Here is a 137,743-nt window from a genome sequence, read left to right on the forward strand (position 1 = left end):
GGCTCCATGCCCAGACAGGCTGAAGAGGAGGAAGTATCTCCAGCCCCCAGCTCTGGCTCCATGCCCAGGCAAACGGAGCAACTAGACCCCTCCCCCTCCTCCACAGCATGTGAGCCTGAGGGAGGTCAATTGCCAACAGCTGCAGACTGGAGTGACCCTCGCGTCAGAAGACTTGATAGACGGAGGCAACAGAAGGAAGGGAGGGGCAGGCCTGGATAAGTGCTGAGTCATGGAGCCACACCCCATGGCCTATATAAAGGACTTGCTTTCTGGCATTCTCTGAGTCAGGCAAAGTCTAAACATATCTTGCTGAAGTCACTTTCTGGTCTCCTGCCTGCCCTGAGGACTTTGCTAGGACTTTGGCAGAGTTGCAGAGGCACGCCTGATTCAGATTTCCCTGACCTGGCCATCAGCGGAGGAGTGGGACACGACAAGAGTGAGTCAGAATCAGGGGAGAAATCTAAAAGTTTTCCCTACCTGTTCTGTGGGCGTGGCTTGGTGGGCGTGGGGAAAAAGGAAGGAGATTGCAAAATCTCCATTCCCACCCTACTCCAGGGGAAAATACTGCAAAATCCCCATTGCTTCCCCACTCCTGGGGGAAGGATATTGCAAAATCTCCATTCCCACCCCACTCCAGGGGAAGGATAATGCAAAATCGCCATTCCCACCCCACTCCTGGGGGAAGGAGATTGCAAAATCCCCATTCCCACTCCACTCCAGGGGAAGGATAATGCAAAATCTCCATTCCCACCCACTCTGGGGCCAGCCAGAGATGGTATTTGCTGGTTCCTACTACTCAAATACTACTCAAAATTTCCGCTACCATTTCTCCGAGCTGCTCAAAATTTCCGCTACCGGTTCTCCAGAACCTGTCAGAACCTACTGGATTTCACCCCTGGTCAGAATCCATCTGTTCGACTCCATTGAAGAGGAATGAATCATTCTCATCTGTCGAGAATTATTTCCATTTTCATTCTCTTCGAAAGAAAATGAGGGATTTGCCTATTTCTTCCAGCTCTCCTAACTCAGCTATGAGTTGCTTTGGGGCATCTTTAGTTTCCACATGTCGGATTAAGTTCTTTATTTTCCACTGCACAAGATTTTGCCTTTCTCTAGTGATCCACTAGAAGATGGGTGATTTCATCCTGTTGTCGTCGGGATGGCTTCCTCAGCCATTTTAAGCTATCGCCTCAGAAATCCTGACAGTCTGAATATTGGCATCTTTGAGCTCTGTACCATCGCACAACCATTTGCGAGTTGTTGCTCTTTCTCTCCATCAGCAACGGCCTGTCTTCAGCTGGCAGTCCTCCAATCTAAGGACAACATTTTCCTCCCTCACTCTCATTGTAATCTCCTTCCTTCCTTCCTTCCTTCCTTCCTTCCTTCCTTCCTTCCTTCCTTCCTTCCTTCCTTCCTTCCTTCCTTTCCAACAACTGCTTCCTGTTGGGGCCCTAAAGAGCCCGGGCGGGGAGGCGAGGAATGAGTGGCAGGGGAGGGGTGAGTAGAGGCCGGTGAGGTGCGCCTCGACGTGAGTGACACCGAGTTGGCCACGTCCACCAGGTCACATGACCACCTAATCACGCCCACTTGGTCATCAGGCAGATCATGCTAGTGGTCCACGGGATTTAAAATTACGAATTTAGTGGTCCCTGAGTGGCCAAGGTTGAGAAATGCTACTTTAGAGATAGCCATCCTCACTGTTTGAACTCTTCTGATGGTAGGAACTAACCCAGAAAAACTCCAAAGTACATATATTTCTATGTTTTTTTCAGAACAATATTCCATTTTCATGAATTCAGTTTGAATTCCTAACAGATATTATTAACTCATCAGTACTGAAAATCAGTATGTTGTGGTATGTTATTGCTGGGCACTCAAATTACCAAACTACTCTCTGTTCTTTAGTTTAATGCGCTGGGTTATTAAGGGCAATGCTTTTATTCAAACTTTGCATGCAAGGGAAGCTAGCTACGATCCTGTTCTGCCATTACGTTATGTTGCCTATTTGCATAATATGTCCAGGTTAATTTAGTGTTAATCATGGGTAGGAGACTATCTCACAGACTGCCACAGGTTTTTTTCCCCAAGTTTTTTATTATTTTATCATATCATCGTGCGAACAGTGTGGCACCGGAGTGTATTTATTTGTAGTAAAATGTGATAAGAAAGGGAAAATTTTTAAACATAACCGTGGGATCATTAAAAATTAGAAAGGGGATAAACAATGGAAGGTTATAATTTAATATAAATGTGTGTATTATTATTAGAACTATATAAGTCTGTTAAATACAACAAATATGATTATTCATATTTTATTTGTAGTAAAAGGAGTGACATTTAGAATATGGAGATTGGCATAAAAATAACATACTGAAATATCGAATAATTAAATAGCGAAAGATTACAATTCAACAAAATATGTGTATTATTACCAAAACTATATAAGATTGTCAACTGCATTAAATATGAAGAATATTGTTTTATTTGTTCTAAAACGTAAGATACTCCGGTTGATCACACAAATCACTACTTGCAGATTCTAGCAGCAATTTGTGGCTTCTTAGAAGTTAGTCCATGGTGCTAATGCTGTTTTTGTTTCTCTCTGTGTGTGTCTGTGTGTTTTATAATAGGTCTAGGAATGGAGAATATAGGCGGAATCTTTGTGGTCCTGATATGTGGTTTAATCGTAGCGATTTTTATGGCAATGCTGGAGTTCTTGTGGAGTCTCCGACACACCGAACATTCGGAAGTAAGTTTTTGTTATAGGTGCATGCTCTACTATTTGATGAAGGGTGTTGCATCAAAAGATCATCTGATGTCTGTATAGTAACACTACAAAGGGCCCGGGTACTTACGGGACCGCCTGCTGTTACCCTATGCCTCCCACCGACCCTACGCTCACACAGAGAGGGTCTTCTCAGGGTGCCGTCCATCAAGCAATGCCGGCTGGCGGCCCCCAGGGGAAGGGCCTTCTCTGTAGGAGCACCTACCCTCTGGAACGAACTTCCCCCTGGTTTGCGTCAATTACCTGACCTTCGGACCTTTCGCCGTGAATTGAAAACGTACTTGTTCATCCAAGCGGGACTGGCTTAATTCTTAATTTTAAAATTTTGAATTTTTTGAATTTTAATAATTTTAAATTGGGGTATTTTGTTTTATTGGGTCAAATTTGACGGTTTTAAATTTTTCGGCCATTATAGAATATGTTATTTTAATTTGTTGTTTTAAAATTGTATACTGTATTGTTTTAATCCGGCTGTACACCGCCCTGAGTCCTTCGGGAGAAGGGCGGTATAAAAATCTAAATAATAAATTTAAAAAAATAAAATAAAAAAGTAAAAACACTACAGCTTGCCTTCGGAAGTTGTGGGAACTTCATCACTGGAGGCTTTCAAGAAGAGATTGTACTGTCATTTGTAGGAAATGGTGTAGGGTCTCCTGCCTGGGCAGGAGATTGGACTGGATGACCTCCAAGGTCCCTTCCAACTCTGTTAACCTACTCTAATCTAATCAAGAAAATATTAGGTAAGCTTGGTAATATGTAAGTCAAATAACTAGTAGTCCTGTCATGTAGGCTTTGACCTCCATGGGTCTCTTAAGTGTCTTTAAAACTCTGATCATGGAAAATTGAGGCTATTCTCTGATTTGAAACATTGTCCTCCTTCATCTTTGTCAACAATAGTGTGATTGATTGATGGCACTGAGGACACACAAAGCTGTATCAGAGCAAGAACAATATCTATTTGAGAAGTTCTGTTCTTGTTCTGAATTAATTTTTGTGTGTGTATGTCCTGGGTGATATCATCACACCCCCAAATGTGATGGGCGTCAGTTTTGGAAGCCATATTAACACGGGAAGCTTCCATGCTGCCACCTTCTTGTGCACATCCCTTCTGCGCATGCACAGAAGCATCTGGGCAGAGCCTCCCCCCATTGCCGCTACAGGTTCGCCTGAACCGGGCAAACCGGTAGCAACCCACCAGTGCCTTATTGGAGTTGTTGTTTTAGGAATTCCAAATCTAACCCAAAAAAAGCACTGCAATTCTTAGGTGGTTTCCCACTGACATTGAAACATTAAAAAAAAAAAAAACCACTAGTATTCTAATATCTTTTTTTTACCCCCATCTTAGATATCAGCGTGCCAGGAGATGGCGTCTGAATTGCGTAGCATCATTCTCTGCAGGGACAGTTTTCACCCCCGTCAAAGGCGAGGGGCTATTCTTCGGACTCGCCCCGTTATACAAGAAGACCGAAGAGCCCGTACGGCGATCACTCCTACCCTCAGTAATGGAAAACTCTGTGGTGGGGGGGACCCTGACCAGCTGGCACAGAGACTCGCACAAGAAGCTGCCCTGGTCGCTCGGGGTTGCACCCACATCCGGGTGTGTCCCGAATGCAGGAGGTTCCAAGGTCTTCGTGTCCGGCCGGGACCTGATTCCCTCGTGCAAAGCGACGAGAGTTTGGAATGGGAGAAGGTGACAAACAGCAGCGAGCCTGAATAAAGCAGGGGGAGATGGCCAGAAACAGAAACTAATGTTCCATTTTACAGAACATGAGACTTGTACACAGTGTTGAACTATTTTTAAATTAATAAAGTGGCAACCCGGCTTCTTGAGAGCGTATCAAAGCTTTAGGCTGGGAGCGAGCCCAACGGCAGTCTTGTTACTTGTCGTCTCTAACATTCTTCTTTCTACAAGTACTGGGTAAAAGCCCTTCTGGCTAAACTTGGGGGGGAAAAACCCCCCCGCTTCCTCAGAATATTGCTTCTATGGAATTTGAGGTATGGGATGTGGGGGGGGAAAAAGGCGAAATGTTACCAAAAGAATGTCATTAAACTCACACATATTACGCCAGGTGAAAAAAAAAATTATACCACCCTATGGATGTTGTTAAATCGATGAAAGAACTACCATGTTTCCCCGAAAATAAGACCTCCCCGGATAATAAGCCCAATCAAGCTTTTGAGCGCATGCGCTAAAAAAATAAGGTCCCCTGAAAATAAGCCCTCCCTGAAAATATTTAAACGCAAGCGCAGCCAGTCCCCGCCATTTCCTCTGGTTAGGGTTAGGGAGACAGAGCTGGAAATACAGGTAAGATGGCAAGAGGAGCCCCGTCTTGCTCCACTCACCCCAAAATAATAAGACCTCCCCGAAAATAAGTCCAAGAATTTATTTCGGGGTTCAAAAAAATATAAGACCGGGTCTTACTTTTGGGAAAACACGGTACTTACTTTTAGAAAGGGAGAATATTCCACTTTAGTTTTGGTGCGTCGAGATTATATCAACCCACCTGAGGTGAGAGACAGCAGGTAAGTAAGAAAAGGAGGAGAGTGGAGAAAGAGGGAAACCGGATGTCTTTCCTGCAAGTTCATGAAAGGGAGGTTTAGTCAAAAGAATTACAAATAGGAAAAAGCATCCAGCAAACTAACCTCAAGAAATTTTTAACGGTGATTTTTTCTTTCTTGATTCTTTCTTAAAAGCTTTGCTTAATAGCAGTGGTTCTCAACCTTTATAGTGCTGCGACCCCTTTAATACAATTCCCCACGATGTGGCGACCCCAACCGCAGAAGGGGAAAAAAAGCGGCAAACTGTTTTTTTGAATTTATCGCGCCTGAAGCCATATTGGCTAGCGATCTTAACTGCTTGCGATTGCCTTGAGGATGGAGGCATTAAAGCGGAGACTCCTCCCCTGTTAAGTTTATGGCGCCTGAAGCCAGATTAGGCTAGCGACTGGGAGTGATTGCAGCTGGCTTGAGATGGAGACATCAGAGCAAATATTTCTCTCTTTTTTAATTCATCGCGCCTGAAGCCGAATTCGGCTAGCAATTTGAAGAGCCTGCAGCTGGCTTGTGGAGTCAACCATTTGAGCTTTGACTCGCAAGTATACTTCCCATATTTCCGACGGTCTTAGGTGACCCCTGGCAAATCGTCATTTGACCCCCAATGGCGTCGCGACCCACAGGTTGAGAACCGCTGCTTAATAGCTTTTTAAGAAAGCAAGCCAATGTGGCAAAGGGTTAAAGGGAGGAAAGGGGATTTTTGTCCTTTCTCCCCAGCAGAGTGATAAAATAAGGTCTCAGCCTATTTGTTTTTATTAAAAGATGCATCTTCACAAATTATTTTCTGAACAGTAATGAGACTGCCTGGGGGGGGAAAAAGCCCCAAACCTTTTTATAATAACTTTACACCTACAGAATATCTCAGACTTCAGTGTTACAAACTGGTCTGGAGTGAAAGTCAAAAGGAATGCTCCTCTCTGGAAGGTTAAATGAGGATAATTTGGTCAGCAATCAGGAAATCCCTTGGTTGATGTGGATTTTCATACATGACTTTCTATTTTCTAAATGGCAATTCTATGCAAATTCTTACTGTTCAAAAATTATAAAAGGGGAAAAAAATCAAGGTGACAATGAACAATTTGAAATCAAAGATTATCCTGCCTGTGATTGTTGGGGTTTTTTTTTAATTGTGTGAAATAAAATATGTCCTTCCATGATAGAGCTTTCCCCTTTATATGACGGCTGTTCAGAAGAGCAAGGATTTGAATACACAAGGTCATTAGCTGCCTATAGCTGGAGTAATTTGTGGCATTCAGTCATTTCAGTCATTCGTCTGTCAGCCAATTAAGCTGACATTATATTATCCTTGGTCCCAATCTTAACTCCATCCAGTTTTCACTCACAGAGTTCAAGAAACTGAAATTAATCGAGATCTGGGTGAAAATTGTGACCTGAATTGTGCTACAATACTGTTTATATGTACATTAGTAATGATTTCCCCTGAGAAGTGAGGAAGAAAAAGATCAGCGAAGTTCTCCTAAATAATTTATATCTAACTTCAAAATTTTCAACTCTAGGAACAGGATACCAAGAATTATAGCAAATGTTGAAATAATTTCTTCTGGCATATAAGTGTGAAATACAGAAAATTGTGTCTTCTGTTTTTGTATTTTAATAAGGGAAATATCAAAAACCTTGACACACTGGTGAGTAATATGAGAATGAATAGTGAGAAACTTTTAGGATGAGAATAGAGAGGAACTTTTGTGATTTACAGTATATACAGACGGAAAATTCTGTTTTAACCCCAGAGAAAGCAGCAAAATCATAATGAAAATGAGAGATCTTGATTGGTTGAATATGTGGATTTTAGTTATTCTGCTTGGTATAACCATGAATGTATTACATTTATATCCCACTTTTCAACTCAAAGCAATTAACTACTATTCTTCTTTCCTTTATCTATGTCATCATGAGTAACTCCACTAAAGTAGCTAGTGGAGAAAGAAAGGATACTCAGTGAGCTCCATAGCCATATTTTGACCCTAGTATTAATCCAGTAATTGCCATTTTAGCATTAATTTTGGCTTTTCCCAAATATGAGGTGAGCTAATGTTTTTTTTGAATAAGAAAAGCACTGTTGGATTAGATCCACTATCTACCTCATCCAGGGCCCTGCTTTGCATAATACCCAATAAGTAGCTATAAGAAGTTCATACGCAGAAAAAAAAAATGAAAGCTACAGTCTTCTGTCATTGTTATTTCCCCACAAATCCCATCGGTTGTTCTAGTCCAGGAATGGATATTCATTCTGATGATGCTTTGGGGCTACAGCTCCCACTCTTAAAGGTAAAGGGTCCCCTTGTGCTAGTCATTCCTGACTCTAGGGGGCGGTGCTCATCTCCGTTTCAAAGCCGAAGAGCCAGCGCTGTCCAGACGTCTCCATGGTCATGTGGCTGGCATGACTCAATGCCAAAGGCACACGGAACGCTTTTACTTTCCCACCAAAGGTGGTCCCTATTTTTTCTACTTGCATTTTTTACATACTTTCGAACTGCTAGGTTGGCAGAAGCTGGGACAAGTAACGGGAGCTCACCCCGTTACACAGCGCTAGGGATTCGAACCGCTGAACTGCCGACCTTTCGATCGACAAGCTCAGCGGCTTAGCCATTGAGCCACCCTGTCTTAATTACCTACAAATCATGCTGGTTAGAGCTACTATTTAAATTCATTTATCTTTGTGGCCATTGCCAATTCTTGACAATACCTTACAAATCAGCTCAAATTAGACATATGGGGCAGGCAATGAAAGCAAACAGGTGTATTTGGGTAACAAGGTGGGGAGGAATGACATATGGACACTAAACCAAAAATTCCCCCTCAGAAGTTTTTCGAGTACCAGCAACACTCACCGTTCGATTCTACAAACTAAGGCTTCTGTCATATCCACTTTCCTGACAGACCAACATGCTTGCAAAAGACAGAAGGGAATAGTCATCAAACGAGCATGGGTCTTTCAACGTTTATTTACAGATTTCCCAAAGGGAGGAAACAGAATCTCATGAATAATTGAATCCGAGCTTCCTTTTAAAGAGTTGAACAAAGTGAAAGATTCTGCTTTCTTTTTTTCTTTCTTTTTTTAACCAAGCTCCAAAGCACTTACACATTCCGAGAATGACTGTGTATGTGGCCACAGTGGGAACATGCCTGTTTAAACTGCATCACCGGCAATGGATTTTGCATATCCTAAAATTATTTCTTCTTCTTCTAAACATAGTAACTTTAATACAATAGTGTCTGCACATAGATTTTATTGACAACTTCGCTGTGACTGTTGTTCTTCTTCTATTCCCATTTGATGCTCTTGAGGCTTAAAAATGTTAGCCATCCCATTTTGCAAGGAAGTATGGGGGTAGAACTGAGATAACAAGCACTAATCTCGTCATCAAAATGTAGATTCAGGCTATTATTCCTCTAATACGAGCAGGTTTGAGGATAAGCTATCCGTAGACTTTGGTTTATGAATGCACAGCTTATAGCACTGAAGCAGGCTCGGCATTTTATTTAGATATTTATCTTTGTAAATTTATAAAGCCTTCCAAATCCACAATGATTCTAAATAGGCAGTACTGCGGCACTTACAGAAGTCAGTCGCTTCCTCTGCCCTTTTCTCTCTCACACACTCCGACCCTCACTTCATTTCAAAAATACTTCAGCAGCAATCTGATGCACAAGGACATGTGGCTCTTTCACCCCTCTGCTGTGGCTCCCTGTTGCTCAAAACATGCATCATAACCACCAATGTCCAACACCCACCGGCACGCGATTTATTGAGCTTTTCAACCCCCGGTAGGCCAACCATGCATAAATCCAAGAAAAGAAAAGTTTCAGAAGAAAACAGAAAGTTTAATTCAACGACATATGCTAGTTTTGTGGCCGCTCAAGGAATAGTCAGGCACGGGAAGGGTTTTTGTGGCTCCTGGTGTTTTCTGTGGGAAACGGGTCCAAATGGCTCTTTGAGTGTTTAAGGTTGCAGACCCCTGGGTTAGACACAGGATCACAGCTAGGAAACAGCTGGCAGCAATGTTCCCATGTAAATTAACTTACAGTATATATACAGTATTTACATTTCTGTTGAGAAAATGAATTATTTCAATGGAGGCACCAATAAATGCTGTTTTACAGTATAAACAATACACAAAGGTGGTTCAAACTGTCCACAATCTGGACCTATGTTTCTGAATACGTCGTTGAGTTTCCTTTATGCGTACACATTTTGCATCGAATGTTTTGTGTCCGTATCACTTTTTGCATCTGTGAATCACAAAGCACAGTTTTGAGTCTGGAATTTCCGAGAAATTAGCAGACCGATTAATAAAATCGGTCTTCTAGCTGGGGGGGGGGTAACTTTTTCGGTGCTGCAAGGCAGTGTAAGACACAGAGAGCTGTTTTATTCTGCTCTTGGGCACGCTGAGCGCTGAGTAAAAGCCGTTTTCAACTGACCTTTCTTCTTCCTACTCACATGGAAATGAACTTCAGGCTTTTGTTAATTTTCCCGGTCCATTGATAAAATGTGGTAATTCTAGAAAGATCTCTCTTTAGATCCCAGTGGGAAGAGAAGATTAGATCAATTCAAATATAATGCCTTTATTATCCTTTTTAAATTGTTTTACTGTACCTTTCACCCATTACAGGCCTTCAGCTTCAGAGCCGCAAGAGGCACCTAAGTGAGGATTGTAGATCTAGTCTTCCTCTGTTCCATGTTAAAATGGCCACCTTGGGCTTTTGCCAAATCTAGCTCTTAACACCGGTTATACGAGACTCCCCTACGATAAGTAAAATACTAGGAGCTCTTTCTGTAATGAATGTTGGATGAGCTTTGATTTCCAAACGAGTTAATTTACATTCAACCTTAAAGAGATTTTTTTTTTTCCCCTGGGAGTCCAGTTTGAGATTTGACTTCTGGATGCATTAATATATTGATGAGAATGATGGGTTATCTCTGATCTCGGTGGATGCAATTACTGAGATTTCAAGTTCTGTTAAATCAAAACAGAATGCTTTTGCAGTTCCCAGCCCATGTGAAGGGATAACGTTTGCATTGACAACAAGGGAGGTGGGACCAATCGTTTTTTTATTTAGGTCACCTGTGTCTGCTTGGAGTGACAACTTTATCTTCACTGGTTTCTTAGAAAGGAAAACACAATGGCCTTTTCACGCTGTGAAAGAACAGAGGGGGCCTTTTCATTTTTCTACTCTATCTGGTTATCTTCAAGAAGAACATTTATTTGCTTTTTATACCAGTTCTTTTCTAGAGCGGTGAGGGCAAACCTTGCAGATAAATAGCTATTTGATTGAATTGATCTTTATTGTTCCAATTCAGGTTCTTATTCATGTGCGCTATTTATCTTAAGCTGCTAGCAAAATGTTGTAGGCTTCGGATTCAAATTTTATTACTTTGAGGGAATCTTTCTTCAGTTCAGAAATCCATATCTTCTAAATCAGACTCCTTTGCTTCTACATTTTACTCAAGCAACATACATTCTACTTTCCACCCTCTGCATGAGACGCAATTGTAGTTTTTGAACTAGCTTTGTAAGATAGCAACAGCATTTAGATTTATATACTGCTTCACAGTGCTTTACAGCCCTCTCTAAGCAGTTTACAGAATCAGCGTATTTGTCCCCAACAATCTGGGTCCTCATTTTACTGACCTCAGAAGGATGGAAGGCTGAGTTAACCTTGAGCTGCTCAGAATCGAGCTCCTAGAGCGAGCAGTGAGTTAGCCTGCAATACTGCATTCTAGCCACTGTACCACCATGGCTCTTTGACTAAATCATGGCTGTCAAACTTGTGGTGTCACTTTGCCGTCACGTGATGGATTTTCCCTTCGCGGAGCTGAGGTGGGCGTGGCTTGCGTGTGACATAACCGGCCCGCAGGCCGCCAGTTTGACACCGTGGGCTAGATTTAAGTCTGCAATGGAATACTGGATCCTAGGATTTAAGTACATTAATTTATAAGCCCATTTTTTTATTCCTTGGTAAAATGACAATGGAGAGTTTAATAAACCTATTAAGATGATAAATTAAAATTAGGAAGCACCCTGCATATTAAAGAATTCATATTTAAAATATACATCAGCCTTGGAAAATAATATATTTTAAAAATGGAAGAACAGCAACAATTCCTGTTAGAATGTAATAAATACAAGTGGATAACAAAATTCATTTTGATACATGACCGCTATAAGATATTAATTCATTCCCTCAGTCACTGACCATAATAATGGACCAAATATTTGTGTACAGGGCGGGCTAATCATAAATGATCTGAAAAGTGAAGAAGACAGGAGTGGGCTTAAGAATAGGAAAAATGACCATTAGCTTCACTTAATATAAAGCACTGAATAGTTTCTAGCTATAATGCAGAAGAGAGAAATGTGGCTGGTAAAAAATTTTCACAATTGCATTAGAAAAGCTATGCTGGTTCGGCACCTCATTTTCAGTACAGGGATAATAATCCATATTTCAGGATTGTTTTAAGTAATGCCAGTTAAATGTATATGATGTACGTTTGAACCTAAAAATAACCACAGAGGAATTATTAAAATAAGTTTAATTTATTTTAACAATCTGCTAATCTTTCTGGTAGTTGCCAGTTCTCCAGAAGGATTCTAATTTTCTTTTTATATTGCAAAATATAATTCAATCTTCAAAAGTACCATGATGCATGACAGTAAATCAAGCTGATCTAAGTAGTATATTAAAATTAGTAGTGTTTTTCATTAATATGCCTAAATTATTATTTTTTTAAAAAAATATTTCGCAAATATGTAATTGGTTTCTTCCAATTACGGTTGCTTTACTTGTGAAAAGAGAAAACCTGTCAGAATTTGTATGTGATCTCAGGTAACATTGACAAGTTTTGCACTGTGCTTAGCTCTGAATGAACTAAGGTTGAAGGTAATTTATTCCACAGCCAAATGGGAATGCAAATCAGTGCAGAAGACCTCTGTGATTTCCAGTGGAAAGCTACAATGACTGATTTGTCTGATCAAAAAACATAGTTGTTCCAGATTCTATACCCATACTGCATTTATGAGTGACCTTAGAAAGGAAATTCCTGTTCTCATTTGCAGGAATAAACTGGGATACTAACACTTATGCAAAACCTTCAACTTGATACCTTGCCAGTTTATTTGCTCTGACAGGTTTAATTTTGAAGCTGTCTGAACCAGTAAGGCCTTGTAAATGTAAACTCTGGCATTTGAAACTGATAGCCTTCGGTAGTTTAAAAAAAAAAACTCATTAAAGCAACACTGACTAGGTATCAGACCCATCAACAATCTCATCCAAGTGGCATCCAGAAATATTGATAACATTGTTTGCTCACCAACTACTGTCTTCCTCATATACTCTCATGTGATATTTTATTTTCCCCCCCCATCTTTTATTCTCTGCTCCAACGGATAATTTGGTTTAGCATTCAATAATCAAAACTATCCACTACTCATTATAAATATGATTGATGTACTTTTGGTTTCAGGAAAAAGGCATCAATAAGCCTTAACAACAGCAGCAGCGGCGATGGTGGTCATCTTGGTGTGAAAATAGGCACTCCCTGAATAGTTGAAGAAGGGGACTCACGAAGTCCCGTCCCCATGTTCCTGAGCTCTGGGGCACCCCAGTTTTCTGGGGCAACTGCCCTTCATCTCAAACAGGGGTCCTACCAATCCTAAGAAAGAAGAATTTAAGAGGTGGAAAAACATCCGGCCAACATTCAGGGTTATATTTAAAACTCTCATCCCGCCTGTTTCAGCAGAAAAACAATGAGGGGGGGGGCTTTTCAGGGATACTCTTGGATTAATTTACTTTTTTTAAAAAAATATATATTTTTCTAAACAAAACATACATAAAAGCATCCTCAATACAAACAACATGTCGGTTGGTTAATTACAAAATTTTGTGCAATTTCACCATATTCATAATATGTGATTTATCTTATTTTGCATTTTACCAATCTAATGCAGGGGTCTCCAACCTTGGCAACTTTAAGGCTTTGTGGACTTCAATTCCCAGAGCTCCTCACCAAGCTTTGCTGGCCGATGAATTCTGGGAGTTGAAGTCCACAAGTCTTAAAATTGCCAAGGTTGGAGACCCCTGATCTAATGTATATCCAAATGTTTTAATCAATTAATCTTTTGTTTAACTATAAGTGTTTCTTCCCTAACTTCATGTAAAATGTTCTAGATTTTACCATTCATTATCATTCATTTCCTTATCTTAATTCAAACCAATAATAATACGTTACATTTTGTATATTTCAACAATTCTTACATTATAAGTATCTCTATCAAACTTTTTTTTAAAATTTGCATTTATATCCCGCCCTTCTCCGAAGACTCAGGACGGCTTACACTATGTCAAGCAATAGTCTTCATCCATTTGTATACTATATACAAAGTCAACTTATTGCCCCCAATAATCTGGGTCCTCATTACTTCTATGCTAATATGCTAACTTCATTAGCATATTTTTTATCTAGTCATTGATAAAATAAATCCCATATCTTATTATATTGTTTATCTTCCTGTTCCCTGATTTCAAATGTCAATTTACTCATTTCTGCACATTCCATTATTTTCTTGATAATTTCGTCTTGCATTGGTATTTTCTCATTTTTCCAGTTTTTTGCAAAGACAATTCCAGCTGCTGTTACTACATTCACAATCAATTTACTTTTTAACCTTGCGTAAACCCCCCCCACGCCCCATTTAGCACCGATTTCATTCAGAAACTAAACCAGCTTCAGCACCTGGCGTGGGGACAGCCACAGCAGATGCTTTTTCACCTTAAATTAGGCCAGCCAGCTTTTGTGGCTTACCATGGGTAACAATAACAGGATCGGAAGGGACCTTAGAGGCCATCTAGTCCAACCCCTTGCTCACGCAGGAGACCGGTACTAGGGATTCGAACCACCGACCTTTCTGATCGGCAAGCTCAGTGTCTTAGCCACTGAGCCACCATGTCTATGCCAACAAATTGGGGTTTAAACAAGCCAGGAGACTCCCAAAGGGGCTTCCTTCCCCCACCCCCCCCAAGAGTCAACTGGACTTTCTGGGGTTTTCTTGGAAGACGTTTCGCTTCTCATATGAGAAGCTTCATCAGTTCTAACTGAAGTGCTTGACTGACTGGACCTCTTGTGGCTCAGACTGTTAAGAGTCTGTTATTAACACAGCTGCTTGCAATTACTGCAGGTTCAAGTCCCACCAGGCCCAAGGTTGACTCAGCCTTCCATCCTTTATAAGGTAGGTAAAATGAGGACCCAGATTGTTGGGGGGGCAATAAGTTGACTTTGTATATAAATATACAAATAGGATGAAGACTATTGCTAACATAGTGTAAGCCGCCCTAAGTCTTCGGAGAAGGGCGGGATATAAATGTAAATAAATTTTTTAAAAAAACTGATCCCCAACATTCAGTCAGAACTGGAGAAGCTTCTCAGATGAGAAGCGAAACGTCTTCCAAGAAAAACTAGAAAGTCCAAGTTGCCTCATGGGGGTGGGGGGGGGAGAAGCACCTTTGGGAACAACGGATGACTGAGAATCTCCATAGATACAAGCCAGGAGACTCTATAGAGCAGGGGTCTCCAACCTTGGCAACTTTAAGCCTGGAGGACTTCAACTCCCAGAATTCCCCAGCCAGCTTTGCTGGCTGGGGAATTCTGGGAGTTGAAGTCCACCAGGCTTAAAGTTCCCAAGGTTCGAGACCCCTGCTAGAGAAAGCGCAATTGAAACGACCGTTATTTTTTTTCCCCCCCCTCAATTAAGGGCGTCGCGCGGAGTGGGGGGGGCAGATTTTCAAACGGAAAGAGGCGGGAAAAACCGTTGGGCCGCGCGACGACCGTTAGGGAGGGAGGGAGGGAGGGCGGGCGAGGCCGCGGGGCGCATGCGCGTCTCCCGCAGCCCTTTTCCCGGCGCCGCCGCCGCGTCTCCCGGGCAACGGCGCGCGGCTCCCGCCTCTCACATGAAGGGAAGTCACGTGATGTTTGGTTTTTATTTCTCCGGCTCCCTCCTCCCCTCCGGTCGCGCGCGCTGCCTCGCTCCTTCTTCCTTCCCATCCCGGCCGAGCGAGCGAGCTGTTTCCGGGTCAATGCAGGACGCGGCCGCCGGACGGGGAGCGTAAAAAAAAAGCGGCGGGGGCCTCGGTGAGGAGGGGACGGGGCCGGAGGTTGGGAAGGCGAGAAACGGAGGGCCCGCCGCCACCCGCCAGTCCGACCTCCTGGCCTGGAGGGGAAGGGAAAGGGTTTAACGAGGCGGGGGAGACGAGAGACAGATAGACGACGCTCCAGTGGAGCCTCCTCGTCCAGCAGCAGTCTACCTTGAGCTCCTACAGCGCTGGAGGAAGGGGAGGCCGGACCGCCCCCCCCTTTCTTGGGGAAGGGGCCCTGGTTGGAAACAGTGGGCTGAGGTGGGGGGGTTGTGAAGACAAGAAAGGCTGTGGTCCAGTGGAGCCTCCTTGTCCAGCAGCAGTCTATCTTGAACTCCTAACACACTGGGAGGGGGGGGGATGACTCCTGGAAGGGGAGGCTGGATTCCTCCTCTCCCTCTTGGGGAAGGGACCCTTGTTGGAAACAGCAGGCTGAGGGGGAAGGGAGATGAGAGAGGCTGCTGTCCACTGGAGCCTCCTTGTCCAGCAGCAGTCTACCTTGAGCTCCTATAGCGCTGGAGGAAGGGGTGGCCGGACCCCTCCCCCTTTCTTGGGGAAAGGGCCCTGGTTGGAAACAGTGGGCTTGGGTGGGGATTGTGAAGCCGAGAAAGGCTGTGGTCCAGTGGAGCCTCCTTGTCCAGCAGCAATCTAAAAACGCTGGGGGGGGGCGATCCCTGGAGGAAGGGGAGGCTGGACTCCCCCTCCCCCTCTTGGGAAAGGGACCCTGAGGGGGAAGATGAGAGAGGCTGCTGTCCAGTGGAGCCTCCTTGTCCAGCAGCAGTCTACCTTGAACTCCTACAGTGCTGGAGGAAGGGGCGGCCGGACTGCCCCCCTCCGTTTCTTGGGGAAGGGGCCCTGGTTGGAAACAGTGGGCTTGGGTGGGGGGTGAAGACGAGAAAGGCTGTGGTCCAGTGGAGCCGCCTTGTCCAGCAGCAGTCTACCTTGAACTCCTAAAACACTGGTGGGGGGGTGACTCCTGGAAGGGGAGGCTGGATTCCTCCTCTCCCTCTTGGGGAAGGGATCCTGGTTGGAAACTGGGCTGAGGGGGAAGGGAGATGAGAGAGACTGCTGTCCACTGGAGCCTCCTTGTCCAGCAGCAGTCTACCTTGAGCTCCTACAGTGCTGGAGGAAGGGGAGGCCGGAACCCCCCACCCTTCTTGGGGAAAGGGCCCTGGTTGGAAACAGTGGGTTTGGGGGGGGGGTTGTGAAGATGAGAAGGCTGTGGTCCAGTGGAGCCTCCTTGTCCAGCAGCAATCTAAAAACGCTGGGGGGGGGGCGATCCCTGGAGGAAGGGGAGGCTGGATTCCCCCTCCCCCTCTTGGGAAAGGGACCCTGAGGGGGGAGATGAGAGAGGCTGCTGTCCAGTGGAGCCTCCTTGTCCAGCAGCAGTCTACCTTGAGCTCCTAAAACACTGGTGGGGGGGTAACCCCTGGAAGGGGAGGCTGGATTCCTCCTCCCCCTCTTGGGGAATGGGGCCTTGGTTGGAAACTGGACTGAGGGGGAAGACAGATGAGAGAGGCTGCTGTCCACTGGAGCCTCCTTGTCCAGCAGCAGTCTATCTTGAGCTCCTACAGCGCTGGAGGAAGAGGCGGCCGGACTGCCCCCCACTTTCTTGGGGAAAGGGCCCTGGTTGGAAACATTTGGCTTGGAGGGGGGGTTGTGAAGACGAGAAAGGCTGTGGTCCAGTGGAGCCTCCTTGTCCAGCAGCAGTGTAAAAACGCTGGGGGGGGGGCGATCCCTGGAGGAAGGGAAGGCCAGACTCCCCCTCCCCCTCTTAGGGAAGGGACCCTGGTTGGAAACTGGGCTGAGGGGGAAGGGAGATGAGAGAGACTGCTGTCCACTGGAGCCTCCTTGTCCAGCAGCAGTCTACCTTGAACTCCTAAAACACTGGGGGGGGTGACCCCTGGAAGGGGAGCTCTGGATTCCTCCTCCCCCTCTTAGGGAAGGGACCCTGGTTGGAAACAGTGGACTGAGAGGAGGAGGGGCAGATTGCGCCCCCCCCCTCCACCACCCCCATGTATCCCTATGCGAGGGGCAGTCAGTCAGAGGATGCTTTGCTGGGCATCCTTTCTCCAAAGGACAGAAAGATGCTGGTGGCTTTCTGGGAAGAAGAAGAAGAAAGTAGTGGATCCTTGAGGGGTGGGGGCTGCAAAGGAGATCGGCCAGCAGGTGCAGACCGGCCTCTCCATCCCTAGATGTACTTTCGAAGCACAAGAGGTGGAATTGAGTCCAGGCAGGCTTCTGTCTCCTTGGAGGCAGCTGACGGGTAGCTGGTGAGAAGAGAAGGTCAACATCATCATAATTAGCAGTAGGGGGAAAAGCAGGCCTGGAACAGGAAAAAAAAAATCATGAAAAAATCATTGGTTCAAAGAGGTGAGAAACCACAGTGGCTTCAAATGCCTGCTTCATTTGCATTTCCACACATACCACAACTTCCAATAGTTGATTATTGGAGGGGGAAAAAACAAAACTCCCATAGATATTTTTTTTAAAAAACTAACAGTCTGATTTATAACTTTATTTAGGTACCCAGTGATTGAATTTCATTTTTGATTTGTTAACTTCTGAAGGCCTTTATGACTCAAGGAGCTTAGTAAATTAATGTTTTTCCATAGGCCTTTCAGGTAAAATGGTAACATTGATACATTGGTGCAGATAATAGTAACATTGATACATTGGTACAGATAAAATATTTTCTTTGGAGACAGACTGTTACATGGTGACAGTGGCTGTTGCGTCTGGCATCTCCTGTCTTGAAGCAAGCAAGATCCGCTAGGTTTTTCAAAAACACCGTAATACACAATTTACCTTATAGGAAGTATCATGCAGTATCCTGTCCCTGACATTAATCCTTTAAATGTGCATGCTTCTGTATTTCCTAATAATGAACCCCATGGCTGTGGTTTCCTTTCCATCCCCAGCCGTTCAAATGGTGAATGTCCTTGAATAAATATTAAAAGCATAACTATGATAGCGTAATTTGGTGAGTTATTAGTATGTTGCCTTCAGCAATGTGAGAGGAGTTGCAGAAGTCTGGGAGGAAAAGCATGAGTTGTATCATCCAAGGACCATCTGGTCCATCTATTTCCGTGTGTAGAACATGGCATCTGGTTTTCAGAAGCACACAATCTCTGAGCTCAGGAAAGGCAGCGCCTTAATGCTACCAGGCTTTTAGTATTTAAAAGAGTCAACTATAATTTTTCCTTGTTGCCATTTATAAAAACTGAGCTTATTGATCAGCTCATTGCATTGCATGAAGAACGTCTTAAATTGAATCCTTCCATATTCTATTTAGAAAAAAGTAGAGGTGACAGGAGAAATTTTTCAGTGGAATCTGGTAAATCCACTGCCAGTTAGAGTAGGTAATTCATCTAATCTGGTGGATCAGATTGTCCAAAAGGATCTAGAAAAAAACTGAATCCACAGGAAGACCATATATACAGATTAGATTAAATTTAAGAGATAATTCTGTAAAAGACAATGACATCTGTACTTTATGACAGTTACAGGAGTCTTCAGAGCAACCATTGATAAAAAAAAGTTTGAAATAAAGTTTGTATTTTATCAGGAATTGGACAAATAAATACAATTTCCTGTATAGGTTCTTGTTATAAATAGGATCATGATGATATTTAATGTGCCCTTGCATCTCAGATTGTCAAAGTCAAAAAATAAGCTTATTTATTTCATAGTGTAGAGCAGGTTAATCCAGGAAATGAACTATCTTAAGCAATTCATAATAGACTCCATGTTAGGGTTTGAACTTTCTGTTTAGAATAGAATAGAATAGAATAGAATAGAATTTTATTGGCCAAGTGTGATTGGACACACAAGGAATTTGTCTTGGTGCATATGCTCTCAGTGTACATAAAAGAAAAGATACGTTCATCAAGGTACAACATTTACAACACAATTGATGATCAATATATCAATATAAATCATAAGGATTGCCAGCAACAAGTTATAGTCATACAGTCATAAGTGGAAAGAGATTGGTGATGGGAACTATGAAACGATTAATAGTAGTGCAGATTCAGTAAATAGTCTGACAGTGTTGAGGGAATTATTTGTTTAGCAGAGTGATGGCCTTCGGGAAAAAACTGTTCTTGTGTCTAGTTGTTCTGGTGTGCAGTGCTCTATAGCGCGTTTGAGGGTAGGAGTTGAAACAGTTTATGTCCAGGATGCGAGGGATCTGCAAATATTTTCACGGCCCTCTTCTTGATTCGTGCAGTATACAGGTCCTCAATGGAAGGCAAGTTGGTAGCAATTATTTTTCTGCAGTTCTAATTATCCTCTGAAGTCTGTTTTTCTTGTTGGGTTGCAAAACCGAACCAGACAGTTATAGAGGTGCAAATGGCAGACTCAATAATTCCTCTGTAGAATTGGATCAGCAGCTCCTTGGGCAGTTTGAGCTTACTGAGTTGGCAGAAAGAACATTCTTTGTTGTCCTTTTTTAATGATGTTTTTGATGTTAGCTGTCCATTTGAGATCTTGCGATATGATAGAACCCAGAAATTTGAAGGTTTCTACTGTTGATACTGTGTTGTCAAGTATTGTGAGAGGTGGAAGTATGGAAGGGTTTTTCCTAAAGTCTACCACCATTTCTACGGTTTTGAGTGTGTTCAGTTCCAGATTGTTTTGGTTGCACCACAAGGCTAGTCGTTCGACCTCTCGTCTATATGCGGATTCGTCATTGTCTCGAATGAGACCAATCACTGTTGTGTCATCTGCGAACTTCAGTAGCTTAACAAATGGATCATTGGAGATGCAGTCATTGGTATACAGAGAGAAGAGAAGTGGGGAGAGCACACAGCCTTGGGGGGCCCCTGTGCTAATTGTACAGGTATTTGATGTGATCTTGCTTAGCTTCACCTGCTGCTTCCTGTTTGTTAGGAAGCTTGTGATCCACTTACAAGCCTGTTCCGGTACCTGTAGCTGGTTTAGCTTAGGTAGAAGAGTGTCTGGAATGATGGTATTGAATGCTGAACTAAAGTCTACAAAGAGGACCCTTGCATAGGTCTTTGGAGACTTTGGAGTCTTTGGAGACTGTTAAGATTTTCCTATCACATTATCTGCAGTTTCATCATTTGTAGCATAGATTTAAATGACACTTGCAGAGAGCTAGACATACTTGTCCTCTGACAGTTAGTTGTATTAATATATTGGCAAATAGGTGCACCTGGTGAGATTGTATTACCTGTTTCTTGGTAAAAGTTTTTTAAAGGCAAGTGGCAGCATCTTACTGAATAGCATTAACATTCTTCCTGTTTTCTGGCTTACAAACTGAGGCAAAGATTGAAGGTTTAACTCTGGTCAGGGCTTGAGAGGGAAATTGTCTCAAACCCATTTTAAGACCTTCCTTACTTTCATAATGGAAGAAAGGTAGTTTGAAAGATAAAACATCACCTGAGAGCAAATGGAGTTCTATTATAAGATTGTTATTTTATAGAAGCACAAATAGGTAGCTAACGTACCTAGATCCCTATCCTCCTCATCACAGCTTTTCTCTTTCAAGTATTAATATTGTTAGAGGCAAAGTATTTTCTAAATGCTGTTGACTATCTATCTTGTCTAATATGCTTGAAAATATTTTCACTGGCTTTTAACTATCTTGAAAAGTGCATAACTTAAAAAAAAGTCCAAAAAGAGTTTAGTTTAGTAAAAATTGGAAGATTTGTTTTGCTATATTTGTAGCAAGTGTCAAAGGGTCTCATCTTAAGCATTTAAAAATTAAAAATTATGGATAGCAGATGCCTCATCTGCATTTAATAACAGACATTTAAAAAAAAATTAAGTTGCATTCTGGGAACCATTTGGTTTTCTTAGTCAAAGCTTTATTTTACCAGAGAAGGAAAATGGATTATTAACACTCAGAAAACCTTGGTAATGGTATAATACTGATTTTTGGGAAAAGCCAACAAATGTTTCCACTCATGTTTATATTTCTGTTTCCTATCCCCAAAACGAAGCCCTCCCTCATTTTTTCCTCCACTTTCCAGAATGGAAAGTTTGGTTTTGACTTTGGTTACAAATGCTCCTTTTCAGAAGGAACAAAAGTTACTCTGTTTCCACATTTTAGAATTATTTTTGTTGATGTTTTGAAGTATGATTACTTTGATAAATCAAGTGATCGATACAACAAGCCTTTGTAATGCTATTGTTAAAGTTCAGTGTATGAAATACTTCCATGTTGAGTGATACTTTATGAACCTTTCAGAGATTTATTTTTGGAATGGGCTGAAATTAACTGTTAGACTAAAACTCTAAAATGTCCACCTTTTTTTGAAAAGGTTTGATTTTAAAAGCATTTTGTTTCAAGCTTGTATACTGCAAGCCTGCATAGTATACAGCCTGGGGGCTACATATGACCCACCAAGCAACCTTTAAAAAATAAGTACTATAATAAATTTAGAGCTGTCACTGCAGCCCACGCTAGTGCTTCTACTGCCATGGAGCAGCTGATCAGTATTTCTGTGCAGCACATAAGAATGTTCGATATTACCAATGCAGCTTTTCCCCCCTCAATGAGTTGTGCAGGTCTGGAATAGCGTAACCACTACCAGCACCTTAATATATACCAGCAGCTTATCTTCAGAAAGGCGTCCAAAATCCAAGTTTTAGATCCTATAGAATTATTTCATGAACCTTAGTGTGTGGTTCTCAACAACCTTGGGGCATTCGAATTGTGGATTCAGTTTTAAAACTGGGAAAGGATTTGCCCTTTAAGTTTATATTCTAGTTTAGGGGAACGCCAATTAGATTTTGCATTCTTTTATTTATTTTTATTTATTTATTTTGTCACAACAATATATATAAGCATCACACAAAAAGATTATATAGTATATAAACATATATATTAGGAAATATAAGGAGGTATAAGCATATATATATATATATATATATATGAAGAAAAGAAGAAAAACAATAGGATAAGAACGATAGGCACGTTTGTGCTCTTATGCACGCCCCTTATGGTCCTCTTAGGAATGAGGTGAGGTCAATATTAGAAAGTTTTTGGTTAAAGCTTTTGGGATTATGAAAAGAGACCACAGTCAGGTAAAGTGTTCCAAGCACTGATGATTCTGTTACAGAAGTCATATTTTCTGCAATCTAGATTAAAGCGGTTAACATTAAGTTTAAATCTATTGGTTCCTCTTGTATTATTGCAATTAAAGCTGAAATAGTCTTTAACAGGAAGGACATTATAATAGATGATTCTATGAGTTAAACTTAGGTCTTGTCGAAGGCGACGGAGTTCTAAATTTTCTAAGCCTAGGATTTCAAGTCTGGTGGGATAAGGTATTTTGTTGTTTTCAGAGGAGTGGAGAACTCTTCTTGTAAAATATTTCTGGACATGTTCAATTGTGTTGTGGACATGTTCAATTTATGTTGGCTTTCCCAAGCCATCCAACTAATTTTTTTTATGCTCTTATTGCACTTTCGATTTTTATTTTCAAGGCAGTGGGTTATATTACTATTTTGCCAACTGGCATGATTTCCCAGAGAAGTTTTAATATTGAAATCTTTTTTTCCTTGTTGGCTAATTAGATGGGAGCATAATGGTATACTTGTACAGTGAAACCTTCATTTATTAAACCTTGATACAACTAACCTTTCATGCAGTGGAGCAGATTTCCATGGACAATTTGTGTAGTGGCATCACTTAAATGATGTAATTAGTATAATGGTATCCCATGAAGGATGTAAATCACTAGAACAACTTACTTTATGTAGGTTCTGTGAGTAACAGATCCTCTCCCTGCCAAATTAATCCCTTGAAACAAATTTTCTCCATAATTTACCTTCCTCTTTTTCTCTCTTTTGATCAAATAATTTTCAGTTTCTTGTTCAATCAGAAAAGTAGCGATCCATCATCACCACTTAGTAGTTTTTATACACCATCAAGTTGAACAAGTCCACACATTAAAAAAAAGATTAAAAATACAGAAATCAATCCCTCCCATGCCCAAACTCTGCAGTAACAATAAACAAAAAGAAAATGTTAGCCCATCAATAATGTCAACAAAATCCATACAAATTATGTACCAAATGTCCAATTAAAGAATATGGCCTCCAGTGCCTTGCAAAATACTTAGAACACAAGATGTAGCTTTGGAGGACATAATGTTCCAAAAAATGAGGCCACTGCGGTGATAGATGACCTTGGTGTCCATATACCTTTGCTGTAAAGCAGGAAGGCACCCTAAGCCTCCAAATGTTTTGTTTTGTTTATTTATTTATTTGTCAAGCATGTATTAGATAACATATAAGTATAAACATGATTATGTATACATGAGATGGATACGAATAAAAGAGGACAGTTGGACAGGGACGGTAGGCATGTTGGTGCGCTTATGCATGCCCCTTACAGACCTCTTAGGAATGGGGTGAGGTCAAGAATAGACAGTCTAAGGTCAAAGTTTTGGGGGTTTGGGAAAGAAATCACAGAGTCAGGTAGTGCATTCCAGGCATTGGCCACTCTGTTGCTAATAATAATAATAATAATGTTTTAATTTGTATACCGCCCTTCTCCCGAAGGACTCAGGGCGGTGAACAGGCAGATAAAATACAAACATACACAATAGTTAAAACAACCCTTAAAAAACTGATTTAAATTTGCCCAAAAATTTAAAATAACAATACACCCCATAAAATTACAAAAATTTAAAAACCCATCAAATTCAATTAAAATTTAAAAGTAAAATCAAGCTAGTCCAGCCATACGAAATAAATATGTTTTAAGTTCGGGGCGAAAGGTCCTAAGGTCAGGTAGTTGTCGAAGCCCGAGGGGAAGTTCGTTCCACAGGGTCGGAGCCCCCACAGAGAAGGCCCTCCCCCTGGGGGCCGCCAGTCGACACTGTTTGGCTGACGGCACCCTGAGGAGTCCCTCTCTGTGGGAACGCACCGGATGATGGGAGATAGAGGCCGGCAGTAGACGGTCCCGTAAGTAGCCCGGTCCTAAGCCATGGAGCGCTTTAAAGGTGGTAACCAATACCTTTGAAGTGCTGAAGTCATATTTCCTGCAATCAAGGTTGGAGCAGTTTACCTTAAGTTTGCATCTATTGTGTGCTCAGGTATTGTTGCCTGGGTAAGCTGGGCAGATTCTGCTTGAGGGAATCAAGCTGCTAGCTGTTGACAGCCTTACCTGACAAAAATTTTCCAGTTCCTGTTCACACAAAAAAAGAGATTGTAGGAGGAGAGCTCTGCTAGTCTATAAAACTCTGGTAGCACTCATTCCGAGTCAACAGTTTTTATTCAAAGGCATAGACTTTCATGAGTCGCAGCTTACAAAAACTTATGCTTTTAACAAAAATTGTTACTCGGAAAAGGTGCTGTCAGATTCCTGGAAAAAAAATGTGCGAGTTAGATAGCATTGTTTCTTGAGTTCACTGATGCTGTTTTAAGTTCCTGCTTTTCTTCCATTCTCTTATCCCTTCCTGTGCAGGGAATTACATGGATGTGTGATCTTTTCCCTCGGAAAAATACAATGAAGGGCTAAGAAGATTCCCAGAAACTCATACAACTCATGTAACTCCTGAGAGAGCTGATGCTGAAACTAAAAAATAACCATCTTATGTAAGTGGGGAACATCTGAGACATTCTGCACTATTTATTTTTGCGGGATAAAATAATCCACCAATCGGAACATCTTACATAAGATGCCCTCCTAAGATTTAAAGAATTTGGGCACCTTTTCCCTTCAGTCTCCCATGTGAATGTCCAGGGTTTAGCTCATGTTTCCATCACTTCATCTGCTTTAATTCCAGGAATGGAGGGAAATAACTTGGTTTTGTTGCTGCTACAATTGAACAGTTGGGTGATCTACTGTACATCACTCACACATTTACCTTCTGCCCATCTCTGGTGTTGATTAATTCTTTGGTATCTTAAATTTGTGTGTTATTTCTATTCCCATCTGCAAAATATTGATATATGCAACAAATTGGAACAACACAGATACACCTTACAGATTGAATGTTTTATGCCCAGCATCTGTTCACACTAGAAAAATGAAGAAGAAAGTGGTATGTTTGTATAAGTTTATAAGACCTACAAATACTACCTTTACGTCAAGTTATTTTATTGGTTTAGAATAGTATATTCTGTGCTGGTTGAGTTTTGAATATGTTCCACATCAGAGATTTTGTGACTGAATTCAGAAATTTACAAAAAGTTTTACCCTCCATTCCTCTTTTTTTCCACAAGCATATATTTTGATAGTAGTTTGAATGGTTTAAGGAGCTAAATTGCACATGTTTCATTTTGCCCATTGGGATCTCACTTACCTGTTCCTGACCTTCTTGAGTGGCTACAATAGGATGCTTCTAAGCCTCATAAGTTTCTCAGATGTCTTCTTTCAAGCTTGAATATCTAGGCCAGGGGTGTCCAACCTTGGCAACTTTAAGACTTGTCTAGCTAGGGAATTCTGGAAGTTGAAGTCCAGAAGGCTTAAAAGTTGTCCAAGTTGGACATACCTCATCTAAGCCTTCATCTTAACAAGAGCCACTCTGAAAAAGTTCCTTCACATTTGATCTTGGAGTACATTTGCTTTTTTAATAGCATCTTTACTGTATGAGGCTTTCCAAATGTTTAGTGAATTTAATACATTCCCTCACCCAAATTAAAACGGAAGGTGTTTTGTCTAAAGATGTGTTTTACATTTGCCAGTTGGAAGGAAGGCATTTATTTCCCATCTTTTGAACCACAGCATTTCTGGAAGGGATGATGGATCAGCCCAGTGGGAGAAGTTTCATGCAAGTTCTTTGTGAAAAATACAGCCCGGAAAACTTCCCTTATCGTCGTGGTCCCGGAATGGGCGTGCATGTCCCGGCTACACCTCAGGGTTCCCCTATGAAAGGTACAGGTTTTGGCTGCATTTTTCTTTTGACTTCCCTAGAGCAGGGCTTGGATTAAAATTTATTATGTTTACTCTTTGTTCTCCCTCTTCTGTGAGAGGGATGAAAGGGAAACAGAGTTCCTTTCTGGACTGCAAAGAATTTTTGGGTGCACTAACTGTTTATTTGCTCCTTCCTCCCTGACCTCCACCCTCAATTCTGATTTTGAATTCCTGTCAGGTTGATCACAGGTTGATCACAGACATTCCCAAAGAGGAAATACAAACCAGGTTATTTGGGTGGAACTGAGAGTAACTGAATGTGACAGAAAAGAACAAAAGAAACTTGAGTCAGTCGGGGACAAAATGTATTGTATGTCACTCAGAGTTAACCTTTCCAGAGACACCTTAAGAAAAAAAAAATCTTCTGATTTTTTCATTCAAGTACCTCAAAAAGATGGAAAAACTATCTTGGCCCTCAGTCAAGGTTATGTTTTTATTAAAATGCTTCTATCCAGCAAAATATCACAGTGTATGCCGCAGCATACTGTTCCCTTGTTCAATGTGCGCATCCTCATTACCCGTTTCTTATTAGCAACTCCCCTAATGAAAAAGGCAAAATTAAAGTTTTCCTTTATGACGGTAATCATTGCAATTGTCCCAGGAAATCATCTTTTATATGAAGAAAGAAGATCTCTCTCTATCCTTGCATCTTTCATATTGTCTCCAAAGTTACTATTATTTTGTTAGATTTCATTTCCAGAAATCTGGAATTTGGTTTCACTGATTCCTGAAACATTAATACTGCTTCTGAAGAACCCACTGAAAATAGTATTAGGGTAGATGATAAGAAACTATGAAAAGATATTAGTTGGTGTTCATCAAGTACAAACGTGGAATCCAGAGAAGGATGTCTAGGAGAAATTTATCGTGTTTTACCTTTTGACATAGTCATCCTAAACCAGGGGTGTCAAACTCGATTGAGGGCCACATCAGGGTTGTGTTTGATCTCGAGGGGCCAGCTCAACATCACTCATCTCGGGGGAGCCCAAGCGCTCTGCCAGCAAAAAGGGCTCTCACGCTCCATTTGTTTTTGCTGCAATGGCCTCCTGCAACCCTCTGCCAGCGAAAACAGAGCTTGTGGTGTTGCATGCGGGCCCCCCGAATTCCATTTTCACTGGCAGAAGCACTGCAAGCTGGTCCTTCGCTGTTTCCAGGGTAGCCCTGCGGGCCAGATCTAAGCACCCTGTGGGCTGGATCCGGTCCCCAGACCTTGAGTTTGACACTCCTGTCCTAAACCAAATAATTACATTAATTAGCCCTTAGGACATTCTAATTTACAGTTTCATGTATTCCAGAGTCACTTTTCACTTCCATCCAGCAAAGAGCATCATGGATTGCATAATAATAAAACAGTATCTTTTAAAAACAGCCACATCAGGTACAGTTCATCAGACACGGAATCTCATTTTTATACGGCATTTTTTTAAAAATGTATTCTGGATCAGAATTGCTTGGATGGATAACATTGCTCTGCAAAAACGAGAGAGTCCTTATAAGGGCCTCCTGTCGGTTCTGCTTTTTTCAGACCGCCTCAACCTGCCAAGCGTGCTGGTGTTGAACAGCTGTGGGATCACCTGTGCAGGAGACGAGAAGGAGATAGCTGCCTTCTGTGCTCACGTATCTGAACTGGATCTTTCTGACAACAAATTAGAAGACTGGCATGAGGTAAAGCAGCTTATGCGAACTTCATTCTGAGTAGTAACAAGAACAGCTGGCTTTGCTGCAGGTAGAGATGTCTGTTCCGGATGGATTCACATGTGCATCTGGAATTATTGAAGCAAATGTCCTTGCCCGGGGTAATCCAAGGACTTGATTAATTTAGTAGTTTCTCCTTCCATTTCAAGGGATGCGGTGGCTCAGTGGCTAAGACACTGACCTTGATCTAAAGGTCGGCAGTTCAGCGGTTTGAATCCCTAGTGCCGCGTAACAGGGTGAGCTCCCGTTCCTTGTCCCAGCTTCTGCCAACCTAGCAGTTTGAAAGCACGTAAAAAATGCAAGTAGATTTGGCTGAGATGGCTAAAATCACAGCTTTTTTAAAAGACAATACGCAGGAAAGATATTTAATTGAATGGAAAAAATGGATTGATTATCTACAAAATAGATATCAGATTAAGAAATATCAGATTGCCTTTGAATAATTAGAAAGTTATTTTATGTAATGGGGAGGGGGTTGGGAGATGAAAAGCTTTGGATGTGGTTATTTGGATTGGAAGGGAAAATTTTATTCTATGTTTGGTTTATGTATAACAATACCTTGTGATTGACCCGGGAAGCCGGGGGGGGAGGGGAAGGGTTTTTGGGAGGAGGGGAAAAAGGGGAAAATGTTTTTGTTTTTTAAAACTCTTTCAATTAAAAAAAAAAATGCAAGTAGAAAAAATAGGGACCATCTTTGATGGGAAGGTAATAGTGTTCCATGCACCTTTGGCATTGAGTCATGCCAGCCACATGACCATGGAGACGTCTTCGGACAGCTCTGGCTCTTTGGCTTTGAAACAGAGTTGAGCACCGCCCCCTAGAGTCGGGAACGACTAGCACATATGTGCGAGGGGAACCTTTACCTTTTACCTTTCATTTCGTATCCCAAACCTCAAACTTTCTCAAGCACCTATTCTTCCTTGCTCATCTCTCCTCTTGTCGTGTCCCACTCCTCCGCTGACGGCCGGGTCAGGGAAATCCGAATCAGGCTTGCCTCTGCAGCTCTGCCCAAAGTCCTAGCAAAGTCCTCAGAGCAGGCAGGAGACCAGTAAGTGACTTCAGCAAGATAAGTTCGACTTTTGCCTGACTCAGAGACTGCCAGAAAGTAGATCCTTTATATAGGCCATGGGGTGTGGCTCCATGACTCAGCACTCATTAAGGCCTGCCCCTCCCTTCCTTCTGTTGCCTCCGCCTATCCAATCTTCTGATGCGAGGATTACTCCAATCAGCTGTTGGTAATAAACCCTCCTCAGGCTCACATGCTGTGGAGGAGGGGGAGGGGTCTAGCTGCTCCGTTTGCCTGGGCATGGAGTCAGGGCTGGGGCAGGGAGGTGCTCCTTCTTCTGCACTTTGTCTGGGCATGGAGCCAGGACTGGGGCCGGGAGGCATACATTCCTCTGTGTTCGGGAGCAGATAAGAAGGCCCCGGCTGCTCTGAGGGCGGGCAAGACACAACACCTCTGAAGATTCTCTTCGGAGCTCCCATCATCAGCTTGTTGCCTTTAGCCATGCCTTTTACAGTGTCATAATCTCAGCTACCTTCCAAGAGTGGGAGGGAAGAAGATGTTCTCTGTTTCTCTGTCATTTTTCTTTCTTTGGGGCCTCTTAATGCCTGTGTCAGCGTTCCAGAAAAAAACCCAAGTAAAAATTCGGAAGCAAGCATCTTTCAAAGTTCTATTTACTAGGATAGGTAAACTGGCACACCTGGGAAAACCCGAATCTGAGAGGTCCAGGTTTCCCCTCAATAAATCAAAAACCCCAAGACCATCCCCTCACTCCTCAGTCGATCACATGCTCCAATCGCCAACCGTCCCATCTCGCGACAGCACTCCGACCACTCCTTCTCCAGATGCAGGATCGGCCTGACTTTGACCGACAGGAAGAATGCTATTATGTCTAAGGACAACCCCTCTACTAAATCCCCCCCTCCTACTTTCCCACACATGAGAAAGGGGCAGCACGGAAGCTTCTGGACTAATACGGCTTCCAAAGCTGACAGCCTGCATTAGAATGAGGTTTAGACTGGACCAGGGGAGATGCAGTTTCAAGCATATAAAATCTTGCTAGATAACCCTCGCCTAGTTATCTCTCAGACCAGCCGACCTTACCCACAGCTTCTTGGAGGGGATAAAATGAAATGAGATCCCCGTGTAACTCACCTTCCCCTCATTGGAGGGAAGGCGGAATGTGATTTTAAAAATGGAAAGTTCTAATTGTTAATGAAACTCCTTGAGTCTTCTTAATTTTATTAGCAGGCGGTAAAATGGGTTATAAGATCAGGAAGAGCTGTACAGTAAGGCTGTTGCAGCTAAGATTTTTAACAGATCCCACTGACTCTCATTATTATGATCTCTCTTTTAGCCCATATGTCTTCAAAAAAAAAATGGATTTGGGTTTGGCCGAAATGTTGCAATAATTGTTCTAAATGCTCTCCAGCAGTTTGTATATGTGTTTTCCTCCATGTTTCCTTGCAGGCTTTGGATTATATTAAGCCAAAACAGGAAAGGGGTTTTTATTGCCTTTTGGCCATCCGTTTTTCATTCTCAAATGTTAAAAGAATTAGAAAGTTTTTTGTGGGGGTGGGGGGACCCAAACATAAATGAATTTCGGGAATCAAAATTCTTTATTAAAATGGTATTTGACGCATACAAGATTGCAGAAAAGATGGGTTAGCCTGGATAAAATAGTCCTTTGAAAAATGTTGGCACTTGTAAGTTATTTCTTTTCTATAGTTGCTGTTCTTTTCTTTAGAAGCCTGCCAGGTATCTGTTTTTTTCCCCTTATCAAGTCTTTCTAAGAGTGTAATTAACTGAACCATTGAGGGGAACAAGCAATTAACGAATCAATCGAAATCATCAAATGGCCACGGTATGAATTACAGATAACTATCTAGAATGCTGTTAGAATCCTTATCATTCTTCAACTCGGTGAAGTTGACTGGAAAGGTTGCTGGGAAGTTTTAATATTATTGGAGATCTGATTACAGGTTTGTTTGTGTTTTTTTTCTTCTTCCCTTCTCTCCCAGGTCAGTAAAATTGTATCCAATGTCCCTCACTTGGAGTTTCTGAACCTGAGTTCCAATCCTCTGAATTTGTCAGTTTTAGAAAGGAAATGTGCTGGATCTTTCTCTGGTGTTCGCAAACTTGTGCTCAACAACAGCAAAGCTTCTTGGGAAACAGTCCACACTATACTGCAAGAATTACCAGAGTAAGCCTAAAAGAAGTAGGGTGTTAAGGGTTAACTGACAAAATCTATTAAGAAAGGAGAAGGACTGCAACAGTTAAACTCAAAACACAAATTCCCAAAAATAAATTGGAATTTATTTACTTCTAACTGCTTTCCTCCAGACTAGTAGTGGACAGGGCCCTCAAAAATATGCTCTGTTTGACTTTTTTAATCTTTTCGAATGGCCACCTTTTGCACCAGCTGACAGATTCAAATTCTCTCCAAAAGAAATCCAACCAAGAACTTCAGATTTTAGAACTGAACCTAGAGTTCATTACAAAATCTATAGTTTAGATTTGGTCTCCTGTCTTGTTTGGTTTCCATGCATGTCAGTGTTGCTATTTTTAATTTTATATTAGCAGCTATATTCCCATCAAGGAGTTTAAGGCACTCCACAAAAGGTAGTGGAAAGTTTTACTAGCCCATTTGGCTACCACAAATTTTTACTTTAGCCTAAAGGAAGGAAGGCGAAGGAGCCTGATTGCCTGAACATGATTTTAACAAAAAGCCATGATGTTCAAATGTGTTAGACAATTATTATGGCAGCTTCTTGTCATATTGTAATTGTATTTACATGTTACTGAATGGTGTTCCAAGAGGTTCAGTCTCCCTTATTTAGTTGTACTCCCTTATAATGACGTTAGTATGAGATGCTGATTTAAGATTATAGCTTCAGTGTGTGTGTGTGTGTGTGTGTGTGTTTATGTGTGTAAACTGAGTCACTCCTTCTCATCAGAAAAGGGGTGTATCAGGGAAGACCAACACCCGTTTGGTCTATCTTAAACTCCTGGCAGTGCAGTAGATCAGGCAAAAAAAAACCTGGGTTCTGTAATATACCCCTTTTCTATTTGCATAGCTCTATTTTCCCCATCGAGAAGCATTCAATAGCATATCCATCCTTAAGCAGAGTACATCACAAAGCCATTTGTGGTTTGTGCAGATCTATCGACTTCCAAAGTTTTTAGACAACGTTTCTGAACTACTACTAAGCTGCTTGGGGCATTTATCGGTAAATTTATCACTTTAACAGATATACCGCCAGTAGGGCAGTCCACGTTCTGCCTTTCTGCTCTTTGGTTATCAGATCAAATAGCTTTGCTAATGGACATGCTGGCTTTTGATTGAGACTAAATGGGGGTGCAGAGAGAGTGCAGGACAACTTCCAGTTAAACGTTCCCTTACATATTTTATAAGGCCTGGCAGAGGCTCCCTTCAGCTTGGCAACTCTGTTTTCCTTCATGTGGGACCAGAGCTTATTGAATCCAACCACCTGCTCTCACGCTAACTAACCAAATGCAGATTCCGTCAGCAATCCAGAGACGGGATTACAAGGGCAACAGATTTTTCCCCCTAGCAGTTTTCCCCTAGGAGGATATATTTGGGAATGCTTTTTCTGCTGCTGCTGCTGCTGCAAGTAATAGTGATACAAGCCCATCTTTTAATGCTCATCAATGTGTCTTTTCCTTAAAACCAACATTAACTGGATTGTATAGAGATGTTGCTGCATATTTTAATCGGAATTTTCTCCCTGCAGCTTGGAGGAACTTTTCCTGTGCCTTAACGACTATAATACAGTGTCTTGTTCTCCAGCTTGTTGTAATTCCCTCAAATTGCTCCACATAACTGACAATAATCTCAAAGACTGGACTGAAATCCGGAAGCTGGGGATAATGTTTCCATCACTAGATACTTTGGTTCTGGCCAATAACACTTTGTCAACCATTGAAGACTCCGATGATTCCCTGGCAAGGCTATTCCCGAACTTGCGATCTATCAGTCTGCACAAGTCAGGTGAGATCTTGGATGAAATATAATGGAAGGATGTGCGAGGCCTGTTGGATCGGAACAAAGGCCTAGCTTAATCCAGGCTTCTGTTCCCAAACTGCTCACGTAAATATCCTGGAAAGCTTGCAAGAGCATCCTTCTGCTGCGAAGAGGCACACTTTTCCTCAAGCATGGAAAGAAATTGTGGCTCCCCTGTTAGGCAGGGAAAATCAGTGTGGCTCGGCACAAACAAAGAGGCAGAATCCAAATTCTCACTTGGTCACATGTTTAGAATTAGAATAGAATAGAATAGAATAGAGTAGAATAGAATAGAATAGAATTTTTTATTGGCCAAGTGTGATTGGACACACAATGAATTTGTCTTGGTGCATAAGCTCTCAGTGTACATAAAAGAAAAGATGCGTTCATCAAGAATCATAAGGTACAACACTTAATGATAGTCATAGGGTACAAATAAGCAATCAGGAAACAATATCAGTATAAATCGTAAGGATAAAGGCAACAAAGTTACAGTCATAAGTGGAAAGAGATTGGTGATGGGAATGATGAGAAGATTAATAGTAGTGCAGATTTAGTAAATAGTTTGACAGTGTTGATGGAATTATTTGTTTAGCAGAGTGATGGCCTTCGGGAAGAAACTGTCCTTGTGTTCAGTTGTTCTGGTGTGCAGTGCTCTGTAGCGTCATTTTGAGGGTAGGAGTTGAAACAGTTTATGTCCTGGATGCGAGGGGTCTGTAGATATTTTCCCAGCCCTCTTTTTGACTTGTGCAGTATACAGGTCCTCAATGGAAGGCAGGTTGGTAGCCATTGTTTTTTCTGCAGTTCTATTTTATTTTATTTTTTTATAAGGCTGGAAGAATCCTGAATACATTTTAGAGCAAGCATATATAGGTTCCTTCATTTTACTTAGTTACCTAACAGGAGCTATAGCTCATAGTAGATGAGGTATAGAAATTACTCACATCCTGTGGTAATGAGCTTGCTGGCTTGCAAGCTTTATGGTTTCTTTAACGAGGTCTTCACGAGTTTGGAGGCTTTAATTATTTTATTTCTGTCATTTCAACCTAAGAATCTAAATCATCAGACCAATTATCAGAATCCCGATTAATACCCCAGGAGTAGGTTGATACTTTTTTATCCTTTAATTAATAATCTTACCTTGAGAATTTTGCCTGATCTCTTATCAAAAGTCATTCTAATTGGCAGCCTTTACTATGTATTTTTTTAAAAATTGTGATTCCTATAGTTTCCATATGCTCTGAAATAACTTTCTTCATGGCAAATGAACCTCCGTCTTTTGATCCTGCACAAGCCGAAAAAATCTAGTATTATGGAAAAGATAATTTTATTAACTGTTTTCATCATGCCGTACAGTTTTTAGCAACTCATGTGGCATTAATATTTAGTGAGGCTTTAAAACCTTTCGCGTAAGTTCCCTCATCAGTGTGTGTTCATGCAGCGAATGAGTACCTAATGCCAAGCCAATTGTCAAAGAAGTTGGCTCTCTTGAAGATTTATTTCTTTTTGAGCTCATTCCTAAATTAAACCTCACCACCCCTTTATTTGCACAAATATTTTTCATCATCTCCCTTTGCACTTTCTTAAAGCATGTTTACTCTTCTGTGTTTAATCAAATTAACGACTGATACAGTAGCTATGTCAACTGGCTCTAGATGGTTCCTAGACTTAGAAATGGGAAAGAACATTGGCCAGGTATAACCTTTTAGAAGAATGAGGTGGGCCATCTTTAGCATCTGAAGTTCCACATTCCATCGCTCAAGGATTCAGTGCTCTCTAGAAAGAAAAGTATAATTATTCCTTAAGAATAACTCAGTTGCTTCCATTTGTTTGAATTGTGATGCCACTGGATGATAATAACAGGGTTTTACTGATTTATTTAACTTACTACATTCGTACCGCTGGGAATACGAGAGTATACCATAAGCCAAAGCCTTAACTTCCCAGGAAATCTAATCCCGTAGCTGTGTTTTTACCAAAATATATCCCTCTCTCTCAGTAATTAATCACCACCTTCATTGGAACAGAAAAGGTGGAAATGAAATGTTATTTTCAGAAGGGGAAAGTAGTTGAACAACTCCCCAGAATAATCTTAACTTTTCAAGGCTGACATTTTTAAAAATAACAAAATATAATTCACATAAGTATAAAATCAGCGGGGAGAAATCCGTGTTCAGATATCATTCCCTGGTAAGAGTAATTTTCTATTACATTTGAGAAATGTTTAATAGAGAAACATTTGAAAACGGTGTGCCTGAGCCATTTATTTTTTCTGTTCCGTTCCTCATCTAGTTTCGGCCTGTGAATAATTTTCACACAAGCTCAGCCTAGAACAGGGATCTCCAACCTTGGCAACTTTAAGCCTGGCGGATTTCAACAACCCAGAATTCTGGGCGTTGAAGTCGCCAGGCTTAAAGTTGCCAAGGTTGGAGACCCCTGACCTAGAATATGTTACACCTCTTCACTTGTCTGTTTTCCTTGCTTTTCCGTGAGCCTTTCCTTTCTTTAAAGCAGGTCTACATTCCTGGGAAGATGTCGACAAACTGAATTCTTTCCCCAAGCTTGAGGAAGTGAGGTTGCTGGGAATCCCTCTCCTTCAGTCGTACACCAATGAGGAGCGGAGGAAGCTGGTAATAGCCAGGTCTGGAGATTTTGTAGTAGATCCAGCCTTAATACGATTAAAAATTGTGTGTGACTTAAGTCTAAAGTGCTCAGTCTCAAACAGGGAATTGGAAGATAGTGGACTCCTGTAACCTGTGAGTTTTGTGAGTGAATCAAAAAAATAACGGGGTGGGGGAGAAGGAACTTACGTTGTGAATTAAAATTGTTCCATGTAATAAAAGTGGCAGTGGACTGGCAAAGCACCGTAAGTTACTCTGTTTTAAAGGACTACAATAATATAATATAATATAATATAATATAATATAATATAATATAATATAATATAATATAATATAATATAATATAATATAATATAATATAATATAATATAATATAATATAATATAATATAATATAATATAATATAATTAATATAATATAATATAATATAATAATATAATATAATATAATATAATATAATAATATAATATAATATAATATAATATAATATAATATAATATAATATAATATAATATAATAATATAATATAATATAATATAATATAATATAATACAATACAATACAATAACAAATACAATACAATTACAAATACAAATACAAATACAAATACAAATACAATTACAAATACAAATACAAATACAATACAATACAATTACAATACAATACAATACAACAACAGAGTTGGAAGGGACCTTGGAGGCCTTCTAGTCCAACCCCCTGCCCAGACAGGAAACCCTACATCATCTCAGACAGATGGTTATCCAACATTTTCTTAAAAACTTCCAGTGTTGGAGCATTCACAACTTCTGCAGGCAAGTTGTTCCACTTACTAATTGTTCTAACTGTCAGGAAATTTCTCCTTAGTTCTAAGTTGCTTCTCTCCTTGATTAGTTTCCACCCATTGCTTCTTGTTCTACCCACAGGTGCTTTGGAGAACAGCCCGACTCCCTCTTCTTTGTGGCAACCCCTGAGATATTGGAAGACTGTTATCATGTCTCCCCTAGTCCTTCTTTTCATTAAACTAGACACACCCAGTTCCTGCAACCGTTCTTCATATGTTTTAGCCTCCAGTCTCCTAATCATCTTGGTTCCTCTTCTCTGCACTCTTTCCAGAGTCTCAACATCTTTTTTACATTGTGGCGACCAAAACTGGATGCAATATTCCAAGTGTGGCCTTACCACATTTGTATATTTATATAGAAAGTCAACTTATTGCCTTTAGGGGGAAAAAATCATAAATCTCTTGTATTTGGAGACTGTTGAGTCTTTGTGCCCATTTTTTTGCTTGATTCCCTATTGGTATTTTTAATGTTTGCTATACTGCAGACTTATTTATTTATTTATTTAAAAGCATTACCTACCATTTAAAAAAATCTCAGCGGTTTGAACTAAAATCCATCTTCATGTCTAGCCTGGGGCATCAGGGAGAATCCAGGCAAGGCCCTAATCTCAGACGGAGTCGTTTAACTTGTACTTCAGTGTCTCATTTTACAGCTTTGCAGGCAGGGAAATGACTCAAGGATAGGAGCTGAGAGAGGCCTTTGTCAATCAGTGGTAAAGAGAAAGGATCCACTTCATAGTCTTCCCTTCCGGTGTACTTTTTGTATTTTGCAGTGCGAATATGCCCATTGCACATACGCCGGTTGTCATCTCCTCTCTGAAATCTCAAAAGCCACTGACGACAGATGTTAAATTAACTGTTGAGAAGTTTAGAGACAGTTGCTTGAGCTGTGCTCTGATGGGTACTAGTTGTGCCAATTTAAAAGACATAAACCTTTGATCCCACATTCTGCAGTTCCGCATTCATTATTTTCTTTAGTGTTTAAAATGCCTAAAGTGTGTGTACCTGAACTTGGATGCTTTGTCCTTTCGGTCAGCTATCTTTCTATTCATATTCTCCATCTGGAATGATTGGAGTGACAGACTAACCCAGGAACTACAGAAAAAATCTCCCTCCCTCCCCCTCCCTCCCTCTCTCTCTCACACACACACACAAACACACATCAATACTGCAGATTAGGGAAGCAGTAAATAGCAAATTTCTACAGCCTTTCCTAAGTTACCAACACGTTATAACAATGCCTTGGAAAGTCCACAAGAAGGAAGGCATTTAGGAAATCATCAGATACATTTATAATCGAGTCGTAATGCACAATTTTAAATCAATTCTTCTCTGTATGAAGCCCTGTAAAAATGCAATTTCCCCGACAGCTATATTTTTGGGTATCAGATTCTGCAGGAATCTCCTGAGAAGACAATATTTGCTGCTGACTATTTGGGATTATTATTTTTTTCTTTTGTCCTCCCCCCCCATCATCCCTTGCTCATCTGTTAACATTTTCTCTTCTTGTCTTCGGCAGGCTACCATCAATCACCAAGCTGAACGGAAGTGTCATAATGGACGGAGAACGAGAAGACTCTGAGAGGTTTTTCATCCGCTACTACATGGACTTTCCACAGGAAGAAGCTCCGTTCAGGTGAGGGATTACCCAGAAGTTTGTGAAAGGAATGAAAAAAACTTCGGCTCTTCAGCGTGGTTTTGAAGACAGGAAAATATAAATTGAGTTGTCCCCAGTTCAGAATTGTGCGCTAAGTCACTCACCTGATAAACTTAGGCAAGCTGCAGAGCCTCGCCGTACCTCATTTATCTTCACTATAGTGTCTCATATATATTACTGACTTATCTCGCGAGGGGCTGCAGCACAAATGAGTAAATTACCATTTGAACAGCTACAGATATCGGTAAGCACTTCTGAGGAAAGACAGTAAATAACAGGCGAAGGCGGAATGCTTTATTACCGATATTTGTAGCACATTGTTAATGAATAATTAAGTACAGTGAAGCGTTGGCTTGTCAGGAAGGTTGCAATCTGAAGCAGATACCGGGGAAGCAAAGGGTAGAAAGAGAAAATGGACTAGAATGATGCGATGCACGGGGAACGGCTTAGTTAACTGTCAGAAGGGGCAGCTAAAGCCAGCGGGCAAAGAGTCATCCCAACGGAAGGCTTGGCACGCAGGGACACGGGCCACACTGATTGCATTTTCAGCTCTTTGACCCTCACTTGCCCTTCGTAAATCAGATATTGAGACCCTTCAACGGTGAACTGTCAGGCAATCCCAGAAAAAGATATTTTAAAAAAATTGGTGCAGAGGAATCTTAAAACCTGTGTGGTATCTTGAGCACTCGACACCATTGAGTTTCCCATGATTTTTGGTTTGGTTTTACCTCAGTGGGGTGGGTTGTTGTTTTTTCCCCTATCAGTTCCCGGCAGGTTAATACAGACAGCAAAATTGCCTTTCATCTCCCCCATTTCCTCCCCACCCCCCCAGTTCATAGCCTTTGAATAACCCTGGGCTTCCCTCCCCCAGCCTGATTATTCAATGGCCCCTTTGTCCAGATGCCCTCATCTGTGTGGGGTCTTGAAGAGACCTGTGCCCTCAATGGAGACTTGCCTTTCCAGTCCACCAAACCAGCGTGGCATTTCAGGGCCCTGAATAGCTGAGACTGCGTCCCCAGAGAATTGAGCTTCAGGTTCCACTTCCTCCATCTTTCCTTCATGCTTGAAGTTCATTCTCGTGACTTTTCCCTGCCCCCAATAACTCCGTTTCTTTCCCCTTTTCCTCCTCCAGCCTTGATTACAACCTTCTTTCCTTTCCCTTTTAGGTTCTTTCCCTTTTCTGCCCTTCCAAGATTGATATGTAATTTTTTTTAGGACCACATCCTCAAAACAATTATCCTTTGACAATCATGATATTAATAATAGCATCATAATAGGCCAAAAAAGGAGTTTTTCATCCACCCACCCCCTTATTTTTGCAAACTGATGAGTTGCCATCCTGGTATCCCGAAGTATTAATTCACCTGATCTTTACACCCTTATTTAAAATTTGCACACAGATTTCATTTGGGATAGAAATGCCTAAGAGTGAGGTTACAAATGAAAAGATCTTTTGTGTCGTTTCTGGCTGCTTAAATGCTCTTCTTAAATCCAGAGACAAAAAGATGCGCTTCACAGACATAACTAGACTAAAGATGAGCTTAAAAGTCCTACAATTTGGGAGCTTGAATACAGTCATAGTTAAGATGCTGAGCCAAGGGACCACAACATTTATACAGCAAACTTGGACCAATTACTCATTTTAACCCAACATTGTTTAACAGAATTGTGCCTTTGGGGTGAAATGAGTGGCCTTATGCATACCAGTTTGTGTTTCCAGGAAGAAGGCAGGATATGGATTTGATCAATGGAAATTTCTTCACTTTGGAAGACAAGTTAGCTTTAAAAAAACCCAGATTCCAGTAGTTTTCAATCCCGTTGAGGAAAATAGTTCTGCTGTCCCCAATAATTCTGCATTGTTCTTATTTTTGTTTCATAAAAAGAGATTGGACAACCATTTGTCTGGAATGGACTAGGGTCTCCTGCTTTTGAGCAGAGGTTTGGACTATAAGACCTCCCAAATCCCTTCCAACTCTTGTTATCATCTGGTGAGAAGTTTTGGCCTTGGGTGGGAGTGGGAGAGAAAAGAGTTGTGGAATCTCCAACACCCTTGGACCCCGTTTGTTTTGATGACAATGGCATGTCTACCTCTCTGGAAGCAAGAGACTGCAGTCACCTCAGCGGAAAAACAAAGCCCTTTTCAGAGCTCTGCGGAACAAGCCGTGGATCCCATTATACAAGAAGTGACGGAATGAATGGAGGTGTTGAAACCCACCCTGAAAAGCTGCCTTTTCACTTTCCACCATTGATTTAACTGCCGTCAGCCATCAAGGAGGTTCAGAGAACGCGTCTTCCTTATCTTCCCAAATCGTCGTTAGCCAAAACGGACCAAGTTTTCTCTCCGTGTTAATTGCAAAGCCAAGCGCGGCAGCCCATTCTCGGCCTCTGCGAAAGCTGGTTTTTTGTCCCAAGACGCTGGGCGAAACCGAGGGAGCGCTTCATCAGCCCCCCCCACCGCCTCCCCACCCCTCCTGTTGCAGACAGACAGAGGCTCTGCTGTTGGTGGAATATCCTTACCTTTAACACGAGTCCCCTAGGGGGGCCCTCCCTGCCCAGTTGCCAGGCCCCGTCATCCCCTGACAGGAGCAATGACAAAGCAGCGATCACGGTTTTCGGCCTGAGCCAAGAAGGAAACAAAAGGGGCTTTCAGTCTAAGGGCGTCCCTTAGAGACTCTGAAATGTTATCTCCCCTCCACCCACCCCCAATCTTAACCACTCTTTGTTTTTTATCTTTTCAGCTACCTTGGATTTTGGGTTGACTTTTTGCCACTTTCCCAGCCCAGGCGAAGAGATGCTACTTCCTTATTATTAATGAGAGATATCTGAAAAATGCCTTGGGGTGATTGGGTGGGTGGTGGGAATGGCAGAGTCAAGGAGGAAAGACAGAAATCTCTAACCAGGAGCCTAAACAAGAGGGGTGTTTATCTCGGGGAGAGAGAAGAAACTTGTGGAACGGGTTCGTGGCCGTCCAGACAGTGCTGTCCCACTTATTATTTTTTTCCCTCCCATTCAGCCTCGTCCTCCGTTTGCAAATGCCAAAAGGGACGGAAGTCAGACCTACAGAAAGGCAGAAGCTGAACCAAAGTTATGCAATTAATAGCTGTAAAAATTTCAGCTTGACTCAGTTCCTACAAGCTAATGACAGCGGGATTCACGCTGCCAATGAATGAATACTACCAAGAGAGCAGAAGAGAGGTTGGGGAGGAGGGGGGGGGCATGTCGTGGGTGTTTTTTTTCCCCCTAGCCCCCTGAGGATGTGGAACATTGATCTCTGCAGCATTCAACAGGACGGATTGGCAGGACCGTGTTGAAAGCACTATATGTGGAAGTTTATCACAGGGCTACCACTATTCAGGTAGTCTTCGACTCACAACAGTTCATTTAGTGACCGTTCAGAGTTACAACAGCATTGAAAACAAAGGGACGAGCATTTTTCACACTTACAACCATTGCCGCCTCCCCATGGTCACGTGACTTACATTCGGATGATTGACAGCTGACTCACATTTATGATGGTGGCAGTGTCTCGGAGTCGTGTGCGATCTCCTTTTGTGACCTGACGAGCAAAGTCAATGGGGGAAAGCCAGATTCACTTAACAACCGGGTTACTAATTTTAAGAACGGCAATGATTCGCTTAACAAATGAGGTGAGACAAGTCGTAAAATGGAGCAAGCTCACTTAACAACCTAAACTTTGGGCTCAGTTGTGGGTCGTCAGTTGACGACTGCCGGTAGTTCGTGCACATTGTGAGACTTTGGAATTGCAGCTGCACTGCCCCTAAATGTACACATTCGACTTTCTCTTCATTGGGGGTTGAGAATACGAGCTGATTGAGCTGCGACCTGACACCAAACACTGACAAGTTTGGGGAAATTTCAGTTTCCATGTCCTTAGTTAAACTATTAGGGGCCAGGATTAGAGATAGCACAGGCCACTGGCCTCCAGACTTCTTCAAGAACTCAAAACGGTGTGGATCCAGGATCCTTAAAGTAAACTACCTCTCTGTTCATTCTTTAATCTCCAGTGAGGCTCTTTTTAGTTTGTAATGGCTGAGCGTTGCGTTTTCTACCTGGGTCCTGAAACTAAGTAGTGCATTCAGCCCCTTGACTCTTAATTTTCTGGCTGCAAGAACATAACAGTTTGCTTTAAGGAGCATTTTGGGTCTTAGCTTGTCCAGCCCGCAAAGGGCAGAATTGATCTTCCCGTTGCTAAAAAGTCTTAAAAGAGTTGAGTTTCTCTGGGGTTTTTCTTTACCAGGTATGTAAGATATTGCTAGTTGGCTTTAAAAGGTTGGCACAAAACGCCCTTATAAAGCAACATATTCAGCAACCTTTGTATGTTGTCTCTCTGCCCCATTTTCGTAGGTATCAGGAACTAGTGACAAAATACGGGAAGCTGGAAAAACTGGCAGTGGTTGACCTGACGCCTCAGAGCAGCGCCAAAGTCGAAGTTCACTTCAAAGACCAAGTGAAGGAGATGAACATCCGCTTAGATCAGACGGTGGCGGAGCTAAAGAAAAAACTGAAAACGGTGGTCCAGCTGCCCATCAGCAGCATGCTGGTCACCTACTTCGACAACGAAGATCCTTTTGGCCCCGAAGAGCTGAAGTACAACTCGAGGGCCCTGCATTCCTACGGCATCCGGGATGGAGACAAAATCTATGTGGACTCCAAAGCCAAGTAGCCTCTCTGCTTCCAGAAGGCCTGCTCCAGAGTGCGCACCCGCCCCACGTAACGGCCATCAAGGGACTTTTTTGACGGGGGTGTTTCATTTGGGTTCCTTTGGTTGAGATTTGGGGTTTTAGAAGTGCGTCCAATCGCTTCTCTAGCCCAGGTTAGCAGGTCCAGATCGGTGAGATAAAAGCAGCAGGATTCAGCGCAGATGACAGACAAGGATGCTCCTCAGAGGCGTTGACATCGAGCAGGTGGGCTGTTTCCCTTTGGTATCTCCCAGCTGCTTCCGTATACTTGTGAACGTAGCACGACAAACCGGCTTCAAAACTCGGAGGTTATTAACGGTTACTCAGCCAGGGTGAATTCAGCCTTCCGGCACCCATAAGCGTAAGGTACGTGTGAAAAACCGATTCTGTGCAGCTCTTGTTCCCGTGGCACTTGGACTCCAATTACAAACGGCTGCACTGCTGTCCTTTCACCTGGGTTGGTCTGTCATTTCTTTCTTCCTGGGGGGCCTTTTTTTGGAAGGAAAGGGTTCTTTAGGACATGGGCCTGCGGGATTGTCCGGCAGCATTCTGGATTTCAGATCGCTGAAGGAGATAACTCTGAGAGGTGCTTAACATGCGTGTGCACACTGTCTCCCTCTCTGTCTCTCTCACACACACATAGAGACATACACACACCTACAGCTTCCAAAGCACAGTAATAAGGACACTACAAAACTGCATTCCTTTAGATCAGGGGTCTCCAACCTTGGCAACTTTAAGCCTGGCAGACTTCAACTGGCAGAGTTGAAGTCTGCCAGGCTTAAACTTGCCAAGGTTGGAGACCCCTGCTTTCGATAACCCTCCTGTTTTGCCAGTTCTCCAAGATAGCATAGATAAACTCTTTCTGCACAGGCCACATCAGAAGTTAAATGGATAGGACTTTGAAATACAGCCAGTGAGTCGGGCAGCTAAGCAGAACACCTGATGGATCTGTTTGATAAAAGACATCACTTGGTTGGATGCTGAAGGAAATTCCTTTCATTCAACAGTTTACTAAAAGATCACGAATCCCTTGTAGCACTGGTATATGTTCGGTTCGTTGTTATTATTATGAAGATGCACTTTGGGTGGCTTGAATGCTTCTCCCTCTCATTCCCTGCATCCATAAATTCATCCTTCAAATAAACTTGTGGCAGGATTAGCTGAGGGATAGACACTGGTTCCTACCAACTAGAAACCTTTCACAGCTAGTTTTAACCTGAATTCCAAATTTTGTATCATGACACTTGGATGGAAACCAAAACCCAATACAGCACAGTTCATTTTTAATCCATTTTTAAGACAACAGAAGCATGCATAAACCATTCCTGGCCCTCCAAGTTGTTCATTTTTATGCACGAGTCCTTATTCTGGACTTGTCCCCTTTATATGGTCCATAATTTGTGAAGCTCCAATAGGATGAGCTTCTGTTCTCTTAACTTCAAAGCAGTTCTTCTATTTTAACTCGGGATGTGCAGCGCTTCTGATTCCAGCGACTGCAGTGAAGACCATATTAAATGCTTCCCACTGTTTTCCTGGGCACTCAGCCTCTTGTACGGTTCTGCTTGGAAATGCATTAAACTTGTTCACTTTGTAAATCAGGCAAGGGGCTGCCCTTCCTTCCTCGTGTCAGTTTGACAAGCTGGAAGCAGTTCAATCCATCCATTTTACACATGTACATTTAAATGTCCGTGAAGCTGGCTGATTCTTATTACCTGTGCACTTTTGACCTGAGTTGGTAGCTTTTGTGCTCCGAAAGCAAGATATATATATATATTTTTGGCCCCTGATTCTACAATTCCCTCTTGGGGCTTCTTTTTTATATAAATTGCAGAGTGTGTGTGGGGGGGGTTCGCCCCCTTTCCTTTCTGGTATCTCTACTGTTGGAAAGCAAAAGAAAGTTCTTTTGTTCTCTCATTGGAAAGGAAGCATTTACCACCCTCTGTACATTAAAGAGAGGGCATGGCTCAGATGGAATTGCATTCTGACTCCCATCCCTTGTGAACCCACTGTTCTCCATCAAATTATGACTATTGGACGTCGCTCCAGAATAATAATATTCTGGATTTTAGAACTATAGCAAGCTGAGGTTCTTTCTTCTCTGTTTACTTAGCAAAATGCCCTTATGGTAATATTGTGATGCCAACCCAAATCAGCATTTTATTTATGATCGATGCGTTTGTGGGTGTGTGTTTTTACACATGCTGTAATGGGGAATGTTCATGTCAATAAGATATTTTATTATAAAGATTTATGGAAAGATAGAATTGTGTAATAATATACTATTATTTTATCGGTGGTCCTACTGTATCAAATACCCCAGTAGGGGTTGACAGACTGGTTGGATGCAAAGGGCCAGCCATTGAAATTTATGGAACATCCATTGGAACAGTATTTCTTATCTTCCTCCCAACTCCAATGTTGATGCCATCGTAGTACTGTCCACTATCCATGTAGTTGGTATCTTAGAAAGAAGCATTAAATAGGTGAGGGAGAAAGACAGCAAAGGAATTCCACCGAAGATTCATATTTTTATGCGTATTATCGAAAGAGAGTCAGTCTTAAATCCTAAACCTACTTCCTTAACCTTATGTCTCCTGTGTTGTGACTGACAGACTTCTAGAGGGAAGTAAGTTAGGAAAAAAGCTGTATTTAATTTATTTAAATCTGCAGTTTACATAACTTAGCCAATTCAAGAGTGTTTGCTTAAGTTGACGTTCTGCTAGGTATCCTAGAGAAAAGGCTTACAGCAAGACAAGAGCCTTCAGGAGCCTTGAGGTTTCTTCAACCATTCCCGTTTTTGTTTTTGTTTTTTAAAAAAATCCAAAAAAACCAAATGCTTTGGAAGCTGAGGTCTGCATCTAATACATTCTGTCAGCTTTCTGCAATTATACAGAATTGGCGCATAACTATGGGCAAAAACCGTCAGCATTGGGAGCAGCCAAGCTACATCAAATATTTAATCTTTTAATTAGGTACATTATAGGAGGATAAAAGCAGCATGAAAGGGAGAGTAATGTAATGGCATTCTGTACCAATGTCCTGTTCGGCTACATTTTTGCATTGGATTCAGCTGCGAAATCTGTGGATCATCCTGGTTTGCCAATAGCATCAAATTCACCACATTCTCCAACGTTCTGTATTCAACCCATAGCGCTGATTGGTTCCCTGTGTGAGCTTTTCTAAAATGCTGTGTACAAATAGGAAATGCGGTATCAGACTTTGCCAGTTTTCAACTCTGCTTTCATCCAGTGCTAATGTCACACGAGATCGTTTCTGACTGAAAACTGATTTTGACCATTGGCGTTTTGCTTAAAATGTTAATATTAACATTCACTTCACGTTTGGCTAGTCATCCGATGGGAACTGTCATAAGCCAGATGCCACAGCTGTTTGCTGTTGAACATGTGAACTCCTCTTTATGCTAGAACAGGGGTGTTCCAACCTTAAAGTTGTTTTAAAACCTGTGGACTTCAACTCCCAAAATTCCCCAGCCAGCCATGTTGGCTAGGGGATTCTGGGAGTTGAAGTCCACGGATCTTAAAAGTTGCTAAGATTGAACACCCTTCTACTGGAGGCTTCCTCTGCAGATAGTTAAGAAGCCAGGAGACTAAACACTGTAGAGATCATTTGTATTGCCAGACTGAATGGGCCCTAAACTCCCCCACGTCCAAAAATCTGGATAAAAAGCAAGAAGATCGTCTGAAATTATATTCTGAACAGCATTATCAAGTTCACAGTTGGATGGTGAACCCTTTTGTACGAAACTGCGATTCTACCTGTGAAAACTCTTTTGAGGTTTTGTTTTTGGGGGGGGAGAGCAATGTTCTGGGCCTTGGAAGTAGTTTATATTTCCCCCAAAGACCCCTGTTTACGAAAGGTGACCCTTTTTAAAGATAAGTGGGGTGATGTCAGAAAGTCCTCCTTTCCACAGTCAGGTTAATCCGTAGATTTCATGGCATTAGAAAATAGTGTAATTATCCGCCATTTTTAATGGTCTTGTACCGAAAACAAAACCTGGGGAACCGGGAAGTATTAGCTTTGGAACTCAGGGGGCTGTTATCACTGGGTAGCAAGCCATAGCAAGTGATTCCCGGCTCATATCTGGGCCTGGCAGTTGCGTGTAGTATTGAGCAAAAGGAAGGATCTTGGTTGGCATGACTGCAGGTGAGTAAGTTCTGTGCATGTTAGACCTCAATTTAGCCTTCACATTATGCAAAATAGGAAATTCGTAGCTAATTCTGCTTCCGTGATTAAGTTGAGCAAGAAACTTGTGATTTTCCCTTCCCCCCACCCCCCCACTTTTCCGACATGGAATGGTGGGGTGAAGAAAGGGCAGGGGTGTGCTGTGTTCTGGTGAGACCCCAGCATGATTGGAGATTGGAGAAATTAAAAGAAATAACCAAGCAAAATGAATGTAGGCCTCAACCGGTGATGGCGAACCTACTTGGCACTGTGCGCCGAAAAATTTGCACGGAAACATCGCGCGCTCACACTCTGGAAAAGCCAAACTTCTGGGTTCTAGTGCACATGCACGCTGGACGATCAGCTGGCCGGTGTGATGCACGCACCAGTTTTTGGCACTGCTGCGCGAGCGAAGGCAGTTGATCGTCGCCTGTGCATGCACGTTAGAAACCCGGAAGACAAACAGACAAGGCTGGACACACATGCCATAGGTTTGCCATCACGGGCCTAGACTCTGAAATCTCTACCCTTGCTTTGGCTTTGGGCTGCTGAGGTCCCAGAGAAAGCTGTGTATATATGGATGGATCCATTTAAAGTTAAAGGCATTTGCAATAGACGCATAGCATATTTACTCATTAGCAATCTCCAGGGTTTCAGACTATAACGCAGCTGTCTGTTTCAGTGACGTTGGTTTTGAAAAGATTACGTAGATTGAACCCCCCATTTTCATATTCTGAGCCTTTTTTCCCTCACTGCAGCTTGAGTTGAAACTGGTTATTAAAGCAGACAGTCTTGGCTCTGCTGAAAGTCCATAAACCAGTGTTTCTCAACCATTGCCCGCTTTAAAGACCTGTGGACTGCAACTCCCAGAATTCCCCAGCCAGCTATGCTTGAGGTTGCGGAGAGCTAGTGAGCCAGGATCTAATTAAGGGGCTGTTTCCTAAGGAGCCCTAATTTGTACTAATGGCTAGCTAGAACGCACTTTCTAGAGCAGGGGTCTCCAACCTTGGCAACTTTAAGACTTGTGGACTTCAACTCCCAGAGTTGAAGTCCACAAGTCTTAAAGTTGCCAAGGTTGGGAGTTGAAGTTGAAGTCTCTGGGAGTTGAAGTCCACAAGTCTTAAAGTTGCCAAGATTGGAGACCCCTGTCCTAGAGGGAGCTGCAGCTACTCTCCAGAATACGGATGAGCACGTGGCTGCACTCTGTTCGCTACCCTAGTTGTAAAGATTAGGAGCAGACACGTAGGCTGCAACATGGGGGGGAAAGTGTCATTGAATTCAAGAGCTGGTTTTTGGTAGAAAACTCTGTGCAGGGTTACACCAATGGAGCAAGGCAATTGAACGTAAGTAATAGCGTGACATCTATATAGGATTACCATTAGGGAGCTTCTGAAGAATCTACTCCCGTTTTACTCTCTTGCTGGCACAGAGCAAACAATGAGGAAGAGGAGGCCCACATTGACCGCTTAGGTCACTTCCAGATCTACCATCTGGCCAAGATCCTTGGCTTTAGTCATTTGAAAGGGCAATACATGTCAACCTTGGGAATACTAGGCACAATGACATGCAGCAATTCCTTATTCGGGATACACAGGGCCTGAAGAGTTTTCTGGATCTATTTACCTGGAAACATATCTGACAGGATGGTTAAAATAAATTTTTTTAAAAATCCACTACAATTTCCCTTTTGTTTGTATTCCGATTCATGTACTTTTGTGGAAGAAAGATAATATCCCTTTTCCAAGAAACAAGCGTTGTATTTCAGTGTTCAAGAACTTGCTCCAAATATAAGGCAGTCAATGGAATGATATCAATAAACTTTTAAGTTTTGTAAAAAAAGAAAAGAAAAAAAAGTGTGAAGCTGCTTTATTTCCATATTCCATTTCTAAGCCATAAATTACAATGTGCATGGATCTTGATGGATTAAGTTTTAGTTTCTCATCTGTGCTTTGGGAAAACTTCGGAACTGTCCAGAAAGACACTCAACTTCTGGCTGTTGAAGTCAGATGATGGTCTATTTCCTGAAACATTCAGAGACCTGAAACGATTTTCTTTTAATTTTCTTCGAAACCGAAAGCCCAAAGAAAGAAATCTATGGAAACTGTAAATCCACACGAATCCCTTCCTACACATCGATTTGGGGTATTCTATAAGCTTGGAAAATGTTACTTTGGCTCCTTCGTTCCTGAGCGAGCTCAATTCTTATGCTCTTTAATGCTAATTTGGTAACATTATATAGACCCTCCCTCAGTAGCACAAAGGAAGGGATGCTTGCTTTTTCCTCTACTTTTTTTTTTTTTTTTTGTCCCCAAGTGAAAAGTGATTCTAATCAAAACAGCCTCATTCCTAGTTCTTCCAACCTTGACATCTCCTGGAAAGTTTTTTAAGTTTTCAGAAAGAGATTTTTTTTTCCAGATTTGTAGCCCATTTCTGATTCACCTTTCGATCAGCAAACACAAACATTATAGATTTGAAACGCAAAACGGACCTGTTATTCGTTAAGCATTTAGTTCCGTCTTCAGGTTTTTTTTAAAGGGGGGGGGATTTTTTTTGGAACCACCAATCATTCACCGTTTGCAGGCGTTTTATTGACATGCTGACCTAAGTTTTCCCAGAGTTGATCAAAACGTGGTTTCAGATTTCAGCTATAATTTTGCTCCGCTCGACCACAAACCAGGTTGGTGATTTTGTTTTGCCATATATTTATATGCCTCTATTTAGAATTTCTATTTCTTATTTTCAAAGAGTTTTTATTTTTCTTTTCTTTTCTGAATTCTGCATTGTAAACTCTCGACTTTTGGGGATACAAATCTGTGTTTGTGATAGCGGTTTGATGAGGTGGTTGTTGTTGTTTTTTGTAGACCAGCCATCTAGTTTGTTTTTATTTTGTTTGATATCTCAGAAGCCACATAAAAAGCAACACATTTCTCTGCAATGGGAACACTGAATGTAGTTGATTGCGAATTGGATGTGATAAGTCTACTAATATTGGCTTCTGTTCCCAATTACATAGAGGAAAAAGCAAAGCTTTCAGCTCCCTGGTTCCCTTATCATCCCACTTAAACGCTTCTGCAAGATGAGATACCAGTCCTTAGCATATTATAATTTCTACATTTTGTAATTAATGCGTTGCTGTCATACATTTCAGGAAAATTAAGCCGCATACCTAATGAGGCAGCGCATCTCTTTGGGCATGTACACACAATCGCACACATAACAAAATACAGAGGCAGGTTTTATGCAACATGATTGAAGCATCTTCAAAGACTCAGCCAAGTTAAGAGATAGTGGTGCAGGTGCCAAGGAGTCAGAAAGAGAAAAAGGTAGTTTTGAGCACTGACATTAGACTGATTCCTCTCTCTTGCCAGCCTCCCAGGAACAGATGCATGATAAAAATAAGCAGTTGCAGCCAAATCCTACAGTAACAAAGACGTTTACACCTCTATGGAGATTATCAACCATCCAAATCCCAAAGGTGCTTTTCCAAAAGGACCTGCTTGTTTTTTGTTTTTTGTTTTGTTTGTTTTTCCTTGAAAACATTTTGCTTCTTATCCAAGAAGCTTCTTCCGTTCTTCACGAACGAAGCGAAATGGAAAAAGCACCTTTGGGATAAAGGTATTTTCTTTCACATGAATAATGCCACAGCTATTCTGGATGAAATCCCATTTTGTTCAGAGGTCGTTGGGGCGGTATGAATATTGGGTACAGATTCCACGCGAATGAAATTTTGCCAGCTTCCTCAATGGTTATAGAGGTTGCTAGCAAGATAACCTGTTGAGTTGCGTATCGCTAATGTGTGTACGTGGGCTGATTTTCAAATTAGTTTTGAGTAGAAGTAGAACTTGACTTGGGAATTCTGCCGAAAAACATTTTTATGGCTGCATATAACCACAATCCCATGCTTCTCCTAGTTCAGATTTGGAACGCAAACCGGTTCCCATAAATAAAAATTCTTCCATAGATAAATATCTTTCATAGATAAAATAGATAAAAAGACTTTACTCCCTCCCAAAAAAAAAAAAAATTAAGTAGAAGCTTGTTAAGGGCTTTACAGTTCTTTACTTCTGCATTTTTCAGCAGAACATAATTTTCCCCTCTACGGTAATGTAGCTTTCAAATGAGGAAGGTTGGCAAATAGTGATGAAACAGTGCGTACTTTACCTTAAAGTCTCTTTATGTATTCAATAATGTATGAGAAACTTCCACTCCCCCCCCAATAATTAAAACATCACCTAGAATGTATGTATTATTTATGTAATTTTGCTTTTAGCTCCTTTTCCCTTGCCCCTTCTAATCACCTAACCCACACATTTGTAGCAAGAGGGGGCATGCTTATGTCACAAAAGATTAGCCTCTGCAGCCTTGTTTGTATTTTCAAATTCCCAGTCAAGAAACGTTTAAGTATTCTTCAGCTGTTTTTTTGCAAGGGGCAGAGAAGGGGGAGAAGAGAGGATTAGTTTAATCGAAGTTTAAAGTCTCTGCAACGACAGCACTCCATGCTCAATAATTGGCTCTCATTTTAGTATACAGTGAAAAGCTAATCAGCCAAAAGCTTTGTACTGGAGAGATCACGGAGAAACTGAGGTTATTAAAGAATTGAATGTTTCTTCCCACTAATGTTCCCGTTAAATCCTGTTTACTGCTGACCTTGGAAACTCTTCAGTCCTAACCCATCATTAGGCTGCACTTTTCATTTGAACCCCGTCGCATAAAACAAGCAATTTACTTCTCCTTCCCCTTCCCATTTAATAAGGATGTTGACAGCTCCTGGCTAATTGAGAAGGTCTTAAGATCTGCAGAAGTTTTTTTAAAAGAAACAAATTTCTTCCCCAAATTTCTAGGCTCATCGGTCAATTTGGAGGTTGCTTGACTGACATATATTTAATGGAGAATTGATGAACTATTCCCGGCAAATTGTTACTGGTTACACTTCTCTGGTTTTTGGTTTCTTCCCTTCCCAGGATGAATTACCCATCGTTCTTTAGAAGCTGGGTGGCCTTCGCTGTTCTGCTTCTACAGCCAGGTTAGTATTTCAGGTTTTCAACGTGGGATAACTGAAATGCGCTCTGTTCATTCAGACAATCCACTGACATGGAGGGCATTCGGCAGGTTACATGAGAACCAAGGAAGGTGCCCCATCAGGAATCCTTTCCTTACCGCACATTCTCCGCTTTGTCTCTACGATTCTACCAAGAATATCTTCTTCAGAGGTGTCTTAAAATTGCTTCATTCTGGTGTGACCTTACCCTGCCACAAACACATATGAATGTGACCACCTGGTTAGCATTGTGGATTCTCCGGCCCATCACCCAACCAGGATGGGAAGGTGTTTGAACAGGAAATGCGGCTGATCTCATCTTCGTGGTTCTGGAATTGGTGTCCATCCTAGAAAAAGGCATGGTTGCATATAATATAATATAACAACAGAGTTGGAAGGGACCTTGGAGGCCTTCTAGTCCAACCCCCTGCCCAGGCAGGAAACCCTACACCATCTCAGTCAGATGGTTATCCAACATTTTCTTAAAAATTTCCAGTGTTGGAGCATTCACAACTTCTGCAGGCAAGTCGTTCCACTCATTAATTGTTCTAACTGTCAGGAAATTTCTCCTTAGTTCTAAGTTGCTTCTTTCTTTGATCAGTTTCCACCCATTGCTTCTTGTTCTACCCTCAGGTGCTTTGGAGAACAGTCCCACTCCCTCTTCTTTGTGGCAACCCCTGAGATATTGGAACACAGCTATCATGTCTCCCCTAGTCCTTCTTTTTGTTAAACTAGACATACCGAGTTCCTGCAACCGTTCTTCATATGTTTTAGCCTCCAGTCCCCTAATCATCTTTGTTGCTCTTCTCTGCACTCTTTCTAGAGTCTCAACATTTTTTTTACATCGTGGCGACCAAAACTGGATGCAATATTCCAAGTGTGGCCTTACCAAGGCATTATAAAGTGGCACTAAAACTTCACGTGATCTTGATTCTATCCCTCTGTTTATGCAGCCCAGAACTGTGTTGGCTTTTTTAGCAGCTGCTGCACACTGCATATGACAGGACCCAATTCCCACACCGTCATGGAAATTCTACTCCGGGCAAAAACGTAGAATTAAATTTGAAGCAATCATTTTATAATCATGCAGGTGGATTCTTGTGAGGCTTCTTAACCTGCATAGCACCTGTAAAAGGTGAGAGAAGCCAAGATTTGTTGGTTTCAGCTTAAAAAATAAAGTTATGAAGTCAGGTATAGGAGCACGACTAAATCTTGAGGGTTTTGTCTTAAAATTTACCCCTTCCCCATTTCTCATACATTAAAAGCACAACCTTGAGCCTTTTCGTATTAAAGGATTAGGTAATTCTGTCCCTCAGCCATCTTTTTACGAAAGCGTTTAACCATCAAAAGTATCTCCCCCTCCCCCATATTTTCCTTTACTTTTAATTTTGTTTCATTTGGCAATTTAATGAGATTTTAAATTTAAACTCTACCCCGCTCCAGTTAGCCCCACATTTAACAGCTGTGAGTTGGGATATAGATCCGTGCGGCTATTTTCGCCGCAGTCAAATGCTTTTCGTTATCCGTCGTCTTGCAAAATAATCTCTGCTGCAACTTGTTAACACGGTCCACGTCCATATGCAAGAAAGATGCACCATCTGCCAGGTGCTCCAGTTTTATGACACCCTTATCGAAAGTTTGCGCGAGGGCATTTAGAGCATTTAGGGCCTCTGTGGCTCAGACTGGTAAGACAGTCTGTTATTAACAGCAGCTGCTTGCAATTACTGCAGGTTCAAGCCCCACCAGGCCCAAGGTTGGCTCAGCCTTCCATCCTTTATAAGGTAGGTAAAATGAGGACCCAGATTGTTGGGGGCAATAAGTTGACTTTGTATATAATATACAAATGGATGAAGACTATTGCTTGACATAGTGTAAGCCGCCCTGAGTCTTCGGAGAAGGGTGGGATATAAATGCAAAAATAAATAAATAAATAAATAAATAAAAACTCTTTGGAAGTGCACAGGCTCCAAAGAGGCCTTGCTTTAGAGCAGCAGTCGGCAATCTTAAACACTCAAAGGAGCCACAAAGGTCCTAACTAGAAGCCCCATTCAATTCTGGAGCTGACCGGAAGTCCGGTTCCCCCACCATAGAGTCTCCTCCTAGCGCAGCGTCTTTTTTCCTCTGCCAACTGGAAGTCGGTTCCCCCCACCATAGAGTCTCCTCCTAGCGCGGCGTCCTTTTACCTGTCTACCTGTCCTACCTCTACCTGTCCTAACCAAAAGCCCTATCAATTGTGGAGCCGACCAGCAACAGCAGAGGGATGAAAGAGCCACATGCAGATCCAGAGCCATGGGTCGCTGATCCCTGCTTTAGAGTAAAACCCTCTGCAGCTTCTGACGAAGAAAACAAATATCCATGTTCTACTGTTAGTTAAGGGACGTGGTGGCTCAGGGGCTAGGATGTTGAGCTTGTCAATCGAAAGGTCGGCAGCTCAGCGGTTCGAGTCCCTAGTGCTGCTGTGTAATGGGTTTTTTGTTTTTTTTTATTTACATTTATATCCCGCCCTTCTCCGAAGACTCAGGGCGGCTTACAGTGTGTAAGGCAATAGTGTCATTCTATTTGTATATTTACAAAGTCAACTTATTGCCCCCCCAACAATCTGGGTCCTCATTTTACCTACCTTATAAAGGATGGAAGGCTGAGTCAACCTTGGGCCTGGTGGGGCTTGAACCTGCAGTAATTGCAGGCAGCTGTGTTTTAATAACAGGCTTCTTACAGCCTGAGCCACACCGCGGCCACACCACGGGGTGAGCTCCCGTTACTTGTCCCAGCTTCTGCCAACCTAGCAGTTTCGAAAGCACGTAAAAAATGCAAGTAGAAAAAATAGGGATCACCTTTGGTGGGAAGGTAACAGCATTCCGTGCGCCTTTGGTGTTGAGTCATGCCGGCCACATGACCACGGAAACGTCTTCGGACAGCGCTGGCTCTTCGGCTTTGAAACGGAGATGAGCACCGCCCCCTAGAGTCGGGAACGACTAGCACGTATGTGTGAGGAACCTTTACCTTTTACTGTTAGCTTGCAAAAATTCAGCCACAGAGAAATGCTATTTATAGACAATGGATGCCGCTCTTCTCCAAGTCCTTACCAACACCCATTCCACCTGTCTCAAGTCTCTATAAGACTAGCCTATTAAAAGACCAGCAACATTAAATTCTCTCTCCATCCTCAAATGCATCCAGCTGATTACTAGACTCATCTTTTAATGACCCCATAATCCCTTGCGGGTTGGAGTCTGGGCAACCGAATGGAGCTAGCAGAGTGTTTTAATGGCCGGATGCCCTTCCTGTCGCCAATGCGGACTTTCGTTCAGCAGACATATCCTCAGTGTGCCCAGAGAGAGAAATAACTGCCTCTACCTAGGATCGAACTCACAGCCTCCTGACTGTGAGGCGAGAGCTCCACCTCTCGGCCGCCGCACCTCTCCAGCTGATTACTGATTATAATTTCATTTTAGTCTTAGTTAACTGATAATATTCTAGAGTATCATCCATTAACGAAGACTAAAATGAAATTATAGGTTAAATAAATAAAGGTGACCCTGGATTGCATTTTTTGCAACCATCCGCCAGGGTGGGGGGAAAAATGGAGCGGGTTTGGAGGAAATAACAAGAGGTACGGCATGAAATATGGTTGGCACCAAAATAATTATTTCTCTCTCCATGTCTCTTTGTTGCAGCCCAGACTATGGGCATCTTATACCCTTTTTGGCCCAATGACACCAAAACCCCCAAAGTGGATGATGGCAGCTCTCCAGAAATTAAGCTCTCCTTCCCCTTCATTTTCTTTGGCGCACCGTACAGGACCATTTTTGTAAGTAAAACACCACTTGGTAACGCCAACCGCGCCTTTCCCCCCCACACACACCATTAACATCTGCATTTTAAACACTGCTCTCCCCTTAACAGCCTTCCTCGGGAGAAGAGGAAGATTAATGGCCTCCTCCCTGCCAAGTTCTTACACGTTATGGACGAGAGGGTCTATTATTAAGAAAATCAAGGGTGCGCTTACGAGGCGAGCGTGCGAGGGGCCAGATTATAAAAGCCCAGCCACAGCCTTGTGCAGTTGATTAAACACTCAAACGACGCGCAGGCTTTGGCATGTTAAGCATTGAGCCGGTGGCAGGAAAAGCAGAATATGTCAAGGAGCTGCAGAAAAATATACATACATACATACATACTAGTGGCGAAATGTAAAATTTGTTACTACATGTTCTGTGGACATGGCTTGGGCAGGTAATGTGGCAGGAAATTGGGCGTGGCCAACTTTTTTTTTTTTTTTTTTTGCTTTGAAAAGCATTTTTTCTACAACCTCTTTGGCCGAAGAGGTTGTTAAAAAATGCTTTTAAAAGCCTCTGACGATTCCAGCTGAGCTGCACGATCATTCACCGATTTTAAAAAATGCTTTTAAAAGTTAAAAAAAAGCCTCTGATGATCACGCGGCTGAGCTGGGCATGTGGGGTGCAAGGATTTTTGCTACCGGTTCTCCAAACCACCCGCCGCCATCGCTACCGGATCTGGCGATCCAGTCCAAACCAGGAGCATTTCACCCCGATACATACATACATAATTTGTATTTTGCTAATAAAGAAATAAAAGGAGACTAATTTAGCTCTCATCAGCAAGCCTATATATATATATTAGGAAATACTTCTGCTTTGGGGATTGTTGTTTTTCCCTTAGGAGCTGTGTCATTTACTCTGCCTCCTAAGTTGCTGCTCCAAAAGAGAGCATGATTTTTCCAAGACAGGGTTGAGAGGAGAGGATCAAACTGTTTCGTGCACACAAGACACACAGATACAAACAAACACACACACACACAGAAACACACACAAAGAATAAATTCCAACTTTGGAATCTGGTTTCTAAGCAGACATTGGTCCATGCCACGAAGGCCACCGTTCATGCAGTTGGGAGACTTCTGAATTTGTAGGTCGGACTGAAACGGGGCTAAGCGTGGGTGGAATCATGGGAAAAGTGGGGTTTGGGGTTCTTTTGCGCTTAACAATGGCAATAGGCCCCGTGTTTTTGTTTTGGTAGTAGACAAGCGGGCAACTTTCACTTAAATCAGTTCTCTTCAATGGGTCCCAAGAATGCTTTTTTTTCCCCAAAAAGGCAACTGAGCTTTCTTGGTTTTGTCCTGGAAAACATTTCGCTTCTCGTGCAAACAAGCCCTTTCCGTTCTCTTCAATGTGGGCACAACAAGATGGATGCAGGGGTGAAATTCAGCAAGTTCTGACAGATTCTGGAGAACCGGTAGCAGAAATTTTGAGTAGTTCAGAGAACCAGCAAATGCCATCTTTGGCTGGCCCCAGAGTGGGGAGGGAATTGGGATTTTGCAGTATCCTTCCCCTGAAGTGGGGTGGAAATGGGGAGTTTGAAGCATCCTTCCCCCAGGAGTGGAGAGGGAATGGAGATTTTGTAGTATCCTTCCCCTGGAGTGGATGGGAATGGAGATTTTGCAGTATCCTTCCCTTGGAGTGGGGAGGGAATGGGGATTTTGCAATATCCTTCCCCTGGAGTGGATGGGAATGGAGATTTTGCAGTATCCTTCCCCCAGGAGTGGGGAGGGAATGAAGATTTTGCAGTATCCTTCCTCTGCCACGCCCACCAAGCCACACCCACAGAACCAGTATTAAAAATTTTGAATTCTGCCACTGGATGGATGTCACGGGAATTCAGAGCGTAAGATTTGAATTCTGTGTTTCATTCCTCTGTCTTTACTCCATCCCAATCTCCAAACACAAGGGGGACATAAATATATAGCTCTATTTCCATCGAATAATTAAAGAGCCTCTACGTTCGACTCGCCTTGCCTCAGTGTGATGTTTGAGCTGACATTGTTGCTTCCTGCTAACATAAGTCAAACCTTCCTCCTGCCTTCAACAGGTCAACAACAATGGAGTCGTTTCTTTCAATGTGGTGGTCAGCCAGTTCACCCCAGAATCCTTCCCTTTAGCTGACGGGAGGGCATTCATCGCCCCTTTTTGGGCAGATGTCCACAATGGCATCCGGGGAGAAATTTACTACCGGGAGACCACTGACCCGGTCCTGCTCAAGAAAGTCTCTAAAGATATCAGGAAATATTTCAAGAACCTGCCTTCTTTCGCCGCCCTGTCGGTTTTTATTACCACCTGGGATGAAGTTACCTTCTACGGAGGGAGTAGCACAACCCCGGTAAGGTCACCATCTTGGTTCCTGCTTAACAACTTACCTCCAGATTTCTAGAAGGAGAGCGGTGTTAACTTGCTGTGCCCCAAAACCAGATGGAGTCTGGTAGCACCCCTTTCCATAAAAATAAACCTTAGAATAGAATAGAATAGAATAGAATAGAATAGAATAGAATGGAATGGAATGGAATGGAATGGAATGGAATGGAATAGAATGGAATAGAATTCTTTATTGGCCAAGTATGATTGGACACACAAGGAATTTGTCTTTGGTGCATAGGCTCTCAGTGTACATAAAAAGAAAAGATACGTTCATCAAGAATCATAAGGTACAACACTTAATGATAGTCTAGAATAGAATAGAATAGAATAGAATAGAATAGAATAGAATAGAATAGAATAGAATAGAATTCTTCATTGGCCAAGTGTGATTGGACACACAAGGAATTTGTCTTTGGTGCATAGGCTCTCAGTGTACATAAAAGAAAAGATAGGTTCATCAAGAATCATAAGGTACAACACTTCATGATAGTCATAGGGTACAAATAAGCAATCGGGAAACAATATTAAGAAGAGATTGGACAATCATTTATCTGAAATGGAATAGGGTTTCCTGCCTGAGCAGGGGGTTGGACTAGAAGATCTCCAAGGCCCCTTCTAACTCTGTTAATTCTGTTCCATTCCATTCTATCATCTATCTATCTGTCTGTCTGTCTGTCCTCTCTCTCTCTCTCATTTATCTATAATGTTACAGTCATTTGAAAGTTAGATTAGCATTTTAGAGGACTTTCCTGCCCTCTAAATGAGAGATAGCATTACCAGTTTTCAGCCATTGCTCGAAACCCCCAATCCCCCCCTTCCGCCCCCCCCCACCCTACCAGCACCCAAGGGGGGGAAAAAAGGATAGCCATCATTGGTATAGGGTTTCCTGCCTAAGCAGGGGGTTGGACTAGAAGACCTCCAAGGTCCCTTCCAACTCTGGTTATTCTGTTAGCTGCGCATTTCACAAAACCCCAGCTCTTTTGCTAACCCGTTTTATTTATTTACCAAATTTATTCGCCGCCCAACTTGCGGTTCAAGGCGATTTAGCATGTTGTGTGATTTTTCATCCCCCTTCCCCCCCACCCTCCACCCCCTGTTTGTGTCTTCATTTAGTTGTGGCAATCGGTGCAAAAGCAGCTCCATTTAAAGTCTTTTCTCCAGAGTAGGGCACAGGATGGGGGGTGGTGTGTTCTTCGGAGCGGCGATGAGTGAACGGTGAACGATCTCAGCCGATCCACGGAGGATAGTAAATACAAACAGAGACATCACCCTGACAAATCTAGAAAAGATTTTGGACAAGTGGGGCGGGTTCATGGCGTTGGGATTGAATCAAACCTCCCTGCACCACCGCATTAAATCAATCCTGGGTTGCCATCCCTTCCCTTTCAAATCTTGCAAGGTAGGATGAGAAAAATGGAAGTCTGGTTTGTTTGTTTTTCCCCCCCAAATGAAAAATACATGTTTTGCTGACCTCGTTTATTTATTTATTTATTTTATTTATTTTATTTGATTTTTATACCGCCCTTCTCCCGAAGGACTCAGGGCGGTGTACAGGCATAATAAAAACCGACAATACAATATACAAATTTAAAATACGATTAATCGTATTTTAATCGTTACCTCAGTTACATTACAACTAACCTACGTAATGATGAAGAATTGCACCAGCAAGCGTTGCTATGTATCCTTGGCGTCATTCAACCATTAGTTCTCAGAATGTACCGAGATTTAGCGGTATGATGTCCGACCCTCGGCGACGTTTACTAAATATATGGGACCTCCGAAACGATAAATTCGGAGAGACACGTTGCGTGGGAGGAGTTGCACAGTAGAAATGTTGAAGGTTTTATTCAGTACCCTGTTTTTAAGGATGACCAGCTAAGCCAGGGGTGTCAAACTCGGGGGCCGGGTTGGGTATGGCCAGCTTGACGTCACTCATGTTGAAGGCGTCTGGTGGCCCAAGCGCTCTGCCAGAGAAAACGGGCTCCCGGGCTCAGTTTTGAGCAGTACTGGCTTCCTGCCACCCTCTGCCAGTGAAAATGGAGCTTGTGGGGGGGGCACACGCAGGCCTCCCACCCCCCAGCTCCATTTTTGCTGGCAGAGGGTGTCAGGAAGCTGTCACAGCTGAAAACGGAGCCTGGGAGGTGCTAGACCAGTGATGGCTAACCTTATCTGGGCCAAGTGCCCAAAGCACACACGAATGCGTGCGTGTGCAAACCCCCAAAATGCAATGCGAGCATGGCCCCCGTGCATGTTCCCTGCCCCCCCGTGCGTATGCACATGGCCCCCACCCCCCCGCGCCTAGGATCGAACTCACAGCCTCCTGATTGTGAGGGAAGAGCTCCACCTCTAGGCCACCGCACCACTCAGGTGTTGTAACTTCAAACGATGATCGTAAATCAAGGTCTACCTGTATTTTTTTTTTTTTAAGAAATTAGCTTGGAACATCCTAATGTCAAGAGGAGCATTATGAGGCCTCTGAGATCTCCCCATAGGCGTTTTACTTATAATTATGTAGCCCGTGTACCAGGGTGAAATGCTACCGGTTCAGACCGGATCAGCCGATCCGGTAGTGGTGGCAGCGGGTAGCTTCGGAGAACCGGTAGCAAAAATCCCAGCCTCCCCCCACCGCCCATGCCCACCCAATGCCCAGTCGCCCGTTTCCCCGCTTGCTGCTTCTTTTAAAAAGTGCTTTTAAAAGGTAAAAAAAAAAAAAAAGGCTCTGACAATCCCAGCTGAGCCGCCTGATCGTCAGAGCCTTTTTTTTTTAACTTTTAAAAGCATTTTTTTTACAACCTCTTCTGCCGAATAGGTTGTAAAAAAAATGCTTTTAAAAGTAAAAAAAAAAAAAAAGACTGCGCGCCACAGCTGATCACCACCACCCCTGCACGCGCTACTTACCCCATGCCTCCTTTTGGCGCGCACTGCACACGGGCGCACACCTTGCGTTTGGTGTGTGGTACGCACTGCACACGAGCGCACGCACCCCGCGTGCGCAGCCGGCGAACCGGTAGTAAACTGGTTCAGATTTCACCAGTGCCGTGTACATAACCTTTACTTCTGTCAACGTTCTCCTCGTACGCTAAATAAATATTAATAACTGGACCATGACCGAGCTGACAGGAAACAAACACACGTTTGCAAGAACTTGGTCTTCCCTTTCCCTATGAAAGTGCCTCTTCTTGAGCTCCCTTTGCGTTAAAAACAAACAAACAACAACCTTGTTTTATGCCCCGTGTTCAACGATGAAGCTGGAAGCAAGAATAGCATTGGGCGCGTTCGGTTTGGGATGGGCGGGGGGTGAGCCAGTACCATTTTTAATTTGGCCCTGAACACGGAAACCTGCCGGAGTTAGCCTGAAAGAGAGAATGCTGCAGTTTGTTGCAATGCATTTTTATAGGCTTATCATTGTGTTGCTCTCTCTCTCATCCATTTCCTGGGTGAGAACAAGTTATTTTCCAGGGATGATGGAAGACAGCTGTCTGTTTAATAAATGCACCGTTCAGAAAGGAGCAGCGGGATGATAGTAATATCCCAATTTGAAGCCGGGCCAAAAGAGCTTGGGGTGAGCGGTAGCCTCCCTCTGCAGATAGGCAACAGATGACCGTTTTCCTTGCCAGGCAGCTGCAATCTTTCTCGGTGGAACCGGAGTTCTAGGTCCAACTGGATACAGCCCAGCCTGCAGATCTTGGTTTTCTGCAATACATTTTTACGGCAAAGTCTGCAACGGTGGATTTTCTCCTGAATATTTTCTCCCGGTAGATTTTGGTCTCCCTTGGACTGGACTGGACTGGACTGGACTGGACTGGAATGGAATGGAATGGAATGGAATATGGGGAAGGGAAGGGAATGGAAGAGAAATAGATATTGGAATGAAGAATGGAATGGAATGGAATGGAATGGAATGGAATAGAATAGAATAGAATAGAATAGAATAGAATAGAATATGGGGAAGGGAAGGGAAGGGAAGGGAAATAGATATTGGAATGAAGAATAGAATGGAACGGAACGGAACGGAACAGAACAGAGAATGGAATGGAATTTTTTAGTGGCCAAGTGTGATTGGACACACAAGGAATCTGTCTTGGTGCATACGCTCTCAGTGTACATAAAAGAAAAGATACCTTCATCAAGAATCATAAGGTACAACACTGAATGATAGTCATAGGGTACAAAGAAGCAGTCAGGAAACAATCAATATCAATCTAAATCATAAGAGTACAAGCAACAAAGCTACAGTCATACAGCCTCACCAAGCAAACCTTAACTAAAGCTAAACCTTAACAAGTGGATGGGATTTTTAAACGATCCAACGAGGTCCAAGAGACCTTAATTAAAACGTAAGCAGTAAATAAATTCTCAATGGCTGAAATCTCCTAAGGAAGGTGCAGGATCCTCCTTCCTCCTTTCCTATCTAAGAACAGATTGACGAGACTGGAAAACCAAACCACGTACGAAAAACCCTTATCATTATTATTATTTTTTTAAAGCAGACATAATCATTTCTTACTTCACCTCCCTTAAATATAAATGAGTAAAACTGGATTCGGGAGTTACCGACGCATACTTGCTACACCGACCTGATTTTAATTGCTCCAAATGGTCTAATAATGCTATTAAATTCATTCAGTGAGTGAGTAAAGCAGTTGATCAGAAGGTGAGGGTGGAGGGACCAAGCTGTTCCGTCAGGTGTCTGTAATGAGATTTTTCTACATAAGCGCTTGTGATGGAGAGAAAGCTACCATCCCCAAAACAGCTCTGGATTTCTTCCAGACCATATGCAATGTGCAGATTATGTAGTAGGCATTATGAAATCACCATTAATTTAATTCTCTGGCCCTACGTCTGACTTTGAGTGGGTGCCGTTTGAAAATATCATCTGTCAAGACTAGTTTGAGGTCCCTCGATTCTTATTTTGAACTTCTAGTTTTATGTTTGTTTGTTGTTAGTTGCGAAGTCATGCCCGACCCATTGTGACCCCATGGACAACGTTCCTCCAGGCCTTCCTGTCCTCTACCATCCTCTGGAGTCCATTTAATCTCATGCCCACTGCTTCAGTGACTCCATCCATCCAGCCACCTCCTTCTCTGCCGTCCCCTTCTTCTTTTGCCCTCAATCGTTCCCAGCATTCGGCTCTTCTCCAGTGAGTCCTTCCTTCTCATTAGGTGGCCAAAGTATTTGAGTTTCCTTTTCAGGATCTGGCCTTCTAAAGAGCAGTCAGGGTTGATCTCCTCTAGAACTGACCAGTTGGATCGCCTTGCAGTCCAAAGGACTCACAGGAATCTTCTCCAGCACCAGAGTTCAAAGGCCTCAATTCTTTGGCGCTCAGCCTTTCTTATGGTCCAACTTTCACAGCCATCCATTGGAACTGGGAAAACCATAGCCTTGACTATACACACTTTTGTTGGCAGGGTGATGTCTCTGTTTTTTAGTACTCTGTCTAACTTTCCCATAGCTTTCCTCCCCAGGAGCAAGCGTCTTAAGTTCTTGGCTGCAAGTCCCCATCTGCGGTGATCTTGGAGCCCAGGAAAATAAAATCTGTCACTCCCTCCATTTCTTCCCCATCTATTTGCCAGGAATTGAGAGGGCCGGATGCCGTGATCTTAAGTTTTCTTAATGTTGAGTTTCAAGCCAACTTTTGCACTCTCCTTCTTCACCCGCATCAAGAGGCTCTTTAGTTCCTCTTCGCTTTCTGCCATTAGAGAATAGAATAGAATAGAATAGAATAGAATAGAATAGAATAGAATAGAATAGAATAGAATAGAATAGAATAGAATAGAATAGAATTCTTTATTGGCCAAGTGTGATTGGACACACAAGGAATTTGTCTTGGTGCATATGCTCTCAGTGTACATAAAAGAAAAGAGCAGTTCATCAAGGTACAACATTTACAACACAAATGATGGTCAATATATCAATATAAATCGTAAGGATTGCCAGCAACAAAGTTACAGTCATACAGTCCTAAGTGGAAGGAGATGGGTGATGGGAACGATAAGAAGATTAATAGTAGTACAGATTTAGTAAATAGTTTGACAGTGTTGTGGGAATTATTTGTTTAGCATTTATTATTTATATTATATAATATAAATATAATATATTATATATATATAAATAATATAAATATATTATTTGTTTAGAGTGGTATCATCTGCATATCTAAGGTTGTTGATATTTCTCCCGGCAATCTTAATTCCAACTTTTGATTCATCTCGCTCCGCCTTTATCATGATGTGCTCTGCATGTAAGTTAAATATGAGGAGACTGACTTTATAGGCGTGGAGTTTGTTGCTCTGACCCTCCTGAAGCCCAGCCAGGACATCCTAAGGAAGTGAGTCCAGAACGGGAGGTTTTGAACTGCCTCCTCAGAGTACAAGCGCGATTCCATCTTTAGCATACTAACAAGGAGAATCACAACATCAAGAGGTTTTATTGCACCCACGGTACAGTCACCGTTACCTAATGGCATTGCTTTTAATTATTGAAATTGTGTTCGTTATTGATTGTCTTCCTTCTGTAGGACAAGGCAAGGGAAGGACACACATCAGAAATAGGGAGAGGGACTGGTTGGTTTTCGATTTGTGGGGATGCAGGTATTAGCAGGACTGAATATATCTCCCTTGGTTCATATTTTCCTATTTAGATTTTAGAACTGGGATCAGAACAATTTGTAGCTGGGAAATCGAAAGAAAGGTTTTCCAGAAAAGCGGCTCAATGACCACAAGAGATGGTCAAGGACCACTAGGTTCCACAGAGTTTTATTGGGCCACATCACTGTGCATTTGTACACGTGGATAAACGGTCACAAAATTAACTAAGCTACGGATATCAAACCTTGTGGCACAAACCGATGACAAACTGATATATTTTCGATCTGGTGCTTTTGCTGCTTGTGCATGGATTGTTTTCAGTATAAAACCCAGTGGACTATCCCAGCGGCTCCCAAACTATGGGGCACCAGGGACCGGTTCCGTGGAGAGTGGATTTTTTTCCGTGGCCCAGAGAGGGCGTGGTTTCATGTGCTACCTGCATCCCACAGATGGGGCTTTGCTTATTTGCATGGACCATTTTCTGCCATGCTGCAGACTGGTGTCCATCCACTGACCAGGGGTTGGGGATCCCTGGACTGTCCTACAAATTAGGTTGGCGTTATAATTTATAGGGGTGCGGTGGTTCAGTGGCTAGGACGCTGAGCTTGTCGATCGAAAGGTCGGTAGTTCAGCGGTTCGAATCCCTAGTGCCGCGTAACGGGGTGAGCTCCCGTTACTCATCCCAGCTTCTGCCAACCTAGCAGTTCGAAAGCACATAACAAATGCAAGTAGAAAAATAGGGACCACCTTTGGTGGGAAGGTAACAGCGATCCGTGCGCCTTTGCCGTTGAGTCATGCCGGCCACATGACCACGGAGACGTCTTCGGGCAGCGCTGGCTCTTCGGCTTTGAAATGGAGATGAGCACCGCCCCCTAGAGTCGGGAACGACTAGCACGTATGTGCGAGGGGAACCTTTATCTTTACCTATTGCACCATCTTCAGAGAGGAAATAACCAAATAAGATGAACGCTTGGGTAGATAAATGTGGAAGTTCGAGCAAACTTTTTATTCGTGCTTTTCCCGTTCTTTACTCAACACTGCCATCTATAGGGCGTACGAGGGACAAGGTCATTAAATGGTGAAGCTTTCATTGAGGTGACCTTCGGGATGCTGAGACCAGGTGATGACATCAGGCTCCCAGGCTGCCACCGCTGAATGATAGGAGCTTCTTTAATAAATTCATATTAGATAATAAAAACTCTTCGAGCGGACCTATCATCTATTACCTGTGTGTTACATGGGATCTGGTCTGCCACTGGACGTTTTGATTGCTTTGTTTTTTTTTTTCTTTCTTCTGGACTAAAATTGTATTTCAGTGTAAGACATGTGGGTAGCAACAGTAACAGAGTTGGACGGGACCTTGGATGTCATCTAGTCCAACCCCCTGCTCTCGCAGGAGACCTGTACTAGGGATTCGAACCGCCGAACTGCCGACCTTTTCTGATCGACAAGCTCTGCGTCTTAGCCACTGAGCCTTCTACTCAGGCTAGGCAAGAGACCTGCGAGCCACAGTTAATGACACATTGGTGGGATTAACCCACTCTCTCTGTTGTGTCAAAAATTTCAACATTATTTCCCTAATTTATTTTGCCTTTCTCATTTTAGGTTTCTTTTTAAAGGAATTAATGGGGTTTTTGTTCTCTAGAAAGTTAACATCATTCAGATTCGTAAAATTGGCTTCAAGTTCAGAAAGAAGATGAACTAAATCCAAATAATAATAATAATAATAATAATAATAATAATAATAATAATAATAATAATAATAATAATAATAATAATAATAATAATAATAATAATTGCAACCTGGCCATCGAAACTACATGGCTATGGATGAAACAGGTAACAGTGATGCCCATCGGGGCATTTGGTACCATGTCCAAGAATTTTATAAGATACATCAACAAATTGCAGCTTCCTGCAATAACACCAGCAGAACTGCAAAAAACTGCAGTACTCAGAACATCGTACATCTTAAGAAGGTACTTGGTTGATACCTAGGATGCTGGCAGCAACCCGTATCAACCATCAGCACCAGTCAATGGTATTTGTGATGCATTTTTGAATGTTCAGCTGACTGGGTTTCATGTTTAATGAATAAAGATAAATAATAATAATAATAATATTTTGGAAAGTAATTTCCTTTAGAAAGAAGAGCTGACCTCTGAGTAAACAGTTGTATTTAAAACAGGTGAACACTTTCCAAGCACTCCTTATCTCGGATGGAACATCTTCCTTCGCCATGTTCAATTATGAAGAAATTAACTGGACCACCGGAACGGCGAGCGGAGGAGACCCTCTAACTGGTCTCGGTGGGGTGATGGCCCAGGTAGGACAATTAGATGACCGTCGTGGGCTTCCTTTTCACACTCTATGCAGCATCCACGGAAAAAAGATTATTTATATTTTGGCAAGACAATAAAAAACTAAACAGCCCATCTGGAACCCAGGAGATTTAACCGTTCTTTTGGATGATCAGGGAACGGTCAATTATCATTGTCTCCCTGTGTATTTACAATAATCCAAGCATTGGAAAATCGCTTGTGTTAGAGATGTGCGAAGCATTCTGAAATCAAATACACGGAAATTCAGACAATTTTCAATAGCCCTGGAACGGCAGTCCCTTCTGAGGAAAGAAAGTTTCAGCTTCAATAACTTTTTCATTTCTCAATATTATTGACATGAAGAACATTAACACACATGACACACACTATTATTGCTGGTCAGATGAGGGGGGGAAAAAACCCCATCTGCACTAAAATGCAAGGAAGGTTGCCTGATTTCGTTAATTAACACAGAAGGGGATGCTTGTGATGGTATGTAAGGAATGGCCTTGTGTTGTGGTCCACCAGCAGCTTGTGGAGCTGGCAGCGGAGGGACAGTGAGGATCTCTGCATCAGAGGCAGAGATGGGACCAGGGCAGGGGTGAAATCCAGCAGGTTCTGACAGCTTCTGGAGAACCGGTAGCGGAAATTTTGACCAGTTTGGAGAAGCGGTAGCAGAAATTTTGAGTAGTTCAGAATACCGGCAAATATCACTTCCAGCTGGCTCCAGAGGGGTGGGAAAGGAGATTTTGCAATATCCTTCCCCTAGAGTAGGGTGGGAATGGAGATTTGGCAGTATCCTTCCCCTGGAGTGGGATGGGAACGGAGATTTGGCAGTATCCTTCCCCTGGAGAGGGGTGGGAATGGAGATTTGGCAGTATCCTTCCCGTGCCATGCCCACCAAGCCACACCCACCAAGCCACACCATACCGACCAGGCCACACCCATAGAACCGGTAGTAAAAAAAAATGGATTTCACCACTGGGCCAGGGCCATCACAAAGTTCAGAAACAGGAGACAAGAAACAGTTGTAGCAATGTTGCTTTCCTACAAAGAGCCCAAGAGCCGTTGCTGCTCTTTTAAGCCTTATGGGAGGGGCCAATCATCTACTGGCCTTACTCCCGAGTCATCCTTTTTGTTTTAGCTGTAGCAGCTCTTTGCATGCGTGCACTAGGAACAGCCTCCTCCTGTTCCTCTGCCTTTCTGCTGTCCACCTCTGGAGGCTCCAGAGTCCATGCATCACTCCCAGATGGCCCTGGCCCCATCTCTGCTTCCGACGCAGAGCCCTCGTCTGGGCCTTCTCCTGACTCCAGGACTGGCCCATTGTCCTCCCCAGCCTCCTCACTGTCTGACTCCACTGCCAGCTTCGCGGGCTGCTGGCGGATCACAACACATCAAAGGTGAAGTTCGTCAGGTGAAGTTCCGGATCATTTAAAGGGGACTCTCTTCTTTTCACTCTCCTAGGCTGGTTTCAACGGTGGAAACAGCACCAACTATTTTAGCATTCCCGGTTCCAGAACCCCGGACATCGTCAACATTGAAGACACCACCAATGTCAACGTGCCAGGTCGTTGGGTATTCAAAATTGATGGGAGGGAGATAGACCCAGCCAATGGATGCAGTTTTAGAGGTAAGCAAGTATAAGAAGCTGTATCAAGTTGAAGCAGGTTGCCCTGTCGCGCAAACCACAATATGACACAGATTGGGTTTTGGGGGGAGTTTTGTTGTTGTTGTTTGGTTTTTTTTGTTTTTTATTTCAGACAGTTCTACCAAGAGATGTTGCTAAAGATGGAACCAGGCACTGTTTGTATATCCAGGGACTCCTACTTTCTCCACTTTACCTGAATGCTTAATGTGCAACATGGTTCTCTCATCCTCATTTATTAGACCAGAGGTCCCCAACCTTTCAGACCTCAGGGACCACTAAATTCATAATCTTAAATCCCACGGACCACTAATACGATCTGCTTAATGACCGGCTGGGTGGGCGTGGCTAGGTGGTCATGTGACTGGGTGGGTGTGGTCAACTTGATCTCACTCACGTCAAGGGGTGCCTTACCGGTCTCTACTCGCCCCTCCCTTCCAGGCACTCATCACCTCCCCACCCGGGCTCCTTAGGGTCCCAACAGGAAGCAGTTGTTGGAGCTAAGCGGCCACAACGAGAAAGAGGTGACAAAACAGCTCAGTTCAAATTGGATCTGACCGAGAAGGAGGGTCAGCAGAAGCACCTCACTGAGGACTAGGAGCATAGGCTTTCCAAGCAGAGGGAAGACTTGCTGGGGTGCAAGGCCAGGTACCGGCGCCTGGAAGCTCAGTGGGCTGAGATGGTCAGACAGTTCCAGGCCATGATGCAGCCCCACTGGAACGAGGCCCTCCGGCTCTTCGCCACCAGTGGCCCTTCCCTCCAGCCTTCGCCCAAAGCCCCACACCAGGAGGTTGAAGCAGAATTTCTGCCCCCCTCGACCCGCACAAAAAGACTTCAAAGGGGGAGACTCTGCAGCAACACAAACATGTATCCAGCCTAGGGGCCATAGTTTGAGGACCTCTGATTTAGTGCAATATTTAAAAAATGAAAATAATTTTTCTGCGGACCACCAAAATTTTCTTGAGGACCACCAGTGGTCCAGAGACCACCGGTTGGTGACTGCTGTATTAGACCACATCAGCACCTTAAATATCTCTAATTTGCTTAATAGAGCTGCCACTGGCTACTAGCAAATAAAATTAATTTTAGGGTACACTGGAGAGGGGTTTTCCACAGGTTACTCTCAAGCTGGGAAAGCAACACAGCGGCCTCCTCTCAAATTGAAATGGGTTAATCATGACTTTCACTGTTTTCTCCCATTTGGATTGTTTACGTTTTCTCTTTCTGTGGCTGCGTGTTTTGTAAAGCAGAATATAAATCGAACATACGACCCCTTCCTTCCTGCTGTTTAGCGATTCCTACTTAGGACAAACACAGACAGAATTTCAAGAGCGGTACATGATTTTTTTTCCTTCATAGAATTCCTGGGGGGGAAATCTGAAAAATGGTAGTTCTTCGTGGGAATTCTCCCCAAAATGCAATTTGTGCGATATCGTCATCGTTTATAGCTGATTGTTGCCATTTCTTAATGTTATCCATCAGCATTGATTGTCGCTAGTATAAAGTGCCATTCAGCTTTTTATCTTGCTACGCCAGATAATGAAGAACAAATCTAGCAGAGGCCGTTAAGAGCTTTAGACATTTATTTTAAAAATGGTCTCATTTAATGCCTTGTTCTCTCAATTCTTATCTGTGCTAATAATAACTAACAGAGGCTTGGGTAAACCTATTACTCTATCAGAGCAAAAGGTCTGGCAAGAATCTGGCAATGTTTAATACATGTATTGGGATATCAGCATATCGGTTCCATTGGCTGCAAGAGAGAAGGTGGATAAGCATTGCACCCCACCAGTTAGCCAAGAAACGTAACTCTAATGTGATCCATTTCTTGTAGAGCCAAATAAATCCAAAGTCCAAATGGAATTGGCAAGATACAGATTTAATAATAATAACAACAACAACAACAACAACAACAACAACAACAAAACAACAAAAACAAAAACAAAAACAACAACAACAGAGTTGGAAGGGACCTTGGAGGTCTTCTAGTCCCACCCCCTGCCCAGGCAGGAAACCCTACACCATTTCAGACAAATGGCTATCCAACATTTTCTTAAAAATTTCCAGCGTTGGAGCATTTACAACTTCTGGAGGCAAATTGTTCCACTTATTGATTGTTCTAACTGTCAGGAAATTTCTCCTTAGTTCTAAGTTGCTTCTCTCCTTGATTAGCTTCCACCCATTGCTTCTTGTTCTACCCTCAGGTGCTTTGGAGAATAGTTTGACTCTTCTTTGGGACAGCCCCTGAGATATTGGAATACTGCTATCATGTCTCCCCTAGTCCTTCTTTTCATTAAACTAGGCATACCGAGTTCCTGCAACCATTCTTCATATGTTTTAGCCTTTAACCAATTCCTTATTGTTGTCATTATCCTTAAGTATGAAGGATGAAGACTATTGCTTGACATAGTGTAAGCCGTCCTGAGTCTTCGGAGAAGGGCGGGATATAAATGCAAATTTTAAAAAAAGTACCATAATTGAAATCACGGAAGTAAGACCTCATAACCACTATCCATTTTATTCTCACCACAAATTTGAATTTTTCCCAGCCTTGACAATCTCCAGGTGTGTGAATTTCAGTTCCCAACATTTTTTACAATGGCCAACCTGGCTGCAGAATTTTGAGAGATGTGAGGTTACACCTATTTGAAGGGAATCCAGAAACCACATCAAGTCCCAACATGGAGAAGGGTTGTCATAAATAATAATAATAATAATAATAATAATAATAATAATAATAATAATAATAATAATAATAATAATAATAATAATAATAATAGCATTTCTGAATGTTCAGTTGACTGAGTTTCATGTTTAATGGATAAAGTATAATAATAATACAAAAATCCAATGACAATCCAAACTGCTGACTTTGCAACGACAAAGTTAAAACTGTTTCACATTTAATACAGTATGTGAGTGCAGCAAAATCGCGCAAACGGATTACAAAGCTAGACATGATCAAGTTGCTAAATTAGTCCACTGGTCATTATGTAAAAAATACACCCTACCTGTATCCGAAAAGTCATAGAAGCATAAAGTGGAAAAAGTTATTGAAAATAACTTTTGAAAAAAGGGCCGCGGTGTGGCTCAGGCTGTAAGAAGCCTGTTATTAAAAACACAGCTGCCTGCAATTACTGCAGGTTCTAGTCCCACCAGGCCCAAGGTTGACTCAGCCTTCCATCCTTTATAAGGTAGGTAAAATGAGGACCCAGATTGTTGGGGGGACAATAAGTTGACTTTGTAAATATACAAATAGAATGAGACTATTGCCTTACACACTGTAAGCTGCCCTGAGTCTTCGGAGAAGGTCGGGATATAAATGTAAATAAAAAAAAATATGAGGCAGTGAAGGTCTTGTAAGACTTTCAAATGTAGACAGATCGTCATTTGGAATACAACATGCCAGATATCATGGTTGTCAAGGGCCAAAGTGTACAGTTTATTAACATCACTGTACCAGGAGATGCCAGAGTAAAAAAAAAAGTACCATAATTGAATTCACGGAAGTAAGACCTCATAACCACTATCCATTTTATTCTCACCACAAATTTGAATTTTTCCCAGCCTTGACAATCTCCAGGTGTGTGAATTTCAGTTCCCAACATTTTTTACAATGGCCAACCTGGCTGCAGAATTTTGAGAGATGTGAGGTTACACCTATTTGAAGGGAATCCAGAAACCACATCAAGTCCCAACATGGAGAAGGGTTGTCATAAATAATAATAATAATAATAATAATAATAATAATAATAATAATAATAATAATAATAATAATAATAATAGCATTTTTGAATGTTCAGTTGACTGTTTCATGTTTAATGGATAAAGTATAATATTAATACAAAAATCCAATGACAATCCAAACTGCTGACTTTGCAACGACAAAGTTAAAACTGTTTCACATTTAATACAGTATGTGAGTGCAGCAAAATCGGGCAAACGGATTACAAAGCTAGACATGATCAAGTTGCTAAATTAGTCCACTGGTCATTATGTAAAAAATACACCCTACCTGCATCCGAAAAGTCATAGAAGCATAAAGTGGAAAAAGTTATTGAAAATAACTTTTGAAAAAAGGGCCGCGGTGTGGCTCAGGCTGTAAGAAGCCTGTTATTAAAAACACAGCTGCCTGCAATTACTGCAGGTTCTAGTCCCACCAGGCCCAAGGTTGACTCAGCCTTCCATCCTTTATAAGGTAGGTAAAATGAGGACCCAGATTGTTGGGGGGACAATAAGTTGACTTTGTAAATATACAAATAGAATGAGACTATTGCCTTACACACTGTAAGCTGCCCTGAGTCTTCGGAGAAGGTCGGGATATAAATGTAAATAAAAAAAAATATGAGACAGTGAAGATCTTGTGGGACTTTCAAATACAGACAGATCGTCATTTGGAACACAACATGCCAGATATCATGGTTGTCGAGGGCCAAAGCGTACAGTTTATTGACATCGCGGTACCAGGAGACGCCAGAGTAAAAAAAAGAAAAGAACTGGAAAAAAATCAGGAAATATCGCGACCTGGCCATCGAAACTACATGGCTGTGGATGAAACATGTAACAGAGCTATCCATTGTCATCGGGGCACTTGGTACCATGTCCAAGAATTTTATAAGATACATCAACAAATTGCAGCTTCCTGCAATAACACCAGAGGAACTGTAAAAAAACTGCACTACTCAGAACATCGTACATCTTAAGAAGGTACTTGGTTGATACCTTGGATGCTGGCAGCAAACTGTATCAACCATTAGCACCAATCAATGGTATTTGTGATGCATTTTTTGATGTTCAGTTGACTGACCTTCATGTTTAATGAATAAAAGAGATCATCATCCATGTTGGCTATGAACAAGTACAATGGAGGCAATTTTACTTTGTGAAGGAGTAAAACCGTTCCTTATTTTTACCGACTCCAGTTGCAAAATCTCCGTTTCTTGTATGAATTTTAGCTCTGTTGCTTTGTAATAGAGTTTTCTCTTGGACACCGGCGCTGTTGAAATACAGAGATGTCATAAAGTCAATTTCAAAACATCCGCCTGAGCTGCCCTTAGAATCTGCAGCATGCAGAGTCCTTTCGAAAAGAAAACAACGTGATTCTTTTTCGTCATTGCCTGCTAGTTAAAATTTTCTCGTGTTAGGTCTTTTAAAATAGCCACCTGGCGAGCCTGCTCATCTTCTCTTTACAAATACAACTGTTCGGGAAATAAAAGGAAACTTGTCTGCCTCCGGGGTGCTAGTGGAAAGATTCCAATTCTCCCCATCTTCTATATTATGAACTTTTATAGCATTCTAGTCACTAAGTGGTGCAGTAGTCTAGAGGTGGAGCTCTGGCCTCACAATCAGGAGGCTGTGAGTTCAATCCTAGGTAGAGGCAGATATTTCCTCTCTCTGGGCACAATGAGTAATTATCTGCTACAAACTCCGCATTGGCAACAGGAAGGGCATCGGGCCAGTAAACACTCAGCTTCAATTCAGTTGCCCCGACTCCACTCCGATGCAAGGGATTATGGGGTCCTTAAAAGATGAGGGGGAAAAAATAGCATTCTAGTCCCTCTGTTCAAATTCTGGGACAAAGTCTGTTTGAACTCCCTGCGTGAGTATGGAAATTGTTTCGGAGTTAATTTCATCGAAAGAGTTCCGTTAATAAGAAAATTCCAAAGCAAAAGGATTTTGGCTGCCACTGGGGAGTATCATGTGCACCACCAGATAAATGGTGAAATCTAATTTTTTTTACTACCTGTTCTGTGGGCGTGGCTTGGTGGGCGTGGTGGGGCTTGGTGGGCGTGGCAGGAGAAGGATACTGCAAAATCTCCATTCCCACCCCACTTCAGGAGGAGGATACTGCAAAATCTCCATTCCCACCCTAATCCAGGGGAAGGATATTGCAAAATCCCCATTCCCACCCCACTCTGGGGCCAGCCAGAGGTGGTATTTGCCAGTTCTCTGAACTACTCAAAATTTCTGCTACCGGTTTTCCGGAACCTGTCAGAACCTGCTGGATTTCACCCCTGCATCCATCTTCTTGTGCCCACATTGAAGAGAACGGAAAGGGCTTGTTTGCACGAGAAGCGAAATGTTTTCCAGGACAAAACCAAGAAAGCTCAGTTGCCTTTTTGGGGGGAAAAAGCATTCTTGGGACCCATTGAAAAGAACTGATTTAAGTGAAAGTTGCCCCGCTTGTCTTCTTCCAAAACAAAAACACGGGGCCCATTGCCATTGTTAAGTGCAAAAGAACCCCAAACCCCACTTTTCCCATGATTCCACCCACACTTAGCCCCGTTTCAGTCCGACCTACAAATTCAGAAGTCTCCCAACTGCACGAACGGTGGCATGGACCAATGTCTGCTTAGAAACCAGATTCAAAAGTTGGAATTTATTCTTTGTGTGTGTTTCTCTGTGTGTGTGTGTTTGTTTGTATCTGTGTGTCTTGTGTGCACGAAACAGTTTGATCCTCTCCTCTCAACCCTGTCTTGGAAAAATCATGCTCTCTTTTGAAGCAGCAACTTAGGAGGCAGAGTAAATGACACAGCTCCTAAGGGAAAAACAACTACTCAAAATTTATGCTACCGGTTCTCCAGAACCTGTCAGAACCTGCTGGATTTCACCCCTGCACCAGATACTTGCAAATACAAAACAAATTGAAATTATGGAGACATTTGGGATGGATCCACTACACGGTCCGTTGGAGCCGAAGTTGACTGCAAGCCCAAAGCCGTGTGAAGAACTTTATCTGCAGGTTGGTGAGGCTTTATGTGAAGAGGATAGAAGAGGGGATGAAGGCAAGCGAGCAGATGGAGAAGGTGACCAGAAAATGATCAGATCTAGAACATCTCGGGATCAGCTCAGTTTGGAGTCAAGCACAAAATGAAGCAGATTTGGAACCAATGATCCATCCCAATCCCTGAATTGAATGAGCTGCATATTTAATTTGCATTTTGAATGACCAGAACTCCGAGTTTTTAGGCGTCTAATTTAGACTTTCGAAAGGCCATGGCTAAAAATAACCATGGAACCAAAGATCCTTACTCAGCAAGTTACGGCAACCTCTGTCAAGCATATCCTGATAGACATTCTATTGTTGCTTTGTTTTATAATGATGATTACCGGCACAAGCAATACATTATTTTTGTGTGTGTGCAATAATTAGCTATGTGTAAGACAGAAAGGCAGACACCCACCTCATTAAGCGATACAGTCAAAGCCTGCTGTGGCTATTGTAAAATATGAAGTCTCCAAAGTTGCATTATTTGATGTTTAATTAGCGCTAATTCATATGGAAGGAAAAACGAGTCTAAGCAGGCAATTAACACCCCTTGAGCTGCAGACGTAACTCACCCGTTATTAATAGAATTAAGTTATAGCAACCGTGGCACGCTTGGGATATAATTCATGCTGCATCCACCTAGTTGTTTTTAGAAGCCAGCCAAACCATAGTTGAAGTTTAACTGTGGTCAGTGCCCTGCAATTTAAATATGAGATTTATATTTCCAATTTTACATTTAGAGAGGATGCTGGCTCAGTTCCTGGGGCTAAGGCAGTGTTTTGCTGCCTATGGGGGAAAGGAGCCTTAATGCATTAAAGCTCTACTGAGGGGAGAAAGTAGAAAATCTTTGATGAAGCTGGATTCCTGATAGCAATAGCACTTAGGCTTATATACCGCTTCACAGTGCTTTACAGCCCTCTCGAAGTGGTTTACAGAGTCAGCCTCTTGCCCCCCAACAATCTGGGTCCTCATTTTACCCACCTCGAAAGAATAGCAGGCTGAGTCCAACTTTGAGCTTGGTGAGATTCGAACTGCCAAATTGCAGTCAGCCGGCAGTCAGCAGAAGTAGCCTGCAGTACCGCACTCTGACCACTGCGCCACCATGGCTCATGGATGTGGTTTTCTTGGATGCTGTTCTGATAAACGCAACCTTGCCTTTTCGTAAAACGGTTTTCTGATTTCACCAACTAGTTTATAACCTTGGGAGTTCTCCCAGTCATGTCTTAACCAAGTTGGTCCCTGCTTAAGTTGCCAAGAACAGCCAAGGTCAGCTAGATCCTGTCACCATCTTGAATACAAAGTGTTGTGATCCAGGTTCCTGGACCCGGACTCCTGGACTCGGATGATTCAGAAAGTGAGGGAGAAGACCTGGCCAGCCCTGCTTCTCTTGAGCCCTTTCCCTCCCTGGCACCCACTCAAAGGGAGGGAGGGCCGCACAGCCTGATTCCATGGAGCCTCCTTCTGATTTGGCAACGCCCAAGAACAGTTTTGGAGCGATGCAAGGTCACGAGACGAATCGCCGCGCGCAGCAGCGGAAGAGTTGGGACAAAGCTGTCATAATTGTCATGCAGTGACATCTGCAGAGACTATAAATAGGAGGCGGACTTCCTGGTTTTTTGTCTTGGACAAAGTAATGAGTTGGCGCGAGCTAATGAATTGGCGCGAGCTAACTATTTCAATGGAGGGAAGAATATATTCGTGAGTAATTCTGGCCTTATCTATAATTTCCTCGTTATCTCCAGAAACTTGGCAGGCCCGTGGGTAGACGTGGCCAGGACATGTATCTATGTAAATAAAAGGAAAAAAAAGGAAGGCCTCTGACGGACTCTTTGCTGGGAGTATTGGGGGAAGGGAAACAGAACACAAAGCTTAGCCTATAGCAGGAGTGTCCAACCTTGGCAACTTTAAGACTTGCGGACTTCAACTCCCGGGATGCCTCAGCCAGCCATGCTGACTGGAGATTTCTGGGAATTGAAGTCCACAGGTCTTTAAAATTGTCGAGGTTGGACACCCCTGGCCTATAGCCCCGATGGTCACCCCTGCAAGCATTCACCAGTTCAGATTTGTTTAGCAGACCTGGTGCGTTGACGAAATCACACCCATATAGGGGAAATGCGACGATTCAAATGCAATGGAGGTAAGATGAACATATGGTATGCCGATGGCAATGTGTCTTAATATGTCGCATTACAGTTTTGTGATTGCACTTTAGTGTCAGCGATTATAGCTTCTTGTTTCTTGTGTACACATCCCACACTGAAAGAGTGCTTCTAATGCTCTTTGGGACACTTTCCAAGGTTTTAAAGTGGTATCAGACCATTGCAGCAATGATTCAGCAGCAGATTATAATAAATAAAAAAAGTACTTAAATCAGAGCTCTCTTGCAGAGTTAATAGCACAGGGGTTAATGGAATAAACCACCTTCTTCTTCAGATGTCTTGAACAGCATCTTGTCGCACTGAAGGTAAATATGGCAATGATAATGAGAACTGTGATCCAAAATATTAGACCACCATAGGAACAGGGGTGAAATGCTCCCGGTTCAGACCGGATCACATGATCCAGTAGCAATGGGAGAGGGTAGTTTGGACAACCGGTAGCAAAAATCCCTACCCCCCCACCACCACTGCCCACACCTCACTGTTCCTCTTCTCTGTCCCTGAAGCTATTGGTGGTGATATAGCTGCAAACGGCCTTAAATGACTGCCGCGGTGCTTCAAAGGGCCGCACTACAGCTGATCAGTGCTGTAGGCGACTAGTAGACCAGTGCCTCTATTTTTAAAAAAGATAGACCGATGCTTCCCAAAAAAAGGCAATTAGTAGACCGCTGCCTCTATTTTTAAAGAAGGTAGACTGGTGCCTCCCAAAAAAAGGCAATTAGTAGACCGGTGCCTCTATTTTTAAAGAAGGTAGACCGGTGCCTCCCAAAAAAAGGCAATTAGTAGACCGGTGCCTCTATTTTTAAAGAAGGTAGACTGGTGCCTCCCAAAAAATGGCAATTGGCAGACCGGTGCCTCTATTGTTAAAGAAGGTAGACCGGTGTGCTCCCAAGTAGGGCCGCAGTGTGGCTCAGGCTGTAAGAAGCCTGTTATTAAACACAGCTGCCTGCAATTACTGCAGGTTCAAGCCCCACCAGGTCCAAGGTTGACTCAGCCTTCCATCCTTTATAAGGTAGGTAAAATGAGGACCCAGATTGTTGGGGGGGCAATAAGTTGACTTTGTAAATATACAAATAGAATGAGACTATTGCCTTACACACTGTAAGCCGCCCTGAGTCTTCGGAGAAGGGCGGGATATAAATGTAAACAAAAAAAAAAAGTTTTGTATACTTTATTATTTTTATTATTTATTATTATTGGCCATGCCCACCTGACCACCAAGCCATGCACACCAATTAAGCCATGCCCACAGAACTGGTAGGGAAAATTTTTAGATTTCACCCCTAAATAGGAAGCCTAAGAGTAACCTCTACTTCTGGTCATCTCCGCTTGCTTTCTTTTCTTTTCTTTTCTTTCTTTTCTTTTCTTTTCTTTTCTTTTTTGCAAAAATGGGTAGACAGCAAATTATACTGGCCAGGGTTCAGTGGACTTCCGAATAGGAACACGGGTCATCACTACTTCTAGAAGGAATCTAAAATTCTGATCTTTCTTGATTTATCTTCTCATTTATATCTTGGATTCTTGCTTTGAACAAAACTCCACGTTGGTGACAAGGAAGGGCATCCGGCCATTAAAACACTCGGCTTGCTCCATTCAGTTGCCCAGACTCCATCCCACAAGGGATTATGGGGTCGCTAAATGAAGATGATTTTTGCTTTCAATAGTGAAGGTGACTTTGCCTCCGAAGTGCTTTTTCAAACGGCAACTGGACTTTGTTTTTCCTTGGAGACGTTTAGCTTCGCTTCTTGGATGAGAAGCAAAACGTCTTCATGGAAAAACAAAGTCCAGTTGCCTTTTGAAAAAGCACCTTTGGGGCAACCATGAGCTGGATGACTCGGAATCTCCACAGACATGAAGATGACTTTGATTATGTGGTTTTCCTTTAGGCCAATTTCTCCGTCAAGGGGAGATCTTCTGGGAAAGTGCCAACTGCTCCACCAAGTGCCGCTGCCTGGATTTCAACAACGAGCTCTTCTGCCAGGAGGTGTCCTGTGGCCCTTACGAAATCTGCGAGGCCAAGGAGAAATTCTTCCAGTGCGTGTCGATGGAGAGCAGCACGTGTGTGATCTTCGGAGATCCGCACTACCATACCTTCGACGGCTTCCTTTTCCACTTCCAAGGGTCCTGTTCCTACTTGCTTGCCAGGCAGTGTTGGCCAGGATCCAGCTTGCCTTTCTTTAGCGTGGAAGCCAAGAACGAGAATCGGGGTGGCTCTTCGGTCTCCTGGCTGAAGGACATCTCCATTGAGATCTATTCGCACAAGATTGTCATTCCCAAGGGCAGCTTTGGGAAGATTATGGTAAGATTTGCCCTCACCTACTTGTGAGGACATATTTCATCCCTCAGGCTGAGCTTACTGAGGGAGCCACTTTCAGCTGTAGAGAAAGCCAGATCCTCTCTGTGCTTGGGGGATTTTCATAGAAGAAAAAAAATATTCACACATGAAAAGGAAGAGCTGTGCCTTCCAGAATGGCTTCCGCTTGCCCTCAGGGAAGGGTCTGACTAGCCCAAATGTCATTGCCTAGAGCAGGGATATCAAACTCAAGGTCTGCGGGCCGGATCTGGCCTGTGTGGTACTGAGATCTGGCCCGTGGGACTGCTCTGGAAACAGCCAAAGACGGGCCTGCGGTGCCTCTGCCAACAAAAACAGAGCACGTGGCCCTCCCTCAGGGGTAAAATGCTCCCAGTTCTGACTGGATCTCATGATCCGGTAGTGATCGTGGCTGGTGGTTTGGCGATCCAGTAGCGATGGCGGAGTGAAGCTTCGCCCACCCGCCCGGGTGTCATTACTTCCTGGTTTTAACCTGGAAATAATGTGTTTTTTTACCTTCTGCGCAGAAGGTCTGCGCGCGTGGCGTGTGCACTTCCGAACCTGTAAGGAAGGTAAGTAGATTTCACTCCTGCCCTCCCTAGCTCCCTTTTCAGCTGCGACGGAACTCCTGCAACCTCTTTGACAATGAAAATAGAACTCGGGAGGGGCTCCCGAGCTCCGTTTTCATTGGCAGAGTGCTCGGGCAGCCACAGGCGCCCCCAACATGAGTGACGTCGAGCTGGCCATGCCTACTCTGGCCACGCCCATTCCCCTCCCCCCGAGGTCAAACACAACCCTGACGCGGCCCTCAATGAAATCGAATTTGACACCCCTAGACTAGATGATGTCATTATATCATTCCATTGTCTGGATGTATCTGGAAAGAAACATTTGAAGAGGGAAAAAAGCAGTCCTCAATAATAATAAAAAATAGCAGTCAGCTAGGCTGAAAATAGAAGACTGCTAATTTCTAGGATGTTTTGATTATTATTATTATTATTTCATCTAATGGGAGTAATATGGGAAACGTCACATCAGAGAATCAGGTTCCCCTCCCCCCCTAAAAACTAAGGCCCATCATATAGGTTGACTTTCATCTTCTATAATCTTCCAGGCAGGAAACCAGGGACATTAGTAAAATTTACGCTGGAAGTAAAATCCAGCATAGTTTGAACGCGCATTACTTGCACACCGTATCCTTTCAAGATTATTATTTTGGATAATAGAAAAAAGTGTGCTTGCCATCTTCCGTCTGCCAGAAGGCCAGGTTGATCCCCAGAAATAAGCACCTGCTTAGACATATCATTCAAGCTGTGATGGCTAGCCAGCAATCCCAAGCGGGGAGTCGCTTTATCCCCCCCCCCAAAAAAAAAAGTTTGCAAGAAACAACATTTCAATAATTGGGTATGACACAGTAGAGTCACGCCGGCCACATGACCACAGAGACGTCTTCGGACAGCGCTGGCTCTTCGGCTTTGAAACGGAGATGAGCACCGCCCCCTAGAGTCGGGAACGACTAGCATGTACGTGCGAGGGGAGCCTTTACCTTTATCTTTAAGTTAGAGAAAATTCTCTCTCCCTGTTATTCAGCTGCTGGCTCCCCTTCCTCTTATCTCATCACAGCCTCATATCAGACTTGCCTTGACCGCAGCTCTTCCCCCTGCCTTCCAAGTTCATACCCACATACCATTACAAATTCCTTCTACTATGTGGACTTCAACTCCCAGAATTCCCCAGCCAGCATGGCTGACTGGGGAATTCTGGGAGTTTGAAGTCCACAAATCTTAAACTTGCCAAATTTGGAGACCCCTGTACTAGAGGGTCCTGAGCCTTTTCAATTCCTCCCTTGGGAATTGAGGTCTTGTCTGATTCTCTCTTTATTTTTTTCTCTCCGACACCTTACAGACATTGTAACAGCCTTAGGATCTATTCTAGACTGAGTGTTTCAATATTCCCTTTATATATATATATATTTTCTTTTTGCACTACTTCAATAAATATTAGCCATTTAATTTGTAGTGACGGTGATCATTATAGCAGTAGAAGATTCATATACAACCATAGTAAATAAATCCATTTTTAATCTTCTCATTTTGGATGATGATGATGATAAATGTTAACTTTCTATCCATGTCACAGATAGATGACTTGGTCATGTCTCTGCCTGTCTTCTTGGAACTGGGAGCCATAAAAATCTATCAGAGTGGCATGTCGACCGCTGTGGAAACAGACTTTGGCCTTTTGGTGACCTATGACGGTGACCATTATGCTGCCATTTCAGTTCCCGGCTCCTACATTAATGCTACCTGCGGCCTGTGCGGGAACTACAACAAGAATCCTGAAGATGACGTCTTGCGCTCCGATGGGAAACTGGCCACTTCGGTCCTGGATCTGGGAGAGAGCTGGCGGGTTTACCATCCTGAATGGAAGTGCTCCCCAGGCTGCTTAGACAACTGCAGTCTTTGTGACATGGCGATGGAGTCTCTCTACTTCGGCCCCGAGTACTGTGGCTTCATCAACAAAACCGGAGGCCCTTTGTGGGAATGTGGGGCCATTGTCGACCCCACGGCGTTTGTGCACAGCTGCGTGTACGATTTGTGCAGCATCCGCGATAATGCCACAGGAGGCCTTTGCCAAGCCATTCAAGCCTACGCCTTGGTTTGCCAGGCCTTAGGGATCCCGATTGGAGACTGGAGGGGGCAGACAGGATGCGGTAAGTCACCAAGCATTCAGAGTCGGACTCAACAAAATGGTAGGGCTCACCTGCTTCATGCAGGGCTTCTAGTCCATCAACTTCGACTTGGTCAACCTGAGTTAGGAAGGAAGGACATGTAGGAAGGACATCAAGCTACTTGTGCCCAAACAGAGAATTGTCATATGATTAGGTAAAGGAAAGGTTCCCCCACACATGCGTGCTAGTCGTTTCCGGCTCTAGGGGCGGTGCTCATCTCTGTTTCTAAGCCGAAGAGCCAGTGCTGTCTGAAGACATCTCCGTGGTCTTGTAGACGGCATGACTAAATGCCGAAGGCACATGGAGCACTGTTACCTTCCCACCAAAGTGGTCCCTGTTTTTCTAATTGCATTTTTTACATGCTTTCGAACTGCTAGGTTAGTAGAAGCTGGGACAAGTAGCGGGAGCTCGCCCCATTAGGCGGCACTAGGGATTCGAACCGCTGAACTGCTGACCTGACAAGCTCAGTGTCTTAGCCACTGAGCCACTGCATCCCTTTATGTCATCCCTTTATGTCCCATGCGCTCTCACAGAGAGGGACTCCTCAGGGTGCCGTCAGCTAGGCAGTGCCGTCTGGCGACACCCAGGGGAAGGGCCTTCTCTGTGGGGGCTCCCACCCTCTGGAACGAACTCCCTTCAGGACTTCGTCAACTTCCGGACCTCCGAACCTTTCGTCGCGAGCTTAAAACACACTTATTCATCTGCGCGGGACTGGATTAGATTTTAAAGTTATTGGTTTTAAGGGGTTTTTATTATTTATATTGTTTTTAATAATTTGGCAATAGAATAAGTTTTTTAATCGGCATTTTTAATCTGTATTTATATGTATTTTAATTGCCTGTGAACCGCCCTGAGTCCTTAGGGAGATAGGGCGGTATATAAATATGAAAAATAAATAAATAAATAAATAAATAAATAAATAAATAAATAAATAAATAAATAAATAAATAAATAAATAAATAAATAAATAAATATGACATCCCTTTACGTTATATGATTATCAGATGCTAATAAGAGCAACCAGCTCTTGAGGAGATGATCTTGGCAATAATTTGACCCAAGAGAGTAGAAATGGCAGGTTTATTGTCCTTGAATGATGCTTTTGTCCATATTTGAATCACAGAACTCCTAGAAAGAGTAACGATAAAAAGGTTTCATAATAGACGACTCAGACATGATCTGAGGGACGTTAACTTAGCTATTCTTTCCCATTCATCTGGCCATTGGTCTGTACCCTTTAAAGCTTTATTTTAAAATTGCATCACGTGTAAATTAGATTACAGTTAACGGTTTGTTTATTTTATTTTATTTTTATTTTATTTGAATTTATATCCCGCCCTTCTCAAAGACTCAGGGCGGCTTACATGTGTAAGGCTTACATTTGTTCACAAATGGTGAACAAACTGGTCATAACGTCCTGGCGACATTTCTTTTCCTTCGTCGCTTTTTGTCTGTGTTTCTTCTTGGTTTGCAGTCTCTTGGAAAAAGTACATGTTCAGTGAGCCTCCCTTGATTCAAACTCAAATCTTGGTGACTTTATGCAAAGTTTTCTTGGCAACTGTATAGAACCGTGATGGCGAACTTATGGCATGCTTGCCCAAAGTAGCACATGGAGCCATGTTGCCTGGCATGCACGGTGTCACCCGTCCCTCTTCCGGGTTTCTGGTGCGCATGCACACGCGATGATCAGCTGGCCTTTGTGCGTGCAGCAGTGCTGGAAACCGGAAGAGCTGGTCTTCCGTTTTCAGGTGTGTGCACATGTGCCAGCCAGTTGATCGGCATGTGTGCATGTGCGGAATATTGCCAGCACACATGTGGGCACCGAAACCAGAAGTACCTTATCTGGCGTGCTTGCCCCCTGGTCATGGCCTTGATGAGCATGCGCATGCAGTGCTCCCATTTCGGCACTCGGTGTCGAAAAGGTTCGGCATCACTGGTATAGAAGTCATTTGCTGCCTAGGGCTTAGGCGTTTTTCAGAGGGACTCACATCCGAAGAGGAATGAGGCACAACCCTGTATAGCTTCTTTCAAGGTCAGCCAAAGTTGACTCAGTGCTATCACCAAGCTGGAGGCTCAAATATGCCCACTATTCTAAACCAGCAACTGCTGTATCAACTAAATCAACTGTTCTTTTTGCCTTTTTCAGCGACTGCTATAAACTGTCCAGAGTTTAGTCACTACTCCATCTGTACCAGTAGCTGCCCAGCCACCTGCTCGGATTTAACGGCCCCTTTGAACTGCAACTCTCCTTGCACGGAAGGCTGCGAGTGCATCGGAGGCTACGTTCTCAGCACCGACGCCTGTGTCCCTGTTCAAGAGTGTGGTTGCGACGTGGACGGCCGTTACCACGCCGTGGGGGAATCCTTCTGGGCTTCTGTGGACTGCACAGTGCAATGCTGGTGCGAAGAAGAAGGAGACGTCAACTGTTTTAATGCCACTTGCCAGGAAGGAGAAGTGTGTACCGTCGAGAAAGGCTACCAAGGGTGTTACCCCAAGCGGGAGACCTTGTGTTTGGTTTCTCAGGATCAAGTCCTGCACACTTTTGACGGAGTTGGCTTTATTTATCCCTCGGACAATTCTTACACCTTGGTAAAAACATGCCCAGACAGGCCCACTTACCTGGAATTGGACATCAGCAAAAAGAAACCAGAATTGAGTCCTGACTGGCTTCGTACCTTGATGATCCAGGTTGCCAATCAAGATGTTAAGATCGGGGGTGTAGACAACTCTGAAATCAAGGTAGGGATTTTCTGGTGGGTGACAGGCTCAAAAGGCTTGGGTCATTGCTCTTAATTGCAGGAAACGATTTAATAGCACAGTCTTTTGACAAATGTTCCTGAGCCAGTTTTATTCATATAGAGCAGCCTTTCCTGATCTCAGGATGGTTGACGCTGGATCCATCCTTTCTCCCCCAGATGGGAAAGCCTGGAGGATAGTTTGTGTAAACCAACAGATAGGAGAGCGGTGACTATCAAATGAACTCAGAAGACGAAGCGCTAGTGGAGGAATCAAATTCTGGGAGAGAATTATGCAGGGAGGATGATTCATGGTCAAATGAGGTATTTTGTTGCCCTTCGTTTTGTCTGCTGCTTGTGCTTCTTTTAACCCCGGTGAAAATTCCTTGTGGTTCCTTTTTTTCTTCTTCTCTTTTTAACGTCTGCAGCGGCAAAGCTTCACACATGTTCAGACGTCTCATTAGCTGCATCTGGTGCTGACATTTTCATCCCGCTAGACATTTGCCTGTCAATTTTTATGCTCGTCGTGGAAGAGACATGATCAAACAACCTCTCTTTGGCTCTGCCCTTGTTGACCATTGAAATAATTGCTTGTGTCTTCAAGTTAAAAGATGTTAAAAGATGTCTTTGCTACCCACATTTGCTTCCCCAAATGTGAGAATCTTTGACAGAGACAGAAGGTCTCTGGGTTTGTTTGTTTTTTGTTTTTTTTTACAGATGTCCAGCTTTAATTCTCTCCCACTCCCCACCCAAAGGGCAAAACCTAAAATGCCTGATTGTTGCAGGAGTATAATTAAAGAACCTTTCCAAAGGGTGAAACTACTAATCTTGCCTACTCTGCTCTGACAGAGAATTGGGTCGTGGGCTTCAGAGAGAAATGAGTTTTGATTTGCTTCCCCAGTCTGAAATCTTCCAAATGGCTGTGGACTAAAGATCTTTGGTAGGGGAGGGGCAGTCTCAATGCATCCAGAATATTTCAGATTGAGAAACCAGGTTGCCCTGACAAAAAAACCAACAACAACATTTAATCTTTCCCCTGGTATAGCCGACAGAGGGAGGAGAGCCTGTGGCTTAGAGGTTAATACATCTACCTAATATGCAAGTAGCCCAGGTTTGAATCCCAGAAGGTTATGGCTAGCTCAGGACTCTCAAACTCAATTTCATTGAGGGCCGCATCAGGGTTGTATTTGACCTCGGGGGTGGGGGAAGAGCAGGGGGCATGGCCAGTTTGACATCACTCATGTTGGGGGCACCTCACACGGCGCTCCTGAACTCTGTTTTCGCTGGCAGAGGCACTGCGGGCCAGTCCGCTGTTTCCAGGTTGGCCCAGTGGGCCAGTTTTAAGCACCCCGTAAGCCAGATCCAGCCCCCGGGCCTTGAGTTTAACACACCTGGGCTATCTGATGAGAGCTAAATAGCTTGAAATAGATCTATACTAGTCTCCCTTGATTTCTTTGTCGGTAAAACATAAATTCAACACAAAAATAGTTCGTCGCAAAAGCAACTGCCTGTGAAGGTTCCTGGATTGGGGCCAAAAATGGAAGCAGTATTCGCCGTCCCATAATTGGGTAGACCAGGTTGCCCTGATAAAAAAACAAAAAAAACCCAAAAAAACCCCACCCAAATTGAGAAACGTTAGCTTGGCATGTAATAAAGAAAGAATTAAATTCTCCTTGTAGCCTGAAGCCATCACATTGACTAGAGCTTCTATTTACATAGCCAACAAAATAGTGCCAGGCCTGATGGGATCAATAACTATTAGACTTGATGGCAGCGGACTGTCTCCGAAGGCCATCTGTTGGAAGCTTAGCAGGCTTCCTCGTGCAGTTGGTTTGACCATTATGCATTCAGACTTTCGGATTAGTCAGGCCAGGGGTCCAATCCAGCAGGGGGCAGTTTGTGTTCTTATGACCTGCAGATTGCATTTCATGCAATTACAGTACAGGAAGATTAAGTTTGATCTCTCTTAAGAGATAAAGAGCTTCTCGTAATACACAGCATGGGAGCTTGATGTGTAAGATCCGTAATAAATTGTAATTAAGTTGACAGAATTGGAAAAACGGTTGTGTTCACCATGGAAATCCTGAATGGTGTGAGATTTCCAATCATGAAGAACTATAGCCAGGTTCAGGCAAACCTATAGCCTCACTGCAGACCTTCATCACCCTCGTGAGAAAAGTGATGGAGTTGGATAAAGGACCAGGACTACCTATCTCTGCTTTCTCTGTGTGTTTTGGATATCCAAGCATGTGGATAATGGTCCCATGGTGCAGAATTTCTGATATCATGATACAGGTGTTGCTGTTAGTTGCAAAGTCGTGTCCGACCCATCGCGACCCCAAGGACAACGTTCCTTCCTGTCCTCTACCATCCCCTAGAGTCCATTTAAGCTCATGCCAACTTTTTCAATGACTCCATCCAACCACCTCGTTCTCTGCCATCCCCTTCTTCTTTTGCCCTCAATCTTTTCCAGCATTAGATGCTTCTCCAGGGAGTCCTTCCTTCTCATTAGGTGGCCAAAGTATTTGAGCTTTATCTTCAGGATCTGGCCTTCTAAAAGAGCAGTCAGGGTTGATCTCCTCTAGGACTGACTTGTTTGTTCACCTTGCAGTCCAAGGGACTTGCAGGAGTCTTCTCCAGCACCAGAGTTCAAAGGCCTCAATTCTTTGATACAGGTAAATGGGTGTAAATATATGTGGTTGTCCTACTGGAATCTAGATGGCTATTCTTATCAGCAGCTGGGTCAACATCAATATAGAATTCCCCTAAAATTGATGGAAATTTTCTTTTCTTTTCTTTTTGGGGGAAAAAATGGTACCATTGTTTAATATAAATTCATGACTGCCCACTCCTCATCTTACAAACTTTGTCTAGTAGTCAACAATGGTAGTGTAGATTACTTGATTCCTTGGGGAAACCAACGGTTCCAGTGGTCGGTTGCCCCTGGTTCGGACCGGTTTGCAAGAACCGGTAGTAAAACTGGCGGGAGGCTCCGCCCACTAACCCGGATGTCATCAGGAAGTTTCTGCGCAGTCCCGTTGCGAACCGGTAGTAAAGTTAAGTAGAACCCACCCCTGAACGGTTCCCTTCCATTGGAAAAAACATAACCTTCCCTTGGTTTTGCTACCTTTCAAGAAACTCAGTTCTGCTCTTCTAAATCGCAGCCCTGTAGAAATGTTGCTTCGCAGCCGTCTGGTAGGTGACACTGCCACCAGGTGGATAGAAATGCTTCACAAAAAGGAAGCATCTGACAATTTATTTTAAACCTGTTTTCCACACTAGCAGGACCGCGGAACACAGCTCCTGCTGTCTCCTTGCATGTATGAACATTGTGCGTCATTCGAAAGCAGGGGAAAGATATTTGCTATTCTATTGTCACCTCTTCCCAATCTCACGATGACATTTCATTGTAAGAAGAAACATAAAACCCAACAACCTTGGGTTGTATTTGCTGTAATTGTCAGGGTCTATTTTTGTGTGTGTTTGTGTGCCTTCCACCCACGTCAGTTGTGCTTTCTGTTCTTTCCAGTAAGTCTACCTCTACAGCAACTGTTGCTTCTCTCATATGTCTATCAAATCGAGCGTCTCTTTCTTGCGTTGGGTCTTGTATTTTCTTTTTGAATGACTGACGTCAGAAGTTTTCCCGAGGATCAGAAATCTAGTACTGTCACTGTGGGATAATGGCATGAGCTGAAGGCAAAGCTTGGCTTCCAAGAATAGCTTGTAATTCCTTTGAGGTCGAGAAATCCATACAGATCCATCATGCCAATCAAGTGGTCTCCACATAAGTTGGGACTTCAGTGCCTAGGTTCTAGAAGCAGCATTCTGAAGTAGATCTGTGGGCTTTTTGAGATGATAAAAAAGCTGTTTTAAGTCCGCTTAAAATATACAAGCACCTGAAGGCCAAGCTGGGTTTGAAAAGTCATCTGCTCTGTAAATCTTTTTGTTTCACAAATGAGAATAGTTGGCTCTTACTCTTAAATTTAAGGAAAGTTGTTATATAATGTGAAAAAAACCCTTTTTAGATTCCCAAAATCTTCTCTCTTAAAAATGTATTCGAGTTCTGCTTTCTGGGTATCCCAAATTTAAATGCTGTTCAGCTTATGTTTGACAGGTAAGTAACTTCAGCTGTAGACGTACAGTTTATCTCTATACGAAGTGTGCCTTCCTGTTGACTTCCATTGCTCAATTCTGCTGATGCCTCACTAATCAAAGGAGGAACAGGAAGATACCGTGGGATTATTGAGTTGCTTTCATTCATTTGTTGCCTCTTCTTTCCCCCTTTTTCCTTTGCAGGTGAATGGATATGAAACGGAGCTTCCATATTTCCACCCTTCTGGGCAACTAGAAATCTACCGGAGTAAAAATGGGACGGTTGTTGAATTGGATGGACTCATCCACATCCACTATTCAGACTTGGGTATCTTGGAGATACATCTCTCCACCAGCTATTTCAACTGTACTGGAGGCCTCTGTGGCTATTTCAATGGAAACAGCAGTGATGAATTCTGCTTTCCCAACGGGAAATGCACAGATAACCTGGTGGTTTTCCTGGACAGCTGGACAACCTTCAATGAGATCTGCAACGGGGAATGCGGTGACCTTCTCAAGGCCTGCAACAATGATTCGGAGCTTCTGAAAGACTACCGCAGCCGCTCCAGATGCGGAGTCATCAATGACCCCACCAACAGCTCGTTCCATGAGTGCCACGCTGTGGTGAACGTGTCCACATATTACAGGACCTGCATTTTCCGCCTGTGCCAAAGTGGAGGAAACGAGTCAGAGCTCTGCGACTCGGTAGCTCGTTACGCCAGCGCTTGTAAGAATGCAGAAGTGGACATTGGACAGTGGAGAAGCTTAACCTTTTGCCGTAAGTTGGGAAGTGGGGGAGATACCGATCTTCATTTTGTTTCCAATAGGACGTTAAGTTGTTTGAGTATTGGTCAACATCATGGACCTTTTAGGTCAAAAAGGCCCTAAGATTTCAATTCTATTAAACAACAATTATCATCATTCTCAATCTAATGGGATGCCCATGTTATATACCGTGTTTCTCCAAAAATAAGACCCTGTCTTATATTTTTTGAACCCCAAAATAAGTGTTTGGCCTTATTTTTGGGGAGGTCTTATTATTTTGGGACGCGTGGAGCAAGATGGGTATCCTCTTGCTGTCTTACCTGATTTCCAGCTCTGTCTCCCTAACCCTAACCAGAGGAAATGGCGGGGACCAGCTGCACATGAGTTTAAATATTTTCGGGGAGAGGTTATTTTAGCGCATGCACTCAAAATCTTGCTTGGGCTTATTATCAGGGGATGTCTTATTTTCAGGGAAACAGGGTAGGTTAGGACTGAATCCACTAAAAAAAAATTCATGGGATTGGTGGGAATTTTCTTAGTCTTATGCTCAGAAAGCTCTTCTGAGGTTTGTGAAGCCATTCATGGAAGTTAGAAACATAATCTTAGAAAAAAAAACTTGCTTGGGTATACAAAAGTTTACAGTCAGTCCTTAGAATGGTGGCCTTTGTCCCAAGAGTCAATGTTTCATGCTGTCCGATTTCAGGAAATGGCTATAAATTTCTTCAAAAACGTAATTTCATATTCAGGAAATAGTCAACGCAAGAAACTTCGGGAGAGGAGAGTGTAGTGCTAAATAAGTAACTTTACTAAATACAAGGAAGTCACGCATATACAGACATTCCTGATGCAAAATGCAGGAATCAAGGAATATGGGATTTAAGGAGTAACGAGAGAGGATAACTAAAATGTGAGAAGGAAGAATACGCTGTTTTGATCAGCTGGGATAATATTTTTGCTGCCAATGATACAAATATCATCATTTAAAGGAAAGATTTAAAATAGCACCTTGTAAAAGCAGAAATAAGTATGGAAACTGAATTAGGCTGAAGAAAATGTAAGCAATCGAAAAGAGTGATCCAGCTGATCTTGACTTTTTAGATAGTCAAATCTTTTAGGAACTTAATCTTAAGGTAAAGGTAAAGGTTCCCCTCGCACATCTAGTCGTTCCTGACTTTAGGGGGCGGTGCTCATCTCCTTTCAAAGCCGAAGAGCCAGCGCCATCCGAAGACGTCTCCATGGTCATGTGGCCGGCATGACTCAACGCCAAAGGCGCACAGAACACTGTTCCCTTCCCACCAAAGGTGGTCCCTATTTTTCTACGTGCATTTTTTACATGCTTTCGAACTGCTAGGTTGGCAGAAGCTGGGACAAGTAACGGGAGCTCACCCCATTTTACAGCACTAGGGATTCGAAGCACTGAACTGCCAACCTTTCGATCGACAAGCTCAGCCTCTTAGCCACTGAGCCACCACATCCCTTAACTTAATCTTAAAGGAGTAATAAGAGGCACATTAAGTGATTGTTTAATTAGGGACTCTTTTAAAATAGGATGTGCAAAAGTTTGCTTCCTCCCACCCCGGAAATCTGATATGTAAGAAGAAACTTTCTGGATCAGCACAAAATCCTCATTGTGCATCTCACAGTGGTCCATAAAAGTCCAGCATAGAGGCAGTGACTTTCTCTGTTCTTTGTATCCGACAGCTGGGTTTGAATTTTATACTTTAGTGGAGGGAAACTTTGTTGGTAACAAAGGGTGAATCTCATGGTTGTAAACATAATTTAAATGTTTATGGATAAGCAATGAAAAAATAAAGCAATCCCAGTGCAAATTTGAAGCTGAAAGGAAATTTCATAGAGGTGAAGGCAGTGTAATGTAACACAATGTGTAATCAATGAGAGAAGAGTAATTCACTCACAGGGCAGGATTAAGAAAAAACTAAAACGCCTTTCAGCTGTTTGAATAAGTATTTGATAAACCAATAAAAAAGCAAGTTGGATTTTTAAAAAAAATCATGCCAGCAGGTCTCAGATTGTATCTTCTGTAAGGATAAATAATAAAACTCTCTCCCTCTGTCTCCCTGCTATTCAGAGATATAATATTTTAAGGGAAAGAATAATGTGTAAAATCAATCCTTCTTCTCACTTCGTGGAAGTCCTTCTCTATAAAGATCAAATCGTTCATTTCACAACCATATATAGAGATTGAGTCGGAATCTGATATGATTACTCTTCCTCCCAACCTGGTTGTGAATCTCTGTATGGATAAGGGATTGCATAAGGGGTTTCAGATCGGACGCAGTGGCTCAGGGGCTAGGACATTGAGCTTGTCGATCGAAAGGTCGGCAGCTCAGCAGTTCGAATCCCTAGTGCTGCCATGTAACGGGGTGAGCTCCTGTTACTTGTCCCAGCTTCTGCCAATCTAGCAGTTTCGAAAGCACGTAAAAATGCAAGTAGTAAAAATAGGGACCACCTTTGATGGGAAGGTAACAGCATTCCGTGCATCTTTGGTGTTGAGTCATGCCGGCCACATGACCACGGAGACGTCTTCGGACAGCACTGGCTCTTCAGCTTTGAAACGGAGATGAACACCGCCCCCTAGAGTTGGCAACGACTAGCACATATGTGCGAGGGGAACCTTTACCTTTACCTTTATGGGTTCTCCTGATTCTAGGGGCAGTGGCAGGTTTCTACCCGCCCACCCCTGCGTTCTACTCACCTATATTTCTGCTTCTGAAGCCCAGCTGATCGGGGCAGCAGAGTGGATTGCCTTTCCTCAGCTGTTTTCCTTGCTCTCAGCAACACAAAAGTTCAATTTTCTGCAAATTGCGCATGCGCGCTCAGCGAACCGGTTGTTAAACTGGTAGGCTCCCACCCCTGCCTAGGGATGTCTGTGGCAGATGTCAAGATGGTAGTTTGGGACCTCCTGACCAAGCTCCTAACTCTTTTTAAGGGTGTTGTGCAAAATAAGGTTTGATTGTGTGAATGGCTACTGTCTTGAAATATCTCTGTGAACACCCACAGCTGGACTCAGGTCAAGGTGGCGGCTGCCTGATGCAGAAGATGTCTTCCATCTGACCACTGACTCTTTTCCTTTCCTTCCAGCTCTTGCCTGTCCTAAGAACAGTCACTTTGAGGAGTGCATGTCCTGCTCTGAATCCTGTGACACCCTGAGCATGGGGCCCGTGTGTCTGGATAGTTGTGTGGAAGGTTGCCAGTGTGACAAAGGCTTTGTGCTCCAGGGCACCCAGTGCATTCTCCGTAGCGACTGTGGCTGCAGTTTTGAGGGCCACCAGCTCTCCACCAACCAGTCCTTCTGGATGGACATCGATTGTCAGTACTTCTGCTACTGCAATGGCTCTGACAACAGTGTGCGCTGCGAGAACCTCCCTTGCAAAGAGGATGAATACTGCCTGGAGGAGAATGGTCTATATTATTGTCAGGCCCGCACAGATGCCTCCTGCATCATTTCCGGCTACAGCCATTACTTGACCTTCGATGGATTTGCGTTTGACTTTCAGAGCAGTTGTCCTTTGGTCCTCTGCACCACCATTGACCGCCAGAGGTCCGAGAGGTCAGATACTTTCCCTGAGTTTACAGTTGTTGCCAAGAATGAGGATCGGGATCCTTCCCTGGCTCTGTGGGTGAAGCAGGTGGAAGTTGAAGTTTTCAGCTACAGCATTGTGATCCATCGAGCCTACAAGCATACTGTGCTTGTAAGTCACTAGAGAGTTCTTTCCTCCATTGCTTTAATCACAGGGGTGGTTATTCACTTACCTTCGCTATTGGTTTGCAAATGTGAGTGTGCACATGTGCTTGCTTCACTCATACGTGCCACCTCTGTACATGCGCAGGGCCTTCTGCACATGTGCAGAGCATCAAAAACAGGACGTGATGACATCCAGATGGGTGGGCGGAGCCTCTCCCAGCCGCCGCTACTGGTTTGCCTGAACTGGATAGAACCAGCTGAATACCACCACTGCTTAATTAGGATAAGAGTTTGAGACCACCCCAAACCAGTTAATTTTGGGGTTTAATGTGGGAAGGTGGATGTCAACTTGTGAAGCTTCTCTAACCTGCTCCCGAGTTGCCATAGGCAGGGGGTGGGGGAATCGAGCCTCGCAACTGCATCGAGGAATTTGCACCTCAGTCAAAACAACGCACATCTAGCCAGCCAAAATCAAGGCTATCTCCACAGAAACCAGTAGTGGCCGGAGGGGAGTGACTTCTACGACCCACAAAATTGCTTCATTGGGGAATGTGACTGACACACCTTGGGGGGATGGAAAAACGGTCAGAGGCAAGGTGCAAACTGAGTGGGGTCAGAGCTGGCTTCACTAGGTCCGCGCCGACATAGCGCTCCTCATAAATAACTGGATTTTCCTTGAAAACTGGCTTGAGGCTCCTGCTTTTATTAGGGCATCGGTCGGAACCCTGACAGTAGAAAGTCCACCAGGTTGAATTTTTTTTTTTTTGTTTGTTTACATTTATACCCCGCCCTTCTCCGAAGACTCAGGGCGGCTTACAATGTATAAGGCAATAGTCTCATTCTATTTGTATATTTTTACAAAGTCAACTTATTGCCCCCCCAACAATCTGAGTCCTCATTTTACCTACCTTATAAAGGATGGAAGGCTGAGTCAACCTTGGGCCGGGCTCGAACCTGCAGTAATTGCAGGCTTTGTGTTCTTAATAACAGGCTTTACCAGCCTGCGCTATTCACCGGCCCTGGACTTCATGGCCTCCTCTTGACCATGTCTAAGTATGTGTAATTTTGTGTTCGTTATTATCTTCTAGTGGGTTTTCTTTTTAACTTTCCTGTCTAGTCTTGGTTTTCCCAGTGGCATTTCTTCTCAGTATTAATCAGGTCTGACCTTGCTCGGTTGTTGCAGTCCAAGTGCTGCAAACTGAGCTGGATTTTAAACCCGAGTATAAGAAAATCCTGCAGAGATATGGAGATCTTACCAAAAATATGCAGTAAGCTTTTCATGTGGAGTGAGGGTTTAAACCTGGATTTTCCTAGGTCAGCTATTCTTTCTTTGAAGCGTGCCTCCTTCAGCTGCCCTCTTTCACTGACTTTCCTTTTTGCAGATCAACAAGGAACGTCTTTACCTGCCTTTGAAGCTGGGCCAAGGGAAGGTCAACATATTCACCTTCGGCTTCCACATCATTATAGAGACTGATTTTGGCCTGAAGGTGGTGTACGACTGGAGGACCTTCCTCTCCATCACAATTCCACGGAGCCTCCAAAATCACACCTACGGCCTTTGCGGGAGATACAATGGCAACCCTGAGGATGATCTTCACACCTCTGGTGGCCTTGTGGTCTCCAGCATTAATGAGTTTGGCCACAGTTGGGCCAAGCGGGATCCCTTCTGCCAGGCTGGCTGTGGCGATAGGTGCCCAACCTGTCGTAAGGTAGAAGGCTTCTGGAAGCCTCAGCAGCTGTGCAGTTTGATTCCTAGCAAGAGCGGTGTCTTCTCCAGGTGCCACAGTAAGGTCAGCCCGGCCTTCTTCTACAAGAACTGCTTATTTGATACCTGCATTGATGGTGGAGCAGTGCAGACAGCTTGCAGCTGGCTGCAAAATTATGCCAGCACTTGCCAAACTCAGGGGATAGCAGTAACTGGCTGGAGGAACTTCACTTCATGCTGTGAGTAGATCTTTCCTCCTCCTCCTCCTCCTCCTTTCCCCTCCTTCCTCCTCCTCCTCTCCTTCTGCCTCCTCCTTTCCCCTCCTCCTTCTCCTCTTCTCCTTCTTCCTCCTCCTCCTCCTCCTCCTCTTCTTCTTCTTCCTCTTCCTCTTCCCCTCCTCCTCCTCTTCCTCTCCTTCCTCTTCTCCCCTCCTCCTCCTCCTCCTCTCCCCTTCTGCCTCCTCCTTTCCCCTCCTCCTTCTCCTACTCTCCTTCTGCCACCTCCTCCTCCTCCTCCTCTTCTTCCTCTTCCCCTCCTCCTCCTCTTCCTCTCCTTCCTCTTCTCCCCACCTCCTCCTCCTCCTCCTCCTTTCCCCTCCTTCCTCCTCCTCCTCCCCTTCTGCCGCCTCCTCCTCCTCCTCCTCCTTCTTCTTCCTCTACCTCTTCCCCTCCTCCTCCTCTTCCTCTCCTTCCTCTTCCCCCCACCTCCTCCTCCTCCTCTTCCTCTTCCTCTTCCTCTTCTTCTTCTTCTTCCATTTCTCCTCCTCCTCCTCTTCCTCTCCATTTTAAAATAAGATTTATTATTTTATTATTATTTGCATTTACATCCCGCCCTTCTCCGAAGACTCAGGGCGGCTTTCTTTCATCATTAGGAGTTCTGTTGATGGGTTTCTGGTCACCTTCCCAAGGCAGCCATTCTTCATTTGTCAAATGCAAATGTTATTAGTTTATGCAAGTGAAGGGAAAGTCCATGCGATTGTTGCAAAGAGCCTCTCCTGTCAATAAGTTACCATGTTTTGTTCAATTATTCATCTCATAAACGAAGACGCAAAGCGTCTCAGGCAGGCCTGAGGTCTGGCAAATCCATTGAAAACTTGTTTTCCTCACTAATCAGATTTACAAATTAAATTAGGCTCTTTTTCGGTCTGCAAATTGACAGCCTCCATCAGCCTTGCTCCTTCCACTAGAGGATTCATTAACAGCCCTGAGAAAAATGGAGGCGGCCGGAAGAGAAAAGCTTTGAAATTAGTCTTGTTTTGGCCCTTTGGAACGCTGGGATGTTCTTCAAATTGTCTCTTTGGACGGAGAAAGGGAACACGTTTTTGAAAAAGCCAAAGTGATGTTTTGAGAGCAGTGTGGCATTCAAGCGTGCAGGGGCTTCTACTTTCCAGCTGTTGTTTCTGGACAGAGGCTTTGGTTTTGATACAGTTCAGAAATTCCTTGTTCAAACACAGTGGCATTATTTTGACTTTGAGAGGCGATTTCGAAAAAGGAGTATGAGTGGTCGAACCTTTGCTATCGAGGTCTCTTTCTCTCTCTCTTTTTAATCCCTGGGATTGATTAAAAAAAAAAAAGCCTCTGACGATCAGGCACCTCAGCTGGGATTGTCAGAGCCTTGTTTTAACCCTTTAAAAGCATTTTTTTACAACCCCTTCAGCCGAAGAGGTTATTAAAAAAAATGCTTTTAAAAGTAAAAAAAAAAAAAGGCAATTGCATGGCTCAGCTGGGTATGGGGGAGGGGAGGGATTTTTGCTCCTGGTTCTTCGAACCACCCACCGCCATTGCTACCGGATCAGCCGATCCGGTCCAAACTGGGAGCATTTCATCCCACCTTATCTCCAAACCAAAGACCATCTTTCCTGTCCAGGCTTAGTTTCTACATAGTAAAGGTAAAGGTTCCCCTCGCACATACGTGCTAGTCGTTGCTGACTCTAGGGGGAGGTGCTCATCTCCGTTTCAAACCTGAAGAGCCAGCACTCTCCGAAGACATCTCCGTGGTCATGTGGCCGGCATGATTCAATGCCAAAGGCGCACGGAACGCTGTTACCTTCCCACCAAAGGTGGTCCCTATTTTTTTCTACTTGCATTTTTACATGCTTTCAAAACTGCTAGATTGGCAGAAGCTGGGACAAGTAACGGGAGCTCACCCCATTACACGGCAGCACTAGGGTTTCGAACCGCTGAGCTGCCGACCTTTCAATCAACAAGCTCAACGTCCTAGCCCATACTACATTCTACATACATTCTACATAGTAGGCCAACTTTTACTAAACCACGGACAATCTAGTTGCTCTTTCTTAGCTTTCCAGGTCCAGAGGAATCTTTGCCCAACAATTGTATGTGCCAGTAAGTATGTTTCCCTAATTTAGCTTGGGTAGATGGCTGTCAAGACTCTCAATCGCCCTAACCAATATGTTCCTCTGGATTTAAGCTCCTTGGGTCTATTATGTCATAGAGAGGTATATGGCTTCACCGTGTTAATAGATGACTTGCAGACCGAGATGCACCCACGTTAAGAAGCTTGGTCCCTTACCTTCCAGCGGTCAGCTGCCCTCCCAACAGCCACTACGAAAGCTGCGTGAGCGTCTGCCAGCCTCGTTGTGCTGCCATCCGGCTGAAAAGTGATTGCAACCATTACTGCGTGGAAGGGTGTCAGTGCGATCCAGGCTACGTCCTCAATGGCAAAAGTTGCATTCTTCCTCACAACTGCGGCTGTTACTCAGATGGCAAATATTATGAGGTAAGCCCAGGATGTCAAAACAAGGCCTTGGGCTGTGAGGATTTTCTGAGTCAGCCACTGGAGGCCTGGGAGATACTGTTGCCAAAGCAGAGAAGAGGTGGGACGTGGGTGTCCATAAGGGACAACAGCTTTGCGCAGATGCCATGGTTCAGTATTAAGCATTTCATCAGTCACTGAGATGCAAATATGCAATGGTGGCCATTCTGTAGTTGTCATGACGAGTGTCGACGTGTTATCATTCTGGCATCATTGTGGCTTGTTCCAGAATCTCCTGGAGTAGGATATGTTTTCTGGCTCAGGCATGGCTGGAATTCAATAGTAACATAGATTTGGTCCAGTGTGACTTTCAATGTTTTGAAAACTTGGTCTCATTTCTTTTTGTCTAAAAAGAAGAACATCAGTCAAATAAACCTCTAAATAGAATCGGAATCAGGATTTCATGTCTGGAATACATTAAGGGAGAGAACAATTTTTCTGTCGCCTGTCCCGAGTAGCATCCGTTACGAGTGTTAAGAGTATGGGTGTACAATCTACACGAATTCCTCCAATTATTGCAATAGATATGGTCCATAAAGATTGCAACAAAAATATACAAAAGAGCTATTTTTGTTTGTTTTAAAAAAGAAACTCACTGTGTGAAATTCTCCTCTAAGCTTTCTTTGCTTGGTAACGATGCATTTCTAAACAGGCAGCTGTAAATCTGTGTAGCTTAGTGGTTGTTCTTTTCTGGTGCCCTCGGTTTTTTTTTTCCCCAGGAGAAATAAGGATATGTTTGCTTTTACACCATCATGTTTGTTTCTTGCGACCTTTAGCATCCAAATCAGGAAGCTCGCTCCGTTTTATTGAAGGGGCCATCCTCATCTATATTCATCCGAACAATAACCACAATGAGCGAAAAAAAGAGAAGCCTTGTAGAATTTGTGCAGATTGTAGTGTTTTTATGCCTTAAACTGCCTGTGGGATTGCATAGCAAATAGGTTCTAAATAGGAAGAAAGCAAAGAGAGATATGGAATGTCGTTGGCCTGTTGCTTCAACAGTAATTTATTTTATTTATTTATTTATTTTGTCACACAGTATATATAAGCATAAGCATGAAATAATTGTACAATATATAAGCATATATATGAGTATGAGTATTTAATGACTATATTAATTGGATATAACGAAAGGAAACAATAGGACAGGAATGGTAGGCACGTTTGTGCTCTTATGCACGCCCCTTACAGACCTCTTAGGAATGGGGTGAGGTCAATGGTAGATAGTTTTTGGTTGAAGCTTTGGGGATTTGGGGAAGACACCACAGAGTCAGGTAGTGTATTCCAAGCATTAACAACTCTGTTACTGATTTTCTGCAATCAAGATTGGAGCAGTTAACATTAAGTTTAAATCTATTGTGTGCTTGTGTATTGTTGCAATTGAAGCTGAAGTAGTCTTTGACAGGAAGGACATTGTAATAGATGATTCTATGAGTTAAACTCAGGTCATGTCGAAGGCGGCGTAGTTCTAAATTTTCTAAACCCAGGATTTCAAGTCTGGTAGCATAAGGTATTTTGTTGTATTCAGAGGAGTGGAGAACTCTTCTTGTAAAATATTTCTGGACACGTTCAATTGTATTGATGTCAGAAATGTGGTATGGGTTCCAAACAGTAATGCTCCATAATAGGTTGACTTTGGGGGAAGTAAACACAGTTCTTTGGGGAATTGGTTCACGGGGCTTTAAAAAGGGATTTTGTTTTCTGCAGATAATTTTCAGAGACTGTGATTCTACCACCACCCGCTCTTCCTCCACATTGCCAGTCAGTATTGCTGCCAGGTTCAGCCTCTCTTGAGTGATCTCAAAAAAGGACAATTGTGGAATAATACACTGGGTGTTCCTTTTAGTGATGTAGGTCTGTGAAGGACGCAGTATCAGTTTAGCATCAGTTTCATCCTTACAATGCAGTGCACCAGCTCTCAATAATGGGGTGATACTTTCAGTCTTTTTTTTTCCCAAGGGAGAGAGGGAAATATAAGAAGATAGTAGCTTTGTCATGTTCTCAGCATCTCTTGCTGGACCCCAGAGGAGATCCTTCCCTGTCATTTACTGATTTCTGATTCCCCAGAATTTACTCTCGCAGATTAGAGAAGGAGAAGCCATAAATTCATAGAAAAGACATTTCATTTGCAGAGGGAAACTAATAAATGAGAGACAAAGAAGATTAATCAAGGTGAAAAATGGTTGTGAGTAGGTTTTATTTTGACATGGGGGATATTAATTGTTATTTTTGAGTTAGTCATCAATCTAGTGATTATTTTTCAATGGGACAAGTTGATATTTCTTGGTTCTTGTCCCAGTAAATTATTTACAGTGTCTTATATCTACTAGGGAATCAATCAATACTCCCTGGCAGTTTTCCAGTTTCATTCATAAGACTTTTCCTCCACTACCTGTCTTCTCCTCTTCATTTTTTGCTTTGGCTTATTTATGTACATAGTTTTCTCCAATATGCAGGTTTTTCTAACTTAAACTATTAATTTGTATACCTATTCTAACTAAAACTCTGCATTTTTTATGCTTTCCAGTATGACACTGATGTATTTATTGCATCGTATCAAGGATGCTGCTAATCCAAGCAAGGCAACAATGAGCCAGTAACAAAAGTATAGCAATCTGACCAAATAAAGTAGTTTTCCGTGTTTGGAGAAGACAGCTTGGGTTAAAAATTGGCATATCCCTTCACATATTTGTGAAATGCTAAATGAGACGAGACAGCTTAGAAACATTGCCAAGGAATAAGTAGGTTTCTTTCAAATAGTCTTTAGCTTCCTGCCTCTTCGAAATAACAAAGTTTAGGAAAAACTATTGTCTGTTGCCATCCAACAGTTGGATAAAGCCACTGTGAAGAATCATTTCTGGTGCCAGTTTTATCTTTCTACTTTCCTGTTCTTGGCTTTTTACTTCCCAAGTAAAAGAAAAAATAGTAGCTGGTTTTATTTGATGAGTCCGAGTCCTTGCTCTCCATTATGCAATAAATCTGATAATGAAAGAATGGGATGTAATGTGTGCTGCTCCGGAAAGCCACCCTTCAGCAGTCAAAAGGCTATTGGTATCACTGCCCTTTGGAGGAGTGGGTAGAGATGTTGCTATGGAAACTCTTACCTTTGAGTTTCCTCCCTTTTGCAGGTCATGAGCATAACAGGTCAGGGAGACCAGTCAGGAACTTTTCACAAGTCTTTTGGTCTGCCAGAATTAATTAAGTCTCTAAGCCAGAATATGCATTTTAAAACAAGAGAAATGTTGCTTTTAGTAGGTTGATCTCAAACATTATTTTGTAGTAAGCTGTGATTTATGGTTGCATTAAAGCACAGATTGTCCTAGGATTTCAAACTTTTTTTAATCTTACCGTTCAGGGCCACAGAGTGGGTTACAACTATAGCATGCTAAAAATTCAGAAATAAGTTTTCGCGTTGCAGCAGCCAAAATGTGGATGAAGAAAAGAAAAAATGTATAAAATTAAGGCTCTAAGCTTTTCTCTCACATCTTTCCAAATCTCTCTCTGGTGATGCAGCTGAACACACAACTGCCTATCAGAAATGAGATGATACGCTGAGCATGTTTCATCCGACCTGTTTCTAGATCGGTTTGCTGCTTGTCACCAAATGAAAAACAGAATGTTTGAATGTATCTGAATAGGGAATTGAAATGGGCTATTATCTTGAAAATCCAGTATTATTATACATCTGTTGCCCTATAGAAAAAAGACATTTTAAGATTTTGTTTGAATTATATTGACCTAAACCCCAGAGATTTTCATTTGCCAAGTGCCTAGAGCTTCTGACAAGAGAGCAAGTTAGGCTATCCACTAAGAAATGCTCTACACAGCCTCCCTCTCCTGGTGAAAAATAAAATTTTTGAGGAGCCAGCTGGTTCCTGCACGGCCCCACTGTGCAGCTAACTTGATGAATTGCAAAAAGATTTGGTAGTTAAGACTACTGTCGGGTTCTTAAAAGAAAAAACTCTACTTAGTTCATTGTGGTTGGAGATTGTTCCTTGTGTATATGAATTGCATATATCATGTTATATTAACTAACTAAAAAAGCTTTAAGTGGGGTCAGGAAGAACTGTATATTGAAACAGCAGCACAACGGAACGAACATTTATCTCATACCGGTCCTGCAAATCAGCAGCAGACACTTGGCAGTAGAATTAAAATATAATGTTCTCTGCACAGAAAGTGTGCCCGTGTAGGTTTGCATGCATGAATGCTGCTTTCTCTTCAAATAAAAAAAACCAAGAAATCTCAATCATTAAATAAACCAGACTATCCAGCTATAAGCAAATATGTTATTGTTGGACAAGGCAAAAAAATTGGAATAAGTGCTCCATTGGAGCAAGAGGAAAAATAAAATAAATGAAATTGCAGTGAAACAAACACAGAATGCCATGGACAGGTAAAGTCACTGTAGGTCAAGCCCAGCAAAGAGGCACAGAAATGGCTGAGCCACGAGGACAACTTGGGAAGTAAATGCCTTAGGTCTGCTGACATGGCCCTCAAGACCACTTCTTGGTAAATATATGACATATTTATCATGGAAGAACAGGGCAGGAGCCACAGAGATGGGCTTTGGATCCTTGTTCCATTCTCCAGGGTGTTTGGTGGGGTTTTAGAGGTGTTGCTTTCAACCCTTGGAAGAACTGTTTGCATCCTGTCTCTGCCTCCCCCCCAACTTTTGTGCAGCCCAAGCAGCTTTTCTGGAACAGCGACTGCACCCGCCGTTGCCGTTGCTTTCGACGAAACCTGATCCAGTGTGACCCACGGCAGTGTAAATCCGATGAGGAGTGCGCCCTCCAGAATGGAGTCCGGGGTTGCTTCAGCATGAAGAGCTCCTACTGCATTGCTGCGGGAGGAGGGGTCTTCCGCACATTTGACGGTGCCTTCCTCCGCTTCCCTGCCAACTGTGCCTTCGTCCTCTCCACTATCTGCCAAAAGCTCCCCGACATCTCCTTCCAGCTCATCATCAATTTTGATAAGTGGACTTATCCCAACTTGACTGTAATTTCACCAGTTTACTTTTATATTAATGAGGAGCAGATTCTTATCAGCGATCGAAATACAATTAAGGTACAACGCTGAGTCATTAAGAAACTTTGGGACTGGGGCGCAGCCACCTGTGCGAGGTGGGTGGGCTGAAGCTGGTCAGTAGCCTTCCAATTTTGCCTATGTTTGAGATGCCAGCAAAGAAAGCAGAACAGGCTACAGGAGGAAGTTTGGGTTATGCATGACCCAAAGCCAGACTTCCAAATTTGGCTTTAGAAGGGAATCTACTGTGCTTAAAAAGGGGGAGGATGGGCATCTTACAGACTAAAGTATTCTTATGTCCACAATTAGGTGAATGGGACATCAGTGAGCATTCCTTTTGTGACTGGTTTGTCAACCAAAATCTACAGCCTGGAAGGTTTCCTGGTCATAGACACAAGCCCAGATATCCAGATCCACTACAATGGGTTCAACATCATCAAAATTGCCATTAGTGAACGCTTGCAAAACAAAGTTTGTGGGCTTTGTGGAAATTTTAATGGAGATCACACTGATGATTATGTCACCCTGCGAGGGAAGCCAGTCGTCAGCAGCGTGTTCCTGGCCCAGAGCTGGAAAACCAATGGCATGCAGAAGAGGTAACGGACGGGGCCAAGTGAGTGATGTCCAGACGAACTCATTCATTTTGCCAACTGCATCAGCCACATATTGTCCCATCTGTGGGCTGTAAGGGACCACATTTAAAAGTTTATGATGTGCTTTTAACTAATCACTGCATCGAGAACGAAGACATCAATTATACTTTGCATGGGCCCATTTGGGAAGTTGGGTGGAGACATCTGTGTGAAGAATTGCTGGAAAAAGTTGTTGGTGACCGGAGTATCTTCTTTATGGCATTTCACCAGCTAATTTTACCAGCAAACAATTTTGCCAGCTTCTATTATAGTTTTAGATGGGCACTGAAAGACTCAGTTAAATTGGTACTCCTATCTCACTCTGCCAACTCTACGGGAAAGAAGGAGCAGAATCCAGGCCTCTTGCAATAACTAGAAGAATGTGGAGAATCCAATTACTAGTTCCTTTTCCATAAATTGTTTAGGTTTTATTTCTGCTTTCAAAGGCTAGGAAGGATGTGTCAAATAGTTATGATGCTCAGTGACCTGAAAAGGCACTTCTTTGACTGAAGAGCTGATTTTTGGACAGCTGTTAATTGAAAGACAGGAACTGAAAACCCATACATTTAGGAAAGGGTTAGAGTTTAAGCAGCTGACCCACATCATCAGAGTAACTCAAAGCTGGCCATGTGTCATCTTCAATCAAAACCTTTGTTGTCCTTTATGTTGAGAGGCCAATAGGAATGAATGAAAACATACTGGTACTGGAAATAATTGCTTACCAGAGGGATGGTCCAAGGTAGAGTCTAACCACATTGTGTCACCATTTATGGTAAGAACATATAAAATCATGACACTGTCATAACGCTGACTTTAACAATAGTTTAGTGAATAAACCAAAGACAGCTGTAATGGTATTTGGAATGAGCTTGGGAGATGGGGAAGAACAGCCAGCACAACCAACAGATAAGAGGCAGCTTAGCCCTCAGCAGGAAAGAGAATAAACAGTCCCTAGTTTCTTGGCTGTAAACACATTAGGGGAGAAATGTGGTTTCAGACTTGTAAGAGTGATGTCAGCCTCATGAGGTAGTCCAGATAGGGTTCCTTCTGAGACATCTGCTACATCCACATTCCAATTGAGGGCTAAATTGCCTCTTACCCAGTCATAGCCCTGGCAATATGGTTCTTCCCTATCTCTTAAAATTATTCCCACATATTATTTCATTGGCAGAGTATAAACCACATGCTAAGTTAAAAATAATGGTTCTACAAACATTATTGTTATTTCCTTCTGGTTCTGTAATTTTTGTGTTTATGATTCCAGCTGCAATGAGCTCCAGTATTCACAATATGCTGCTGCTTGTGACAACGTTCAAATCCAAATCCTGCAGAGTGACAGCTACTGCCTCAGGCTCACTGATATGAAAGGTTTCTTCCAGCCTTGTTATGGACTGTTGGACCCATTGCCTTTTTATGAATCATGTTTTCTTGATGGCTGCTACAATCAGAAGAAGTATCAGCTCTGTGGCTCCTTAGCAGCATATGGGGAGGCCTGTCGCTCCTTTGGGATCCTCAGTACAGAGTGGATTGAAAAGGAAAATTGCTGTAAGCAAGCTTGTCTTAGTATAGTTCAGTCCTTCTTTTAGACAATTTTTTCATTGCATTCCCTTCAACAGAGAGTAAAAGAATATAAATATGGGCATATTTGGTGTGGGATAGTCTTCCCCTTGCCATGGTTTTCACCATGAATGCTTCCTTGATTGCTAGCATAATAAAGATTTCCCCCACTGGAGAGACACGAAAAATATTTTTTCAGGGGAAGAAGCCTTTGAAGACATGGTAGGGAATATTTCAGTACAGGTTGATTATTTTTTCTGCTTTGACTTTGCATTCTATCTTTCATGGAAATTTCCTCTGAAAAAAAGAAACATAAAATAAATCAGTTACCCTTGTCTGTTTCCCACCCCCACCTTTTTAACTTTTTTTAGCAGGAGTGGTTGAAGATCCCTGCATGGGAGCAGACTGTCCCAACAGAACTTGTGATGTGGACAACAATGGAGAACTGTGCGGCTGCATTGAACCTCCTGCCTATGGAAACAGTGAGTGCCCTACAAGCAGATCCCAATGAGAAATGTCCTATGAGGTTTCTGTGGTAACCCTCTTCCTTCTTCTCACAGACACACATGATATTCTAGATGCTGAGGTGACCTGTAAAGCTGCCCTAATGGAGGTGTCCATTTCAAAGTGCAAGCTGTTCCAACTGGGCTTTGAAAGGGAAGGTGTCCGCATCAATGATCGCCGTTGTCCGGGCATTGAAGGCGAAGATTTCATCTCCTTCCAGATCAACAACACCAAGGGCAATTGTGGAAACATTGTGCAGGTCAGAATGATTGAGGAACTATGGGTTTATTTCCCCCTTGTGGCACTTGGATTTTTATCAAAGCTTCTGGATTAGTTTCATTTGCATCTTATGATGGAAGTGGTTTTCATCACTGCTGTCAGAACATCATCATAAACATTTAATTTTTTGCAATGTTTCCTCTATGATGAAGTGAGCAACATGAATAGAAACTTACAACGCCAAAACACCATCATTGGCAAATTTGAGACTTGCCATTAGCCCTCTATTTCTTGGGTATGGATGTTTACATGTCTGACTCCCCTTTCTTCTTAGTTCATAGAAGACATGAAATAATTGGCCGTTAAATAGTTCCCTCTGGATTAGAGATCTTTTCTTAGCAGGTCATCTCAATTTCATTTGATCAGATTAAAAAATGAAGTTTGCAGCATAAATTTGAGACTATAAGCAAGGACAATCGAGAATCTAAAGAAATAACTATATCATTAGGCAGGTTGTTTTCTTAAGCATGTGCATTTTCTCTCTTTCATACTGTAGTCTAACAGCACCCATATTATGTATAAAAACACAGTCTGGATTGAAACTGCAAACAACACTGGAAATATTATTACTAGAGACAGGACCATCAATGTTGAATTTTCCTGTGCATATGAGCTTGACATTAAAATTTCTTTGGATTCTGTTGTGAGACCAATGCTCAGGTAAGAAAAACAGTGTTGACTCTTTGGGCATTCTGAAGAAATAAAGAATTGGATGAAGGGATTCCATTATCTCATGGATTTTATTTGGAGGTGTGCAGTTGGCTGAGATTCTGGGAGTTGAAGTCCACAGTTCTGATGAAATGTAAACATCAGGGATTTTTTTTTTTGAAAAAGAACCAATTGCTGAAGCCCCTGCTTTATTTATTTCCTGGAAGAATGAAGAACTTTTATTTTTTGAGTTTGATCCAGTTCTTTAAAAAAAAAAAACATTTTCCCTTACTCTCAAATCATAGCATCTGATTTTGTCTGTTCTCCTCTTTAACAAAATGGTGAGAACCAAAATAAATTATTTCTAAGCATTAGCTTTGTAATTTTTGGAAATGATTTAATTGGATGCCAATTATATAGTTAATATTTTATTAAGTGTGGTAATGGTTAACTCTGGTAATATAGTGTAAATGAAGTAAAAAGATGGAAATAAATTTAAATGAATCAATAAATAACAACCATAAAAATCTGAAGTTTTAAATTCTCCAATAGCAGATTTGTCCCAATGTTTTTTTGTTGTTGTTTGATGTAACAGTAATTTTCTCTCCATCTTGTTCTCTCTTTTTAGTGTCATAAATCTGACTGTACCTACAAAGGAAGGCAGTTTCACTACCAAAATGGCCCTATATAAAAATTCATCCTATAAGCATCCCTACAGGCAAGGAGAAGTTGTGTTAACTACCCGTGATGTATTGTATGTTGGTGTTTTTGTGCTGGGGGCAGATTCCACTCACCTCATCCTCACACTGAACAAATGTTATGCAACACCTTCACGAGACAGCAATGACAAGCTCAGATACTTCATCATTGAAGAAGGGTGAGCTATGCTTTTTCAATACCCAGTGTTTGAAATTCCAGAAGAAAAGCTAGTCAGTTCTTGGGTGTTCTGCTGGAAGTAATCAGTGCATTCCTCTTTCTTGCAGTTGTCAGAACATCAAGGATAATACTATTGGAATTGAAGAGAATGGGGTCTCCCTCACCTGCCGTTTTCATGTTACTGTTTTCAAATTCATTGGAGATTATGATGAGGTTCATTTGCACTGTGCAGTCTCACTTTGTGATTCAGAAAGATACTCATGTAAAATAGTAAGTGGTGCAAATCTCAGGTGCAGTTCACATCAATGTGCTATTTAAGGCTCTCCTCAAAAAAAGAAAAAAAAGAAAATCTGTCTCAGAGTTCATCAAAAAGTTGATTTTTGAAGGACAGTATAATCTAAAATGCATGTACTTCAGATACAACTTTAATGACAGGGACTGGCAACTTCTGCTTTGTAGCTCAGGTTCAATGTTTGCACTCTGGTGCATTTTAAGACAGGGGAAAAATTGATATTTTAACCTTGCATATGATTAAGGTAACTACTTTATCCCTTATACCTTTGGCTCTTATGATCCCTGGTTCTGCCTATTCTTAAAAATTGCTATTGACAGATCATGCAAATATGCTTTCAAGCGAACAGAAGTAAGTTGTGTACCAAAGAAGCATTTCTATTTTTCTTTTTGGCTTGATCAGAATTGTCCACAGAATACCCGGAGGGCAAATGATTATTCCAAAGATCTCAATGAGCAAATCATTTCTGTGGGACCAATCAGAAGAAAACGTACGTGTGATGTTTCTCCAAGTTTTCATTCAGAAATCTGGATCCATTTTACTGCATGGATACATGATTAAACAGGTTTCTTTATTTTTTTACTTTGACTTGTGCCTTTTAGACCTAGACTGGTGTGAAGACAATGGAGGCTGTGAACAGATATGTACAAGCCAGGTGGACGGACCACTCTGCAGCTGTGTAACTGGAACATTGCAAAAAGATGGCAAGAGCTGTCGAGGTGAATGAACCCGTTTTCAAGGACTGATAGAAATTCCCTTAGGCGTTTATATATAGACAAAAGAAACAGCATGTTTCTGACTGAAGTTTATATTATTTTAAAACATGCAGCTTGACTATTCATTGTCTCTTCTACTTTTCTTTGCAGCAACCAGCTCTTCAACTGAGACTCAAGCCAGGCTGTTTCTGCTCCTTGTCAGCCAGTTGTTCTTATGGTGTAATTTTTCTCAGTCCAGCCCAGCCACATAGTTTATCAAAATATTGGAATTTCCTATAACCTCCTAGGTCCCTATAAACACATACAACTCTGAACCTGCAATCCAACTTGACTGTCCAACACCATTTATAATGACAGATTTTTATCTGTTACAGCACTGACGTTATTGGCCTCTTTAAATGGTATTAACAAAGTTGTAAAAATGTTAACAGGGCATCACATTCTTCTAAATTATCAGGAGATCTGAAAGTTGAATATCCAATAGTTCATTGTATGTCTTCCTCTTCTGAGATTTTTGTCTTCATATTTACAGAAATCTCTGTATAATCTGAATTATTAAATTTTGCAGGAAATATCTGGGCAGTTTGGCTACTTTCTGAACTTGTGATGGGGAGCGAAAGTAAGAGGCAACAGTAGCTCTTGGGTGTCCTGGATTTGACATCCTGAAGTCTGCTTCTTAAGCCATTCATTGCCGAGTTTAAATCACCCTAGAGCTGTTTCTTTTATTTTGATTTTAATGAATTCTGCCCATCCAACAGTTGATAACCAGCATTCCCTTTAGAAAACTAAAAAAATTCAACAGGTGGAGAAAAACTTTGATGTGCCCTGAAATGTTACAATTACATCATAGCCATTCTTGTGGGTTTTTTTTTTTTGTATGAACAAATATTTACTCTTTGAATTTAGCTTTTCATCTAGATGTTTGCTAGAGTAATTTTAAAATAATTAAACACAGGGAACAAGATCCTGTTTCTTAGCAGTCATGCTTCAGTCTTTGCTTATATTTGGGACTTGGGGGAAATGCTTGTAGTACAGCTAGGCATGTTTTTTCTTGACATGCCGGTCAAAAAAAATTTTTTTTAAAATATTCTCTGCTGTAAAGATTTGGAAAACTTGTTGATTGGGGTTTAATAAGCATCCTTTGCTTTCCAGAAAAAAAAAACGGGGTTGCTCTTTGGTAGGTTTCCCTTTGGTGGGTTTCCAGAAGGGTTCAGCAAACAAAAACTCCACATTGGCAACAGGAAAGGCATCCGGCCATTAAAAAATTCTGCTAGCTCCAATCAGTTGCCTAGACTCCACCCTGCAAGGTATTATGGGGTTGTTAAAAGATGATGATAATCAGCAAAGATCTCGCCAAGTCCTATCAATACCAAAACGAGTGCAATGAAGGTGAAACTTGAGAACTTTGTATCACCAAAAACGCAAAGATATTGGAGGAGGCGTCCCTTCTTTCTCTTCGTTTTCTTCTCACCTCCAGGAGCCCGAGACGGCTCCCTCTACTCCCCTTTTACCTCAGAGAGCATCCCCTTAGCCGACTGAATGGAGGAACCAGTTCACGGGGGTGGGCTGGGGAATACCTATCCCGTCCCACCGGTATCGGCCTGGGGACAGGCGGCCTCCCTCTCTTTTCTGAGGTAAATAAATCCATCCACTCTTTTCTGAGGTAAATAAATCCACCCTCTCTTTTCTGAGGTAAATAAATTAACCTCGCCGCCGCTGTGGTAAACTAACAACCACGACGATGCCCGTCACTCCACGCTCCCCCCACCTCTGAAACCGCCCCCGCATTCCTGATAGGCTCGCTTCACGCCGATGGTCGCGCCGTCCAATCCACGGCCGGGCTTCTAAGCCGGCCGTCGCGCGACTCTCGACCGGCAGGTGGCTCGTGACGCGCGCAGCCAATCCCTGCGACTTTGGCCGCCGAAACTCCGCCTCTGCCGCCCGACGATTGGCGCAGGGACCTTCCTGTTCTCACCACAAGGCAAGTGCCAGAGGCCACCGTTCGAGGGCCGATCGCGGAGCGCGGCCGGTATACGGATAGCTGCGGAGGATGGTGGCGGAGCGGCGGGATCCAGGTGGGGAGAAGCGCGGAGGAGGGTCCCGGGTGGTGTGTGTGTGTGTGTGTGTGTGTGTGTGTGTGTGATGACTTGCACTGTTGCCCATCTTTTTTAACTTGAGCTCTTCAGGCGCCCGGACTTCATTTCCCAGAATCCCCCAGTTTGGGCGGCGATGGCTGAGGCTGCTGGGATGCATTTGTGAATGTTTAGTTGACTCAGTTTCATGTTTAATGAATAAAGTAAATTAATAATAATAATGATGATGATGATGATACCTAGCATGCTGGCAGCAACCCTTATCAACCATTAGCACCAGTCAATGGTATTTGTAATGCATTTTTGAATGTTCAGTTGACTTTTTACTACCAGTTCTCCAAACTCAAAATATCTGTTACCAGTTCTCCAGAAAACTGAAACCCACCTCTCTGGTTGGAAGGGACATTTAGAGGTCTTCTAGTCCAACCCCCTCCTCAGGCAGGAAACCCAATGCCATTTCAGATAAAAGATTGTCCAATCTCTTCTTTAAAAACTTCCAGTATTCAAGCACCCACAACTTCTTGAGATCTTCAAAGGTGGTTCATACACCCCACCCCCACCTTCTGCCCAGGATTATTTTAAATTGTTAATATTACCTGATGGGCTTCTTTCCAGCAGGGCTTGTTCTCTTTTTAACCAAAGCTCAGCCTGGGCAACTCCCGGAGGTTCAAGGTTCAACCCTCAGGGTTCTCCAGCCCATTTTGAAAAAGTGATTTACCTAAATCATCTGGTAAAGCTTACTTTAGTTTAGACTGATTTTCCCAATGTTGACATATGGGAAGATGTCTTGATTAAGAAGACACGCATGCCATCATAAATTAATTATTGCTTAAGGTGCTACAGCAGATTAAGATGTTTTCCTCTCTCCTCTGACACAACCTGTCTAGAAATCTGTGAGAGTTGAGAAACTACATTGGCCACTTTTTCTCTCTCCCTCTCATTTTTTCCCTTTTCCTCACTTGAGAAGTTCTTATTTATAGAGCAGTAGCTCTTAGAAACATGCAGGTAGAAAGAAGTGCTACAAATTCCTCTGCTGCTGTAGGTTGATTTTTCATTGATTTGAAAGAGGCAGCTATTGGCATGGTTAGTGGTGACTTAGACGTGTTAGTGTTGATGAGAAAGTCCCTTTTCTCTCTTCCATCCTTAAAGCAAGGAGAAGCAGGGTAAAGATTTACTAATAGGAGACCCAGGCCATCCTGTTTCTCTCTCAGGCCTTGCACTGCTCAGTTCCTTTGCATTAAAGCATCCTTCTCAACTGTACAAATGAGATTAGAAAACTACAGTCAAAACTTGCCATCCTGGAATTTCCTGCTGCACTTTACTTTTAGAGGTTTGGACCATCCCCGAAGTGACTCAGAACTGAAAACGAGTGACTGATGTCCCTTTCTGGATGCTGCTAATAAGGAGAAGTGGATTCTCTAGGTTATTGATACAGGTAAGCTTCTTCATATGGCCCCTTTGAAAATGAATTGCCCGCTTCTGTGTTAGATTATTGAAAGATAACCTTTTGTATTTCTCCGTGTTCGACATAACACTCTTTCCTTCCTGGCACTCCTGCAGGTGCAGCAATGGACCTTGTCCTGGATTATGCAGATAGTTACATTTTGACACCTTATGTTTATCCAGCAACCTGGCCAGAAGACAATGCTTTCCGGCAGATTATCAGTCTCTTTGTTATAACAAACCTGGGGGCCATTGTCCTATATTTTCTGTTTGCCACTCTCAGCTACTATCTGCTTTTTGATCACAAGTTAAAGAAGCACCCACAGTTTTTAGAGGTGAGTGAGGTACAGTAACATGGCAAAGTTGCTGTTTCTTTTGACGTCATTCAATTACTCACGGGAATTCCTGTTGAAAGAAGAACCAGAACCCTATCGTGTTGTGAATTGTGCTGTGCTTAATCCTCTTCTTAAATTTGTGAATGAAAATGTTAGTGCCATAAAGCAGAATGAACACCTCATGAAATGGGAGTGGAGGAGGGAGTTTTTTCTGCTTGCTAGATCTAGATGGTGCTTTGGGTGGCTGGGCACATTTCATCTTTTTTTTTCCTGATTTAGTTACCCTCATTTTTATTGAGGAGTTCTTTCAGCTGGAATTTTGACTGCTTCTTTCTCCCTCCCCTCTCCCAATTTTGGTATATTGGAGAGGATGATTCATATGATGCGTAGAATTGTCAGGTAATGTAGCATAATGAACAATAAAGCAGAACTCTGCTGCAGATTCATCCAATTGCTTTAGGGAAGCCCTTTTCTCAGAATTTTGGTGGGGAGTGTGAAGAGTATACCAGGGCTTTCCAACCTTGGCAACTTTCAAGACCTGTGGACTTCAACTCCCAGTCTTCCCCAACCAGACATGCTGACTGGGGAATTCTGTGAGTTGAAGTCCACAACTCTTAAAAAGTTGCCAAGGTTAGGACCGAGTGGTTTTAAAAGGCCTTTTGACCCATTGCCTGCTTTTGTGTTCAGAATCAAGTGCAGCGGGAAATAAAGCACACAGTCTCGTCTCTGCCACTGATCAGCATTCCCACCGTGGCTATTTTCTTTGCTGAGGTCAGAGGCTACAGCAAACTCTACAGCAACATTGGGGATTCTCCCTATGGTAAGCACCCCTGTTTGGCACTCCCTCCAGAACTGACCTCCGTGCTACTTTTCTCTGTCCCTTTTTATCTCCATACTTAAAACTGTCTACATTCTGCCAGAAATTTTGCGATCCCAAAATATAATCTTGGCCCCGATTATGCAAAGTAAAATGGCGGACTTGTATGATACAATTTAACTGCTACTTTCTGGAGCGCATTGGTTTAGGGAAAGATGTTTTAAATTACGTCTGCTACTTTATGGTAACTTTTAGGATTGGAAATTAAAAGCTTTGGAATGTAAAATACAAGTAGCAAGAAAGAAAATCTATAATTATGATTTAACCACAAACACAGTGTTATTAAATTTGTTAGTAGCCTGCCCATCCCTACGTTTATTTAATTATATGCATTTGTCCGTGAATTATCTGTCTAGTCGTTTAAATCGGGGTCATAAGTAAGTGATGGTTGAAGCGGACCTGTGAAGTTTGCATCATTAATTAGGGAACTCTGGCAGCAAACCTTTAACTGATCCACCAATTCTACATCCCACATATCTGTGCAAATGCCTTTGAATGGAAAAGTGTTACCATTCAAGCTGTTGCCTGCTTAGCTGACAGCTGCATGTTCTTTTCAAATGTTTTGTTCAAAATTCTCTTAAGACTCCTGAGAAACGCAGAACGTAGCACAGCTCTGCTCTCTCTTTTCCCAGGAAGAAGAGGGTGTCTGGCAAGCCCCCTTTCCAATTAACAGATTAGCAGATTAGATTCAAAAGCACCAGCTTTTGTGAGCTGCAGCTCAACTTCCTCAGAGCATGAAAAGGACAACTGACAAAAGCTGGTGCCTTTGAATCAAATAGGTTAGACAGAAAAATCCTGATTTTTTTTAAAAAAATTTTTGCCCCTGTAGATCAACTTGGCTCACCACCTACAGTAGTGTTTCTCAAATTGGACAACTTTAAGACATGTGGACTTCAACTCCCAGAAATCTACGCTGGCTGGGGATTTCTGGAAGTTGAAACCTACATGTTTTAAAGTTGTCTAGTTTGAGAAGCATTGATCTACAAGAGAAGGAAGCAGCATTAAGGAAACTTCCTTTCCCCCCACCCCCAAGTCCTCCACCATTGTCTCTTTACTGCCAAAATTTGTCTCCAGATAGTTCCCAGAACAGAAGGACAGCTATGCAAATTCTGACATTGATCTAGCTTATTTTCCTCCTATTAAAAAGGATCCAGTGGGAAAGGAAGAAGAAATAGGTCCACAAGTTCAGGCCATGTCCATCCACCTGAAAATCTCCCATTCCTCCCTGGGTTGCTCTTTGATTGTCCAGTTCTTAGATTTGGTACATGCCTAACATTTACCGTGTTTCCCCAAAAATAAGACCCTGTCTTATATTTTTTTTAACCCCGAAATAAGTGCTTGGCCTTATTTTGGGGGAGATCTTATTATTTTGGGGGCATGTGGAGCAAGATGGGACTCCTCTTGCCGTCTTATCTGATTTCCAGCTCTGCGTGTAAATATTTTTGGGGAGGGTTTATTTTTGGGGTGAGGCTTATTTCAGCACATGTGCTCAAAAGCCCGATTGGGCTTATTATCAGTGGATGTCTTATTTTTGGGGAAACAGGGTACTAAAGTAGATAACAAATATAAAGGTTGTCAATAGACTTGACAAATGTCTTTGTTCTCATGAGTTGAATCGACTGGAATTCTGCCAGTCCCTGATTTTCTTCCCTCCTTATCTAGGATGGTTTGGCGTGGTCTTCAGCATGTTTTCATTTCTGTTCTTCACGGATATGTGCATTTATTGGATTCATCGGTTTCTCCACCACAAGCTTTTATATAAGGTAAGGTCAGTAATGTCCTGGCAAGACTGTTTCTGGAAGAAGAAGACGTCAGCTGGAAGGTGCATGATTGAAGCAGTGTGCTGATAGATATCGGCAAGAGCAAGTAACAGAGGACTCATATCTGGATGAATATTCCTAGGTTGGCTAGAGGGAACATTCCAATGGTTTAGCGCAACGTTTCTCAACCATGGCAACTTTGAACTGTCTCAACTTTCCTGCTGAACCCATTGAAAAATGCAGGTTTAGCAGACTGAGACCAGTCTTTGAATGTGGGCCAATCTGTTGAAGAACATTTTGTTTCCCAAAATGGTTTCTTCCATTGTACTGAACTTGATTCTGTCCTTATAAGCGAAGGTGGAGTAACATTGGTAAAATTCACGATATATATCATGTTGTGGCCTGTTGGCCGCAGGCCCCTCTAGCAACCAAATCAGAGGAGGAGGCGTGGGAGTCAAGGCCAGCATCAAGGCAACCTGAGAGCTCTGAGGGGAAAGAGGGAATGAAGCTGGCAGAGAGACAGAGACAGAGGCAGAGCCTGGGCCATCCATCAGCCCTCAGGTGGAGAGTCAACAGCCCCCAGGTTTGGAGGTGGCTGATGAGGAAGAGGAGGAACAGCTGGGTCCAGTGCCTGACGTGCGAATGTGCAGAAGGCAGAGGAGAGGAGAGCAGTGGAAATCTATGGACCAGTCCTTGGAAAGGAAGAGCCACCACTGCTAGCGAAGCCCCTCACTAGCTCTGGGGATAAAAGGCAGGGGGCGGATATGAATAGGTGTGGCAGACAACTATTCATCTTCTGACCGGAAGGACTTGTTAGCCAGCATTGAAAGAGAAATTTTTTCTCGGGGCTGCCGGCACTCCTAATAAAGGGATCTTTGAGTTCACTTCAGAGGGTTTGTTGTGTTTGGGGAGCTGGGTCAGAACACATCACAAATCGGTTGAGGATTGTCCAAAACAGGTAGTCCTCGGCTTATCATTTGTTTAGCGACCGTTCGAAACTACAGTGGCACTGAAAAAAAGTGACTTACGATTTAGGACTATCCCAGCATTCCCCAAGTGGCATAAATTCAAAATTCAGGTGCTTGGAACCTGGCCTGTCCTTCTGAGGGTTGCAGTGATTTGCTTAACCATGGCAAAAACGATGGTAAAATCCAACACTGCTCCCTTAACAAACATCCTGTTCAGTAGGTGGAAATTCTAGTTGTGGTCATAAGTCGAGGCTTATTTTTGTAGCCGGTGGAGACCTCAGTCAAATGAAGTGAAAATGTTATGATCTGTTTCTAACGATCTGAATTCTTTCCCCTCTTCCACAGCGTTTCCACAAGCCCCATCACACGTGGAAGGTCACGACTCCGTTTGCCAGCCATGCTTTTCACCCCGTGGACGGTTTCCTTCAGAGCATCCCTTATCATGTCTACCCGTTCCTTTTTCCTCTTCACAAAGTGACCTATTTGGGTCTGTATGTCTTCGTCAACATCTGGTCAATCTCCATTCACGACGGAGACTATCGCGTTCCCAATCCGCTGAAACCCATCATCAACGGATCTGCCCATCACACCGACCACCACTTGTACTTCGATTACAATTATGGCCAATACTTCACCCTCTGGGATAGAATCGGGGGCTCCTACAAAACCCCCTCGTCTTTTGAAGGTCAGGGGCCCCACGCATATTTGAAAAAGCTGATGAACGGCGACGAGAATAAGAAACTACCCGGAGGCCATGAAACGAAAAATAAATAGCAATCCTTCCCATCGGAAAGATGAGGAACCTCTAGGCCTTATGAACTGCGTAGCCGGAAGTCAACCCTTTCTCCATCCATTCGCTTTCAAAATGGAAATATTTGGCACCTAACATTCCAGGATGAGAAGGCAGAATGAATATGTGGATTCACAGCAGAGCAGTGGGTGCTCTGGGATGTTGAGCAGGAGAAAGCGTCCATGAATTTCCCTGTTGCCATTAGAATGAATCAGGAAGAGGTCAGTGCTGCTCTGAAGTCCATCCTCAGCAGATGTTCGAAGGCAACTTTCAGCAACACCTTGTAAGTTGTTGCTGTGCAATCAGTTACGGATGTCTATTGTTACACCAGTATGTTAAATAAGTGTTTGGGCTTGGTTTGAACGAATGGAGTCCTTCCTTGTTTCCATTGTGTAATTACGCTCCTAAAATGCATATTACAATATTATTATTATTATTATTTATTATATTTGTATACCGCCCTTCTCCCGAAGGACTCAGGGCGGTTCACAGCCAGTAAAAACACAATACATACAAAACAAATTAAAAACTATATAACTAACTGTTCAATAATGGCCTAAAAATTTTAAATAAAGTTTAAAACCCCGTTTAAAACCCTAATTAAAACCCTAAATTAAAACTATGTTCAAGCTAGTCCTGCACATCGAAACAACAGCGTCTTCAGCTCGCAGCGGAAGGTCCGGAGGTCAGGGAGTTGACGAAGCCCCGGAGGCAGCTCGTTCCAGAGGGCGGGAGCCCCCACAATGCACTTTAGTCTTGTCTTAACAGACTAATCGGTGGGAGGAATTTCTGGAGCAGTGGTCACCAACCAGTGGTCCGTGAGAAAATTTTGGTGCTCCGTAGAAAAATTATTTTCATGTTTACATTGCATTAAATATTATTTATGTTTTCAAAAAAATCATATTAGTGGTCCACAGGATTTAAAATTATGAATTTAGTGGTCCCTGAGGTCCGAAAGGTTGGTGATCCTTGTTCTGGAGGACACCTTCACAGCAGTTACAAAACGATGTGACATATGTCAGAGCATCAACATCCAAATGACACCAAATTGCATCAGAACATGGAAAATCCAGTCAAAGTTTAGACCAAGTTTTCTCAACTTTAAGATGTGTGGACTTCAACTCCCAAAATTCCCCAGCCAGCATACTGTTGACAAGATTGAGAAACAGGGGTCTAGATTATCAAGGTTTCATTGAACGTCCATTGAATGACCTGTGAGATGAGGAGAGCTGTCGTGCTAAATTTAATTTAATAAATAAATCGTGCTAAGCATGACCAATAAAAGATGTTATCTGAAGCAAGGCAGGAATAAAGCACAGGAACGTAGCTTATTACTCCTTCAAAGTCTCTGTTTTGCAAAGGAATCTCTGCATTTATGTGCGTTTCTAATTCGTTTTGTAACCAGTAAATTTCAAACTTCGGTGGTGAGATGTTTAGCAACAGGAATAGGTTATCATTTTAATCATACTATACATCAGGGGCATCCAACCTTGGCACTTTTAAGATCTATGGACTTCAGCTCCCAGAATCCCCCCTGCTGGCTGTCAAGATTAAACACCTCTGCTGTAGAGTTGAGTTACCTTTGTGGAGGTAGATGCCTTTTGCAATCTTCCATTATTGTACTATTTTTTTTAGAGCCGTACTTTATACGTGCTATTGCTTTGCTCACAAGGTTCCGTTTACCATTAAATTTATTTCAGTGACACTTCTCTAAAAAAAAAACATATTACTTGGATGCGCTAAATAGCACTGCTGGCTAGTCACTATGGGAGTTGGAGTCCAACACAGAAACAGATGGAAGAAGGTGTCAAACTCGCGGCGTCACATTGCTGTCAGGCGACATATGATGCTTTGACCCTTTGTGGAGCTGAGGTAGGCGTGGCCTGCGCGTGACGCATCTGGCCCGCTGGCCGCCAGTTCAACACCCCTATTAAATCATTGCTTTGGCTTTTCTCCTCTTCAACATGTTATTACTTCAAACACTAAAATCATCCCCTCCAAACACAAACCTTTATCAGAGTAAATATTGTTGCTTTGATAAAAAAAATAAATGCAAATAATTCAGGAGATAATGTGGAAAAAAAAATCTGATTGGTTTATTTTTACTGTATGTAGGATAGCCTATCATTTCTTAACCCCTCGCCCCTAAAAAATTAAGACAGTCTGTGGAAATTGTCTTCTCTTTAATGTTTTTAAAAGATCAAAAGTTATGAAGTATAGTTATTAAGTGCCCGAAATCACTGTTTTTAAATTATAAAAAGTGAAGATGGTATATCTATATAGCTGTATATTGTATAGTAGATTTATTTAGTGTATTGGATCCGATGTTTTCTGGTGATAAAATCATTAAAATGATTTTTTTCTGTGGATAGATTTTAATAAAATGGGCAGCTTGGTGTGGTGTCCAACTTTTAAGACCTGTGGACTTCAACTCCACAGCTGGGGAATTCTGGGAGTTGAAGTCCACAGGTCTTAAAATTGCCATGGTTGGACACCCCTAGTGTAGGGGTTAAGGCAATGGTTCTCAACCTTTATAGTGCTGCGACCCCTTTAATACAATTCCCCACGATGTGGCGACCCCTTTAATACAATTCCCCATGATGTGGTGACCCCAATCATAAAATTATTTTCGTTTTGAATTTATCGCACCTGAAGCCGTATTGGCTAGCGATCTGAACTGCTTGCGATTGCCTTGAGGACGGAGGCATTAAAGCGGAGACTCCCCCGCTATTAAGTTTATCGCGCCTGAAGCCAGATTAGGCTAGCAATTTGGAGTGATTGCAGCTGGCTTGAGAGGGAGACATCAGAGCAAAGATTTCTCTCTTTTTTAATTCATCGCGCCTGAAGCCGAATTCGGCTAGCGATTTGAAGAGCCTGCAGCTGGCTTGTGGAGTCAGCCATTGGAGCGCGATTCTTCGACTCGCAAGTATACTTCCCATATTTCCAATGGTCTTAGGCGACCCCTGGCAAATCGTCATTCGACCCCCAATGGGGTCCCGACCCACAGGTTGAGAACCACTGGGTTAAGGCATTCAGCTAGGGACTGGAGTTCTAGTCCTGCTTTTGGCACAAAGCCACTGGATATCTTGGGCCAGTCACTATCTCTTAACCCTAAGAAGGAGGCAATAGGGCAAACCCCTCGCCAAGAAAACTTCTTGGACTTGTCCAGACAGTTCCTAAAGAATCAGACACGATTCAGTGGAAGGGGAAAAAACATTAATAACCATACAACCAGCATCTCAGCTACATCTAACAAGCCCCACTCTCCCGAGTTTGCATGTCAAGTCAAATTCTGCTCTTTGGTGTCGTCATATTGCAGCTGCCTGCCTTCGGGATATTATTTTTCATTTTTTTCCACCTAGTGTATGAGGCTAAGATTTCCTTTGGCATTCCCATTCAAGTGACGTGCCTGATTCTGCTTAGCTTCCACAGCCGGAAGCGAATCAAATTAATGTGGTTACCTTCCAGCCAAAGTTACTTACAAAAGTCTCCAGATCAGTGTTTCTTAGCTTTAAGCCGTATGGACTTCAGCTCCCAGAATTCCTTGCCCTGACTTAGGAATTCTGGGAGTTGAAGTCCACACATCTTAAAAGTTGTTGAGATTGAGCAACACTGATCTAGGAACTTATACCTCTCATTATTGAGTGTGCATAATGTTCTGTAAGGAATTTTTTAGCAAAATACAGTGCCTTGTCATGCGCAGCTGAAGCTTTATGGATTGTAACCGAAATTTGGGAGAGTTTTAGCATAAATTTCTCCTTCCAGACCTCTGACTATCATTGCAGAACCTGATGGTTATTATGTTTACCAATACATTACAAGGGACACGGTGGCTCAGGGGCTAGGACGTTGAGCTTGTCGATCGAAAGGTCGGCAGCTCAGCAGTTCGAATCCCTAGTGCTGCCGTGTAACGGGGTGAGCTCCCGTTCCTTGTCCCAGCTTCTGCCAACCTAGCAGTTTCGAAAGCACGTAAAAAATGCAAGTAGAAAAAATAGGGACCAACTTTGGTGGGAAGGTAACAGCGCCTTTGTCATTGAGTCATGCCGGCCACATGACCACGGAGACGTCTTCGGACAGCGCTGGCTCTTCGGCTTTGAAACGGAGATGAGCACCGCCCCCTAGAGTCGGCAACGATTAGCACGTATGTGAGAGGGGAACCTTTACCTTTTTAATACATTACATTCCTTAAAATATACACATTTAACAAAAAAGAGAGAGAAAATTATTGAACTCTATTGCCAGAAGTGTAGAAAAATTAAATGACGAGTGGGTTCCCAATTCGTTTTAAAAGTCGTAACAATTTGATTTGGGAGTTCGATTTTGGAGTTGTTTTATGAATAAACTAATCACATGGCTTGTTTAGGGAATTAAAGCCGAATCCATCATAATTATTTTCTGTTTATGGAACCAGAAGGGGATACCCCATCGTGTGCAAAACGCTTAATTCTGCAAAAGTTGCACAGGACTATTTTGAAATAAATCCATGTTTATTTTGGAAGAGATACTAAGCCCTCCTGTGTCTACTTTGATTTTGGGCTGATCTTGGGATGAATCTGGTCACCGGGGCTTAAGAACCCTGATTTATGCATTTCTGCAAGCTGTAAGGATTTGATGACAGGCACAAAATAATTAAAAAAAATAGGGTATTTCCTCTGCTTGGATTTATAAGCCATAAAGTTGTAGGAGAGAGAAGCCATTTAATAATGTTTCTGGATTGTAAAGTAAAAAAACAACAACCATGTAAGACTAACAGCTTGTAAAGAAGAAATGGTATATGGTGTGATAATTAAGATGCTGGTTAAATGCTAGGTTGTCTTCTCCATTCTCAGCCATGAAAAGTTACTGGATGACTGGATTTTCCTTCTCTTTTTTTTCACCCAACCTACGTCACAGGATTTTTTGTTGCAGGGGCAGGAAGCTTGGAAGAAGGTGAAGAGTTGAAGGAAAGACAGTAAATAAATCCAACAAACAAACAAATAAATAAAATAAAATAAACATAAGATCAAAGAAATGGAAGAGAGAGCGATCAAAACATTGTTATTCTACCACTGAAGAGCAGAGGAATTTCCTTGAGATTTAAAACACCCTCTGGGCCTTCAGGGGAGATTACACTTGACAGGAAGAAAATCCTCGTTTCTTGTCTCTAAAATAGGAGAGCAATTAGGTGTAGATATGGAGTCACGAAGGCTCTTATTCTTTACAGAATTAACAGCCACTACTGTTCGTCTAGGGGACACGGTGGCTCAGTGGCTAAGACGCTAAGCTTGTCAATCGAAAGGTCGGCAGTTCAGCAGTTCAAATCCCTAGTGCCACGTAACGGGGTGAGCTCCCGTTACTTGTCCCAGTTTCTGCCAACTTAGCAGTTCGAAAGCATGTAAAAAACGCAAGTAGAAAAAATAGGGACCACCTTTGGTGGGAAGGGAACAGCGTTCCGTGCACCTTTGGCGTTGAGTCATGCTGGCCACATGACCATGGAGATGTCTTCAGACAGCGCTGGCTCTTCGGCTTTGAAACGGAGATGAGCACTGCCCTCTAGAGTCGGGAACGACTAGCACATATGTGCGAGGGGAATCTACTTTTACCTGTTTGTCTAGTTTCTCTACCCTTGTTTTAAAGCAATCCAAAATTGGTAATGCTCCCATCTCATAATTGCATACTCTGGTTTATTCACCCACTTAGGAGATAAAAAACCAAAACCACATCTTGATTCGCTGGACATAACTTGGATTGCGCTATGGATTTATTTTGAAACGGAAAGAGACAAAGGGAACAAGCTGTAAAACCCACATGACTTTACCCATTCAAGTTAGATTTAGAGCTCAAATGCAAACATATGGCTTCTGTTGGTTCATTTTTTTTTTAATGTCGGAATTTTTATTGGGGATGTCAAAAGAGAAATTAATTAAACCACAGCAGACTTAGTTCTTGTTTCTTAAACCACACAGAGCAGCTTAGAGGGGCCGTCCAAAAAGATGAATAATGGGTTCTCCAGGAGCTCTGGATAGTTTTTGGTTGAATAATTAAGAATCGGGGTCTCTAAAATGCAGTGAAGGAACGTATATTCACATTAGCTGGAGTCACGTGAAAATATCCATGCAAAACCTAGTATATTTAGTAACCATTCGAAGTTACAATGGCTGGGAAAAAAGGGACTTATGACTGGTCCTCACACTTACAACCACGTGATTGATGGTCATCAAACTCGGGCTTAGATGTCCAGTGTCCTTACCCGCACATTGCTCCCATTATAATCTCAAATTTAAAACAGGATAAAACAGATCACAAGTTTTATCCCTGATATGTCATGCTTATAAATCTTACTACTTTTCGATGTAGGTAACCCTCGACTTACCCTAGTTCAGTGATGGCTAATCTTTTTGCCATTGCATGCCGGAAGGGGGGACGGGGGGGGCGGTCACTCGCACATGTGCCCATACCCATAATTCTATGTGCCCTGCTCCCGTGCATGTGACCCCCTCGCTCCCTCCACTCCTGGCACGTGATGGCCCGGTAGGCCGATTTTTCTCTCACCTGACTCCAGAGCCTTTCTAAGAGTCCGGGGGAGGGCTGAAAACAGACTGGAAGTTTTTGCCCTCCCCAAACTCCTAGAGAGGCCCTGGAGGCTGGGGACAGCAAAAAACGAGCCTTCCAGTCCCACCGGAAGTAGGCAAACTGGCTGTTTTTGGCCTCCAGAGGACCTCCGGGGGGGGAGGCCATTTTCACCCCCCCCCAAGACTCCTAGAGAGGCTTTGGAGCCAGGTGAGAGAGGAAAAACAGGCCTTCCCCACCACCACTACCCGAGGCCTTCCGGAGGCATGAAACAACCTGTTTCCTTACTTCTGGTGGGCCCAGAAGGCCTGAAAATCAGCTGGCGGAGCTGAGCTCACGTGCCCACTGATATGGCTACGTGTGCCACCTGTTCGCCATAGGTTTGCCATCACGGCCCTAGTTCATTTAGTAACTGTTCGAAGTTCCAACTACAGTAGAAAAAGTGACTTATCACCGTTTTTCATACTTAACAGCCATTGGCATCCTCATGTTCCCGTGATCAAAATTTAAACGCTTGGCAATGGACTCGTATATATGGCAGTTGCAGCGTCTCGACCTTCCGATGGGCAGAGTCATAGGGGAAGCCACGTCATAACTGTGCTACTAACTTTTAACAACTGCAGTGATTCACTGAACAACGATGACAAGCAAGGCCGTAAAATGAGACAAATATTCACTCCACAGCCGTCTCACTTGCAATACAAATTTTGGGTTGCACTGGGTGGTCATAAGTCAAGGACTAACTATTGAGTAGGAATAAGCTTACAGGCCGATTCTTTTCGGGTCAGTTTTTCAGTCTTATCTCCCACAAAACAGGGAGAAGATGGGATTCAAGGAATGTCTTATGAAGCGGAGCTGAAATTTTAAAACATCTGACCACACGGTGGAGCCTTTGCAACAGACTAAAAAATTTTCAGTGGAAAATTCAAAAAACGCATTGAGGGAGGGGTGCATCTTTCCCCTGGTCCTCCCCCCCTCCTCCTCCGCAAAGGAAAAATAGGCCTTCCTATTTTTAATATTTTAAAAAACTGCCAATGAAATGCAATTCAGCTGTATGGGTTTTTTTTGGTTAAAAAGGGAGACCTCTAAAGCAGCGGTCACCAACTGGTGGTCCTTGAAAAAATTTTGGTGGTCAACAGAAAAATTATTTGCATTTTTTATATTGCACTAATTGCCCACAGAACACAAGCCTCTTGGTTACATCATCACCCTCCAAGTTTCAACCAAGCCTGGCAGCTCAGACAAACTCAGCTATGACCCCCGCGTAGACCCATGGGAATCTGACAGTAACCAATAGAATACATGCTCTTGCCCAGTGGTGAAATCTGAACCGGTTTGCTACCGGCTCATTGGCCGCACATGCACGCTGTGCGCCAAATGCACACTGCATGCACATGCACAGTGTGCAACCAAAATAATGTTTGGGAAGGTAAGTAGAACAGGGAGGGGGGAATCAGCTGTGCCATGCGATTTAGCTTCACTAGAAAGCAGGATTTCCTAAACCTAAACCCCGCGGGTCCAGCTGATCGTCGGAAATACTGATTTGGAGGAACCGGTAGCTTTTTAAACTATTGGTTCAATTGAACTGGTAGCTTTTTTTTAAACTACTGGTTCGACTAAACCGGTAGCTTTTTTTAAATTACCTGTTAGGCCAAACCGGTAGTTTTTATCGCTACCGGTTCACCCGAATCTGGGCGAACCGGTAGCATTTCATTCCTGCTCTTGCCACAGGAACAGGAAGCTCAAGTTCAAAGCCCAGAGAGGGTATATAATAACCCTCACTCTCCTCTCCATGTGGTCAGCTGCCCTGAACCCTATAATAATAACAAGGTTGGAAGGGACCTTGGAGGTCTTCTAGTCCAACCCCCTGTCCAGGCATTTCAGACAAATGGTTATCCATCATCTTAAAAATTTCCAGTGTTGGAGCATTCACAACTTCTGCAGGCAAGTTGTCCCACTCATTAATTGTTCTAACTGTCAGGAAATTTCTCCTTAATTCTAAGTTGCTTCTTTCGTGGATGAGTTTCCACCCATTGCTTCTTGTCCTGTCCTCAGGTTTGGAGAATAGCTTGACTCCTTCTTTGGGACAGCCCCTGAGATATTGGAACATGCTATCATGCCTCCCCCAGTCCTTTTTTTCATTAAACTAGGCATGCCGAGTTCTTGCAACCGTTCTTCATATGTTTTAGCCTCCAGTCCCCTAATCATCTTGGTTGCTCTTCTCTGCACTCTTTCTAGTTCTAGTTCTAAGTTGCTTCTTTCTTTGATCAGTTTCCACCCATTGCTTCTTGTCCTGTCCTCAGGTTTGGAGAATAGCTTGATTCCTTCTTCTTTGGGACAGCCCCTGAGATATTGGAACACTGCTATCATGTCTCCCCTAGTCCTTCTTTTTGTTAAACTAGACATACCCAGTTCCTGCAATGGTTCTTCATATGTTTTATCCTCCAGTCCCCTAATCACTTTTGTTGCTCTTCTCTGCACTCTTTCTAGAGTCTCCACATCTTCTTTACATCGTGTCGACCAAAACTGGATGCAGTATTCCAAGTGTGGCCTTACCAAGGCATTATAAAGTGGTATTAACACTTCACGTGATCTTGATTCTATCCCTCTTGTTTATGCAGCCTAGAACTGCGTTGGCTTTTTTGGCAGCTGCTGCACACTGCTGGCTCATATCTAAATGGTTGTCCACTAGGACTCCAAGATCCTTCTCATGTGCTTGGTCATTCTGTTTCACCATTAAACCATCTTTCCAGTCAGCCCCCACATTTCCAGTATCTTTCTCCCCACTTGGAACTGAAACCAGCGGGATATTTCTTCCCACAATTCTTTAAAACACCTGAATTGTGCCTGGCCCGTAACTGCCATTTTTCTTACTTCACACCAGAAATGGGCGTCAAAAATGATCCCTTTAATTGTAGCCTCACAAGAGAGCAGCCGTAGGACTTGAACAGACAAATGACGGCGCGACTGACTTAAGCCCATCTGCGCAAAATAACAGGAATTTTGTGTTACGGTTTTATTTGCTTCTGCTTCAGTTTGTCACTAAATTAGCCTGAAAATTGTTAATTGGCCCACGCTGGCTGGTAAAATGTGTAAAATGTGGGTCTGTAACATAGATTTCATAAGCATTTGTTTGTGTGAGTATACTAAATATTTAACTTCCTGCTTAATGATTGCTTTGTTGTTTAAAATGTGTTTTTCTCCAATTAATTATGGATGGCGCGACAGTTAAACCCCATCCAATATCTCATTAAATCCAAGTAGTCCTCAACATACAATGTTTAGTGACCATTTTAAGGGCACTGAAAAGAACGGCTTAGTCCTCACACTTATGACCATCATCCCTGGCATAGATGTGCGATCAAAATTCATCTGATCACCATTTTCCCAGCCAACTTCTGACAAAGTCAGCAAGGGAAGCTGGATTCCTTTAGCGCCCGCGTGATTCACTTAACAACCATGGCCAAAAAGATCATAAAATCCAGTGCGACTCTCCTAACTGCCTCGCTTAGCAATGGGAATCCTGGTCCCAGTGGTCATCGGTTTGGGGTTGTTGTTTTTTTTTGTTTTGTTTTGTTTTTTTTCAATTCACAGGCTCCTGGTTGGAGAATATTTTTTTCTGAAACTATCCTGACCGGAATTTCCTGCTTTCATCTTGCATGAAATAATTAGACTGTAAAAGCGAATTTGAAGAGTTGAATAGAATCAAAAACTCTGTGACGTTTAAAACATTAAGAGATATATTCGTTCCGAAGCATTTAAATTCCAAAACAATAGCATTTCTTAATCTTTCTCTCTCCCCTCACTTTTTTTGTGAATTTCTCAAGGCTGTTTTGGGAGCATTTGCTTACACAATTAAAAATGGAAATTTTTCTTTCTTTCTTTCTCTCTCTCTTTCTCTCTGTCTTTTTCTTTCTCTTTCTTTCTTTCTTTTCTTTCTGTCTTCTTTCTTTCTTTCTCTCTCTCTCTCTATATATATATATTTCTCTTTCTCTTTCTCTTTCTCTCTCTCTCTCTTTCTCTTTCTCTCTCTCTATTTCTCTCTCTCTCTCTCTCTCTCTATTTTTCTTTCTCTCTCTCTCTCTCTCTCTATTTCTCTTTCTCTCTCTTTCTCTCTCTCTCTCTCTTTCTTTCTTTCTTTCTTTCTTTCTGGTGTATGACTTTTTAAACAGCCTTTCCCCCTGAAAACTCCTAATGACAAAACGGTGATAGGTATTTATCGAGTCTCTTAGCCTATCATTTTCTCCATTTCCAAAAAGTGCATTGTTTGAAGGGGCTGCATTGCAGTAAAACGGTGATTTGCTGCCTAGGAGACTGTGTGAAGAATCAGCAACCATTTATTTATCCTGCCCGGCCGATGACCTTGCGTCTTTATGGACACACTCAGTTTTGTTGAAATGCGGATGGTCTCCCAACACGTGTAATATGAACTCAGAGAGCTGTTTGCAGATTAATTTGGGATCAATGGCGGAGGTCACAGGCCAAACAAGAATAAGTAATTGACATGAAGAGAATAAATGATGGCCCTTCCTTGGGCTATTTATGGATGGCCTGGTCTCTTAATTTATGGATCCGTAAGAACGGTCAAGGATGTTTGTGGGAAGCCCAGCCTTTGGCTGTGGCTTGCAATTCAATAAGAAATTTTACAGTCCTTTTATATTGAATAGAATAGAATAGAATAGAATAGAATAGAATAGAATAGAATAGAATAGAATAGAATAGAATAGAATAGAATAGAATAATGGAATGAATAGAACAGAACGGAACAGAACAGAATAATGGAATGAATAGAATAGAATAGAATAGAATAGAATAGAATAGAATAGAATAGAATAGAATAGAATAGAATAATGGAATGAATAGAATAGACTAGAGTAGACTAGACTAGACTAGACTAGACTAGACTAGACTAGAATAGAATAGAATAGAATAGAATAGAATAGAATAGAATAGAATAATGGAATGAATAGAATAGATTAGAACAGAACAGAACAGAACAGAACTGAATTTTGTATTCTGCAGATAATTTTAGAATAGAATAGAATAACAGAGTTGGAAGGGACCTTGGAGGTCTTCTAGTCCAACCCCCTGCTTAGACAAGAAACCCTATACCCGTGATGGCAAACCTATGGGCATGAGTGCCAGAGGTGGCATGCAGCACCCTCTCTGTGGGCACATGAGCTGTCACCCCAGTTCAGTTCCGCCGTGCATGCACGCCTCCCACCGGCCAGCTGGCCTTCAGGTCTCATGCACATGCGCAGGGGACGGGGCTCATACACACGCATTGTATTTTGGGGGAAGCCAGATTCAATGAACAACCCTAACTTAGTAAGTGCAGTGATTTACTTAACAATTGTGGCCCGGAAAGTCATAAAATGGGGCGAAGCATACTTAACAACAACATAAAATTTTGGCTTTATTGTGGTCGTAAGTCAAGGCCTACCTACTGTTGTAGCCTGTTGGCCGCCGGCCCCTCCAGCAGCCGAATCGGAGGAGGAGGCAGTGTGGGAGTCAGGGCCAGCATCAAGGCAACCTGAGAGCTCCGAGGGGGAAGAAAGAATGGAGTAGTCAGAGAGAGAGAAACAGAGGCGGAGCCTGGGCTATCCGTCAGCCCTCAGATGGAGAGTCAACATCCGCCAGGTCTGGAGGTGGCTGATGAGGAGGAAGAAGAACAGCTGAGTCCAGTGCCTGACGAGGGATGCGCAGAAGGCAGAGGAGAGGAGAGCAGTGGAAATCTATGGACCGGTCCTTGGGACGGAAGAGCCACCGCTGCTAGCGAAGCCCTGCCCTAGCTCTGGGGATAAAAGGCAGAGGGCGGAGATGAATAGATACGGCAGACAACTATTCATCTCCCCCGCCGGCCGGACTTGTGTTAGCCTGTGGTGAGAGAACAAACTTTGTTGCTGGGCTGCCAGCACTCCAAATTAAACGAATCTTTGACTTCACTTCTGAGGGTTTGTCGTGTTTGGGGAGCTGGGTCAGAACACCTGCATTATTCAAGCATAGACCCGAGCCTGGTCCCTGTGTTCTACACCAAGGTTAGATTTTTTTCCCTCCTGCTCAGACATTTTTGACAAAGTATCTTGCTAAAGCCCAGAGGACAAAGGAGCAGAGGTTTGCAGCCACGTGAGCCTCTGGTATGCCTTGCATCCATCTGGGAAATGGCACAAGCCTGGCCATGCAGACAAAGGACTCAAGGAAGTCACCTTGATAGACGCTCAAGGAATCCTTAATTTTTCCCGGTCCTATTCCTGAAGCTGTCCTGAGTTTACCAGCTGCAAGAGAATGAGGAATCTTTATTTTATTTTTATTTTATTTTTTGGTCCTGGCAACGGCAATGAAAATTGAGAGCGTTTATGTTGACACGGCTTGACCGCAGAAATTGAGAAAGAATAAACCAGAGAAAATATTTTTATTTATTTATTTATCAGCATTCTTTCTCTCTCGCCTAATAATAATAATAATAATAATAATAATAATAATAATAATAATAATAATAATAATAATAATAATAAAACCTTGGCTGTCAGAAAGGATGCTGATCTAACCAGATTCCCTGGCCCTGATGTTTGAGGCTGAAACTTCCAGATCTTTTTTATCTAAAAACAGTTGAGAAACAGTAAGCTGAGTAATTTTGCATTCATTCTTCTGTAGCATGAAAAAACATGTTTTTCTCAGTCCACTCAGATGGCCCGCTCAGCTGAACTCTACCTGGTAGATCTCAAAATCTTTCCCCGTTGCCTGTGTTTAGTCCCTGGAGGAGAGATTGGGCAGCTTTTGTCTGAAATGGTGTATAGGACAGGGGTCTGCAAACTTGGCTCTTTTAAGACTTGTGGACTTAGCAAAGCTGGCTGAGGAACTCTGGGAGTTGAAGTCCACAAGTCTTAAAAGAGTCAAGTTTGCAGATCCCTGGTATAGGATCTTCTGTCTGGAATGGAATAGAGATGTGATGGCGAACCTATGGCATACATACCCAAGGTGGCACGCGGAGCCATCTTTATATTTATTTATTTATTTATTTAGTCACTCAGTATATATAAGCATAAGCATGAAATAATTATACGATATATAAGCATATATATGAGTATGAGTATGTAATAACTATATTAATTGGATATAACGAAAGGAAACAATAGGACAGGAACGGTAGGCACGCTGGTGCTCTTATGCACGCCCCTTACAGTCCTCTTAAGAATGGGGTGAGGTCAATAGTAAACAGTTTTTGGTTGAAGCTTTGGGGGGTTTGGGAAGAGGCCACAGAGTCAGGTAGTGTATTCTAAGCATTAACAACTCTGTTTCTGAAGTCATATTTTCTGCAATCAAGATTGGAGCGGTTCACATTAAGCTTAAATCTATTGTGTGCTCATGTATTGTTGCAACTGAAGCTGAAGTAGTCTTCGACAGGAAGGACATTGTAATAGATGATTCTATGAGTTAAGCTGGTCTTCCAGTTTCTGGTGCTCCGGCATGCACGCGTTCTAGTTTGGGGACTGTTGAAAAAGTTTGCCATCATTGATCCAGGTGCTCATTTGATGAAAGCCAAAAAGAATAGAATAGAATAGAATAGAATAGAATAGAATAGAATAGAATAGAATAGAATAGAATAGAATAGAATAATGAATGGAATAAGAATAGAATAGAATAGAATAGAATAGAATAGAATAGAATAGAATAGAATAGAATAGAATAATGAATGAAATAAGGAATAGAACAGAACAGAACAGAATAGAATAGAACAGAACAGAATAGAATAATGAATGAAATAAGGAATAGAATAAAATAGAATAGAATAGAATAAGGAATAAAATAAGGAATAGAACAGAACAGAATAGAATAGAATTTTTTATTGGCCAAGTGTGATTGGACACACAAGGAATTTGTCTTGGTGCATAAGCTCTCAGTGTATAAAAGAGCATTTTAACGTACGACATCTGCCCTCTATATCAGCACCCTGATTGCACAGATAGGGTGCAATTGCTAGTTGCTACCGCGGGTTGTCCAACCTTGCCAACTTTTGAGACTTGTGGACTTCAACTCCCAGAATTCCCTTGCAAGGCAGGCTCTGGGGAATTCTGGGAATTGAAGCTCACAAGTCTTAAAAGTTTCCACGGTTGGACCACCCATGCGGTAAAGAATGGCAACGCCAGCACCTGATCCTTTACTGGCCAATTTCTAATTTTTAACCTTCAGCAGAGTGGGTAGCGCACCGCATACCAAGGCCAGGTGTCCATGGAAACATCGGTGGCTGAGTCACGCCGGACGTATAGCTAGCTTCTAATCACAAGGCCAATTTGCTCCTGACTTGAGCTCCAGCCATTAACCGAGAAACTAGCCAGGAATGGAGCGAAGAAGAGGGAGAGAAGTCGCAGGGAAACAAGACATCCTTGCACGCTCTCCAGGAAGCCTTTGCGACAGGAGACCGAGCCGAACTGATTCTGTAACTCAAGAGCCTTCAGGGAGCCCACGCTGTCTGCTGTTTGCATTTGGCAGCCCCCGGTACATGCCGGAATCGTACAACAACTGGCAGACGTCTTTAATTATTAAATGTGTTTGCATTTGGCGTCGGGAGAGGAGGGGGGGCAGTGGGACGGTGAAGGGGTTTGCTGATATTGTTTCTTGCAGTATTTCAGAGTGCTCTTTGCAGCAGGGCGGTTAAAGAAAAGGTACACTGAGGCCCAGGAGAACGCCATTCCTACCGGTTTATTCCTTGCATTTATATTAATTTTTTTTATTTTTTATTTATTTCTCATAAACATGTCTTAAATGTACAGTCTCTTATCCATTGTTAATCATACATATCAGGGATGAAATCTACTTACCTTCCTTACCGGTCCAGAAGTGCATGGGTTGCCTGCGCGCGTCACATGCACGCGCAAAACCTTCTAGCATGCACAGAAGGTAAAAAACACATTACTTCCTGGTTAAGACCAGGAAGTAATGACACCTGGGCGGGTGGGCAGAGCTTTGCTCCGCCATCGCTACCGGATCGCTGAACTACCGGCCACGATCGCTACCGGATTGCGCGATCCGGTCCGATCCAGGAGCATTTCACCCCTGATACATACTCTTTTCACTTTCATATTAGCTCATTCTTCATCTTAAAAAATTTGAGTATACTCGGGGTTGCTCTTCTACCATTCCATCTCCCTTATTTTACAACAATCCTTCTTCTCCTTCTCCTCTCTTTCCCTTCCCTCTTTTCTTCTAACCTCCTCTACTTTCTTCTTTTCCCCTCTCCTTCCTCTTCTCTTCTTCCCCTTCCTTTCCCCCACTCCTCCCTTCTTCTTCCCTTTCTAACCTTCTCTCCTACTCTTATTTCCTCTCCCTTTCTTCCTCTCCTTTTCCCTTTCTTCTGTTCCTCTCTCTCCTTCCTCTCTTCTCCCCTCCTATCTGTCCCTCTACTTCACTTTCCATTCTCTCTCCATTGCTGTATTCATTTTCAATTCCAATATTTTCCAAAGTGGTATCCAAGCAACCCTCATTTTCTATTTATGTGCACTTTCTTTTCAATTTCTTTTCCTATTTCTTTCTTGCATTCATTTAGTAAACAAACTCATATATTGTAACTTTGTGACTGTAGATCCCATCATGACCCGTTTCAAGCTGAGGGTATGTACCGGTACAGTATTTGATATATTTTTTTTAAAATATAAACCAGGGGTCTCCAACCTTGGTCCCTTTAAGACTTGTGGAGTTCAACTCCCAGAGTTCCTCAGCCAGCAAAGCTGGCTGAGGAACTCTGGGAGTTGAAGTCCACAAGTCTTAAAGGGACCAAGGTTGGAGACCCCTGATATAAACGATGCTAGGCTTCAATGGTTAAATGGCCTAGACATTGATGTTTGAATATAGATCTTTTTAACAGTCATCCCAAAGGTGTTTTTATTTTCAAGAGGCAACTGGACTTTTTTGGTTTTTCCTTGAAGACGTTTCGCTTCTCATCCGAGAAGCTTCTTCAGTTCTGACTGGATAGTGGGGGAATGGAAGGATTTATACTCCTTGCAGACAGACAGCTGGTCATTTGCGTTCTTTTAGCGAGTCTTTTATAGGTGACCCTGAGGATACAGATAAACCTCCAAGTGGCCTCAACAACCCTCTAAAAGAACGCAAATGACCAGCTGTCTGTCTGCAAGGAATATAAATCCTTCCATTCCCCACCATCCAGTCAGAGCTGAAGAAGCTTCTCGGATGAGAAGCGAAACGTCTTCAAAGGAAAAACCAGAAAGTCCAGTTGCCTCTTGAAAAAAGCACCTTTGAGACAACCATGACCTGGATGACGGAGAATCTCCATAGACTTTTTAACAGTCATAATTTTATTGTGTTTTTAAAACCTAGATGAACATATATATATATATATATATATATATATATATATATATATATATATATATGTTTTCTGAGGTTTTCACGGGTGTTTGTATATAGGTCTTTGGTTGTTCGGGTTTTCTCCCGTGTAAAATTGGAAGTGTCTTGGCGACGTTTCGACAAAGTCTCATTCGTCATCTTCAGGCTTCAGCTTCGTGCTTCTGGGAGCAATGTGTGATCGCAGCTGTTTCTTCCTTTTAACTGCTAGTGGGGGTTTGAACTGATTGGGTGGTAGCTTGGCTGTGCTCTGATTGGATGGGGGTTTTTTTGTGCTCTGATTGGCTGGGGGTGTGTCCTGTGTTGGTGGGGGCTTGGTTGTGCTCAGTTTAGTCTGTGTTGCAGGGGGATTTGAGCTGGTGAGCTGCATAGCTGTTGTTTGGCTTTGTGGTCGTACTACATCTTCATAGTGGGTGTCAGTCTGCTGCATGTATGGATTGGAGGGGTTTGAAATGGCTAATGTTGCAGCTGCGGTCTGGCTTCTGGTCCTTGGTCGTGCTTCATGATCAGTGTGGGTTTGGGTCTGCTTTCTGGGTGAAAGTCTCTGGAGCCTGGGGAGGGTGAAAGACGGGCCTAGTGGGCCCACCGTGCCATCGCATGCCAAAAGCAGGGGTCGCGCAGGGGGGGCAGGGTACACTGAATTATGGGTATGGGCACGCATGCACACAAACCCCCCATGCAACCTCCGCTTTTGGCACACGATGGCAAAAAGGTTAGCCATCGCTGGCCGATATTATCACCTGCTTACTTGGATTCTGATCCTTCTCCCCTGTGTCAATATGAATAATTTTCGGTAAAACAATTTAGTGTTGTTGTTTTTTTTCAACCACAAGAATACAGCTCATCTGTCTGGAACCCGCACTGCATATCGGACATAAATACAATCGAGAGAGTCCAGAGATATTTCAGGAGAACAGCCATCCACTCCTCTGCCCGTAATAAAATACCTTATGCCACCAGACTTGAAATTTTGGGCTTAGACAACTTAGAACTACGCCGACTTCAGTCTGACCTGAGCATAGCTCATAAAAACATCTGCCTCAATGTCCTACCTGTCAATGACTACTTCAGCTTCAACCACAACAATACACAAGCAAATAATAGATACAAACTCAAGGTAAACTGCTCCAAACTCGATTGCAGAAAATATGACTTCAGTAACAGAGTGGTCAATGCCTGGAATGCTCTACCTGACTCTGTAGGTTCTTCCTCAAACCCCCAAAATTTTAAGCTTAGACTGTCTACTGTTGACCTCACCCCATTCCTAAGAGATCTGTAAGAGACGTGCATAAGAGCACCTGCGTGCCTATCGTCCCTGTCCTAATATTCCTTTTTACTTACTCTTGTCATGTATTCAAATTATGATTATACTTTTACCTATATATGTGCTTGACAAAAGAAAAAAAAGAAAAGAAAGAACGAACGAAAGAAAGTCAAGATGGCAACCACAATTATGCAATTGCATATATCAAAAAGGCCTCGGTTTCTTAGGTTTTTTTTCTATTAAAAAAATCCATACAGTAATTAAGATTTTATCTCATTAAAAAAAGAAAAAAAGCTTGCTTTGATTTAGCTCCGGGAAACCCTCAATTAAGCGTCCGCTGACTAAAAGAACCTCGTTTGGTTTAGCTGTGACTAACCGGTGGGCCGTGGACAGAAAAGCTGCATTAAAGGTGAATAATGAAAACGCTCTGTAGAACAATATAAACCTCCGTCCACATCCCTAGAATTTCTGGGTGGTTGTCCCTGAGAAATGGATGGAAGGACAGCTGTGACAAGAGAGGGAAGAAGAGAGGGAAGGGCCGAAGAAAGGAAAACAACACTGAGAAGGCTGGAGATGGAAGACAGCTGGGGCAGTCATGAGCAGGGATGAAATCCAGCAGGTTCTGGAGAACCAGTAGTGGAAATTTTGAGCAGTTCAGAGAACTGGTAGTGGAAATTTAGAGTAGTTTGGAGAACTGGCAAATGTCACCTCTGGCTGGCCCCAGAGTGGGGTGAGAATGGAGATTTTGCAGCATCCTTCCTCCAGGAGTGGGGTGGGAATGGGGATTTTGCAGTATCCTTCCCCCAGGAGTGGGGTGGGAATGGGGATTTTGCAGTATCCTTCCCCAAGGAGTAGGGTGGGAATGGGGATTTTGCAGTATCCTTTAACCAGAAGTGGGGAGGGAATGGGGATTTTGCAGTATCCTTCCCCAAGGAGTAGGGTGGGAATGGGGATTTTGCAGTATCCTTTAGCCAGGAGTGGGGAGGGAATGGGGATTTTGCAGTATCCTTCCCCTGCCATGCCCACCAAGCTATGCTACCAAGCCACACCCATAGAATCGGTAGTAAAAAAAATTTGGATTTCACCACTGATTATGAGGGATCAGTCTCCAGCTTGAGGCCGTTTTCTACCCACCAAGGGCTTCTACCATACAGAACATCCTGCATCGAGGAGAAATAAACCCATTGAACGTTTTTTTTTTTAAAGGTTGGCTTTTTCTCCCCCCCCCTCCCCCCCCCACCATCCCAGAGGTTGCAACGAAGGAGGACTTGGCTAGGTAGGTCGATCAAAAAAGCCTTTTATGCTTGATGAAAACGCCAGCCCTGATTAATCAGAGGATGGATTTTAAAACCCCTGGCAATTCACAATCATTTTAATTTTTTTTTATTTTTAATATGTAAGGGTTATTGGCAGGTCTTGGGGGCCCCAAAGGACGGACTGTCTAACGTGCAGCAGATTTAAAAACATGAGCATCGTCACAGGAAAAGGAAGGTTTGTTTGGTTACGTGGACGATGGTGACGGTGACTAAGGATTGAAAGGATCAGAATATAATCTATGATTAAGCTGACAGTGCTTGGGGCACTCATCGGACGGGAGATCAGTGGGCTTTTCAATGATTAGGGATTGCATTATATCATGGTTTAGTCACGCTCCGTGACTCTACTACCCTGATGCCGAACCTATGGCACCGTGCTGGAAGTGACACGTAGCGCCATCTCTCCAGGCACACGAGCCGTCGCTCGTTGTTCTTCTGGGTTCCGGCGTACTGGCCAGCTGGTTTTCACACATGCGGGAGCGCCGGAAACCGGAAAATTAGCTGCCCGGTACACATGCATGCACCGGGAAGGTGATCTTCTGGTTTCCAGCGTGCGCATGCACACACTGGTATTTGCCGGTTCTCAGAACTACTCAAAATTTCTACTACCGGTTCTCCAGTACTGGTCAGAACCTGCTGAATTTCTACCCCTGCTTTGCAGCTGGTCTGGAGAGAGAAATTAGCAGCTGTCAGGGAAGGGCGAGACTGACCCAGCCAAGGTTAGAACAGCACAGCCGACCGCATAGCCAGGAGAGATTTTGATGGAGATTTTTATATTATTGCAGCCAGCGGCTCTGAT

At 42.9% G+C, this 137,743-nt stretch overlaps 3 protein-coding genes across 4 annotated transcripts in view; all 3 read left to right on the plus strand.

The window, feature by feature from the left end:
• Nucleotides 1-4,550, plus strand: part of GRIK4 (glutamate ionotropic receptor kainate type subunit 4) — a 494,843-nt gene extending 490,293 nt beyond the window's left edge. The window contains exons 19-20 of the mRNA XM_058194562.1: nt 2,631-2,749; nt 4,131-4,550. Of these exons, the coding sequence (XP_058050545.1) occupies nt 2,631-2,749; nt 4,131-4,502 (491 nt within the window). The 3' untranslated portion in view covers nt 4,503-4,550. The remainder of the gene's footprint in view (nt 1-2,630; nt 2,750-4,130) is intronic.
• Nucleotides 4,551-15,351: 10,801 nt separating this feature from the next.
• On the plus strand, nt 15,352-110,184 carry LOC131203776 (tubulin-specific chaperone cofactor E-like protein). 2 transcript variants are annotated; one of them, XM_058194377.1, is made up of 31 exons: nt 15,352-15,485; nt 24,933-25,063; nt 26,196-26,345; nt 27,910-28,049; nt 31,104-31,285; nt 32,838-33,094; nt 35,621-35,747; nt 38,088-38,204; nt 52,072-52,133; nt 55,826-55,959; nt 58,035-58,322; nt 67,136-67,273; nt 68,733-68,898; nt 79,728-80,140; nt 82,292-82,865; nt 85,030-85,622; nt 89,915-90,488; nt 93,578-94,188; nt 95,564-96,125; nt 98,426-98,625; nt 103,345-103,728; nt 103,996-104,282; nt 105,583-105,863; nt 106,247-106,357; nt 106,436-106,638; nt 107,155-107,318; nt 107,935-108,183; nt 108,290-108,452; nt 108,877-108,964; nt 109,077-109,193; nt 109,341-110,184. In XM_058194377.1, exons 3-31 carry the CDS (start codon nt 26,210-26,212, stop codon nt 109,439-109,441), a joined length of 7,422 nt encoding a protein of 2,473 aa, XP_058050360.1. In that variant the 5' UTR covers nt 15,352-15,485; nt 24,933-25,063; nt 26,196-26,209; the 3' UTR covers nt 109,442-110,184. The 2 variants fall into 2 exon arrangements, with proteins under 2 accessions (XP_058050360.1, XP_058050359.1); XM_058194376.1 differs by lacking the exons at nt 52,072-52,133; nt 55,826-55,959; nt 58,035-58,322; ... (18 more) ...; nt 109,077-109,193; nt 109,341-110,184 and adding an exon at nt 42,591-43,671.
• Nucleotides 110,185-111,125: 941 nt separating this feature from the next.
• On the plus strand, nt 111,126-121,651 carry SC5D (sterol-C5-desaturase). The gene is made up of 6 exons (XM_058194378.1): nt 111,126-111,265; nt 112,612-112,718; nt 112,844-113,061; nt 113,749-113,881; nt 115,601-115,701; nt 117,012-121,651. Exons 3-6 carry the CDS (start codon nt 112,852-112,854, stop codon nt 117,438-117,440), a joined length of 873 nt encoding a protein of 290 aa, XP_058050361.1. The 5' UTR covers nt 111,126-111,265; nt 112,612-112,718; nt 112,844-112,851; the 3' UTR covers nt 117,441-121,651.
• The last annotated feature ends 16,092 nt before the right edge of the window (nt 121,652-137,743 follow it).

This window comes from Ahaetulla prasina, chromosome 9 (genome assembly GCF_028640845.1).
Source record: "Ahaetulla prasina isolate Xishuangbanna chromosome 9, ASM2864084v1, whole genome shotgun sequence".
NCBI lineage: Eukaryota > Metazoa > Chordata > Lepidosauria > Squamata > Colubridae > Ahaetulla > Ahaetulla prasina.

Bases quoted from the DNA above. Each gene is read 5' to 3' on its own strand.
- LOC131203776 (XM_058194377.1), top strand. From the start codon at position 26,210: ATGATGGATCAGCCCAGTGGGAGAAGTTTCATGCAAGTTCTTTGTGAA. The intron at 31,286-32,837 runs GTAAGCCTAAAA...TTCTCCCTGCAG, and splicing joins ATACTGCAAGAATTACCAGA to CTTGGAGGAACTTTTCCTGT. The intron at 67,274-68,732 runs GTAGGACAATTA...TCACTCTCCTAG, and splicing joins TCGGTGGGGTGATGGCCCAG to GCTGGTTTCAACGGTGGAAA.
- SC5D (XM_058194378.1), top strand. From the start codon at position 112,852: ATGGACCTTGTCCTGGATTATGCAGATAGTTACATTTTGACACCTTAT. The intron at 113,062-113,748 runs GTGAGTGAGGTA...TTTTGTGTTCAG, and splicing joins AGCACCCACAGTTTTTAGAG to AATCAAGTGCAGCGGGAAAT. The intron at 113,882-115,600 runs GTAAGCACCCCT...CTCCTTATCTAG, and splicing joins CATTGGGGATTCTCCCTATG to GATGGTTTGGCGTGGTCTTC.